Raw genomic sequence first — 144179 nt, 5'->3', positions numbered from 1 at the left:
GCGATTCCTTTAAATTTCTTCATTTTTCTTCATTCACATCAGTTGAGAACGGATCCGCTTGTCCGCCTTTTTGGCGGATTATAACTGATGCAAAAAACTGAAGTGTGAAAGAGGCCTTACACTGACAGGCAGTGATGATACACGGCACTACAGTAGTACAGGGCATCACCGGAGCCATCAGAGGCTTGTATGTTGTATGATCGCACTGATCAGAGGGGTTTAAAAAAGGTTTAAAGTGGAAAAAAATCACAGTTTCAGCAACAAGAAATATCTGTCACTATATGGAAAGCAGAGTCACTGCACAATGTTAGTTACGTCACATCCATAACTACTTTATTATACTCTATTATCCTATACACAGTGGAGTAGATAGAAATCACAGGTCCCACAGCAATAGCTGGAACTGGACCCTCCAATGTAAAGAAAAAAAAATATCTCTATCTACTGTATCTATATACACTGTTCAAAAAAATAAAGGGAACACTTAAACAACAGAATATAACTCCAAGTAAATCAAACTTCTGTGAAACCAAACTGCCCACTTAGGAAGCAACACTGATTGACAATAAGTTTCACATGCTGTTGTGCAAATAGAATAGACAACAGATGGAAATTATTGGCAATTATCAAGACACCCTCAATAAAGGAGTAGTTCTGCAGGTGGGGACCACAGACCACATCTCAGTATCAATGCTTTCTGGCTGATGTTTTGGTCACTTTTGAATGTTGGTTGTGCTTTCACACTCGTGGTAGCATGAGACGGACTCTACAACCAACACAAGTGGCTCAGGTAGTGCAGCTCATCCAGGATGGCACATCAATGCGAGCTGTGGCAAGAAGGTTTGCTGTGTCTGTCAGCATAGTGTCCAGAGGCTGGAGGCGCTACCAGGAGACAGGCCAGTACACCAGGAGACATGGAGGGGGCTGTATGCGGGCAACAACCCAGCAGCATGACCACTACCTCCACCTTTGTGCAAGGAGGAACAGGAGGAGCACTGCCAGAGCCCTGCAAAATGATCTTCAGCAGGCCACAAATGTTCATGTGTCTGCACAAATGGTTAGAAACTGACTCCATGAGGATGGTCTGAGAGCCTGACATCCACAGATGGGGGTTGTGCTCACAGCCCAACACCGTACAGGATGCTTGGCATTTGCCACAGAACACCAGGATTGGCAAATTCACCACTGGCGCCCTGTGCTCTTCACAGATGAAAGCAGGTTCACACTGAGCACATGTGACAGACGTGACAGAGTCTGGAGACGCTGTGGAGAGCGATCTTGTCATGCCTGCGCCACCAGTACCGGCGCCGCCTGTCAGGTAGGGGCCGGCGTCACCTATCTCACCGGGTCCCGCTCTTCCTGCTGCTGCTGCTCCCAGGGTTCCCCCTCGGATCCCCGCTTACCGCTCTGGCCGCCGCACGACACCCTCAGCCTCCCATCCTGCAGCCCGGGGGATTCAGCAAGAGGGTTCCTCTTCCTGTCCTGCTCCAGGTATGCACCTTAGGCCGCGGGCGTGCTCCCTTCTCCTCACTTAACCCCTTCTGCACCACCCCATGTGGAGCGATCACCAATCAAGCTCCTGCACAGGGTATATCAGGCGGCTCCTCCCTCATGGAGGCGCCTGATTATTGTGTGCCTTCCATACGGTATTCTGGCCCTGTCTGGTCACTGCTGTCTCCAGTCGCTCCTGACTCCTGTTGCTCCTGTCTCCAGTCGCTCCTGACTCCGGTTACTCCTGACTCCGGTTACTCCTGACTCCTGTCGCTCCTGACTCCTGTCGCTCCTTACTCCAGTCGCTCCTGACTCCTGTCACTCCTGACTCTGGTTACTCCTGATTCCTGTCGCTCCTGACCCCTGTTGCTCCTGGCTCCGGTCACTCCTGACTCCGGTCACTCCTGACTCCAGTCGCTCTGCCTTGTCTGTCTCACCCGCACCTGAGCCACCCCTCTTGGTATCAGCTGTCACGGTATTCGGCTCCTTCGGGCCTGCTCCTGTCGGCACCACCTGGCCAGCTCTCCCCAGGGATCCCGGTACCGTGACCCAGAGGGTCCACTCTTGCTACTCATAACAGTATAATCAGGCCATGGACCCCGCTGGTGCCTCGGCAGCCACCCAAAAGGAACTACTCTTTTTGCGGGAGAACCAAACCCGGATTATGGCTTTTATGAAGTCCATGGACACTTGGTTATCCGCCATTCAAACCTCCAATCCAGGGAGCGCCCCTCTGCTGGTGGGACTCCAGCAGGAGCTCGCACAGCAGCGTGATACTCAGTCCCATATTCTAAATTACATTTCGTCTGTTGATGACCGTTTGAAGTCCCTGCAGTCGTCCACAGCGGCCTCTGTCTCGCCCCGCGACCCTGCACCTCACCCACCGCCACGTTTGGGGAAGCTTCCTAGGTATAGCGGGGATCCCAAATTATGCCGGGGGTTTCTTAACCAGTGCCGCCTACATTTCGAGCTGCTGCCCCAGCAATACCCGTCTGATAGGGCTAAGGTGGCATTTATCGTGTCCCATCTCGAGGGGGAGGCCTTGGCATGGGTGAACCCCCTGTGGGAGCGGCATGATCCGGTGGTATCCAGCCTACATGACTTTCTGGATACTTTCCGCCGGGTCTTTGATGAGCCCGGGCGTCTGGCCTCCACCACGGAGTCCCTTTTCAATCTCCGACAGGGAACTCTTACCGTGGGATAGTCCGCTATCCGCTTCCGGACCCTGGCCTCAGAGCTCGGGTGGAATAATGAGGCATAGGTAGGGGCCTTTTGGAGGGGGCTTTCAGGGAAAATCATGGACGAGCTTGCTGGTCGGGACACCCTCACCTCTTTAGAGGACCTTATATCTCTGGCTACTCGCATTGACTTGCGGTTCCAGGAACGCTCCCGTGAGACAGTCAGGGAGAGAGGCCCGTCTAGGTTCAATCCTGCCCCCAGTCCTCATTCGTTCAAGCCTGCCAGTAGTTCTGCCCCGGAGCCCATGCAGGTGGATCGCGTTAAGCTATCAGAGCTGCGGCGCAGGGAAAGGTTACAGCAAGGTTTATGCCTCTATTATGGTGGAACCAACCACTCCCTGCGTTCCTGTCCTGAGAGGCCGGGAAACTCCTCCGCCTAGGCCAGGTAAGAGAGGCCTTCCTAGGTGACTCTGTTCCCTCTCTACTCATTACCATCTCAGCTTTAATTCTCCTAGGTCGGGAGCGTAGATCTGTGGAGGCATATGTGGACTCGGGTGTGGCGGGCAACTTCATTCGGATGGAAAAGGTGGACAAGTTCCGGATTCCTGTCGTCACCCTTGAAGAGCCGTGTGTGATCACCTCAGTGGATGGCAAGCCGTTACCTGTTCCCATCACCATGGTCACTCTCGTGCTGGAAATGCATATCGGAGCTCTTCACCGGGAGAGAATAGCTTTTTATGTTTTGCCTAATTTGTTTCACGCTCTGCTCCATGACCTGCCCTGGCTCAGGTCGCATGAGGCAGTCCTTGCTTGGCACTCCGGGGAAGTCCTCCGCTGGGTCACGCTTGCCAAGAACGTTGTCTGCTGCCTGTTACCCGTACCAGTCTGCACCAAGTGCCCGCAGACCTTCCGGGGCTTCCCGTGGCCAACCATTCATTTGCGGATGTCTTCAACAAGAAGGAAGCTGAGACCCTTCCTCCGCATCGGGTCTACGATTGCTCAATCGAGCTAGTTCCTGGAGCTACTCCTCCCAGGGGAAGAATATACCCTTTGTCGCCTGCAGAAACCTCAGCCATGTTGGAGTACATCCAGGAAAACTTGGCCAGGGGCTTTATCCGGAAGTCGTCTTCTCCAGCAGGGGCCGGGTTTTTCTTTGTTCGTAAGAAGGATGGATCCCTTCAACCTTGCATTGACTACCGAGGCTTAAATAACATCATGGTCAAGAATAGGTATCCTCTACCACTTATCCCCGAACTGTTGACCGCCTGCGTGGTGCCCGGATCTTTACCAAACTGGATCTACGGGGGGCCTACAATTTGGTCCGAATACGTGCTGGAGATGAGTGGAAGACCGCCTTCAACACGGCCATTATGAATATTTGGTCATGCCCCTTGGACTTTGTAACGCCCCAGCGGTCTTCCAAGAATTTGTTAACGACGTTTTCCGGGATCTTCTAAACTACTTGTGCCTCGTGGTGTATTTAGATGACATCCTCATCTTTTCATCAGACCTGTCCTCTCACAGGAGGAGTGTTCGCCTGGTCTGGCAACGCTTGCGGGAGAATCAACTTTATGCCAAGTTGGAGAAATGCCTGTTCGAGCAGACCTCCCTACCCTTCTTGGGGTATATCATCATGGACTTGGGGTTGAGAATGAACCCAGAGAAATTGTCCACGCTGCTCAAATGGCCACGACCTGCCGGAGTGAAGGCCATTCAACGCAAATTACTATAGGCAATTCATCCCGCACTTCTCTGCTTTAACCAAGCCTATTGTTGCCCTTACCCAGAAGGGAGCAAGACCGAACATCTGGCCCTAGGAAGCTGAAGATGCATTTTTCGCCCTGAAGCGGGCCTTTGCTACGGCTCCGGTTTTGCATCGGCCAGAGGTCGGCAAGCCCTTCGTCTTCGAGGTAGACGCATCTTCTACTGGGGCTGGGGCGATTCTTTCCCAAAAGGGCGCTTGGCTCCATGCAGGTTCTTCTCCAAGTCATTTTCACCTGCAGAGTGTAACTACATGATTGGGGATCGGGAGTTGCTGGCCATAAAGATGGCGCTGGAGGAGTGGCGTTATCTCCTGAAAGGGGCAGTCCATCCCTTCACCATATTCACTGACCACAAAAACTTGGCCTACCTCCAGTCGGCTCAAAGACTTAACTCCAGACAAGCCAGGTGGTCATTGTTTTTCTTTCACTTCGACTTTGAGCTCCACTTCCTACCCAGTGACAAAAATACCAAAGCAGATGCTCTCTCCCGGTCCCTGCAGTCACCTGAAGTGGAGGAGGCTCCGTCGAATGTTATCAATCCTGCCCGAGTTATCACAGTAGCTCCTGTGAATCTTGATTCCGTGCCGCCTGGCAAGACCCTCATCCCGCAAGACAAAAGGGCAGAAGTACTACGCTGGGGCCACTCCTCCAAGATCGCTGGACATGTCGGCATCAAGAGGACCCTTGTGCTGGTTTTCCGTTATTACTGGTGGCCTTCTCTACGCCAAGATGTCAGACTTCGTGGCCTCCTGCTCAATTTGTGCCAGGAACAAGGTACCTAGAAGCTTGTCCTCCGGCCTTCTTCTGCCGTTGCCTGTTCCCGAAGCTCCTTGGCAACACATCACCATGGATTTTGTTACCGACTTACCCCGCTCTTCTGGATGTACGACTGTTTTGGTGGTAGTCGATCGATTTTCCAAGATGGCCCATTTTGTCCCGTTACCCGGCATGCCCACAGCTTCTGAATTGGCTAAAATCTTCATTCATCAGATTTTCAGATAACACGGACTTTCTCAGCAAATCGTGTCTGACCGCGGGGTACAGTTTACCTCCCGCTTCTGCAGAGCACTCTGTAAACTCTTGGGCATATCCCTGGATTTCACTTCCGCTTATCATCCACAGACCAACGGGCAAGTCGAACGGATCAACCAAGTCTTGACCTCCTACCTGCGGAACTTCTCTAACGCTCATCATGACAATTGGGTCGATCTTCTTCCATGGGCAGAGTTTTGCGCATAACTATCACTCCAATGAATCTACCACCAGGTATCCGTTTTTGTGGGCTCCGGTCAGAATCCAGGTGTGCCTCTTCCATTATCTTCATCCTCCGGCGTACCCGCCGCCGATGTTCTCTCCCAAGAGTTTTCCCAGGTCTGGAGGAAGACCAAAGAGGCTCTTATACTGTTAAGGGAAGAATATATGGCACATGAATATATACAAGAATCAAAACTGTATCACTATATGGACGCTTTGCTGGATATTGGGATCATGTTGCTTTAAGATACTTCTGATTTTCTTATATTTTCTTAGAGTTGTTTCTGTATGGTATCACTCACCTAAGCTTCATCAAATATTGAATAAACTGGGTGGATCAGGGTAAGCCAAGCTAGAAAACAATACTTGTGTATATAAGTATTGTTTAGCAATATGGGAGCAGTAAACGGTAACCCAGAAATGTACATAATGATTGTGTAGCGACCTGGGAAAAGCAAATAGTAACTGGAAACATGTCCATGATGTAACTGATGATGTAGCTCAAATTCTGTTATAAAAGCTGTACACGTTTGATTAAAGACAGAGAAGAATCATACTGACACGATACCCTCTTGTCTTGCGTATTCTTTTCTCGAGTATACGTATACCTTGTGCCAAAGCTACAATTCGGCCACAGACAATTAAGACGGGTCGCACCTTAGTGTGACCGAATCATCAGTTGGCGCTCAAACAGTGGGGCTCAGGACGATACCAGATGATCACAGCCGCAACAAAATCTCCCCCCAGGACGGACGTCTTTCCAGCGGGACGAGACTGCAGCTCGAGACCTGGTGAGAAAATATATCATCTTACCTAACCTTCTGTATTCACGTCCGGCTGGGAGGAGATAGCTGGCTGTCTTCTCTGAACCCTTAAACTGACCACGTTTGAAAGTCCTGAGCCTACGGACCCGGTCAGGTATATAATTCCTTAATTGTCTGTGTGTATTGTCCGGTCTAACCAATTCAGAGGGTGTGTCTAGAATCTGTCAAGTATCTGATAAAAACTATTTCATACTGCACTAGCGCTACTAGAAACAAAACAGAGCAGAGTACAAAGGGGGTGTTCACACTGGGTTATCACCCTGGTTCCGACCTTAGAAGGTCGAAGAAGTTATAGGTATATATATACACGTATAGGTGCTCACGTCCGGCCATACGCCCACAGTATAAACTGGGCCCGGTGACGTGAATGACACGGTAGTTTTTAAGGAAAGAGGTGATTACTAATTTTTCCCCCCTCTGCTGAAATATCAACCACCTATCTAGAGGTGATTACCACTATTTACTATACCTAAAGTGACAAAAAGCCCAGCCCTAGTTGCCTTGGTAACAAAAGAACAGTGAAAGGGATAAGGAATACATTCATAATAGTTTTTATGTTTGAAGTATTGATGCATTGTTGTGACACGCCTGTCCGCAGCTCTCATATTGAATATACTGCCATACTGGTTAGACTGCTATTTCAGCTGCATTTCCTGAATGCAAAGTGTTTAACAATCCCGCTACATTATCTGTATTCAGTCCGGAGGATATAAAATATAGAGTGTAATAAGTTGTTTTATAGTATACACACAGTAACCCTTCAAGCATATTTATAATTACGGTAATCTAAAAGTTTAATTGTCTGCCTTATCTGCTTTGCCTCTCTGCTTTGCTGTTTTGGTTGTTTGCATACGTGATTGTTACCTCAGCCAGCCTGAAAAGGAAAAAAATATAGATAGGGAGACGTACTGAGCAAATTCACTGTCACTCTGGTTCCGGTCCTGCTCTCGGCTTGACCGATGATCGCAGAAGTCTGAACTGTGTCTCTCCCAGTGGGCAAGTGGGAGTAGGGGCTTGATTACTCTCAGTGATTTTCCAACCTCTAAGTGGTTGGTGACTTCTTGCGGGTTTCCCACCGGACATCATCTGGCTAAGATTATGGTGTTTTAGCTGCAGCATAGGTTCATAAGTTATATGGGTGGAAGGGTAATTTCAATTACCGTGTTGATGTGACTGAGTGATTGCTCTCTCCCTGAAAAGTATGGTTTGCCCAGGTGTAGATTTTTCACCTCTACAAATCAGGCTGGCATATGGATAGGTAAATTGCGAATTGTTTTGGTGTCAAGGATTCGCAGTATTTGATGTCAGTACCAGTTTTAAATTCATTGTCTTTTGTCTTTTGTAGTGTGTATAATTTGCAGGAGGCGTACTAGCATGTGGTTAAAATTTTTGAATGCATTCTATGTGTGTATACATATATATGTTGTGAAATTAGAGAATTGGATAAACTGGTTTTGTTCTGCATACTATAATTATAAGGTTAGTTGGTTCAGGTAGAAAGAGAATTACTTGAATGGTAATTGCTTGATTTGTACAGATATCTCTGTGAGATCCGAGGTCTATTGTTACTTTTTAGTTATTGTTTTCTAATGTTATTATATTTCTCTATGAGATGGTTTTCTTTGAAATATTTTTGAGCGAAAGTTTTGAGGAAACAGAAATTTTAACAATTTATAAGGTATTTTTATACTACGCAGTTTCTGGATACACAAGATTTGTGAAATACTCTGGTGTTAGTTGTTGGTTAATTCCCTATATTACTGTGTTCAAGATAGCTAGACATCACTATGTTCACTGAAGACCCCTTTACTCGGACATAAGGAGTACATACAGCTTTTACAGTCACATATCCAACTGTTCATAACCCCGTGAGAATTTGTTTCAAGACGCCCACATACATATGTTTTTCAGATATACTCAGAATTCAGATGATAGAATGGGTGGGAGCAGTCAGTCAATATCTATAAGACAGATATGACCCATAGTGGAGTGAGAAAGAAAATGTACGTTAAGAAACCCTCCGATCACGAGGGGAGGAGCATTAGATAAGAAGGGATAGAAGAATGTGTTAATGAGTGGAGAGCAGCGTCCCAGCCTCAGGTATTATGAGGTGTTACAGGACCCTGAAGCATTTTATAAGATGGCAGAGGAAGTTAGGAAAAAAGGCATGAGGAGAGGAATATAACAAGATTGCTGAATTTTGTGCAAAACAAATATTTACACAGGAAGATGTCAGTTGCAATATCTGCATTACATTCATTCATACTTCTATATACATTCCCGATGACTGGACGTGTGCCAGCTGTCAAACGCAGAATGCAGAATATCGTGAGACTTGTTCTGACTGTCAGATGACCAACCCAAAGAGCCGTACCTTCTTTCCAACTATTTATATAGACGGCACGTCTTGTGCTACATCCTGTCCAGCATCCATTATAGTTTTATTAATTAATGTAATTTATGAAAAGAATAATGAAGAAAAAGATGAATATGACATGGAGGTATATAATTAAACAGAATCATCAGTTGGCGCCAATACATATGGATGACCTCTGACCCTGACTGAAGACAGCCAAGACAATACTGCTCTTCTACACATGCAACCTTTTTTATAACTATTTTAAGGTTAACCAAAGAAGGTATCAGTGTGTTTTATATGCTAAATTGCAATCACATTTTCACAGCTCTAGGACTGCCACGCTATACTGAACTGTTTTGTCTGTTTGTCATGAAGAAGCCTGACCATGTAAATGGAGTCCTAACACAGCTTCCCGGAGGAAGACAATGCCCTCCTGGCTTCTACTCTCCAAAACCTGACCAAGTGACTCGTGAAGTCCAAACCTGCATGAGAACCGTGTTTGCAACCCACCTGTGCTGGATAAAGCTTCTGATATTTCTGTCTGCAATGCCCTACTCTGCTCCCGGACAACGTCACCATCTCCAGATGTGCTGTCCATAATCCAGCTACTCTTCTACCTCTGCCAAAGGGAGGAGGAAGATGGAGGATGAAAACCACATCTCTGACACATTAGTGGAAGAGGTAGTCGACTCTGAAATGGCGGAATGCGATTGTCTTGCTGTCATGAGGCAAGAGAACACCTGGAAGATCCTGACCTGATGCTCTTTGTGGATAGACCAAGGTATGCAGACCAAGAAGGCCGTTCGCACACTGGTATAGCAGTAGCCACAGAAGTAACTTGCTGCCAGCAAAACCACTGCCTACATCCAAAGGCAGGACTGCGGGCCTTGACAGAAGCATACGAGAGGTCCACTCAACATGAAGCTGTCAAGATCAATCTGGAGGGAAAGAGACTTCATCACGGCTAACGGAACGCCAGTCTGACACCACAAAGCCATACAAGAATTAATGGAGTCCTTGTTGATGCCAGGAAGAGTTGCGGTGGTAAAAGTAAAAGCACACACACTGGAGACACTTCAAGGGAAGCAGTGGGCAACAGACTAGCTGAAGTAACAGCAAAAGAAGCAGCAGTAATACCGGTTGACACGGAAACAGAGGAAAAGGAATAACACTCCAGAAACAAGTATCCAAGGAAGAAAAGAAGAAATGGACCTAAGATGAAGTTATACAGGATGAAATACGCCTAAGGATGAACAAGGAAAATTTAAGGCCTCGAACAAAACTCTACATACTTGATGCTATACAGGAAACAGGGGTCATAGCATAAGAGTTTAGTCTTTCCCTTGGGTCACATACACGCACAAGTATAATTGCCTATATGTAGACTAAGTTTAAAAACATGTGACTAAAATGCATTTTCGAGTCTTTTCATCCATCCCAGATCCTGAGGACATAGGAGCCCACCAGATCCTGCCCGGTGACTGAGTCCTCATCACCAAGAGGTTCAACAGACGTACCCTTGAACCTAGAGATGACAGCCTGTTCCAAGTCCTGTCAACTATCGCAGCAGTCCATGGGTCCTCGCTTCCCACTGCAAGGAGATGCCGGATCCAGAGTCCAGTAGCGGCTGCCACTCTTCATCCATCTGGCACTTATCCTTTTTCCTAGCTCAAGGGGTAGTCAGTCACCAAGGGGTAGTCACTCATGAGAAGGGCATACTGACTTTCTGGTATAATGTCTCCACCCCAAGAGTAACATATCAATTTGACTACTGTCTCACAATAAGAATGTCCAGGCCCCATGGCACAGTTTCATATCAGGTTTAATACACAATTCATCTGTGTCACTACTGCTGAAATAGGGGAAGGTTCAAACTGGGAGGATTAGTCTCTTGTTGGGTGGTACACTGGTGAAAGTGACTGTAGACATCAACCAGCCCAGGCCCTACAGCGAAGGGACAAATGGGGAATAAGCCTATTAAGGCGCATGACCCTGTCCAAAGCCCATTTTAAGGGTCAGAGTGGCCTTCCAGATTTAATACTCCCTGTCACTGCCACTCACTGCCCCAAGGAGGGATGCATAGTTCTGTACCTTACTATTGACAACCCTTCAGAGTATGAGCAAGGGTTATATGTACTAGGCTCAAGTACTAAACTTGGGAGGGAAAATGGTGACACAAAAGGTAAATTTTGGCTAAGAAGCATAGATACCAGTGGGGGCACACAGGGAGCACCTGACAAATTCAAAGTCGAGAACGAGACAATAGTTGTGTTTAAACCCACCATCCCCGCAAATAAGAATGCAAAGCGGATAAACTATTTATACAATAATCAACAACGGTTTATAAAATACACTGGGGATGTCATAAAGGCAATTATTGACCCATTAAGTTTGCAAAAGTTATTTTATGTCCTTTGATCATATTTTCTTTAATTCTATGCTGCATAGTGCCATGCCTTAAGAAAATGATGATGAAAACTATGGAAACCACAGTGATGACCATGCATGCCGATTTTGAAGATCCCCTGTATGAAAGATGTCCCAATGAAAATATGCAAGCACCACCTCCGGAATATGCCTGCTTGAAGCAAGCCAATGAGGGAAAGTCCAGGATCTGACTTCCTCCTGTGCAAAGTCCGTTAGGAGGGGGTCCATCTACTAGAGATGGGTCGTCTCGTATATACGGTGAAGATTAGTTAGTTAGGTTCCAGCATTGTTGAGATAGGTAGGCCGGGAGGACAGATCGATCGGTTCGACGAGATTAGGATTTTGATTTTGCATATCTCCAAAGAAGGGACTGTTAAGGGAAGAATATATGGCACATGAATATATACAAGAATCAAAACTGTACCACTATATGGACGCTTTGCTGGATATTGGGATCATGTTGCTTTAAGATACTTCTGATTTTCTTATATTTTCTTAGAGTTGTTTCTGTATGGTATCACTCACCTAAGCTTCATCAAATATTGAATAAACTGGGTGGACCAGGGTAAGCCAAGCTAGAAAACAATACTTGTGTATATAAGTATTGTTTAGCAATGTGGGAGCAGTAAACGGTAACCCAGAAATGTACATAATGATTGTGTAGCGACCTGAGAAAAGCAAATAGTAACTGGAAACATGTCCATGATGTAACTGATGATGTAGCTCAAATTCTGTTATAAAAGCTGTACGCGTTTGATTAAAGACAGAGAAGAATCATACTGACACGATACCCTCTTGTCTTGTGTATTCTTTTCTCGAGTATACGTATACCTTGTGCCAAAGCTACAATTCGGCCACAGACAATTAAGACGGGTCGCACCTTAGTGTGACAGAATCATCAATACAAGCCGTGGCCGGGATGAAAAAACATGCCGACAAGAGGTGGAGGGATCTCCCACCATACCATCCAGGAGACAAGGTCAGGCTGTCGTCCAACCACATCCGCTTGAAAATCCCTTCATATAAATTGGGCCTCCGGTACATGGGTCCCTTCGAGGTTCTTGGACGCATCAACAATACGGCCTACAGATTGAGGCTGCCTGCTTCACTCCGGGTCCATAACGTCTTCCATATCTCGCTCCTGAAACCGGTCATCCTCAATCAGTTCTGTCCTGCGCCTCCCGTTGTTCCTCAGCCAGTAGGGGACGATGATGTCTTCGAAGTGAGGGATATTTTGGCCATGAAAAAGGTTAGGGGAAAGACCTTTTTTCTCATCGATTGGAGAGGGTTCGGGCCTGAGGAGAGGTCTTGGGAATCGCGAGAGAATGTTGATGCTCCTCACATCATGGACAGATTCTTGGCCAATCTCAGAAGGAGGAGACGTAAAGGGGGGGTACTGTCATGACTGCGCCGCCGTTGCCTATGACTGCTCTGTGCACACAGGACCTGTGATGAGGTCACAGGAGGGGAGGAGTCAGGGGTCACATGATCAGGGGCCTCAGTGTGTGCAGGACTCAGTGTGCTGGAGCGCTCCCGATAAACAGCTGAGTGTGTAGCGCTGTGTGATAGTCACAGCACCTGCATGGAGGGCGACACATGCAGCTGATTATCGGGAGCTCTCCAGGGATCCGGGGTCCCGATGCAGCTATTCGCTAAGCGATATTAGCCAATAACAACTTCTCTGACGATATTCGCTCATCTCTAGTTATAACAGCTCAAAGAAATTCACCGAACTTTTCATTAAGTTTAACAGCAAGGCCCTATTAAATATTGAGCACCAGCGGGACGAACCTCTAAGATGACACATGTCCTTTGTATTTTAGGCAAAAATAATAATAAATATATATATATATATATATATATAGACTATATAGACTTTTTTACAATTTCATAATTGCAAAAAGGAAAGAGGGACACCTTAATTAGCTTGTTAGGGTTATGGTGAGATCACATGGTGACCAGGAGCTACAGTCTGAGGAAAGGGCTAAAAAGTCTTCACTAGACCCCTGTACAGCTGTATAATGAGGCCCAGGCTTTATAGTGAAGGGACAGGAGTGAGGGCCTGTACCCAGGAGCTACAGTCTGAGGAAAGGGCTAAAAAGCCTTCACTAGACCCCTGTACAGCTGTATAATGAGGCCCAGGCTTTATAGTGAGGGGACAGGAGTGAGGGCCTGATCCCAGGAGCTACAGTCTGAGGAAAGGGCTAAAAAGCCTTCACTAGACCCCTGTACAGCTGTATAATGAGGCCAGGCTTTATAGCGAAGGGACAGGAGTGAGGGCCTGTTCCCAGGAGCTACAGTCTGAGGAAAGGGCTAAAAAGCCTTCACTAAACCCCTGTACAGCTGTATAATGAGGCCCAGGCTTTATAGTGAAGGGAAAGGAGTGAGGGCCTGTTCCCAGGAGCTACAGTCTGAGGAAAGGGCTAAAAAGCCTTCACTAGACCCCTGTACAACTGTATAATGAGGCCCAGGCTTTATAGTGAAGGGACAGGAGTGGGGGCCTGATCCCAGGAGCTACAGTCTGAGGAAAGGGCTAAAAAGCATTCACTAGACCCCTGTACAGCTGTATAATGAGGCCAAGGCTTTATAGCGAAGGGACAGGAGTGAGAGCTTGTTCCCAGGAGCTACAATCTGAGGAAAGGGCTAAAAAGCCTTCACTAGACCCCTGTACAGCTGTATAGTGAGGCCCAGGCTTTATAGTGAAGGGACAGGAGTGAGGGGCTGTTCCCAGGAGCTACAGACTGAGGAAAGGGCTAAAAAGCCTTCACTAGACCCCTGTACAGCTGTATAATGAGGCCAGGCTTTATAGTGAAGGGACAGGAGTGAGGGCCTGTTCCCAGGAGCTACAGTCTGAGGAAAGGGCTAAAAAGCCTTTACTAGACCCCTGTACAGCTGTATAATGAGGCCCAGGGTTTATAGTGAAGGGACAGGAGTGAGGGCCTGTTCCCAGGAGCTACAGTCTGAGGAAAGGGCTAAAAAGCCTTCACTAGACCCCTGTACAGCTGTATAATGAGGCCCAGGCTTTATAGTGAAGGGACAGGAGTGAGGGCCTGTTCCCAGGAGCTACAGTCTGAGGAAAGGGCTAAAAAGCCTTCACTAGACCCCTGTACAGCTGTATAATGAGGCCCAGGCTTTATAGTGAAGGGACAGGAGTGAGGGCCTGATCCCAGGAGCTACAGTCTGAGGAAAGGGCTAAAAAGCCTTTACTAGACCCCTGTACAGCTGTATAATGAGGCCCAGGCTTTATAGTGAAGGGACAGGAGTGAGGGGCTGTTCCCAGGAGCTACAGACTGAGGAAAGGGCTAAAAAGCCTTCACTAGACCCCTGTACAGCTGTATAATGAGGCCAGGCTTTATAGTGAAGGGACAGGAGTGAGGGCCTGTTCCCAGGAGCTACAGTCTGAGGAAAGGGCTAAAAAGCCTTTACTAGACCCCTGTACAGCTGTATAATGAGGCCCAGGCTTTATAGTGAAGGGACAGGAGTGAGGGCCTGTTCCCAGGAGCTACAGTCTGAGGAAAGGGCTAAAAAGCCTTCACTAGACCCCTGTACAGCTGTATAATGAGGCCCAGGCTTTATAGTGAAGGGACAGGAGTGAGGGCCTGTTCCCAGGAGCTACAGTCTGAGGAAAGGGCTAAAAAGCCTTCACTAGACCCCTGTACAGCTGTATAATGAGGCCCAGGCTTTATAGTGAAGGGACAGGAGTGAGGGCCTGATCCCAGGAGCTACAGTCTGAGGAAAGGGCTAAAAAGCCTTCACTAGACCCCTGTACAGCTGTATAATGAGGCCCAGGCTTTATAGTGAAGGGACAGGAGTGAGGGCCTGTTCCCAGGAGCTACAGACTGAGGAAAGGGCTAAAAAGCCTTCACTAGACCCCTGTACAGCTGTATAATGAGGCCAGGCTTTATAGTGAAGGGACAGGAGTGAGGGCCTGTTCCCAGGAGCTACAGTCTGAGGAAAGGGCTAAAAAGCCTTCACTAGACCCCTGTACAGCTGTATAATGAGGCCCAGGCTTTATAGTGAAGGGACAGGAGGGAGAAAAGTGGGGAAAGGAGCCAGAAGAGCCGGACTGCCCATCACTAACCTGCAGAGCCGCACTCCACATATATGGCTGCTCTGTGCACAGGACCTGTGATGAGGTCACAGGAGGGGAGGAGTCAGGGGTCACATGATCTCCGGAGTGCAGACCTCCATGGAGCCTTCTCCTCAGTCAGTGACATTCCCGCCATTATTCGCCCCTCACTACTGGCACAATTACCCCGGGCCGCCTTCTCTACACAGTGTTATGTGTGGAATGTAACGTGTGATTTCTCTGGAGGGAAATAGACCCCATACATGAGGGAATTATCACCGGTTACCGGCCGTCTACTATATGGCGGCATATGATTGTGCTATCGACTCCACACCAGGAGCTAAAATGCCCAAATCTCTAATGTAACCGCTATAAGAGAAGATATAACAAATTTCCCCTAAACTCACACAGCGGAGGAGGCCTCACTTGGAGCAATGTGACTCGGGCACAGAAAATCTATTCCCGGTTCTGTGATAAGTTATCGGCCGACAGGAAGAAGAAAGGTCTGAATTACAGCCCAGACTGGAGGAGAAACTGCAGGAGTGAGAATTGGCCAATCAGCGCTCTTCACCCCTATACTTATCTACACAAATACAAGATATGAAATGACAATTAGACGCCATTCTCACCACCAGAACGGAGAGGCGCTAACTTGGAGTAAAGCCGCGTTTTATCACCATGCCAATAAGCCTAATAAGATGCCGCTCGTAAGCTCAGAATGAGAGAGTCACTGCATATAATCTCCTCTATAAAAGACCCTAAGGGTCAGACCTCAGCCCACCCCGATGTCATGTATAGCACTTATAATGAATACCCCCAGAGTTTGTATTCGCCCCCACAATCACCCCCCCTCACTACTGGAGTCATTCCTTCACACACTACATCTACCTACACTGACTGAGTCCGCGGCACAACAACTCCATTTACACATCTCTGAGGAGGAAATAGTTTCATCACTCAAAAAACTAAAAAGAGGAAAGGCCCCGGGACCGGATGGTCTTACAGCAATATATTATAAAATGCAGCGATGTGCTGACACCACATATAAAAACCTCTGTAATTCACTACTAAATGGCTCACAGCTGCCCCCTGAGTTCTACGTGGCGCATGTAACCGTAATCCCTAATCCTAAGAAAGATCATCTCTAGTGTTGTGCGATACCGTCCGATACTTAAAAGTATCGGATCGGATGGTATCGGCCGATCTAAAAAAAATATCGGGTATCTCCGATTCCGATACCAGAAGTCCCATTCAAGTCTATGGGACTTCCGGTATCGGAATAAGAAAAACCCTATTTTTGCCTTGTACAGCCTCTCTGGGGTCTGAACGGGCCTTTCGGGGGGCTGTGCCAGCCTGCCGGGGGGGTCTGTGCAGGCTCCGGGGGGCTGTGCCGGCCTGCCGGGGGGCTGTGCCAGCCTGCCGGGGGGTCTGTGCAGGCTCCGGTGGTCTGTGCAGGCTCCGGTGGTCTGTGCCGGCCTGCCGGGGGGCTGTGCCGGCCTGCCGGTGGTCTGTGCAGGCTCCGGGGGACTGTGCCGGCCTGCTGGTGGTCTGTGCAGGCTCCGGGGGGCTGTGCCGGCCTGCCGGGGGGCTGTGCCGGCCTGCCGGTGGTCTGTGCAGGCTCCGGTAGTCTGTGCAGGCATCGTCCGATGGGACTACAAGTCCCATCTGGCGATGCCTGCTACCATGACAGTGATTGACACATTAGCCAATGATGGGACAGTAGTAGTCCCATCATCCGGCTAATGTGTTGAATGTAAAAAAAAAAAAAATTTACATGCTACATACATGCTACATACATACAACATGCATACTACGTATATACTACATGTAACATACATACTACATACATGCTACATACTACATGCATGCTACATACTACATACATGCTACATACATACTACATACATACAACATATATACTACATGCATGTAACATGCATACTATATATATACTATATATACTACATGTAACATACATACTACATATATACTACATGCATACTACATACATGCTACATACATACTACATACATACACTACATGCATGCAACATACATAATACATATATACCACATGCATGCAACATGCATACTACATATATACTACATGCATGCAACATACATATATACTACGTACAATACATACATATAGACATACAGTACATATAACATAGAGTACATACTCACCGTCACTTGTCACTTTGATCCCCGAAGCCATTGTCGCCTGAGGAATAAATATCAAAATACCACTTTAAAAAAAAAAAAGTCCCTAGTCTCACTTTATGCCATTGCTGCGTGGGAAATTCCCACGCAGCAATGGCATAAAGTGAGACTAGAGACTTTTTTTTTACAGTGGTGGAGGAATACAGTGCGGAAGGATACCTACCTTCCGTCATTGTATTCCTGGAGCTGGTAGAGAACGGTAGCATCAGCTGATGCTGCTGTTCTCCACGCAAGATGGACGTGGGACCCTCGTGGACTTCTGCGGATCGGGGTAAGTATATTGGTGTTTTTTTATTTTGATATTTATTCCTCAGGCGACAATGGCTTCGGGGATCAAAGTGACAAGTGACGGTGAGTATGTACTCTATGTTATATGTACTGTATGTCTATATGTATGTATTGTATGTAGTATATATGTATGTTGCATGCATGTGGTATATATGTAGTATGTATGTTGCATGCATGTAGTGTATGTATGTAGTATGTATGTAGCATGTATGTAGTATGTATGTAGTATGCATGTAGTATATATGTAGTATGTATGTTACATGTAGTATATATAGTATATATGTTGTATGTATGTTGCATGTAGTATATATGTATTATGTATGTAGTATGTATGTAGCATGTATGTAGTATGTATGTTACATGTAGTATATATGTAGTATGCATGTTGTATGTATGTAGCATGTATGTAGCATGTATGTAGCATGTAAATTTTTTTTTTTTTTTTACATTCAACAAATTAGCCGGATGATGGGACTACTACTGTCCCATCATTGGCCAATGTGTCAATCACTGTCATGGTAGCAGGCATCGCCCGATGGAACTTGTAGTCCCATCGGACGATGCCTGCACAGACCCCCGGAGCCTGCACAGACCACCGGCAGGCCGGCACAGCCCCCCCGGCAGGCCTGCACAGACCACCGGCAGGCCGGCACAGCCCCCCCGGCAGGCCGGCACAGCCCCCCCGGCAGGCCGGCACAGACCACCGGAGCCTGCACAGACCACCGGCAGGCCGGCACAGCCCCCTGGCAGGCCGGCACAGCCCCCCGGCAGGCCGGCACAGACCACCGGAGCCTGCACAGACCACCGGCAGGCCGGTACAGACCCCCGGACAGTCGGCACAGCCCCCCCGAAGGCCCGAACTGACGGCGCATCATGATGCGCACAGACAGCGCATCATGATGACGTCATTTCGGCAGCCAATCAGAGCCACAAAAGTGGCTCATTGCATTTTGGACTTCCGATTCCGGTATCCAATACGAAAAAAGTATCGGTACTCGGTATCGGAATTCCGATACGGCAAATATCGGCCGATACCCGATACTTGCGGTATCGGAAAGCTCAACACTAATCATCTCACAACAAATTATAGACCTATATCCCTCTTATACATTGACTTCAAAATCTTTACCTCCATTGTGACTAACAGGATCAATAAAATCCTCCCTCACCTCATCCATCGGGGTCAGGTTGGTTTTATACCAGCGCGACAGGCCCCAGATAATATTAGGAGAGCGTTAAATATTACTCATACAACTAACCTACGGCGAAAGCGACTTCTCCTGCTTGCATTAGATATTGAGAGGGCTTTCGATTCGGTGTCCTGGACGTATCTCTTTACGGTTCTATCGGAAGTCGGATTCTCCCCTAAACTTATAAAGTGCCTCCAATTGTTATATGATAGCCCTATCGCTTATGTAAAACTCCCGTCACCACATCCCCCTCCAATTAATATTCAGAGGGTACCAGGCAGGGCTGTCCTCTATCTCCGGATCTTTTTGCACTTGTAATGGAACCCATTGTGGAAGCAATAAGGAGAGATCAGAATATCCTGGGCCCTGAGAATATGGGAGACCAATATAAAGTCAGCCTCTTTGCGGATGATCTCCTGCTAACATTAATAAGTCCCCACACTACAATCCCTCACGTGTTTTCCCTCCTTCACGAATTTGAGAAGATCTCAGGGTTAAAGATTAAAATTGATAAATCCGAAGCATTATTTGTACATTTTCCTAAGAGCAAACTAATATAGCCTCCCATTTTGGGTTTATAGACAAAGAACAATATCTAACATATCTGGGTATCAACTTAACAGCCAACAGGTCACCTCTGTTTAGGTGGAATTACACTCCACTGATCCAAAACTTCCAGAGGGACCTGGATAGATGGGCTTCCTCAAAGTTATCCTGGCTCGGCAGAATACAGGCATTAAAAATGGTGTCACTGCCTCGCTTCTTATATCTATTTAGGTCCCTCCCAATTATGGTACCAGCCAGAACGTTCACTCATTTACACTCTATGATGTCTACGTTTCTTTGGCTCGGAAAACAACCCAGAATTGTGCAAAAACTTATGTTCCGTCACAGAAAAGAAGGGGGTTTATCCCTCCCTAATTTTACACTTTATTACAAGTCGGCACAGATTGCTCCATTAATAAGTGCGTGTTCATATCCCAATAGTCCGAGATGGGTTATTCTGGAATCATTTCTCTCCAAACCATTCTCTTTATCAGGCCTAATGTGGACCACAGACCAACTTCCACGGGGGTTAATGAATGTGGCTCCTTTTACAGTCCACTCGTTGCTTCTTTGGAGGAAAGTTTAAATATAACTTACAATCAAGCCCTTCTCCCCTGACAGCTATATTACACAACCCCATGTTCCCGCCAGGCCTTGAGACACAAATGTTTTCTTGGTGGAAGCTGAAAGGTATTCATATACTTAAACATTTGTGTTCCCCATTTAATATCTTACTTGACAGACAGGAATTTGTTCAAACATTTGAACCTCCAGTTAGGGAGGTAATGCGACTGAACCAGATCTTCCACTTTGCAAAGCAGATCCTCCCGAGCGGTACTACTCTCAGGGCAACCAGTTTTGAAAATTAATGTCTAAATGACCCTTTGGGCATGGGAACGATCTCTCATTGACAGTAGTGTAGCTACCGGGGGGGCGGTGGCCCCGGGCCCTGTGCTCTGATGGGGCCCACCCGAGCTATGCTATGTAACTATATCGGCGTGCAGATCGCGCCGATACAATTCCATGCTGCAGCAGGGAGTGAGTCATGTGACCGTTCTTCTGCAGAGGAGAGGGGGAGGTCACTCACCCAATCCTGGCTGAGCGCGCTCTCCTTGAAAGCTCCCTGCTGCAGAGAAGTCATCAGCTCCAGCAGCAGCCTGGACGCGGGGGGCTCTGCCTCTGCCTGTGAGCTGAGTTCACTGTCTGCTCTGCACTTGATTGCTTCTGACTGAGAGGAGCCTGACAGCTGAGGAGCCGCTGCTCCAGGACCGGTGGACACTGCACACAGCATGGGGATTGATGAGTATCTATGTTAATTGCTATTTGAAGTGTCTAATCTGTTGCTTTGGATATATATACAACTTACTGCTATTTGGGTGTAATATTCATTACATGATGCTCTCCTTACGTGTTACACAGTTTTCAGGCACTTTGCAGCGGTCACTGATGCTCTATATGGCGATGCTTTGTCTTGGCCTGGGAATTTACTGCACTTTGGGACTGAGAGAAAACCAGGAAAAGTGCAAACTAGAGATCGCACTGCTGGCTGCAGTCACTGAGCTGTGCAGAGAGAGCGGCGCATCCTCCCTGGCAGGCAGAGGGAGGGTTAAACCAGTGTATCACCTTATCTCGCTGTTTGTGCTGGCGTGTAATTATTAACCTACCCGTTACCAGGCTGACAGCGAGTCCTAGAGGATTAGGGGATGTGCACACGTTGTGGATTACTCTGCGGATTTTTCCGCGCGGATTTGGCCAAATCCACAGGTAAATCCACAGGTTAAATGACCGGCGTTTTACCTGCGGATTTAGTGCAGATTTAGTGCGGATTTCCCCTGTGTTTTTACACCTGCGGATTCCTATAATGGAGCAGGTGACAAAACGCTGCGGATTCCGCACAAAGAATGGACATGCTGCAGATTTAAATCCGCAGAAAATCCTCAGCGTGTGCACTGTGTTCTTCATTTCTCATAGACTGTACTGTACAACGCAGCAGAAACTGCTGCAGATCCGCAGGACCAAATCCACTGCAGATCCGCAGCAGAATCCGCAACGTCTGCACACACCCTAACTAGTGTTTGCTGCTCCTACTGGGAAGTGAAGTCTGGCACTTGTAGTGCCACAGCAGTAGTTAGTGCTTGGTGACAAATAGCTGTGGAATAGTGTGTTTCTATACAGCGATTGTTAGCGGCATGGACATGTTACTAGTGTGATACAGTTGTGGCCAAAAGTATTGACACCCCTGCAATTCTGTCAGATAATACTCAGTTTCTTCCTGAAAATGATTGCAATCACAAATTCTTTGGTATCATCTTCCTTTAATTTGTCTTAAATGAAAAAAACACAAAAGAGAATGAAGCAAAAAGTAAAACATTGATCATTTCACACAAAACTCCAAAAATGGGCCACACAAAAGTATTGGCACCCTCAGCCTAATACTTGGTTGCACAACCTTTAGCCAAAATAACTGCTACCAACCATGAATGAGTTTCTTACAATGCTCTACTGGAATTTTAGACCATTCTTCTTTGGCAAACTGCTCCAGGTCCCTGATATTAGAAGGGTGCCTTCTCCAAACTGCCATTTTTAGATCTCTCCACAGGTGTTCTATGGGATTCAGGTCTGGACTCATTGCTGGCCACCTTAGAAGTCTCCAGTGCTTTCTCTCAAACCATTTTCTAGTGCTTTTTGAAGTGTGTTTTGGGTCATTGTCCTGCTGGAAGTCCCATGACCTCTGAGGGAGACCCAGCTTTCTCACACTGGGCCCTACATTATGCTGCAAAATTTGTTGGTAGTCTTCAGACTTCATAATGCCATGCACACGGTCAAGCAGTCCAGTGCCAGAGGCAGCAAAGCAACCCCAAAACATCAGGGAACCTCCGCCATGTTTGACTGTAGGGACCGTGTTTTTTTCTTTGAATGCCTCTTCTTTTTTTCCTGTAAACTCTATGTTGATGCCTTTGCCCTAAAAGCTCTACTTTTGTCTCATCTGACCAGAGAACATTCTTCCAAAATGTTTTAGGCTCTTTCAGATAAGTTTTGGCAAACTCCAGCCTGGCTTTTTTATGTCTCGGGGTAAGAAGTGGGGTCTTCCTGGGTATCCTACCATACAGTCCCTTTTCATTCAGACGCTGACGGATAGTACGGGTTGACACTGTTGTACCCCCGGACTGCAGGGCAGCTTGAACTTGTTTGGATGTTAGTCGAGGTTCTTTATCCAACATCCGCACAATCTTGCGTTGAAATCTCTTGTCAATTTTTCTTTTCCGTCCACATCTAGGGAGGTTAGCCACAGTGCCATGGGCTTTACACTTCTTGATGACACTGCGCACAGTAGACACAGGAACATTCAGGTCTTTGGAGATGGACTTGTAGCCTTGAGATTGCTCATGCTTCCTCACAATTTGGTTTCTCAAGTCCTCAGACAGTTCTTTGGTCTTCTTTCTTTTCTCCATGCTCAATGTGGCACACACAAGGTCACAGGACAGAGGTTGAGTCAACTTTAATCCATGTCAACTGGCTGCAAGTGTGATTTAGTTATTGCCAACACCTGTTAGGTGCCACAGGTAAGTTACAGGTGCTGTTAATTACACAAATTAGAGAAGCATCACATGATTTTTCCAACAGTGCCAATACTTTTGTCCACCCTCTTTTTTATGTTTGGTGTGGAATTATATCCAATTTGGCTTTAGGACAATTCTTTTTGTGTTTTTTCATTTAAAACAAATTAAATGAAGATAATAATAACAGTGAATTTGTGTTTGCAATCATTTTCAGGAAGAAACTGAGTATTATCTGACAGAATTGCAGGGGTGTCAATACTTTTGGCCACAACTGTATATTAGTATCAGTAATGCAGGTAACTTATTGTTGGAGTGAATCCTACAATGTGGTGAGCTACAGGGGGGAGGGAGGTCACCCCGGGACCAGCACTCTGAGGGGACCCACCCACAGCACGCCGATAGTGTTGCATTCTGCGGCAGATCAGGCAGAATCGATCTCCCTGCTCTGCCACCTGGCCACTATGAGGCCCCTGAGCAGGCGCTAGGGCCCTGAGCAGGCGCAGTGGGTCCCCACCTGTCATTGCAAAATCAACTGTGTTGGCTGGAGGCCATTTCAGCTGACTACATTGATGAGAGAAGGAGCATTACGCTCCCTCTCCCATCATCCCCCTCTCATCAGCTTCTGATGTCACTAACGCCAACACTGACAGGGGGTCACGATGACGTCACTGCTCGGAGCCTACAGTCCGGAGATGTGCGGGAGCTCGCAGCAGTGAAGAAACCAGGAGGAAAGGTGAGTTTTGGATTTATTTTTTATGAGGCTGGCTATGGGGTGCATTATATAAAGGGCTGCATTATTCTATAGGGTCTGCCTATGGGGAGTGCATTATACTATATTGAGGACTATAGTGAACTTGTCTGGCACATTATACTATATGGAGGCTATCTAGCGGGCCATCATACAGTGTGGAAATTACAGTGTTGGAGCTATCAAACAATTTGGGGAATACTAAGCGGTCAGTATATATACAGTGAGGGGGGATTAGACTGTGTATAAGAGAGCATCATACAGTGTATAGGGGAGCATCATACAGTGTATAGGGGAGCATCATACTGTGTATAGGGGAGCATCATGCAGTGTATAGGGGAGCATCATACAGTGTATAGGGGAGCATCATACAGTGTATAGGGGCCATCATACAGTGTATAGGGGAGCATCATACTGTGTATAGGGGAGCATCATACTGTGTATAGGGAAGCATCATACTGTGTATAGGGGAGCATCATACTGTGTATAGGGGAGCATCATGCAGTGTATAGGGGAGCATCATACAGTGTATAGGGGAGCATCATGCAGTGTATAGGGGAGCATCATACAGTGTATAGGGGAGTATCATACTGTGTATAGGGGAGCATCATACAGTGTATAGGGGAGCATCATACAGTGTATAGGGGAGCATCATACTGTGTATAGAGGAGCATCATGCAGTGTATAGGGGAGCATCATACAGTGTATAGGGGAGCAACATACAGTGTATAGGGGAGCATCATACTGTGTATAGGGGAGCATCATGCAGTGTATAGGGGAGCATCATACAGTGTATAGGGGAGCATCATACAGTGTATAGGGGAGCATCATACAGTGTATAGGGGAGCATCATACAGTGTATAGGGGAGCATCATACAGTGTATAGGGGAGCATCATACTGTGTATAGGGGAGCATCATGCAGTGTATAGGGGAGCATCATACAGTGTATAGGGGAGCATCATACAGTGTATAGGGGAGCAACATACAGTGTATAGGGGAGCATCATACAGTGTATAGGGGAGCATCATACAGTGTATAGGGGAGCATCATACTGTGTATAGGGGAGCATCATGCAGTGTATAGGGGAGCATCATACAGTGTATAGGGGATCATCATGCAGTGTATAGGGGAGCATCATACAGTGTATAGGGGAGCATCATACTGTGTATAGGGGAGCATCATACTGTGTATAGGGGAGCATCATGCAGTGTATAGGGGAGCATCATACAGTGTATAGGGGATCATCATGCAGTGTATAGGGGAGCATCATACAGTGTATAGGGGAGCATCATACTGTGTATAGGGGAGCATCATACAGTGTATAGGGGAGCATCATACAGTATATAGGGGAGCATCATGCGGTGTATAGGGGAGCATCATACTGTGTATAGGGGAACATCATACAGTGTGTAGGGGAGCATCATGCAGTGTATAGGGGAGCATCATACTGTGTATAGGGGAGCATCATACAGTGTATAGGGGAGCATCATACAGTGTGTAGGGGAGCATCATACAGTGTATAGGGGAGCATCATACTGTGTATAGGGGAGCATCATACAGTGTATAGGGGAGCATCATACAGTTTATTGGGGAGCATCATACAGTATATAGGGGGCCATCATACAGTGTATAGGAGAGCATCATACTGTGTATAGGGGAGCATCATACAGTGTATAGGGGAGCATCATACAGTGTATAGGGGAGCATCATACTGTGTAAAAGGAAAGCATCATACTGTGTATAGGGGAGCATCATACTGTGTATAGGGGAGCATCATACAGTGTATAGGGAGCATCATACTGTGTATAGGAGAGCATCATACAGTGTATAGGGGAGCATCATACAGTGTATAGGGGAGCATCATACTGTGTATAGGGGAGCATCATACTGTGTATAGGGGAGCATCATACAGTGTATAGGGGAGCATCATACAGTGTATAGGGGAGCATCATACTGTGTATAGGGGAGCATCATGCAATGTATAGGGGAGCATCATGCAGTGCATAGGGGAGCATCATACAGTGTATAGGGGAGCATCATACAGTGTATAGGGGAGCATCATGCTGTGTATAGGAGAGCATCATACAGTGTATAGGGGAGCATCATACAGTGTATAGGGGAGCATCATACAGTGTATAGGAGAGCATCATACAGTGTATAGGGGAGCATCATACAGTATATAGGGGAGCATCATGCGGTGTATAGGGGAGCATCATACTGTGTATAGGGGAACATCATACAGTGTGTAGGGGAGCATCATGCAGTGTATAGGGGAGCATCATACTGTGTATAGGGGAGCATCATACAGTGTATAGGGGAGCATCATACAGTGTGTAGGGGAGCATCATACAGTGTATAGGGGAGCATCATACTGTGTATAGGGGAGCATCATACAGTGTATAGGGGAGCATCATACAGTTTATTGGGGAGCATCATACAGTATATAGGGGGCCATCATACAGTGTATAGGAGAGCATCATACTGTGTATAGGGGAGCATCATACAGTGTATAGGGGAGCATCATACAGTGTATAGGGGAGCATCATACTGTGTATAGGGGAGCATCATACAGTGTATAGGGGAGCATCATACTGTGTATAGGGGAGCATCATACTGTGTATAGGGGAGCATCATACAGTGTATAGGGAGCATCATACTGTGTATAGGAGAGCATCATACAGTGTATAGGGGAGCATCATACAGTGTATAGGGGAGCATCATACTGTGTATAGGGGAGCATCATACTGTGTATAGGGGAGCATCATACAGTGTATAGGGGAGCATCATACAGTGTATAGGGGAGCATCATACTGTGTATAGGGGAGCATCATGCAATGTATAGGGGAGCATCATGCAGTGCATAGGGGAGCATCATACAGTGTATAGGGGAGCATCATACAGTGTATAGGGGAGCATCATGCTGTGTATAGGAGAGCATCATACAGTGTATAGGGGAGCATCATACAGTGTATAGGGGAGCATCATACAGTGTATAGGAGAGCATCATACAGTGTATAGGGGAGCATCATACTGTGTATAGGGGAGCATCATACAGTATATAGGGGAGCATCATACTGTGTATAGGGGAGCATCATACAGTGTATAGGGGAGCATCATACAGTGTATAGGGGAGCATCATACAGTGTATAGGGGAGCATCATACTGTGTATAGGAGAGCATCATACAGTATATAGGGGAGCATCATACAGTGTATAGGGGAGCATCATACAGTGTATAGGGGAGAATCATACTGTGTATAGGGGAGCATCATACAGTGTATAGGGGAGCATCATACTGTGTATAGGGGAGCATCATACAGTGTATAGGGGAGCATCATATTGTGTATATGGGAGCATCATACAGTGTATAGGGGAGCATCATACAGTGTATAGGGGAGCATCATATTGTGTATATGGGAGCATCATACAGTGTATAGGGGAGCATCATACTGTGTATAGGGGAGCATCATACAGTGTATAGGGGAGCATCATACAGTGTATAGGGGAGCATCATACTGTGTATAGGGGAGCATCATACAGTGTATAGGGGAGCATCATACAGTGTATAGGGGAGCATCATACTGTGTATAGGGGAGCATCATACTGTGTATAGGGGAGCATCATGCAGTGTATGGGGGAGCATCATGCAGTGTATAGGGGAGCATCATACTGTGTATAGGGAGCATCATACTGTGTATAGGAGAGCATCATACAGTGTATAGGGGAGCATCATACAGTGTATAGGGGAGCATCATACTGTGTATAGGGGAGCATCATACTGTGTATAGGGGAGCATCATACAGTGTATAGGGGAGCATCATACAGTGTATAGGGGAGCATCATACTGTGTATAGGGGAGCATCATGCAATGTATAGGGGAGCATCATGCAGTGTATAGGGGAGCATCATACAGTGTATAGGGGAGCATCATACAGTGTATAGGGGAGCATCATACTGTGTATAGGGGAGCATCATACAGTGTATAGGGGAGCATCATGCTGTGTATAGGAGAGCATCATACAGTGTATAGGGGAGCATCATACAGTGTATAGGGGAGCATCATATTGTGTATATGGGAGCATCATACAGTGTATAGGGGAGCATCATACTGTGTATAGGGGAGCATCATACAGTGTATAGGGGAGCATCATACAGTGTATAGGGGAGCATCATACTGTGTATAGGGGAGCATCATACAGTGTATAGGGGAGCATCATACAGTGTATAGGGGAGCATCATACTGTGTATAGGGGAGCATCATACTGTGTATAGGGGAGCATCATGCAGTGTATGGGGGAGCATCATACTGTGTATAGGGGAGCATCATACAGTGTATAGGGGAGCATCATGCTGTGTATAGGAGAGCATCATACAGTGTATAGGGGAGCATCATACAGTGTATAGGGGAGCATCATATTGTGTATATGGGAGCATCATACAGTGTATAGGGGAGCATCATACTGTGTATAGGGGAGCATCATACAGTGTATAGGGGAGCATCATACAGTGTATAGGGGAGCATCATACTGTGTATAGGGGAGCATCATACTGTGTATAGGGGAGCATCATACTGTGTATAGGGGAGCATCATGCAGTGTATGGGGGAGCATCATGCAGTGTATAGGGGAGCATCATACTGTGTATAGGGAGCATCATACAGTGTATAGGGGAGCATCATACAGTGTATAGGGGAGCATCATACAGTGTATAGGGGAGCATCATACAGTGTATAGGGGAGCATCATGCTGTGTATAGGAGAGCATCATACAGTGTATAGGGGAGCATCATACAGTGTATAGGGGAGCATCATACTGTGTATAGGGGAGCATCATACAGTGTATAGGGGAGCAACATACAGTGTATAGGGGAGCATCATACAGTGTATAGGGGAGCATCATACAGTGTATAGGGGAGCATCATACTGTGTATAGGGGAGCATCATACAGTGTATAGGGGAGCATCATGCTGTGTATAGGAGAGCATCATACAGTGTATAGGGGAGCATCATACAGTGTATAGGGGAGCATCATATTGTGTATATGGGAGCATCATACAGTGTATAGGGGAGCATCATACAGTGTATAGGGGAGCATCATACTGTGTATAGGAGAGCATCATACAGTGTATAGGGGAGCATCATGCTGTGTATAGGAGAGCATCATACAGTGTATAGGGGAGCATCATACAGTGTATAGGGGAGCATCATACTGTGTATAGGGGAGCATCATACAGTGTATAGGGGAGCATCATACTGTGTATAGGAGAGCATCATACAGTGTATAGGGGAGCATCATACAGTGTATAGGGGAGCATCATACTGTGTATAGGGGAGCATCATACAGTGTATAGGGGAGCATCATGCTGTGTATAGGAGAGCATCATACAGTGTATAGGGGAGCATCATACAGTGTATAGGGGAGCATCATATTGTGTATATGGGAGCATCATACAGTGTATAGGGGAGCATCATACTGTGTATAGGGGAGCATCATACAGTGTATAGGGGAGCATCATACAGTGTATAGGGGAGCATCATACTGTGTATAGGGGAGCATCATACTGTGTATAGGGGAGCATCATACTGTGTATAGGGGAGCATCATGCAGTGTATGGGGGAGCATCATGCAGTGTATAGGGGAGCATCATACTGTGTATAGGGAGCATCATACAGTGTATAGGGGAGCATCATACAGTGTATAGGGGAGCATCATACAGTGTATAGGGGAGCATCATACAGTGTATAGGGGAGCATCATGCTGTGTATAGGAGAGCATCATACAGTGTATAGGGGAGCATCATACAGTGTATAGGGGAGCATCATATTGTGTATATGGGAGCATCATACAGTGTATAGGGGAGCATCATACTGTGTATAGGGGAGCATCATACAGTGTATAGGGGAGCATCATACAGTGTATAGGGGAGCATCATACAGTGTATAGGGGAGCATCATACAGTGTATAGGGGAGCATCATACTGTGTATAGGGGAGCATCATACTGTGTATAGGGGAGCATCATGCAGTGTATGGGGGAGCATCATGCAGTGTATAGGGGAGCATCATACTGTGTATAGGGAGCATCATACTGTGTATAGGAGAGCATCATACAGTGTATAGGGGAGCATCATACAGTGTATAGGGGAGCATCATACTGTGTATAGGGGAGCATCATACTGTGTATAGGGGAGCATCATACAGTGTATAGGGGAGCATCATACAGTGTATAGGGGAGCATCATACTGTGTATAGGGGAGCATCATGCAATGTATAGGGGAGCATCATGCAGTGTATAGGGGAGCATCATACAGTGTATAGGGGAGCATCATACAGTGTATAGGGGAGCATCATGCTGTGTATAGGAGAGCATCATACAGTGTATAGGGGAGCATCATACAGTGTATAGGGGAGCATCATACAGTGTATAGGGGAGCATCATACTGTGTATAGGGGAGCATCATACAGTGTATAGGGGAGCATCATACAGTGTATAGGGGAGCATCATACAGTGTATAGGGGAGCATCATACTGTGTATAGGAGAGCATCATACAGTATATAGGGGAGCATCATACAGTGTATAGGGGAGCATCATACAGTGTATAGGGGAGAATCATACTGTGTATAGGGGAGCATCATACAGTGTATAAGGGAGCATCATACTGTGTATAGGGGAGCATCATACAGTGTATAGGGGAGCATCATATTGTGTATATGGGAGCATCATACAGTGTATAGGGGAGCATCATATTGTGTATATGGGAGCATCATACAGTGTATAGGGGAGCATCATACTGTGTATAGGGGAGCATCATACAGTGTATAGGGGAGCATCATACAGTGTATAGGGGAGCATCATACTGTGTATAGGGGAGCATCATACAGTGTATAGGGGAGCATCATACAGTGTATAGGGGAGCATCATACTGTGTATAGGGGAGCATCATACTGTGTATAGGGGAGCATCATGCAGTGTATGGGGGAGCATCATGCAGTGTATAGGGGAGCATCATACTGTGTATAGGGGAGCATCATACTGTGTATAGGGGAGCATCATACAGTGTATAGGGGAGCATCATACTGTGTATAGGGGAGCATCATACAGTGTATAGGGGAGCATCATACTGTGTATAGGGGAGCATCATACAGTGTATAGGGGAGCATCATACTGTGTATAGGGGAGCATCATACTGTGTATAGGGGAGCATCATACTGTGTATAGGGGAGCATCATACTGTGTATAGGGGAGCATCATACAGTGTATAGGGGAGCATCATACTGTGTATAGGGGAGCATCATACAGCGTATAGGGGAGCATCATACTGTGTATAGGAGAGCATCATACAGTGTATAGGGGAGCATCATACTGTGTATAGGGGAGCATCATACAGTGTGTAGGGGAGCATCATACTGTGTATAGGGGAGCATCATACAGTGTATAGGGGAGCATCATACTGTGTATAGGGGAGCATCATACAGTGTATAGGGGAGCATCATACTGTGTATAGGGGAGCATCATACAGTGTATAGGGGAGCATCATACTGTGTATAGGGGAGCATCATACAGTGTATAGGGGAGCATCATACTGTGTATAGGGGAGCATCATACTGTGTATAGGGGAGCATCATACTGTGTATAGGGGAGCATCATACAGTGTATAGGGGAGCATCATACAGTGTATAGGGGAGCATCATACTGTGTATAGGGGAGCATCATACAGCGTATAGGGGAGCATCATACTGTGTATAGGAGAGCATCATACAGTGTATAGGGGAGCATCATACTGTGTATAGGGGAGCATCATACAGTGTGTAGGGGAGCATCATACTGTGTATAGGGGAGCATCATACAGTGTATAGGGGAGCATCATACAGTGTATAGGGGAGCATCATACTGTGTATAGGGGAGCATCATACAGTGTATAGGGGAGCATCATACAGTGTATAGGGGAGCATCATACTGTGTATAGGGGAGCATCATACAGTGTATAGGGGAGCATCATACAGTGTATAGGGGAGCATCATACTGTGTATAAGGGAGCATCATACAGTGTATAGGGGAGCATCATACAGTGTATAGGGGAGCATCATACTGTGTATAAGGGAGCATCATACAGTGTATAGGGGAGCATCATACAGTGTATAGGGGAGCATCATACTGTGTATAGGGGAGCATCATACTGTGTATAGGGGAGCATCATACAGTGTATAGGGGAGCATCATACTGTGTATAGGGGAGCATCATACTGTGTATAGGGGAGCATCATACAGTGTATAGGGGAGCATCATACAGTGTATAGGGGAGCATCATACTGTGTATAGGGGAGCATCATACAGTGTATAGGGGAGCATCATACAGTGTATAGGGGAGCATCATACTGTGTATAGGGGAGCATCATACTGTGTATAGGGGAGCATCATACAGTGTATAGTGGAGCTGTACAGGGGGGAGACTCATGACATTATTAAATGTAAAGTGGGCACTTATTGTTATAGGGAACTCAGGTAACTCTGACTGTCAAAGGGGCACAAATGGCGCTATTACTTTCTAGGGGACAAAATATGGGCACTGTTTTCAAGAGTTGCTTTAGAATTTAGAGGGCACAGAGAACCACACAGCAGGTACAGTTAAAGGGACACATACAGCAGCAGCGGCTCAGCATTGGGGTATCAGCAGGGTAAGGAGTTTGTGCAGGTAGGGAGTAGTCCCATTGGTGACAGTGCTGAAAATATGAGACATGAAATGTATCTTTGTTGTAATCTCTGCAGACGAGTCCTGGCTGGAAGAAGTTGTCATGTTGGTCTGGGCCAGATGGAAAAGTGAACGATTCCATCAGAAAGAACGTCAGCTGTAAGTCACCATCTGTAACTGTGCTGTGATCTCTTATACGGTATGTTGTGTAGGACAGGTATCTACCACTCACTATATGGCGGTAATATCAATATTGGTCTTTATTTAGAAATTATATTCAGCAACAGCGCGGTCCTCTGCTGAGGTTCTCCTCCACTATTACTGGGCGTCACCGAGTTGTAATCAAGGTTACCTGGTTGGGGGCTCACTCAGAAGTTTTGCCCCCCCTGAACCAAAACCCTAGCTACGTCTCTGCTCACTCATCTACTATGCTATAAATTCTCCACAAAATGATAAAAAAATTGAAGTATATGTTACAGTGGGAGGAGGATCTGGGGTTTGAACAGTCAATTGATGAATGGTATCGTAGCTATGACACCCTATCATGAGGTAGTCACCAGACTTCCCTTGTGGAGACCTCCTTAAAACTATTGCACAGAGTCTATTATGTACCAGAAAAAATTCACAGCATTTTTCCTAAAATCTCAGGAGACTGTTTTAGGGGCTGTGGAATATCTGGTGACATGAGACATATTTGGTGGTCTTGTATGGTGGTTTCTGGGCTTTGGGAGAAGGTGAAGCGTCTGATAGCACAGATGTATGGTGGACCGGTTGTTCTGGAACCTTCTACCCTTTTACTGGGAACCAGGCCTTCTCGGCTTCCAGAAAGCTTTCAGAAGCTAGTAAACTACTTATGTATGGCCACTAAAATCCACATTGCGGCAAAGTGGAAGTCGCCCTCACTGCCAATATCTATGGTGAAAGAGAAGATGAACAACATTAGAATCATAGAATGGTAGAGTTGGAAGGGACCTCCTGGTCCAACCCCCTGCTCAAAGCAGGATTCGCTAAATCATCCCAGTCAGATGTCTGTCCAGCCTCTGTTTGAAGACTACCATTGAAGGAGAACTCACCACTTCTCGTGGCAGCCTGTTCCACTCATTGATCACTCTAACTGTCAAAAAGTTTTTTCTAATATCTAATCAGTGTCTCCTCCCATTCAGTTTCATCCCATTGCTTCTAGTCTTTCCTTGTGCAAATGAGAATAAAGTTGATCCTTCTACAATGTGACAGCCCTTTAGATATTTGTAGACAGCTATTAAGTCTCCTCTCAGTCTTCTCTTTTGCAAACTAAACATTCCCAAATCCTGCAACCTTTCCTCATAAGACAGGGTTTGCAGACCGGTCACCATTCTGGTCGCTCTTTTCTGAACTTGCTCCAGTTTGTTGATGTCTTTTTTAAAATGTGGTGCCCAAAACTGGACACAATATTCCAGATGAGGTCTGACCAAAGAGGAATAGAGGGAAATAATGACTTCACGTGATCTAGACTGTATGCTTCTGTTAATACATCCTAGAATTGCATTTGCCTTTTTTGCTGCTGCATCACACTGTTGACTCATATTCAGTCTGTGATCTATTAGTATACCCAAGTCTTTTTCACATGTGCTGTTGCTTAGCCCTATTCCTCCCATTCTGTATATGCTTTTTTCATTTTTATTGCCCAGATGTAGTACTTTGCATTTTTCCCTGTTAAAAATGTTATTCTCATTTGTGGCCCCAGCTTTTCTTGTAGAATAAATCCCTTTCTCACACAGTCCTGTAGCTAGGAGGGATAGCTAATACTAGAGAAGAGAGAGAGAGGATTCAAAAAGATATAAATAAACTGGAGAAGTGGGCAGCAACAAACAGAATGGTTTTTAACAGGGAAAAATGCAAAGTACTACATCTGGGCAATAAAAATGAAAAAAGCATATACAGAATGGGAGGAATAGGGCTAAGCAACAGTACATGTGAAAAAGACTTAGGCATACTAATAGATCACAGACTGAATATGAGTCAACAGTGTTATGCAGCAGCAAAAAAGGCAAATGCAATTCTAGGATGTATTAACAGAAGCATACAGTCTAGATCACGTGAAGTCATTATTTCCCTCTACTCCTCTTTGGTCAGACCTCATCTGGAATATTGTGTCCAGTTTTGGGCACCACATTTTAAAAAAGACATCAACAAACTGGAGCAAGTTCAGAAAAGAGCGACCAGAATGGTGACCGGTCTGCAAACCCTGTCTTATGAGGAAAGGTTGCAGGATTTGGGAATGTTTAGTTTGCAAAAGAGAAGACTGAGAGGAGACTTAATAGCTGTCTACAAATATCTAAAGGGCTGTCACATTGTAGAAGGATCAACTTTATTCTCATTTGCACAAGGAAAGACTAGAAGCAATGGGATGAAACTGAATGGGAGGAGACACTGATTAGATATTAGAAAAAACTTTTTGACAGTTAGAGTGATCAATGAGTGGAACAAGCTGCCACGAGAAGTGGTGAGTTCTCCTTCAATGTAAGTCTTCATACAGAGGCTGGACAGACATCTGACTGGGATGATTTAGCGAATCCTGCTTTGAGCAGGGGGTTGGACCAGATGGCCCAGGAGGTCCCTTCCAACTCTACGATTCTATGGTTCTATGATTCTATGACTTTGTTCTCACGTTTTGTAGGAGGGTTCGGCTGACTCCATCTTATGTTATCAGTATAAGTGCGAGAGATGAGAGACCGACGACTGCAGTTTTACCGTGTGTGTCCGGCGTCAGTTCTACAGTGTGAGAGATGCAGGGTCTGTGACCGAAGCTGGGGGTATACGGGTGTATACAGCATACACAGAGGGGTCTGTGACCGAAGCTGGGGGTATACGGGTGTATACAGCATACACAGAGGGGTCTGCGACCAAAGCTGGGGGTATACAGGTGTATACAGAGTACACAGGGATCTGTGACCGAAGCTGGGGGTATACGGGTGTATACAGCATACACAGAGGGGTCTATTATTATTATTTATTGTTATAGCACTATTTATTCCATGGAGCTTTACATGTAAGGAGGGGTGTACATAATAAAAACAAGTACAATAATGTTAAACAATACAAGTCATAACTGGTACAGGAGGAGAGAGGACCCTGCCCGCGAAGGCTCACAATCTACAAGGGATGGGTGATAATACAGTAGGCGAGGGTAGAGCTGATCATGGTCTATGACTGAAGCTGGGGGTATACTGGTGTATACAGCGTACACAGGGGGGTCTGTGACCAAAGCTGGGGGAATACAGGTGTATACAGCGTACACAGGGATCTGCGACCGAACCTGGGGGTATACGGGTGTATACAGTGAACACAGGGGGCTGTGACCGAATCTGGGGGTATACGGTGTATGCAGCGTACACAGAGGGGTCTGCGACCGAAGCTGGGGATATACGGGTGTATACAGCATACACAGAAGGGTCTATGACTGAAGCTGGGGGTATACGGGTGTATACAGCATACACAGGGGGGTCTGTGACCAAAGCTGGGGGTATACAGGTGTATATAACGTACACAGGGGTCTGTTACCGAAGCTGGGGATATACGGGTGTATACAGCATACACAGAGGGATCTATGACGGAAGCTGGGGGTATATGGGTGTATACAGCGTACACAGGGGTCTGCGACCGAACCTGGGGGTATACGGGTGTATACAGCATACACAGGGGTCTGCGACCAAAACTGGGGATATATACAGGTGCATACAGTGAACACAGGGGGCTGTGGCCGAATCTGGGGGTGTACGGTGTATACAGCGTACACAGAGGGGTTTGCAACCAAAGCTGGGGGTATACGGGTGTATACAGCATAAACACAGGGCTCTGAGACTGAAGCTGGGGGTATACGGGTGTATATAGTGTACACAGGGGTCTGCAACCGAAGCTGGGGGTATACGGGTGTATACAGCGTACACAGAGGTGTCTGCGACCAAACCTGGGGGTATACAGGTGTATACAGCGTACACAGAGGGGTTTGCAACCAAAGCTGGGGGTATACGGGTGTATACAGCATAAACACAGGGCTCTGAGACTGAAGCTGGGGGTATACGGGTGTATACAGTGTACACAGGGGTCTGCAACCAAAGCTGGGAGTATACGGGTGTATATAGTGTACACAGAGGTGTCTGCGACCAAACCTGGGGGTATACAGGTGTATACAGCGTACACAGAGGGGTTTGCAACCAAAGCTGGGGGTATACGGGTGTATACAGCATAAACACAGGGCTCTGAGACTGAAGCTGGGGGTATACAGGTGTATACACTGAACACAGGGGTCTGCGCCCAAAGATGGGGGAATATGGGTGCATACAGGGCACACTGAAGGGTCTGCGACCGAAGCTGGGGGTATACAGAGAACACAGAGGGGTCCACACAAACATGGCTCCGCTCCATACACCTTGTACACACACGGCTCCGCTCCGTACACCTCGTACACACACGGCTCCGCTCCGTACAGCTCGTACACACACGGCTCCACTCCGTACACCTCGTACACACACGGCTCCACTCCGTACACCTCGTACACACGCGGCTCCGCTCCGTACACCTCGTACACACACGGCTCCGCTCCGTACACCTCGTACACACACGGCTCCGCTCCGTACACCTCGTACACACGCGGCTCCGCTCCGTACACCTCGTACACACACGGCTCCGCTCCGTACACCTCGTACACACACGGCTCCGCTCCGTACACCTCGTACACACGCGGCTCCGCTCCGTACACCTCGTACACACACGGCTCCGCTCCGTACACCTCGTACACACAAGGCTCCGCTCCGTACACCTCGTACACACACGGCTCAGCTCCGTACACCTCGTACACACACGGCTCCGCTCCGTACACCTCGTACACACACGGCTCAGCTCCGTACACCTCGTACACACACGGCTCCGCTCCATACACCTCGTACACACGGCTCTGCTACATCCACCCTGTAAACCCCTCCTGACCCCACACAGAAACTTCCCCTCATCCAGCACCATGACAACCAGCACAGCAGAGTCCTCCACACACTGAGGCCCCTGATCATGTGACCCCCTGACTCCTCCCCTCCTGTGACCTCATCACAGGTCCTGTGCGCACAGAGCAGCTGTAGAAATCTCCGGCCTCGGGGGTCTCACCAGACTTCGCTCTTTTCTTGCAGGGGCCGCAGTGGATTTCATCCGGGATCCATAGAGCTGAATAGAGGAGCGATGTTCCTTCACTCTGATGGGAATTGATGGTGACGTTTGTCCAACGTCCACGTTACCGAGTAAATCCCCCCAGGACTGCAGCCGGTAAAGACCCCGATATCCACAGGTGTCCCCTCTAATTGGGGGAAAGGGATAGAAAAGCCTCTTATCCCGAGGGGAAACCCTGTACATGGAGACATCGGCCTCAGATCTCTCCTGTCCTGTTCTTCCAGAAAAGCCTCAAACTTCTGTGTGTGACTCAGAGCTGAGATCTAACGGGAGAGAAGATTCCAGTGTGGGGAAGACGGGAAACCTTCATATAGACGGCCGGTGGGGATGGAGGCAGTGACCGACTCTGGCCAAATCTGTCTCTAGAGCCGCAGTAGAAGATGAAGATGTCGTCCTCATCATGAAGGAGTTATTTCTCATGTCGCGTGTAATGAATCTCTCCTGCAGTATCGCTAATGCCGATTCCAGTGTCGGTAATGAGACGAGAATTAGCGTTATGGAAGATGAGTCTATGAGGAACGTGTTCAGCTGCCGACTCCGAGGAGGAAACTGCTTGTTGTCTGTGGCCTAAATATATAGGTTTTATTAGTAGATGTCAGGGGAGAAAACTAAACCCTGTAAGATAATAAATCTCCTCATATGTTTCCCCTATTATCTCCAGTAATTGTATTATTACACAGGATTCTTATGATGTTACATCGGATCATCTTCTTCTCATTCAGGTCTCTACAATATCGGATCCTCTCAGTGAAGATCTTCTACAGAAGAGAATTTTCCTGATTTACCCATCAAGGATGGATATGGACAGAGACAAGATGGCGGAGAGGATATTACACCTCACCCTAGAGATCCTCTTCCGTCTCACTGGAGAGGTGAGAGATTCTGATGATGTCACATTACATCATTCTTATCTATGGGAATAACAGATGGACAGAACTGGAGAGGTGAGGACTCTGGAAATGTCTGTAGTGAGATTTATTCATGTGTCTCTCCATAACCAGGATTACACAGTGGTGAAGAAGACCTCTAGTGATCGCTGTCAGGACCCTGTGTCTGAGGGATGGGGAAGACCCCTGAGCCCAATCACGGGGCCTCCACCTCACCCCCTGATCCATGAGGACATCAATGAGCAGAAGATCCTAGAACTCATCTACAAGATGATGGAGCTGCTGACTGGAGAGGTGACACTGCTGGGAATGCTGGGACATTATACAGTAACACTATGAAGGGATCGGGGGGATGACGGTATCATTGTATGTGTCAGGTTCCTATAAGGTGTCAGGATGTCGCTGTCTATTTCTCCATGGAGGAGTGGGAGTATTTAGAAGGACACAGAGATCTGTACAAGAACATCATAATGGAGGTTCCCCAGCCCCTCACATCACCAGGTAATAGACAGGACTAAATACACACGGCCTATAATTATCTGTATGTATAGAATGAATTCAGTCCCTGTATGTGTTTCCTCCAGATCTATCCAGTAAGAGGACAGCACCAGAGAGATGTCCCCGTCCTCTTCTTCTACAGGACTGTAACCAAGAAGATCCCAGTGCTCCTCAGGATCATCAGGTAGATGGAGAGAAGGTGTCAGGAGATCTCCCCTATGATGTGTAGACGGCTGTGAAGGTCTTGTGCTCAGTCTTGTTTTATCCACCAGTATTATGTGTTTTATACTTGTGTAATGAGAACGGTGGAGATGGCAGGATTAGAGCTGATCATAGATGGGACTTCTCCATCTGTCTGTGACTTTTACAATATTTGTTTCAGGGTGAAGATCTGACCCATATTAATACTACAGAGACATATGTGAGGGGTGATGAGCGGTGTAAAGAGGAGATTCCCACATATGACTACCCAGGTGAGTAGTAACCACTGAATGCAGAAAAGTCACAGATTCCTCTCAGTCACCGGCTGTGGCTGCTTTATCGGTGGTGTAGTCCGGCCATATTACCATGATCACCATTTTACCTCTAGACCACAACATTCTCCTCCACCCAAAACTGTTCAAATTTCTTTGGGCATTGAAAGCCCTTTTCTATAGAACTTAGAACCTGGAGGATCCATCCACCTCAAAATGCTGACCGTTACCTGCCCAGATCTGTAACTATAAAGCCAAATGACAGCGTACGTAGAATGTGCTGACAAGATAGAAAATCACTTGAAAAAAAAATTATGATGGGCCTGTAAGAGAAAGCGGAGGGTAATGATGCTGTTGGCTTCCTAGATCCCTGAGATCTTATCGGATGAATCTCCGTTCTCTCCCTTCTGTGCTGCTGAATGTCTCATGGTTCCTAGGGATGAGCGAGTATACTCGTTAGGATTTGGTACTCGCAGTACTCCAATCCTGGCGAGTATTTCACAACTCTCCGCTCTAAGCTGTGCGTGGCTGGTGGCTGTAATATACATTTATTCCCGCCTGCAGGAGATGTGTTGGCTCCAGTCCTGGTGTCATGGAGTCACTCCACGTCATAAATTACATTGTTTTTGATCCTAAGGAATTCAGATTACTGCAAAATCTCTCCTGAAATGGGGAGCAATATTATTTTCTCTAATCTTCTGCTCCGGATCCATAGTAGCTCCAATGGTCCACCATAAATGAGGGCAACTCTGGTTTACTGTTGTGTAATCTGTATTTGTAGTTTTCAATTAATGAGATTCTCGTGATCTGGGGTGGGGCTGTGGGCGGGGCTGTGGGCGGAGCTTTATGAGGTGTGCTGATTACATATTCCTCTGTATTGGCTTATGACAGGTCGCTGATCCCTCACTGACCTGCCCCCCATTATTACATAATGCATATAATAGCATTGATATTATTCGTGATAATGCCTATAATATTGTGGCTATTGTGAGGCTTAGAAAAAAAATTACATCCAGCAAAATGTCACCAGCGGTGCCTGTCCAGTAACCTCTATCTCTTACTTTGCTGGTTGTCACTATCTTCTCTGCTTTCCATATCCCAAGGATTGCCTTGCTCATCGCCCTTTAACACCCTCACATGGAATCTGACCTTACACTGGGACCATGGTGTTACCTGCTATTCTGTGGTGTTAGATGCCAAGAAGAATAGTCAGGTAGCTGGGTCAGAACCAGAAGGACAGAATACAGAATCAGAAGACACAAGAGTAGTCAGTAAGGGTGGTTTCACATTAGCGCTTTTTAAGCGCACGCACGGCCGGGGGTAGCTCCGCCCCCGAGCCGGCTCTCTGCCCGGCGTGCCCGCCCCTTGCTTGTAGCGCCGCCTCCTAGCGCACAGCGGCGCCTGCGATCGGCGCACCCTATCTTTAGCATAGGGTGCGCAGATCGTGCGCAGGCCGTGCGCTAGTTGCGCTTTGACCTGCGCTGCGCACTTTTGACGGTGCGCCGTGCGCGCCAAAATCCGAAAAGTTTGATTTTGGCGCGCATGGCGCACCGTCAAAAGTGCGCAGCGCATGTCAAAGCGCAACTAGCGCACGGCCTGCGCACGATCTGCGCACCCTATGCTAAAGATAGGGTGCGCCGATCGCAGGCGCCGCTGTGCGCTAGGAGGCGGCGCTACAAGCAAGGGGCGGGCACGCCGGGCAGAGAGCCGGCTCGGGGGCGGAGCTACCCCCGGCCGTGCGTGCGCTTAAAAAGCGCTAATGTGAAACCACCCTAAACGGGCCACGGTCACAGCAGGAAACAAATACACAAGCCGCAAGCTGAGCACAGAGGACTGAACCAGAGGGGAACAGCGCTGTATCTGGCAGATTCCGGCCATGTGCTTTGCGCTTTAGTAGGGTGTGGTACTTTCCAATTGGCTGAAGTAGGGAGCAGATTACTCCAGCTGGACAGCAGGAACAGATCCCAGATGAGATTGGACACACCATATGCAGAAGCCCTAATATAACTAAATGACAGAAAACCAGAATAGTAGAAATCCCCATAAAGTGATTCCATGTTATAAACTAATTCACTGATGGTTATAATCTATACACACGTGGTCAAAATTGTTGGTACCCCTCGTTTAATGACAGAAAAACCCACAATGGTCACAGAAATAACTTGAATCTGACAAAAGTAATAATGAATAAAAAATCTATGAAAATGAACAAATGAAAGTCAGACATTGCTTTTCCACCATGCTTCCACAGAATTTAAAAAAAAATGAAACTCATGAAATAGGCCAGGACAGAAACGATGGAACCCCTGAAAATAATGTGACAAAAGGGACATGATAAATCCCGGTATGTCCACTAATTATCATCACAGGTGTCTACAATCCTGGAATCAGTGAGTGGCCTGTATAGAGGCTACAGATACTCACTGTGCTGTGTGGTGACATGGTGTGTATCACACTCAACATGGACCAGAGGAAGCGAAGGAAAGAGTTGTCTCAGGAGATTAGAAAGAAAATTATAGACAAACATGTTACAGGTAAAAGTTATAAGACCATCTCCAAGCAGCTTCATGTTCCTGTGACTACAGCTGCACATATTATTCAGAAATTTAAGCTCCATGGGACTGTAGCCAACCTCCCTGGACGTGGCCGCAGGAGGAAAATTCATGGCACATCAAAGAGATGAATAATATGAATGGTAACAAAAGAGCCCAGAAAAACTTCTAAACAAAAGGTGAACTTCAAGCTCAAGGAACATCAGTGTCAGATCCCACCATCACAAAAATTTTCCTTTAGACCTAATTTTTTTTTACTTTCGTAAGGGTAATAGGAGAAAATGGACTATACATTTTGTTTTGCAATTTCTCCTGAGCATGCCTATACCCCATATTTCGGGGAAATCTACTGTTTGGGCACACGGCAGGGCTCGGAAGGGAAGGCACGCCATTTGATTTTTTGAATGTAAAATATGCTGTAATAATTAGCGGTTGCCATGTCGCGTTTGGAGAGCCCCTGATCTGCCTAAACAGTGGAAACCCCCAATAAGTGACACCATTTTGGAGACTAGACAGCTTTAGGGAACTTATCCAGATGTGTATTGAGCACCTTGAATCAACAGGTGCTTCACAGAAGTTTATAACTTAGAGTCGTCGAAATAAAAAAAATAAAATTTTTCACAAATAATTCATTTTTTGCCCCATATTTTGCATTTTGATAAGGGTAACAGGAGAAATTGCTCCATACAATTTGTTGTGTAATTTCTCCTGAGATCGCCTATACCCCACTTGTGGGAGAATACTACTGTTTGGGCGCATGGCAATGCTTGGAAGGGAAGAAGCGCCATATTGGAGAGCAGATTTTGCTGGAATTGTTTGTAGGTGACATGTCAAATTGTCAGAGCCCCAGACGTGTTTAAACAGTGAAAACCCCCAACACGTGACTCCATTTTTTAAACTAGACCCCCAAGGAGCTTATCTAGATGTGTGGTGGGCTCTTTGAACCCCCAAGTGCATCACAGAAGTTAATTACGTAGAAACGTGAAAATAAAAAATCATATTTTTTAAAAAAAAAAAAAAGATCTTTTCGCCCTCCATTTTTTATCCAAAGGGTAACAGGAGAAATTGGACCGCAAAAGTTGTTGTGCAATTTGCCCTGAGTATTCTGACACCCCATATGTGGGGGTAAACCACTGTTTGGGCGCATGGCAGAGCTCAGAAGGGAAGGAGTGCCATATTGGAGAGCAGATTTTGCTGGAATTGTTTGTGGGTGACATGTCACATTGTCAGAGCCCCTGAGATGCCAGATAAGCATAAGCCCCCAAAAGTGACTGCATTTTACCAAATACTTCCCTGAATGAATTCTTCTAGTGGTGCAGTGAGCATACTGACACCACAGCTGTTCCATAGGAAATTATACCATTGGGCGGTGAAGAAAAATAATTACATTTTTACCACTAAAATGTTGTTTTAACCCCATATTTTACATTGGAAAATATATAGATAGGTAAATGGTCACTACACCCAGAGATGAATTCACAGAGGGGGGTCGTTTCCAATTGCCAGAAGGGTGTCATTTCCAAAATGGGGTCACTTCAGGGGGGATTCTGCTGTTAATGCACTTTGGAGAGCCGCTAAGTGCCAGAACAACAGAATCCCCCCTGAAGTGACCCCATGTTGGAAATGACACCCCTCTGGGAATTCATCTATGGATATAGTGACCATTTTCACTACATGGATGATTTCCAGAAACTCATAGTAGAAGTTTCACAGCAAAAATGTCATTGTAGTGCCCAATATATTGTGCCCAGCTTGTGTCTCTGGAGACCTCCCCCACCTACCCCCGGAAATTGTTAAGTCAGCTCTACTCAAATGTGTCTGTCACTAAATAAACCAAATGCTTGAATGTCAAAACAGTTCAAAAACGTGGTTCTGTGTGGAAGATTGTAAAGCAGTCATGGAGGCATAAGGCTGGCAGAGATGGGCATTGTGGGTAATAATAGCGGGGATCATGCCTCATTCCTCTCTTGGAACATACACGACATCGTCTCTGGGGTTCTTTCTTGTTTCAGTTGCTGGGATGAGTGCAATAAAATGTCGCTCAGTGAGTCTTCTCACATCTTCACATTCTAAAGGATTGGCGGGGACAAAATTTTCAAAAACAAGATTTTCAGTGACCTTTTCCTGATAATCAAGGAAAGTATCTGCATTTCCGGCTTTTTTGTATAACGTAAAAGAATTATATGTGGCCACCTGAAACAAATACATGACTAACTTTTTATACCAGATCTATGATTTTCTTGATACCTGGTATGGTTGTAGAACCTGATCTGCAAGGTCCACACCCCATATATTTGTTGTAGTCAATGAATAAAAACAGGTTTTGGAGTAGTGGATCCCTGTTGGTCTGCAGTGGCCCTTGTGGCATCTGTGTGGATCGAGCTCAGGATAAAAATATTTTATTTATCCTTAATATTAAGGGCAAGCAGCTCTCCATTGTGTAAAGCCCCTGACTGCCCCTTTCGGAACTTTTTGCTGACCAATGATTGTGGAAACCCCTGATGGTTTTTGCGAATGGTCCCACAAGCCCCTATGTTATGTTCAACTAGAGGTATGCTGGTGTAGTAGTTGTCAACATACAGATTGCAGCCTTTTTGTAAAAATTGAGTTATCAGCTCCCAAACCTTTTTTCCAGATGTCCCCAGATAAGTAGGGCATCCTGGTGGGTTTAGTTCGCTGTCTTTCCCCTCTTAAATGTGAAATGCTGATGTGTATATGGTTGAACTCTCGCACATTTTATAGAGCTTTATTCCGAACCTTGCCCTCTTAGAAGGAATAAATTGCTTGAGGTGCAGACTTCCTTTGAATTTTACAAGGGACTCATCAATGGAAATGTTTTCTGTTGGGGTGTAGAGCTTTAAGAACTTTTCTGTCAAGTCTTCGATGATGGGTCTGATTTTGAATAGTCAGTCATGTTCTGGGGCATTTCTGGGCAGGCATTGACTATTGTCGTTAAAATGCCAAAATCTCATGAGCATTTCATAACGGGTCCTAGGAAGAACGGCAGAAAACATAGGCGTGGCTTGAACAGGGCGGTTGGACCAATAGGACCGAATGCTCGTTTTTTAAAAAGCCCCATAGCGAATGTCAGTCCTAAAAATGTTTTAATTTCTAGGACATTAGTTTGTCCATAAATTTGACCTAGCATAATAGGATCGTGGATTCTGGCTGATGAATTGGGACACATATAAATTTGTAGGACAATATGCTCTAGCTATCTGTCAGAAAGAAATTAAAAAAATAATTGTTCCAAAATTTTCCACCTCCACATTTATACCAGGAATGGCATTAAAATTAGGGATGAATGGAGTAGCCGAATCCGAAGCCTCCCATCTGGGAAATGCTACATCAAGAGGCAAAGCCCCTTGGACATTGGTGTGCGCCAATTCACGAGCACTAGGGACAGCACTAGTACTGGGCATTGTTCCCTGAGTTGGAGACATTTCTCCAGAAGCGCTATTTGTCCTTCTTGTTGTACTGGTCCTTGTGTGTGAGGATGGACCAGAATCACTGCTCATTTCTGAGCTATCACTGTCGCTGCTACTAAAGCCCTCGAAATCCACATCACCATCTGACACTGCACTTGCTTCGCTGTCAGAACATAAAAGTGTATAAGCCTCCTCTGCACTATAATACTGACCGGCCATTTCATTCATTTTTATTTTTTCCATAAATAGAAAACTATGACGTGACCAAATTATTGGGGAGACAATTGAGAAAAGCCTAATTCTTTAGCCTACCTCTAACTTTAGGATAAACCTTAAAATTAACCCTGACTTTAGCCCCAACACTAACCCTAACTATAGCACTAACCCTAACCTGTCTTATCTGTATTGTTACTTTATAGCACAATCGCTGACTGACACAGCTGTTGGCAGCAGCTCTTGTAACACTGTTTCTCCTCTAATCTCTCACTGACAGGAGATCTGAGGAGAAACAGTGTTTTTATGAGGCAGATCGCCCGGGAAAGTTCGCTGCTACAACAAACTCTCCTAGTGATTTGTCTCATTGGCTAGTGTGAGGCTGACGTCATCAGGACCTGAACCAATCAGGTCTCGATGCGCACGGGGTCACAGCAAGCGTTGTGTGGTGGAATCCCCTCGTTATATGGTATGTGGGGGTCCCGATGAGCATAAAACCGCTGACCGTAGACAAACATTGGCATTGCACAAAGCCCTGCTAGCGCCGATGTCTATCTACCGTTGGAGGTCATGAAGCGGGTACGTTAAGGGTACCATAGTTTCTGTCCAGGCCTATTTCATTAGTTTTATTTTTTTTTTGAAATTCTGTGGAATCATGGTTGGAAAGCAATGTCTGACTTTCATTTGTTCATTTTCATAGATTTTTGATTTATTATTACTTTTGTCAGATTCAAGTTATTCCTGTGACCATTGTGTGTTTTTCTGTCAGTAAATGAGGGGTACCAGCAATTTTGACCACATGTGTAGGAGGAGTGAATATTTTGACTCCACAGCAACTTTCCGTAAATTAACACGCAGTGGATGTTGGAGAGTGAAAATTACACATTTGCCATTTTCTTACCCAGCACATAGTGCCCAGATTGTGCTCCAGGAGACACCGCAAATTAAGTGGATTCTTCTCACTATAATATTGCTAAATACAGGGATCCTAAATGTTGTTTGCGCACACTGCAAGACTCCGAAGTGAGAGCGGATTTTGCTGGATTGGTTTATAGAAACCCTGTTGCTTTTCAACAGCCTTTGAGCCACTAATAGTGTGGGAACCTCTGTTTTTCCATTGGCAGATGATGGACCTGAGTGGGGACTTGTTTTTGTGAGATGAGAATTGGTATTATTTTCACCTACATAACATTGATTGGTTTCTTTTTATTCGATATTTGGGAGGCAGAATGAACCAACAGTTGAACACCGCACACTACTGGCTCATCCAACAAGGTTTTCTATTAGACGGTGAACTGTCATTGTCTTGGTAAATAATTAAAGTTTTTTACATAGCTTGCCATTTTTATGGACAGTTTAAGTAGAAATATTCAAAAATATAAAACTCAAGGATATTTTATAAAAAATTTTTTTTCTTATCTTAGCAGATGACTGTACCAGGAGATCAGAGGGACAGCTGACATCTTCAATTTTTAAATCTGATGATCTTGAAATCCTACAACGAACAACTGAAGTGATTGCTATTACTCCAGATATATCATCATCCATTCACAGAAAAGATCTGTCATCTGATCCTATGAAACAGGTCCCATCTTCTGATTCATTACTGACTACTAAGGAAAATCAAAGTCACAAAAGAGGCATTAAAAAACAAACTGCTCCTAAAGCAAAGAAGTCATTTTCATGTTCAGAATGTGGGAAATGTTTTAACAAGAAATCACATTTTGTTACACACCAAAGAACTCACACAGGGGCGAAGCCTTTTTCATGTTCTGAATGTGGAAAATGTTTTAACTGGAAATCACAATTGGTTAATCACCATAGAACTCACACAGGGGAGAAGCCTTTTTCATGTTCAGAATGTGGGAAATCTTTTAACACCAAATCACATTTTGTTACACACCAATTAACTCACACAGGAGAAAAGCCTTTTTGCTGTTCAGAATGTGGAAAATGTTTTAACCATAAAGGGAATCTTGTTACCCACCAGAGAATTCACACAGGAGAGAAGCTTTTTTCATGTTCAGAATGTGGGAAATCTTTTAACAACAAATCACATTTTGTTACACACCAATTAACTCACACAGGGGAGAAGCCTTTTTCCTGTTCAGAATGTGGAAAATGTTTTAACCATAACGGGAATCTTGTTAAACACCAAAAAACTCACACAGGGGAGAAGCCTTTTTTATGTTCAGAATGTGGAAAATGTTTTAACCATAACGGGAATCTTGTTAAACACCAAAAAACTCACAAAGGAGAGAAGCCTTTTTCATGCTCAGAATGTGGGAAATGTTTTAACCAGAAAGGGAATCTTGATTAACACCAAAGAACTCACACAGGAGAGAAGTCTTTTTGATGTTCAGAATGTGAGAAATGTTTTACTCAGAGTTCAAATCTTGTTACATGTGAGAGAATTCATACAGCAGAGAAGCCATATTCTTGCTCAGAATGTGGGAAATGTTTTAAATGGAAAAATAAATCTTGATTCAAAGAACCCACATAGGGGAGAAGACTTTTTCCTGTTCAGAATGTGGGAAATGTTTTAACCGGAGATCACTTCTTCTTTGACATCAAGTCACACAGGGGAGAAGCTTTTTTCATTTTCTTAATGTGGATAATATTTTACTTGGAAATCAACTGTTAATAAACATCAGAGGCATCACATAGGGGAGAAGGTTTTTTTATAATGTTGGAATAGTTTTAATCAAAATTGAATCTTCTTAAATAGGTTGTCTCTTGTCATTCCTCATGTTTGTTGACAAAAGGAAAAAAATAAACTTTATTACTTCCAAAAGTAAAACTATATTCCTAATTCACCCCCTGAAGGTTAGTCAATAGGTGACTAATAGAAAAAACATATATCCCACATCTCAGTATATAGGGTGAGGAGATGTATACACACTCACTCTCCAAGCCTCTCATTTCTACGACTCATCAGGAGACTATTTAATATTGACCTATATCCACGCCAGACTAGACAAAATAAAAACTAAAATCATGCATCATGTTATCTGAAACAGTCAGAAAACTAGCCACATATCGGCAGATCCCAGACCTCAAACTATATACTGTGTAAGTTTATAAGCCACTCCAGTGTCAGGAATAGATAGTATGTGAAAATACAGTATAATTCTTGTGTTTTTCTCCTATAGGGACTGCCCTAGTTTGGGATTGTAACAGCTGTTAATTAGTAGTGCAGACAAATTGTCCTAGACCAGTGATGGCGAACCTATGGCATGCAGAGCCCTCTCTGCTGGCACGTGGTATCACCTCATCTACAAGTGTCCTCGCTCCAGAGCTGCAGCTTCCTGCCTCACATGGCAGTCAGCGACGCGGCTGGATAACATCATCATTCAGCTCTGCAGCCGCTGTGCTAGTGAGGAAGCTTCCGGCGAGTGCGCGGAGAGGTGTGTGTGTGTAATGATGGGGGAGAGGGCAATGATGGGAGTGATGGAGAAGGCAATGATGGGGAGAAGGCAATGATGGGAGTGATGGAGAAGGCAATGATGGGGAGAGGGCAATGATGGCAGTGATGAAGAAGGCAATGATGGGTGTGATGGCAATGATGGGAGTGATGGAGAAGGCAATGATGGGGAGAGGGCAATGATGGGAGTGATGGAGAAGGCAATGATGGGAGTGATGGAGAAGGCAATGATGCGGGTGATGGGGAGAGTGCAATGATGGCAGTGATGAAGAAGGCAATGATGGGGGTGATGGCAATGATGGGAGTGATGGAGAAGGCAATGATGGGAGTGATGGAGAAGGTAATGATGGGGAGAAGGCAATGATGGGAGTGAAGGAAAAGGCAATGATGCGGGTGATGGGGAGAGGGCAAAAATGGGTGTGATGGAGAGGGCAATGATGGGGTGGTGAGGAGGAAATGATGGAGGTGGTTGAATGAGCAATTTCTACAATAAGGGGATCAGGATGGGGCACATTTCTACATGAAGGGGATCATACAAAAAGCAAAAAACACAAATATCCTGAACTAAAAAGTAAAAAATACTGCAAATAATGCATAAAGGTAATAATAATAATAATAATAAGGGTATTTAGTAAACATAATTTTGATCAAAATAATGTACAAGCCATCCTGCCACATCACGGCAACCCTTGTGGGACAGTCCCTACTCTAGTATTTAAAACCTTTTCACTTGCCAAGTGGCGTGAATGTGAATAAGGGTCGAGCTGCTGAACCACTAGTAACAGCTTAGGCCAGACTGGATGGCTTTCCCAGCTCAGAAAGAGGGCGGTCACACCCATATATGCACTGAATGCACAATGAAATGAATAAAAAACAAATCTGAACTGAGAAAAGTAAGTTAATGTGTATGCACAATGTAAGTGCATATTAGCACATGACCATTAACCAGAGAAAACCAGAGAGGTTTTAAATACTAGAGTAGGGACTGTCCCACAAGGGTTGCCGTGACGTGGCGGGATGGCTTGTACATTATTTTGATCAAAATTATGTTTACTAAATACCCTTATTATTATTACCTTTATGCATTATTTGCAGTATTATTAAAAGAATGGGGCATATTACTACAAGAAGTGGACAATGATGGGGCATATTACTACAAGAAGGGGACAATGATGGGGCATATTACTACAAGAAGGGGACAATGATGGGGCATATTACTACAAGAAGTGGACAATGATGGGGCATATTACTACAAGAAGGGGACAATGATGGGGCATATTACTACAAGAAGGGGACAATGATGGGGCATATTACTACAAGAAGTGGACAATGATGGGGCATATTACTACAAGAAGGGGACAATGATGGGGCATATTACTACAAGAAGTGGACAATGATGGGGCATATTACTACAAGAAGGGGACAATGATGGGGCATATTACTACAAGAAGGGGACAATGATGGGGCATATTACTACAAGAAGTGGACAATGATGGGGCATATTACTACAAGAAGTGGACAATGATGGGGCATATTACTACAAGAAGGGGACAATGATGGGGCATATTTCAGGGTAGAATCTGCTTGCATTCCATGCTAAAATCTATCTAATCTGCATTTTTTCCCTAAAGATCAACCCAACTGCTGTGTCTGGAAAGGGCAGTGTGAGTGGCTCAGTGTCAGTGTGTGATAAGCAATCATGAGCTTGAAGCCTCCCTGCTGAACAAAAGAGAAGACTGCAAAGGTAAATTTCAAATCAATGAATAGTTTACATAATAGAATTGATCATCAAGGTTTAGGGACGGCAAGCGCTGTACAGGCAAGAGAGTTGGCAACTGCGGACTCTCCTCCTGTGCAGCGCTTATGATGGTCACTGCTGAGTAGTTCTCATTCATTTTCAGTGCTGCAGGACCTTGAGACGCCACTACACATTTTTCATCACACAAAATTGCCCTGTGGCACTTTGTCATAAATAATTGGATCTTAGGTTGCAGTTTGGGCACTCGGTCTCAGAAAGGTTCGCCATCAATGTCCTAGACTAAACTCAGTCTTCGGTCGGCCCAATATGTACCACTCAGGGAGAACTTACCTGCTCCAAAGATCATTAGCAGCTTCTAACTAATGGCCATGCTGCGGTCTGTCAGGGAATGAGTGCAATATTGTTATAAAGACTAGGGATATGTGCAATCATAATGTCTGGGGGATCTGTGCCATTATTTAGTATGAATATGGAAATTATCTCTGAAAGGTAAGTGTTCCCTGAGCGGTATATACAGTATTGTCACATACTATCTATTCCTGACACTGGAGGGGCTTATAAACTGGGATCTGCCAATATGTGGCTAGTTCTCTGACTGTTTCGGATAACATGATACATGATTTTAGGTTTATTTGTCTAGTCTCGCTTGAATATAGGTCAATATTAAATAGTCTCCTGATGAGTCACCTTTGGTGAGGACGATGAAGCCCGTAGAAATGAGAGGCTTGGAGAGTGAGTGTGTATACGTCACCTCACACTATATACTGAACTGTGGGGCACATGTTTTTTCTATTAGTCACCTTCTGACTAACCCTCAGGGGGTGAATTATGGGTATAGCTTTACATTTGGAATTAATAAAGTTTATTTTTATCCTTTTATCAGCAAACATGAGGAATGACAAGAGACAACCAATTTAAAAAGATTCAGTTTTGGTTAAAACTACTCCAACACTATGAACATAAAAAAGGCTTCTCCCCTATGTGACATCGCTGATGTTTATTAACAGTTGATTTCCAAGTAAAATATTCCCACATTAAGAAAATGAAAAAGGCTTCTCTATGTGACTGCTCTGGTGTCTAACAAGAAGCGCTTTCCGGTTAAAACATTTCCCACATTCTGAACATGAAAAAGACTTCTCTGCTGTGTGAGTTCTATGGTGCCTAACCAAATCTGATTTCCGGTTAAAACATTTCCCACATTCTGAACATGAAACTGGCTTCTCCCCTGTGTGAGTTCTTTGGTGAGTAACAAAATTCCCTTTATGGTTAAAACATTTCCCACATTCTGAACAGGAAAAATGCTTCTTCCCTGTGTGAGTTCTCTGGTGTGTTACAAAATGTGATTTCTTGTTAAAACATTTCCCACATTCTGAACATGAAAATGATTTCTTTGCTTTAGGAGCAGTTTGTTTTTTATTGCCTCTTTTGTGACTTTGATTTTCCTTAGTAGTCAGTAATGAATCAGAAGATGGGACCTGTTTCATAGGATCAGATGACAGATCTTTGCTGTGAATGGATGATGATATATCTGGAGTAATGCCATTCACTTCAGTTGTATCTTGTAGGATCTCAAGATCATCAAATTTATAAATTGTCCCTCTGATCTCCTGGTACAGTCATCTGCTAAGATAACTAAGATAAAAAACAATTATTACTTATTAATAAAATATCCTTGAGTTTTATATTTTTGAACATTTCTACTTAGCTTGCCATTTTTATGGACAGTTTATGTAAAAAACTTTATTTACCAAAACAATGACAGTTCACAGTCTAATAGAAAACCTTGTTGGATGAACCAGTAGTGTGCGGTGTTCAACTGTTTGTTCATTCTGCCTCCCAAATATCGAATAAAAAGAAACCAATCAATGTTATGTAGGGGAAAATAATACCAATTCTCATCTCACAAAAAACAAGTCCGCACTCAGGTCCATCATCTGTCAACGGAAAAACAGATAAGGCAGGTTACAGTTAATGCTATAGTTAGAGTTAGTGTTTGGGCTAAAGTTAGGGTTACTGTTAGGCTAAAGAATTAGGCTTTTCTCAATTGTCTCCCCAATAATTGGGTCACGTCAGAGTTTTCTTTTTCCAAAAAAAAACAAAAACGAATAAAATGGCCGGTCAGTATTATAGTGCAGAGGAGGTGTGATGTACAATGTCTGTGAGGTATGGGGTTTTGTCCACAAAATATGATGTTTTCTGTTGTAACTTTCCAGAAAGATCCGGCAGATATGACAATCCAGGCTGCTAGCTCTGCAGCTTCATCCCTCCTCCCTTCACACACACACACAGAGCAGTGCCACCCCCCTCCTCTACAGCCTGTGTTCGCACTAGTAATAGGAGACCCCCCTGCTGTTACAACCATTTGTTTCCTTCTCTCCTCTTCAGAGCGGGAAAAACTTCTTTGTTTGAAACGAATAAAACTATGAGAGACTATACCATAAGAACCAAATACCCTAGAGATATGAAAATCACATTTTTGTAATCCGGGCGGTCACAGCGTCGCTGCCGTGGTTCTGGCGAAGCGTAATCCTTTCAGAACCTGAGATATGTGTTCCAGCTAAACGGTGTATCAGAACTACTGCATATTTGGTCTTGAATTATTGTACTCAACAAATCACAACCAATGATGCCCTATATGTGTCTGTGCGGGCTGCCCCCACGGAGTTATGATTAGTATAAGTTTTCTAGTGTAATTCTAAATCCAAAAGGGAGAGGTGGGATTAACCCAGCATGCATCTCTCCGTGATGTCACATAGCAAGTCTATAAAGCACTTCCTGGACAAAACCAGGGCAGAACAGCTCAAGTCGTCGTGCTAGAAAGACCCAGATGAGCGGAGAAGTGCAGCTCCGCCTCCACCCACCTTAGCCGCATGGTCTGCCTAAGGAACAATATGGAACTGTGAGTGTACTCTCTTTGTTTTCTCCACTTTTATTTTATACCTGTACTGTACATATTTTATGTCTCAATTTTATAGCAACTTTTATCTGTAATCACTGTCCTCTTTCGGAAAATAAATGAAATAATTATTTAGATCTGTCTCTATGCTCTAAGACTCGAACTATACGCCTTTGATAGATAATCGCTACTAATTCAAGGGGTTTGCCACGGACCCTCTTAATTTAACACTGTGAATAAAGTAACCGTGACTGGTGGCAGCGCGTTGTGCACGGCTATTGCGGCTTGCTGGCAGTCTAGAAGGGTCTTATATAGCTGAATAAGGGTCTGCGGCACCAGCATTCATAATTCCCTTACTGCAGAAGCCTAATTGCCGGTTCACAACAGGCAGCCCGTCCGGCGACCAATTATCCTAGGTGCAGTTCCCTGACTGACCTGAGGGTAAGGGGGGCGCCGGAGAGCTGCAAGTTCCAAAGTGGAACTGAGAAAGTGGGATATACATAAATCCCCGCAGTACTTGGAAGATTGATAGCAGTGGTGGGGCATCCAAATTAAACTCCCCCTGCGGCAAATTGTAGAGCGAGATTAGCTTGCTGGATATTTTTGTCACATGGTGCCAGTGGTGGGATAACTAGGATAAGCCCCACTGCGCCTGTGATAGCCGTGTGCCGGCATTGTGTCTCGTCCCTCCGTCTGCTGATACACCCGTGTCAGTGGTGGGACTGTGACATAGTGGTGACACAGGGTCCGCTGTCCATCGCGTTTTGGTGGCAGCGGGACCCCCGTTAGTCGCCTCCGTAAGTGGACGAACGGCCGTGGGCTGTTCGTCACAGGAGGCTTATGCACTTTTATGTTCTGACAGTGAAGAAAGTGCAGTGTCAGATGGCAATGTGGATTTCGAGTAGCAGTGATAGTGATAGCTCAGAAATGAGCAGTGATTCCGGTCCATCCTCACACACAAGGACCAGTACAACAAGAAGGACAAATAGCGCTTCTGGAGAAATGTCTCCAACTCAGGGAACAATGCCCAGTACTAGCGCTGTCCCTAGTGCTCGTGAATTGGCGCACACCAATGTCCAAGGGGCTTTGCCTCTTGATGTAGCATTTCCCAGATGGGAGGCTTCGGATTCGGCTACTCCATTCATCCCTAATTTTAATGCCATTCCTGTTATAAATATGGAGGTGGAAAATTTTGCACCAATTATTTTTTTTTAATTTGTTTATGACAGATAGCTTGCTAGAGCATATTATCCTACAAATGTATATGCGTCCCAATTCATCAGCCAGAATCCACGATCCTATTATGCTCGGTCAAATTTATGGAACCAACTAATGTCCTAGAAATGAAAACATTTTTAGGACTTACATTCACTATGAGGCTTGTTAAAAAAAAATGAGCATTCGGTCTTATTGGTCCAACCGCCCTGTTCAAGCCACCCCTATGTTTCCTGCCACTCTTCCTAGCACCTGTTATGAGATGCTCATGAGATTTTGGCATTTTAGCGACAATAGTCAATACCTGCCCGGAAATGCCCCAGAACATGACAGACTATTCAATATCAGACCCATCATCGAAGACTTGACAGAAAAGTTCTTAAAGCTCTACACCCCAACAGAAAACATTTCCATTGATGAGTCCCTTGTAAAATTCAAAGGAAGACTGCACCTCAAGCAATTTATTCCTTCTAAGAGGGCAAGGTTCGGAATAAAGCTCTATAAAATGTGTGAGAGTTCAACCGGATACACATCAGCTTTACACATTTATGAGGGGAAAGATAGCCAAGTAAACTCCCCAGGATGCCCTACTTATCTGGGGACATCTGGAAAAATCGTTTGGGAGCTGATAACTCCATTTTTACAAAAAGGCTACAATCTGTATGTTGACAACTACTACACCAGCATACCCCTATTTAAAAGTCTGTTTGAACATAACATAGGGGCTTCTGGGACCATTTGAAAAAACCATCAGGGGTTTCCACAATCATTGGTCAGCAAAAAGTTCTGAAAGGGGCAGTCAGGGGCTTTACACAATGGAGAGCTGCTTGTCCTTAAGTATAAGGATAAAGATATTTTTATCCTGAGCTCGATCCACACAGATGCCACAAGGGCCACTGCAGACCAACAGGGATCCACTACTCCAAAACCTGTGTCTGTCATTGACTACAGCAAATATATGGGGTGTGGACCTTGCAGATCAGGTTCTACAGCCATACCAGGTATCAAGAAAATCATAGATCTGGTATAAAAAGTTAGTCATGTATTTGTTTCAGGTGGCCACATATAATTCTTTTGTGTTATACAAAAAAGCCGGAAATGCAGATATTTTCCTTGATTATTATGAGGTCATGTAAATCTTGTTTTTGAGAATTTTGTCCCCGCCAAACCTTTAAAATCTGAAGATGTCAGAAGACTCACTGAGCGACATTTTATTGCACTCATCCCAGTAACTGAAACAAGAAAGAACCCCCAGAGAAGATGTCGTGTATGTTCCACGAGAGGAATGAGGCATGATACCCGCTATTATTACCCACAATGCCCATCACTGCCAGCCTTATGCCTCCATGACGGCTTTACAATCTTCCACACAGAACCACGTTTTTCAACTGTTTTGAGATTCAAGCATTTGGATTATTTAGTGACAGACACATTTGAGTAGAGCTGACTTAACAATTTCCGGGGGTAGGTGGGGGGAGGTCTCCAGAGACACAAGCTGGGCACAATATATTGGGCACTACAATGACATTTTTGCAATTTTTGCTCTAAAACTTCCACTACGTGTTTCTGGAAATCATCCTTGTAGTGAAAATGGTCACTATATCCATAGATGAACTCCCAGAGGGGTGTCATTTCCAACATGGGGTCACTTCAGGGGGATTCTGTTGTTCTGGCACTTAGCGGCTCTCCAAAGTGTCATAACAGCAGAATCCCCCCTGAAGTGACCCCATTTTGGAAATGACACCCCTCTGGGAATAGAAAATGACCCCCCTCTGTGAATTCATCTATGGGTGTAGTGACCGTTTACCTATCTACCTATTTTCCACTGTAAAATCTGGGGTTAAAACAACATTTAAGTGGTAAAAATGTAATTATTTTGTCTTCACTGCCCAATGGTATAATTTTCTATGGAACAGCTGTGGGGTCAGTATGCTCACTGCGCCACTAGAAGAATTCATTCAGGGAAGTATTTGGTAAAATGCAGTCACTTTTGGGGGCTTATGCAGTTCTGGCACCTCAGGGGCTCTGACAATGTGACATGTCACCCACAAACAATTCCAGCTAAATCTGCTCTCCAATACGGCCCTCACTCCCTTCCAAGCTCTGCCATGCTCACAAAGAGTGGATTACCCCCACATATGGGGTGTCAGAATACTCAGGACAAATTGCAAAACAACTTTTGGGGTCCAATTTCTCCTGTTACCCGTTGGAAAAAAACAATTGAGGGCGAAAAGTTCATTTTTTTGTGGAAAAAATGTTTTTTTATTTTCACGGCTCTATGTAATTAACTTCTGTGAAGCACTTGGGAGTTCAAAGTGCCCACCTCATGTCTAGATAAGTTCCTTGGGGAGGCGTTTAGTTTCCAAAATGGGGTCACTTGTTGGGGATTTCCACTGTTTAGACACGTTAGTGTCTCTGACAATGTGACATGTGAGCCACAAACAATTCCAGCAAAATCTGCTCTCCAATATGGCGCTCCTTCCCTTCCAAGCTCTGCCATGTGCCCAAACAGTAGTATTCTCCCACATATAGGGTATCTACGTGTTCAGTAGGAGTCTGCAAGGAGTTTGTATGTTCTCCCCGTGTTTGCGTGGGTTTCCTCCGGGCACTCCGGTTTCCTCCCACACTCCAAAGACATACTGATAGGGAATTTAGATTGTGAGCCCCATCGGGGACAGTGATGAAAATGTGTGCAAACTGTAAAGCGCTGCGGAATATGTTAGCGCTATATAAAAATAAAGATTATTATTATTATTATTATTCAGGAGAAATTGTATGGAGCAATTTCTCCTGTTACCCTTATGAAAATGCAAAATATGGAGCTAAAAAGATTTGTGAAAAATTGTATTTTTTTTATTTCCACGGCTCTACATTATAAACTTCTGCGAAGCACCTGTGGGTTCAAGGTGCTCAATACACATCTGGATAAGTTCCCTAAGTGGTCTAGTTTCCAAAATGGTGACACTTGTTGGTGGTTTACACTGTTTAGGCACATCAGGGGCTCTCGAAACATGACATGGCAACCGGCTAATTATTCCAGCATATTTTACATTCAAAAAGTCAAATGGCGCTCCTTCCCTTCCGAGCCCTGCTGTGTGCCCAAACAGTAGATTTCCCCCACATATGGGGTATCAGCATGCTCAGGAGAAATTGCAAAACAAAATGTATAGTCCATTTTCACCTATTACCCTTGAGAAAGTAAAAAAAAAATTAGGTCTAAAGGAAAATTTTTGTGATGGTGGGATCTGACACTGATGTTCCTTTAGCTTGAAGTTCACCTTTAATCTGTTTAGAAGTTTTTCTGGGCTCTCTTGTTACCATTCATATTATCCATCTCTTTGATTTGCCATGAATTTTCCTCCTGTGGCCACGTCCAGGGAGGTTGGCTACAGTCACATGGAGCTTACATTTCTGAATAATATGTGCAGCTGTAGTCACAGGAACATCAAGCTGCTTGGAGATGTCTTATAACTTTTACCTGTAACATGTTTGTCTATAACTTTCTTTCTAATCTCCTGAGACAACTCTTTCCTTCGCTTCCTCTGGTCCATGTTGAGTGTGATACACACCATGTCACCACACAGCATAGTGAGGATCTGTAGCCTCTATACAGGCCACTCACTGATTCCAAGATTGTAGACTCCTGTGATGCTAATTAGTGGACACATCGCGATTTAACATGTCCCTTCTGTTACATTATTTTCAGGGAACCATCATATCTGTCCAGGCCTATTTCATGAGTTTAATTTTTTTTTTTAATTCTGTGGAAGCATGGTTGAAAAGCAATGTCTGACTTTCATTTGTTCATTTTCATAGATTTTTATTTATTATTACTTTTGTCAGATTCAAGTTATTTCTGTGACCATTGTGGGTTTTTCTGTCATTAAACGAGGGGTACCAACAATTTTGACCCCGTGTGTATAGATTATAACCATCAGTGAATTAATTAATAACATGGAATCACTTTATGGGGATTTCTACTGTTTTGGTTTTCTGTCATTTAGTTATATTAGGGCTTCTGCATATGGTGTGTCAAATCTCATCTGGGATCTGTTCCTGCTGTCCAGCTGGAGTAATCTGCTCCCTACTTCAGCCAATTGGAAAGTACCACACCCTACTAAAGCTCAAAGCACATGGCCGGAATCTGCCAGATACAGCGCTGTTCTCCTCTGGTTCAGTCCTCTGTGCTCAGCTTGTGGCTTGTGTATTTGTTTCCTGCTGTGACCGTGGCCCGTTTACTGACTACTCTTGTGTCTTCTGATTCTGTATTCTGTCCTTCTGGTTCTGACCCAGCTACCTGACTATTCTTCTTGCCATCTAACACCACAGAATAGCAGGTAACACCATGGTCCAAGCCTAGTGGTCCCAGTGTAGGTCCAGATCCATCTGAGGGTGTTAAAGGGCGATGAGCAAGGCAATCCTTGGGATATGGAAAGCAGAGAAGATAGTGACAACCAGCAAAATGTCACCGGTGATAGCGGTGCCTGCACAGTAGCATCTATAAGTAAGAGACAGAGGCTACTGCGCAGGCGCCGCTGGTGTCATTTTGCTGGATGTAATTTTTTTTTCTAAGCCTCACAATAGCCACAATATTATAGGCATTATCACCAATAATATCAATGCTATTATATGCATTATGTAATAATGGGGGCAGGTCAGTGAGGGATCAGCGACCTGTCATAAGCCAATACAGATGAATATGTAATTAGAGCTCCACATAAAGCCCCGCCCACAGCCCCGCCCCAGAGCACGAGAATCTCATTAACTGAAAACTACAAATACAGATTAAACAACAGTAAACCAGAGTTGCCCTCATTTATGGTAGAACATTGGAGCTACTATGGATCCTGAGCAGAAGATTAGAGAAATAATATTGCTCCCCATTTCAGGAGAGATTGTGCAGTAATCTGAATTCCTTAGGATCAAAAACAATGTAATTTATGACGTGGAGTGACTCCATGACACCAGGGCTGGAGCCAACACATCTCCTGCAGGCGGGAATAAATGTATATTACAGCCCTCAGCCACGCACAGCTTAGAGAGGTGAGTTGTGAAATACTCGCCAGGATTTGAGTACTGTGAGTACCGCATTACTCGCCGAGTACCAAATCCTAACGAGTATACTTGCTCATCCCTAGTGACCATGAGACATTCAGCAGCACAGAAGGGAGAGAAGATTCATCCGATAAGATCTCAGGGATCTAGGAAGCCAACAGCACCATTACCCTCCGCTTTCTCTTACAGGCCCAGCATAAGATTTTTATTCAAGTGATTTCCTATCTTGTCAGCACATTCTACGTACGCTGTCATTTGGCTTTATAGTTTACAGATCTGGGCAGGTAACGGTCAGCGTCTCCTAATGTGAAGGAGAGAATGTCTGATTCCTGTCTCTTTGTCTTGAGAATAAACTTCAGGATCTCTAAGCAGCCGAAGCTCCAGTCCCGAGTAGCGGCGGAAGCGATGGGTGTTGATGCGAGAGACTCGTGCAAGTTTCTTGCATCACACACAGTATTGTGATCCCGGCCTAACTATGTGTTCAGTGTGACTCTTTAAGCGCGCACTCGGCCTATATTGGGTCAGGTGTAAGCAATCATACTGAAAGATCTTGCTTTAAGGGATCACCCTCACACTAATCCCAGGGGGTAGGTGGATCCTCCAGGTTGTAAGTTCTATAGAAAAGGGCTTTCAATGCCCAAAGTCATTTGAACAGTTTTGGGTGGAGGAGAATGTTGTGGTCTAGAGGCAAAATGGTGACCATGGTAATACGGCCGGACTACACCACCGATAAAGCAGCCACAGCCGGTGACTGAGAGGAATCTGTGACTTATAATAATAATAGATTTTATTTTTATAGCGCCAACATATTCCGCAGCACTTTACATTTCAGAGGGGATTTGTACAGACAATAGACATTACAGCATAACAATAATCACATACAGTAGATTATAAGAAATACCAAGAGGAGTGAGGGCCCTGCTCGCAAGCTTCTCTGCATTCAGTGGTTACTACTCACCTGGGTAGTCATATGTGGGAATCTTCTCTTTACACCACTCATCATCTCTCACATATGTCTCTGTAGTATTAATATGGGTCAGATCTTCACCCTGAAACAAATATTGTAAGAGTCACAGACAGATGGAGAAGTCCCATCTATGATCAGCTCTAATCCTGAAATCTCCACCGTTCTCATTACACAAGTATAAAACATATAATACTGGTGGCTAAAACAAGACTGAGCACAAGACCTTCACAGCCGTCTACACATCATAGGGGAGATCTCCTGACACCTTCTCTCCATCTACCTGATGATCCTGAGGAGCACTGGGATCTTCTTGGTTACAGTCCTGTGGAAGAAGAGGACGGGGACATCTCTCTGGTGTTGTCCTCTTACTGGATAGATCTGGAGGAAACACATACAGGGACTGAATTCATTCTCTACGTACAGATACATAGTAACATAGTAACATAGTTTTGAAGGCTGAAGGAAGACCTTATGTCCATCTAGTTCAGCCTATTTTTAGTGCAGCTGTTCTGCATTGTTGATCCTGGGGAAGGCAAAAAACCCACAGAGTAGAAGCCGATTTTTTCCATAGGGAAAAAAATTCCTTCCCCTAAGCTGGGTCAACCATCTACCTATAATATTCTGTTATTCGTAACCTATACTGTTATTCACAAGAAAAGCATCCATACCTTTCTTACATTCATTCAGTGAGTTGGCCATCACCACTTCCTCAGGAAGAGAATTCCAGAGCCTCACTGCTCTTACCGTGAAGAACCCTCTTCTACGCTGGTGCAGAAATTGTCTTTCCTCCAAACGAAGAGAATGCCCCCTTGTTCTTGTCACAGTGCTTGGTAGAAACAGTTCATTGGAGAGATCTCTGTATTGCCCTCTGATATACTTGTACATATATATTATGTCTCCCCTAAGTCTTCTCTTTTATAGAGTAAATAGACATAATTTTGATAACCTTTCTGGGTATTGTAGTGAACCAACTCCCATTTATCATTTTAGATAATTATAGGCCGTGTGTATTTAGTCCTGTCTATTACCTGGTGATGTGAGGGGCTGGGGAACCTCCATTATGACGTTCTTGTACAGATCTCTGTGTCCTTCTAAATACTCCCACTCCTCCATGGAGAAATAGACAGCGACATCCTGACACCTTAAAGAAACCTGACACATACAATGATACCGTCATCCCCCGATCCCTTCATAGTGTTACTGTATAATGTCCCAGCATTCCCAGCAGTGTCACCTCTCCAGTCAGCAGCTCAATCATCTTGTAGATGAGTTCTAGGATCTTCTGGTCATTGATGTCCTCATGGATCAGGGGGTGAGGTGGAGGCCCCGTGATTGGGCTCAGGAGTCCTCCCCATCCCTCAGACACAGGGTCCTGACAGCGATCACTAGAGGTCTTCTTCACCACTGTGTAATCCTGGTTATGGAGAGACACATGAATAAATCTCACTCCAGACATTTCCAGAGTCCTCACCTCTCCAGTTCTGTCCATCTGTTATTCCCATAGATAAGAATGATGTAATGTGACGTCATCAGAATCTCTCACCTCTCCAGTGAGACGGAAGAGGATCTCTAGGGTGAGGTGTAACATCCTCTCCGCCATCTTGTCTCTGTCCATATCCATCCTTGATGGGTAAATCAGGAAAATTCTCTTCAGTAGAGGATCTTCACTGAGAGGATCCGATATTGTAGAGACCTGAATGAGAAGATGATCATGTAACATCATAAGAATCCTGTGTAATAATACAATTACTGGAGATAATAAGGGAAACATAGGAGGAGATTTATTATCTTACAGGGTTTAGTTTTCTTCCCTGACATCTACTAATAAAACCTATATATTTAGGCCACAGACAACAAGCAGTTTCCTCCTCGGAGTCGGCAGCTGAACACGTTCCTCATAGACTCATCTTCCATAACGCTAATTCTCGTCTCATTACCGACACTGGAATCGGCATTAGCAATACTGCAGGAGATATTCATTACACGCGACATGAGAAATAACTCCTTCATGATGAGGACGACATCTTCATCTTCTACTGCGGCTCTAGAGACAGATTTGGCCAGAGTCGGTCACTGCCTCCATCCCCACCGGCCGTCTATATGAAGGTTTCCCGTCTTCCCCGCACTGGAATCTTCTCTCACGTTAGATCTCAGCTCTGAGTCACACACAGAAGTTTGAGGCTTTTCTGGAAGAACAGGACAGGAGAGATCTGAGGCCGATGTCTCCATGTACAGGGTTTCCCCTCGGGATAAGAGGCTTTTCTATCCCTTTCCCCCAATTAGAGGGGACACCTGTGGATATCGGGGTCTTTACCGGCTGCAGTCCTGGGGGGATTTACTCGGTAACGTGGACGTTGGACAAACGTCACCATCAATTACCATCACAGTGAAGGAACATCGCTCCTCTATTCAGCTCTATGGATCCAGGATGAAATCCACTGCGGCCCCTGCAAGAAAAGAGCAAAGTCTGGTGAGACCCCCGAGGCCGGAGATTTCTACAGCTGCTCTGTTGGCACAGGACCTGTGATGAGGTCACAGGAGGGGAGGAGTCAGGGGTCACATGATCAGGGGCCTCAGTGTGTGCAGGACTCTGCTGTGCTGGTTGTCATGGTGCTGGATGAGGGGAAGTTTCTGTGTGGGGTCAGGAGGGGTTTACAGGGTGGATGTAGCAGAGCCGCGTGTGTGCGAGGTGTACGGAGCGGAGCCGTGTGTGTGCGAGGTGTACGGAGCGGAGCCGCGTGTGTGCGAGGTGTACGGAGCGGAGCCGTGTGTGTTCGAGGTGTACGGAGCGGAGCCGCGTGTGTGCGAGGTGTACGGAGCGGAGCCGTGTGTGTATGAGGTGTACGGAGCGGAGCCGTGTGTGTACGAGGTGTACGGAGCGGAGCCGCGTGTGTATGAGGTGTACGGAGCGGAGCCGTGTGTGTACGAGGTGTACGGAGCGGAGCCGTGTGTGTACGAGGTGTACGGAGCGGAGCCGCGTGTGTGCGAGGTGTACGGAGCGGAGCCGCGTGTGTGCGAGGTGTACGGAGCGGAGCCGCGTGTGTGCGAGGTGTACGGAGCGGAGCCGCTTGTGTGCGAGGTGTACGGAGCAGAGCCGCGTGTGTACGAGGTGTACGGAGCGGAGCCGAATGTGGGAAATGTTTTGCAGATGAATCAAATTTTGTTACCCACCAGAGAACTCACACAGGGGAGAAGCCTTTTTCCTGTTCAGAATGTGGGAAATGTTTTAACCAGAAAGTGCTTCTTGTTAGACATCAGAGCAGTCACACAGAGGAGAAGCCTTTTTCATTTTCTTAATGTGGCAAATATTTTACTTGGAAATCAACTGTTAATAAACATCAGAGACGTCACATAGAGGAGAAGACTTTTTTATGTTCATGTTTGAATAATTTTAACCAAAATTGAATCTTCTTAAATGGGTTGTCTCTTGTCATTCCTTATGTTTGCTGACAAAAGGATAAAACTAAACCTTATTAATTCCAGATATAAAGCTATACCCATAATACACCCCCTGAAGGTTAGTCAGAAGATGACTAATAGAAAAAACATGTACCCCACGTCTCAGTATATAGGGTGAGGTGACGTATACACACTCACTCTCCAAGCCTCTTATTTCTACGGGTTTCATCGTCCTCACCAAAGACGACTCATCAAGAGACTATTTAATATTGACCTATATTCAAGCGAGACTAAATTAAAAAGAAAACTAAAATCATGTGTCATGTTATCCGAAACAGTCAGAAAACTAGCCACATACTGACAGATCCCAGACCTCAAACTATATACTTTGGAAGTTTATAAGCCACTCCAGTGTCAGGAATAGATGGTATGAATTTGAATTTACCAAATGGCTGCAATGAAACAAAGAGTGAAAAATTTAAAGGGGTCTGAATACTTTCCATACCCACTGTATCAGTAAAAATAACTCCTCTTTATTAGGTAAAGTATAAAAGAATTGCTCCATTTTCCGATACCCGTCGCGTCTCCATTTTTCATGATCTCGGGTTGGGTGAAGGCTTATTTTTTGTGTGCCGAGCTGACGTTATTAATGGATACCATTTTGGTGCAGATACGATCTTTTGGTCATCCTTTATTGCATTTTAATGCAATGTTGAGGCGACCAAAAAAAGTAATTCTGGCGTTTTGACATTTTTTCTCGTTACGCCATTTAGCGATTAGTTATTTTTTATAGTGATAGATCGGGCGATTCTGAACGCGGCTATAACAAATATGTGTATGTGTGATTTTTTTATTGTTTTATTTTGAAAGGGGGGTGATTTGAACTTTTATATTTTTTTAATATTTTTTAAAACTTTTTTTATTTTTGGCATTGTGAAGACATTCAGCATTGTATCTTAATTAACCAGATGACTATTTTTTAGCAAACGAAGAATAATAGAATGTTATCTGTATGTTGGCTTTAAATGTAAGTGTTGATTTCTGGTTGGTCAAGAAAACAGACTTTTGTTTGTGTAAGCCGGTAATATTGACATCTATACATCCAAAGGACAAGAGACAGGACAGCAGCCACAACATCATCACAAGGGACACGGATCTATTGTTCTACAGGAAACAACCTAGGGGTTTTCAGCCTCGGTTGGAAGAATACAGATCTGCTCCATTCACCATCGCTGAACCATGGATACGTTTGCAGATGCCAGATTGTGATCTTTGTACCAACTGGCCTTGTACCTTGTATGGACTGTCATCTTCTCACACTTGTCGTTACCTCCTCTCTGTGTGTGACACAGCTGGGGTAGTGACCCTGGAAGATCTGAAGTCACAGCTGCTATTATCCCGGCGGGTCAGTGGAGGGTGAGACTCTGTCATGTGCCCCATCTTGTGTACTGTGCTGGGACTGTTCTATGTGTTCTCTGCCTGTTCTGTGGTACAATAAAGCATTGCCCACACTGTTTTACCCTCACCCTGTGTTGTCTAAGTAGTGTTTTGCCCATGCTAATAGGAGAGCGGGAGTTCGGCGGGACGATCACTGGTTCATGTGGTTTTGTCTAGCAGGTGGCGCGCAGCATTCCGGCAGTGACAAGCATAGAGGTCTGCTGGAGACCTCTGGTTGTCATGCCAACCCATCGGTGACCCATGATCATGTGATGGGGTAACAAATGGGCGGGATTTCCAGCGCACTTGCTGGAAGTGTGCTTTAAATGCAGCGGTCAGAGGCTGTTAGGGTCAAATGGCAGCTGTTCAGTACAGCTGACGTACCGGAAAAGATGTAAGCTCACCGCCGGAGCCCACATCAAAGGGAGGAAGTACATTTACACCCGAGGTCAGAAAGGGGTTAAAGGGGATTGTTTTTACTGAGACAGAAGTGGTAATCAATCATGTATACATACAAATAATTACAGAAATACTCAGCTTCTAATGGTAAATAGTATAGAGTTACCACAAGAAAATATAATTTGTGTAAACCATGTGTAGAGATAAAAATTCAGGCAAATGTCAGATGTTAGAAATATCAGAGAAAAGAAGCGATCAAAGAGTCCAAAACCACATATATAGGAAAATATAAAATACAATTTTATTGTGATATATCAGGAAACAGGAAAACAATGGGACACACCAAGGGTAAGAAAGACCAAAGGGATAGCGGTAGTGTAACATTGCCATAATGGCATAGTTCAAAGGTGTATTGCACTTATCCCTAATCCAAGTAGCCAGAAAGGATATACAAACATATAATAGTCAATAAGCTTAGCAATAGAATAAAAATTATTACCCGTCCAGGTATAAGGGAGAGGTCCACCCTGGCTTTATAATCAATTTGTTACAATTGTTTTAATGGGTTTTCTCTCCATGAAATTGTTATGGTAAATGTCAGATGTTGTAGCGCCATCTAGTGGCCATGTGCAGAAGTGCCATCATAGTATCCTAAGAGAGAGTCACTATCAAGGCGGAGATGAGATAAGTGCACCGTATTTATTGAGTGTAAGATAAATCCATCCATAGATATATGTAACCGGATTGTAGATCTATCACTGGATATCAGTGTATAAGGGGAATAGATCCTGTGCACTTATAGATGAATAGCTTATATAATGAGAGGACACAGAGCAAAGGGTATAAATAGTGAGAGAATAAAGAGCTGACAGCGCATTACATCCCTGGAGTACAGATAGGAGATATAAAGTGCAGCCAGTGCTATATGGGATATCCCAGGAATACAGCACAGCCCATATAGTGTAAAGGAGGAACCATCCTAACAAGAGATGGAGATTACAGATCCTACAGGCGACATGCCGGGAGTGTACAGAGAAAGATGGCAGAGTCACCACTATTCCCTCTTACGGGTGTTTCGCCCCGTCAGCTTCCTCAGAGGGTACAGATAAGTGTTTCCAACACACCAAGGTCCTGCACTAATCCAGGCAAGGGGAGTAACTCAGGGGTAAAGTGGGAGTGTTCCTAAAGGAATTGGGGCTGTTCCCCGGTCACATCTTCCCCAGTGAAGCAGGAGGTTCAGGATGAAAACCTGTTGGTAAGACCAAGATGAATAATGCTGCATCTGGTAGCGATCAGTCAGGTAAAGTATTAGTGAGGGGGGTCCGGAAACAAAACAATGCAGGTGAAAAGAGCCAAATGTGACCCCACCAAGTGACCAGTGAGAGTGCAACGGGTAAGAAAAGAGAATAAAAGTGATATGGTAAAGATATAAAGAGAAAAGCAGCTTAATAACAGTGATGATAATAAAATCTATGGGAAGTGTTTGTGGTGAAGTGTATACACTCCTAGAAATGTTTCCTCTACAATATAGAGATATAAATGATCAGTATTAGGATGTGTAACAAAGAGGAATCTGTTATTATATAGAGAGAATGTAACGAGCAATAAATGACGGGAATAATCGGGAAGGAAATTGTTATTAATAATATAATGAGATCCCAGCACCTGACACTTCCCGGGATATATGGGATTATATTAGAATCCCAATTACCAACTGGAAAGATAAAACAAAGGGAAAAGGCGGAACAAAAAACAAGCCCCAAACACCTCATAACCCACAATGTAAGGGCAGAAAAATACCGGAAATATAAGTGTCTATTCACACTGCAATATTAGTCACATGTGATCTGTGTCTCTCCCAGAAGAGAAGTCATCACAGCGTCATTCCCCGTAATAACCGTATAGAGGAGGAAATGATCGCGGAGAGAGCGTCCATTGTTAGAATAGTGGGGAGACACAGATGGGATCCAATGCTCCTGACTGTCCGGATGTCTAGAGGATCGTCACCATCGGAGAGTAAAGTGCAGATCGGCGATCTTGTGACCGTTGTATTATGGGGAAATAAGAAACAAATAAGACACATTGAGATCAGAGAAAACTGTTCTATGTAATAAAGAGTGTAGAGAACGAATTCCACCAAACCCCCTATAGGAAAGGGGAGAAGCTGAGAACTTCATCTACACCATTGGGATGTCAGGGATTTAATGGCCGGATCCATTTAGTCTCTAATTGTGACCAGATCTTTTTCCAGTCGCCCCCTATTGGTAACCAGGACCCTATCGGTGCCAGAGACACAGAGGAAACCAACTACAGCAAAAGAAACCCTAAAAAATAACTTTTCATAATTATTTAAAAACTATCAAATTTTACAAGAAAAAAACAAGAAAAATATTTCCAATGTAAAGGAGTAATGGGGGGGTCTTGTAGTAGTGATGGGGGTCTGGTGGTGGTAATGGGGGTCTGGTGGTGGTAATGGGGGTCTGGTGGTAGTAATGGGGGGTCTGGCGGTGGTAATGGGGGTCTGGTGGTAATAATGGGGGTCTGGTGGTGGTAATGGGTGGTCTGGTAGTAGTAATGGGGGTCTGGTGGTAGTAATGGGGGTATGGTGGTGGTAATGGGGGGTCTGGTGGTAGTAATGGGGGTCTGGTGGTGGTAATGGGGGGTCTGATGGTAGTAATAGGGGGTCTGGTGGTGGTAATGGGGGTCTGGTAGTAGTAATGGGGGTCTGGTGGTAGTAATGGGGGTCTGGTGGTGGTAATGGGTGGTCTGGTGGTGGTAATGGGGGGTCTGGTGGTAGTAATAGGGGGTCTGGTGGTAGTAATGGGGGGTCTGGTGGTGGTAATGAGGGTCGTGGTGGTAGTTATGGGGTGTCTGGTGGCAGTAATGGGGGTCTGGTGGTAGTAATGGGGGGTCTGGTGGTGGTAATGGGGGTCTGGTAGTAGTAATGGGGTCTGGTGGTAGTAATGGGGGTCTGGTGATGGTAATGGGTGGTCTGGTGGTGGTAATGGGGGGTCTGGTGGTAGTAATGGGGGGTCTGGTGGTAGTAATGGGGGGTCTGGTGGAGGTAATGGGGGGTCTGGTGGTAGTAATGGGGGGTCTGGTGGTGGTAATGGGGGTCTGGTAGTAGTAATGGGGGTCTGGTGGTAGTAATGGGGGTCTGGTGGTGGTAATGGGTGGTCTGGTGGTGGTAATGGGGGGTCTGGTGGTAGTAATGGGGGGTCTGGTGGTGGTAATGGGGGGTCTGGTGGTAGTAATGGGGGGTCTGGTGGTAGTAATGGGGGTCTGGTGGTGGTAATGGGCGGTCTGGTGATTGTAATGGGGGTCTGGTGGTAGTTATGGGGTGTCTGGTGGTGGTAATGGGGGGTCTGGTGGTAGTAATGGGGTCTGGTGGTGGTAATGGGGGTCTGGTGGTAGTAATGCCGGTAAAGTGGAATTACCAAGATACAATAATAACGTATTGGTTTAGCACTAATTAAATAACACAGAGGAAATATCTCGGGAAGATAGATTGTGCATGACCCTACGTAGATATCCCTTCCTTACAGCGGAGGGTGGCACCCTGAGTAGTGATTTGGCGCCTCCGATCCACGTCCAATGACCCTTATTCACCCTCAACAGGACTCCTTACCAAAAGTTTGCGACCTTGTGACCGAATACTATGTGTTCGGTACGGGTCCAGATCTTTACAGATCAGGTTCGCCCATCCATAGTGACTAGGTCTTTTTCCAGTCGCCACCCCTATTGGTAACCAGGACCCTATCTGTGCCAGAGACACGTAGTAAGCTGGAATCACAGTTATGTTTTGTCTTGAAATGTCTTGGCAAGGGTTTTAACCCCTTTCTGACCACTGATGGCATAGTATGTCAGCAGTCAGTATCCCCTGCTCTGGCGGTGAGCCCACCTCAAAGCTGCGACATGTCAGCTGTTATAAACAGCTGACATGGGGGCGTGGCCTGCATGCAGACCAGAGAGGCCACATAACTCACAGGCTCCTGCGTCTCCGGACTTAAACCGGATAATAACAGCACTCTATATTACCTCTCCTCCCTGTGCACAGTAACGGCTCCTGGAAGGTCCTGGGCACATGATGACCCGAGGGAGAGCGCAGAAATACAGTTCCCCGCCGAAGCTCCCAGACTTCTTCCCCCGAGGACAAACTGCACATGCTGCAGGTAAAATGGCTGCGGCTTCCCCCTCAGCTTCCTCCCACTCATTGGGTGGCTCTGGGGGGAGGGGGACATCTGAGACACACAGCAACCTGTCTCCTATTACTAAAGGAGACATGAGAGACTTTCTGGCCTCCATTCATGCTTCCCTAAAGGAAGACATGCAGTCCATGCTGCAGGAGATTAGAGGGGAAGTCTCATCCCTGGGGGAGAGAACTGCTCATGTCAAGAGCAAGATGGCTGAATATGCCAAGACTATAAATGCCCTAGTGTATGAGAACGAAGCTGTGACAGAGGATATGGCTGTGGTCCAGTATAAGATGTATGATCTAGAAGATAGATCACTGAGGAATAATGTGCGTGTCGGGCATACCGGAGGACATTCCAGATAAGGAGCTGGCTGACTTTTTGCTTAAATTCATGCAAACTGTACTCCCAACCTTGCTCCCCAGGGATTTCCTGATTGACAGGATAGACTCCCCAAACCCCGGCATGTGGACCCAGCCTTGCCCAGAGACACTTTGGCGCGTGTCCACTTCTATACTACCAAAGACGCCTTCATGCAGAGGATGAGGAAACCCCCTGAGCTCCCTGCTGAATACCAAGGCTTACAGGTGTTCCCAGATTTATCAGCGTCCACGCTGGCAAGGAGGCGAGAATTCGCTCATGTTTGTAAAGCACTACATGATGTTCATATCCGATACAAATGGGGATTCAATCCTGTCACGCTGATAATATCTTATGAAGGTCGTGGTGTGGTCTGCCAATCTCCCAAACAGGCTGAGAACAAGCTAACCGATTGGAAGATTTCCTCTGCTCCCCGCCAGAACCCGATGGGAAAGAAAATTGTTCAGGACTGGATTCAAACTTGAAGAGGAGGATGAGATGCTGTCCGGATGCAGGACTCTGCTGTGAGGGTGCTACGGATTTTGTCACCGTTTTTTTCTTTTTGCTCCAGCACCTCGTCCAAGATAACTCCCGGTTATTTTCCATCTTTTTGGGAGTGAACCTTGGAACTGCCCTGAGCTGGCATTTACCTGCGGTCTAGGACTGACCACTCAGGCATTTCACTGCCTGACTAGCCTGGCCTTTGGCCTAGTGGCTGCATGACTTTGTGTTTAGAATTTTTTTTAGTTTTCTCTGTGTTTTGTTTCCCTTGTCTCCTGTTTTTTAGGTACACTCCGAGATGGGTCTTTTTAATGTGGTTACTGTGGTTCTCTATGTTGCCAACACACAAGCCCAGATGCAGGTGATAAGGGTTCATGAAGATGTATGTGTGATAGCAAGTTTTATAATGTAGAATTATGAGTGTTACCATTATGTTTTTAAGTGTTAGGGGGTTGAACTCCCCCAATAAGAGGTCCATCCTATGGAAAGAGGTGAAAAAATCAGGTGCGGAGATTATCTGCCTGCAGGAGACGCATCTGATAGAAGCTGATAATTTTTGGCTGCGTCGCCCACAATTCTCTAATATTTACTTAGCTAATAATAACACTAAAAAGGCTGAGGTGTGCATCATCTTTAAAAATACATTAGCCATCAAATGTATTCGGAAGGAAGCGGATCCTGCGGGCAGATTTCTGTCCCTCATATGCACATTGAATGGCGAGTTGCACACTATCACAGTCATCTACGCCCCAAATCATTCGCAACAGACATTTATCCACAAAGTACTACATAGAGTGGGTGGTCTGGCGCAGGGTGAAAAGATATACTGTGGAGACTTTAATCTTCCATGGACTGGGATCTAGACTGCTCACGAGGTGGCATTCGGCCTAGGGGGGCATTGAAAGGCATAGCCAAAGAATATCATCTACACGATTTCTGGAGGTACTCCCACGCGAGTGAAAAAGATTATACCTTTTATTTCTTCTGACACCCTACATATACTAGGATAGACCATATTCTGGTGGATACTTCGGTTCTTCCTAGATGCATCTCCTCCAGCATAGGATTAATTACCTGGTCTGACCATGCTCACATTGTGTTACAGTTAGCGTTAAAACATCATGCGAACCCTGCTTTTTGGTGGCATCTGAACCCATCTCTTTTACTAAATGAGGTGACGTGTGGTATCTCTACTGAGTTGACTCACTACTTCCATATTAACGATAATGGGGAAGTTTCAGATGAAACGCTATGGGCTGCGCATAAAGTAGTTATACAGGGATATCTCATACAACAAGCCTCCATACTGAAGCGTAATAGAGGGATAGGGGATGACCTCTTAGCTAGACTTTACCAGTTGGAATCACTGAATAAAACCTCACCCTCACAGGCGGTGTCGGATGAGATATACGGGGTTGGCTTTCAGTTGCGGGAGGTTTTGCTTTCTGCCTATGCCCGTAATTTACGTAAGCTGAAAACTCACTTTTACGCCACTGGAGATAGGACGGGAGCAATACTGGCACGTAGGGTACGTAAACGAGAGGCTAAATCCAGAAAAGATGGTTTACAAGATCAGAATGGGTGTCTGGTTAGGAATCCAATTGACATCGCGGAGACATTTGTAAAGTACTACTCCCATTTATATAACTTACATTCTGACCCGCAGACCCTTCAACCCACTCAGGTAGCAATCGATTCATATCTGCAATCAGTTAATTTACCGTGTGTATCCCAAGAACAATTATTATTGTTAAACGCCCCATTTACAGAAGAGGAGATCAAAAAAACTATTAAAAGCAGTAAGCTATACACCGCGCCTGGTCCGGATGGACTATCAAATGAATATTATCGCACTTTTCAGGAACTTCTGGCCCCATATCTATTGAGGTTGTTTTCAAGTTGGCGGGATTCAGGCAAAGTTGCTGCCCCTAATTTGGAAGCTACTATTACTACTCTCCCTAAGCCAGGTAACACCCCTGATAGTCCTGGGAATTTTAGACCCATTGCTTTATTGAATTATGATTTAAAGATATATACCAAATTGCTAGCCTCCCACCTTCATTTGATAATCCCCTCTCTTGTCTCTCCTGACCAGGTCGATTTGGTGGCTGGCCGGTAAACCAAGGATGGTACCCGCCGAATTTGAATCTCATTAGGGTGGCGGAACTGTTGGGCCTTCCCAGTGCATTCCTGTCCTTGGACGCTGAGAAGGCCTTTGACAGGGTGCACTGGGGATATTTGGGAAGTGTTCTTAGGAAGCTTGGTTTGGAGGGCCCATCCTTTTGGAGATTTTAGCTATATATTCCACCCATCTGCCAGAGTCCTAGCCTCTGGGTTTGTATCTACCCCCTTTTTGATCACTATCGGGACGTGGCAGGGATGCCCACTATCCCCCATTATATTTGCATTATGCATGGAGCCACTGGCGGAGAATATCCGTCTTAACTCTGATATCTCAGGTCTGATGGTGGGCCCAGCTGCTCACAAAATCGGTCTTTACGCTGACGACGTTATCATAGCCTGTGTGGACCTGGAGCGGTTGTTTTTGGCTATCATGGTTGAACTAGAAGAGTTTGCGTCAGTATCCTATTACAAATTGAATGCATCCAAATCACTGGTATTCCCTGTCGCGGTCCCTTTGGTCACCAAAGCTGAATTGGAGAATAAGTTTCCCTTTCGTTGGACTGATCAGGGTATCCCTTACCTTGGTATAAAGCTTACACACTCTCAACATATTATAGAGGCAACCTATACTGCTTTATTCAGACAGATAAGCACTGAGCTGGAGACCTTACATCTGTTTATGACCTCCTGGGTGGCCAGAATTAATATTTTCAAGTTGAAAATTCTCCCCAAGATATTATATTATTTCAGATGTCTCCCTTTGAGGGTCCCAAGCAAAATTATAACAAACCTTCAGTGCGTAACAAACAAATACATATGGGCCCACAAAACTCACAGTGGCCAAGTGTAGAGTTGAGCGAAATGGGTCGAAAAATTTCAAAAGTCACCGACTTTTGGCAAAGTCGGGTTTCATGAAACGAAACCCGACCCTAGGATGAGGTCGGCCACGAGGTCGGCAACTTAAGCGCCAAAGTCGCGTTTCAAAAGTTTGTTTTGCTCTCTTTTTCAGCCAATTAGGATCCACGGACACTGTGGGCAACGTGATGACATAGGCAGGGGTCACCACCATCTTTCAGAAGGGCATGCAAGTGATTGGCTTGCTTTGGTGGGCGTCACAGGGGGTTAAAAGGGCGTGCACGCCGACCGCCATGTTACTCATGCTGATCACAGAATAGGGAGAGCTGCTGCTGCTGATGATTTTGTATGGAGAGCGTTAGGCAGGGAAGAAGACACCAAAAACTGCTTCTGCTGCTAGCGATTTTGCCTGTACAACACACCAGTCACTGTGTGTGCAGTGCAAGTGGAGGCTATATTTTGCTGGATCAGCGGTGTTGGTTGTTAGGCTGCCTTCTAAGGCTTCCTGATGGCTGCATTGCTGTTTACCCACTGCTCTGCAAACTTTTTTTTAAAAGCAATCCCAATTTTTTTTTTGTCCTGGTGAGGTACTGAGCGTGCATTTTTTCACACCATACAGCGGTGCACACTCCTCACACAGTACCGTGTAACGGCTGTTATCACAGCCACAGTGAAGCTATCTGTGTGTCACTCTGTAAGGATAAGTCGAGGACATGTTCCGTTCTTACAGACCTGCACCTTCTAGTTTTGTCTAGTTTTCAAACAGTTAAATATATTTGCTGTTTGATCACATTCAAAACTATAGAGAGACAGCGTGTGTCAGTCCGTATACTTAAAAAACACGGAGCTTGACAATTTTACGCACACCGGACAGCCGTGTATGTGCACGTTCCTCTCTCAGTACCGTGTAACGGCTGTTATCACGGCCACAGTGAAGCTATCTGTGTGTCGCTCTGTAAGGATAGGTCGAGGACTTGTTCCGTTCTTACAGACCTACACTCTAGGGAGATTCCTATTCTGCCCAATTCTATATACACCTTGTAGTTTGTCATACACTAGCCAATTTCTGCCTGTGACATAGCGCTGTGATATTCAGTGGGCCTCACACAATCCAAAAGTGTCCAGTGTCCACAAGTGTGTGCAGAAATTCAAAATCTCCGTTATCCTCTAGTGACATTTTTCACACCTGCGACATCGAGCCTGTGACATAGCGCTGTGATATTCAGTGGGCCTCACACAATCCAAAAGTGTCCAGTGTCCACAAGTGTGTGCAGAAATTCAAAATCTCCATTATCCTCTAGTGACATTTTTCACACCTGCGACATCGAGCCTGTGACATAGCGCTGTGATATTCAGTGGGCCTCACACAATCCAAAAGTGTCCAGTGTCCACAAGTATGTGCAGAAATTCAAAATCTCCATTATCCTCTAGTCACTTTGGTCACAGCTGTGCCATCGAGCCTGTGACATAGTGCTCAGATATCAGTGGGCCTCACACAATCCAAAAGTGTCCAGTGTCCACAAGTGTGTGCAGAAATTCAAAATCTCCATTATCCTCTAGTGACATTTTTCACACCTGCGACATCGAGCCTGTGACATAGCGCTGTGATATTCAGTGGGCCTCACACAATCCAAAAGTGTCCAGTGTCCACAAGTGTGTGCAGAAATTCAAAATCTCCGTTATCCTCTAGTGACATTTTTCACACCTGCGACATTGAGCCTGTGACATAGCGCTGTGATATTCAGTGGGCCTCACACAATCCAAAAGTGTCCAGTCTCCACAAGTGTGTGCAGAAATTCAAAATCTCCATTATCCTCTAGTGACATTTTTCACACCTGCGACATCGAGCCTGTGACATAGCGCTGTGATATTCAGTGGGCCTCACACAATCCAAAAGTGTCCAGTGTCCACAAGTGTGTGCAGAAATTCAAAATCTCCGTTATCCTCTAGTGACATATTTCACACCTGCGACATCGAGCCTGTGACATAGCGCTGTGATATTCAGTGGGCCTCACACAATCCAAAAGTGTCCAGTGTCCACAAGTGTGTGCAGAAATTCAAAATCTCCGTTATCCTCTAGTGACATTTTTCACACCTGCGACATTGAGCCTGTGACATAGCGCTGTGATATTCAGTGGGCCTCACACAATCCAAAAGTGTCCAGTCTCCACAAGTGTGTGCAGAAATTCAAAATCTCCATTATCCTCTAGTGACATTTTTCACACCTGCGACATCGAGCCTGTGACATAGCGCTGTGATATTCAGTGGGCCTCACACAATCCAAAAGTGTCCAGTGTCCACAAGTGTGTGCAGAAATTCAAAATCTCCGTTATCCTCTAGTGACATTTTTCACACCTGCGACATCGAGCCTGTGACATAGCGCTGTGATATTCAGTGGGCCTCACACAATCCAAAAGTGTCCAGTGTCCACAAGTGTGTGCAGAAATTCAAAATCTCCGTTATCCTCTAGTGACATTTTTCACACCTGCGACATAGAGCCTGTGACATAGCGCTGTGATATTCAGTGGGCCTCACACAATCCAAAAGTGTCCAGTGTACTCAAGTGTGCGCAGAAATTCAAAATCTCCCCTGTCCTATAGACACCTTGTACCTTGTTTTACATTACTATGTAGTTTGTTGGATTTTGTCTACATTTCTACCAAAAATGAGGAAGGCTGGTGGAAGAGGCCGTGGAATTGGGCGGGGGTTGGCAGCTGGTAATGATGGTGTTGGTGGTGGATCTGATGGTAGTGGCAAAAGCAAAATAGGACCGAATGCAGGAGGTGTTGAGCCTGCGTCATCGTCTGGCTCCACAAGGCCTCGAAGGCTTAGTTTTCTAGGAGATGGCAAACCGCTTTTAAAGCCAGAGCTTCAGGAAAAAGTTTTGTCTTACATTGCTGACTCAGCCTCCAGCTCTATCGCCTCCTCTTCTGAAGTTGTAAAAAATAAAAGCACTGAGTCGTCATTGGAGGCTCATGTTCATGAACCACACCTTTCCTTGTGTCCTTCACCCCAACCAAGATTGAAGGATGACGCAGGCCATACTACTGATTACTCCATGGAGCTCTTTTCACATACCATGCCTGGATTATCAAGTGAAATGGTGAATTACCCAGGCCAAGATTAATCTGACATGGAGTGCACTGATGCACAGCCACTGATAGATGATTCTGCTGGTACATTCACTCAGAGCACTACATTGTCCTCGCAGTGTACAGAGCCAGATTCTGACCCTGATGAGACTCAGGTGCCCCTTCCCGCACACTATACCACCATACACGGTGACACAGAGGAAGGTGCACATGACATTGAAGAGGAGGTGATGGATGACCCAGTTGTTGACCCAGATTGGCATCCATTGGGGGAAGAGGGTGCTGCTTCCAATAGCTCAGATGAGGAGGAGCATCCACAGCAGACATCGACATCGCAACAGCTGTTATCTGGCAGGCCCGGAGCACTCCAAAGACAGGTTCCAAAAATCAAAAGAGTTGCTGGACAGCTTGTCCAGAGGGTCAAAATATCACAGTGTGCTAGGCCGCAAAATGTCTGCCAAAGTAGGAAGAGTGCAGTGTGGCACTTTTTTGAACAAAATCCTCATGATCAGGCAAAGGTTATCTGTAAGAAGTGCGCAAAGACCTTTAGCCGAGGGAAAAATCTGAAAAATTTGAATACCAGTTGCATGCTTAGACATTTAACCAGCATGCACTTGCAAGCGTGGACACAACACCAAATCTCAAGTACCACATGTGCAACTGATCACAAAGAAGGTAGTCAGCAATGCTACATTGTTTCCCTGACTGTAAGCCCACCGGTTAGCACAGCAGCAAATGTTGAGGTGTCATTGCAAGGCCACAGCAGTCAGGGAATCCCACTGTTATATCAACAAAAGACTGAATCTAGGCCATCAGAAAGAACACAAACTCCATTACCAACATCAACCCTCTCTCAGTCCGCCTTGTCCACCGCTACTTCCACCATATGCAGCTCTCAAGTCCAGCTCACCCTCCCAGACACTATGAGTAGGTCAAGAAAGTACTCAGTCTCTCATCCGCGTACACTGGGTTTGAACGCCCACATTGCCAAACAAATCTCGTTAGAGATGATGCCCTATCGGTTGGTGGAAAGTGCAGCTTTCCGCGAACTCATGGCCTATGCAGTACCACGATATGACCTACCCAGTCGCCACCTCTTCTCTCGCAAAGCCATCCCAGCCCTCCACCATCATGTGAAAGACCGCATTGTCCATGCACTCAAGCAGTCAGTGAGTGGAAAGGTGCACCTCACAACTGATGCATGGTCCAGTCGGCATGGCCAGGGCCGTTACGTGTCCATCACTGCGCACTGGGTTAATGTGGTGGATGCAGGGTCCACAGGGGACAGCGGTGGTGGGACAGTGCTGCCTAGCCCACGGTATAGGAAACAGTTGGCTGTAGGCGTTCGACCCTCCTCCTCCTCCAGAAGCGAAAGCTCATCCACAGAGCGCAGTCGTACAAGCACTCCATTTGCAGCTGCCACTGTTGCACACGCGGTGTCCCCCTATCGAGCAGCTAGTGGAAAGCGTCAGCAGGCTGTGTTGCAGATGATGTGTTTGGGCGACAGACACACCGCCGAGGTGCTGGCCTAGTACTTTCAGCGACAAACTGAGTCATGGCTGGGCAGTGTACATCTTGAGGCAGGCAAGGTAGTTAGTGATAACGGCTGTAATTTTGTGGCAGCCATAGCCCTTTCAAAACTCAGCCACATACCTTGCTTGGCTCACACCTTGAACCTGTTGGTGCAGTGCTTCCTCATTAATTATCCAGAGATAACAGCCCTGCTCCAGACGGTGCGAAGATTGTGCGTGCACATCCGCCGGTCGCCTGTACACTCCATTTGTATGCAGAAGCTGCAGCGATTGCTCCACCTTCCCAACCACCGCCTCATTATCGACATTGCAACAAGGTGGAACTCCACCCTGCACATGGTTGAGCGGCTGTGTGAGCAGAGGCAGGCCATAATGCATTTGTGGGAGGATACATGGCCAGGCACTTTGAGAGCAGACATGGAGTTGACAGGTGTGCAGTGGTCGAAGCTGAAAGACCTCTGTAAAGCCCTTCAGTGTTTTGAGGAATGCACATGGCTGGTAAGCGCAGACGACGCCATCCTAAGCATGAGCATCCCACTTATGCGTCTGCTCATGCAAACTTTGACGCACCTTAAGGAGCAGGCGTCTGCAGCCAATGTTGACGAGGAGGAAGAGGTGGAGGGAATCCTTGATGACATTCAGCCATTGTCTGCTCAGGGACCTCTCCTGGACAAGGTGGAGGAAGAAGAGGAGGAGGATGATGATGGGGATGATTACTTAGGGGAGGAGGATGCATCTCGTGGGGCAAGTGAAAATGTTGGCGTGGCAAGGTCTGGTACAGGGTTTGTGCGTGACTGGAGGGATGTGGATTTGCCAGAAAGTGCTCCTCCACCCAGCACTCGCAGTGCATCATTGACATCGGGAACATTGGCCCACATGTCAGATTATGCCTTGCAGATCCTAAAAAGGGACCCACGCATTGCCAAAATGATGAACGATGACGACTACTGGTTGGCCAGCATCCTGGATCCACGCTATAAAGGCAAATTCGAAAACATAATGCCACAGGAGAACCTTGACCTAATATTGGCTACTAAACAAGCAACTCTGGTTAACCGGTTGGTTGAGGCATTCCCAGCACACAGCAGCGGTGATGGTTCTCACACGAGCCGTACGGGCCGGGGGCAGCTTGGCAGAGGTGTTCGTGGTGCACACAGCAGAAGTGGCATTGGAGACAGGGGTTTCATGACAATGTTGTGGACTGATTTTTCACGGACCGGTCACACTGGTAATACTGCATCGATGGAAAGTGACAGGAGACAGCAGTTGTCAACTATGGTTAACAACTACTTTTCCTCCCATATCGATGTTCTCCCGCACAGGTCATTCCCCTTTGACTATTGGGCCGCTAAACTGGACACCTGGCCTGAATTGGCCCAATATGCCTTACAGGAGCTCGCTTGCCCAGCTGCAAGTGTGCTATCGGAAAGAGTCTTCAGTGCAGCTGGATCAATCCTGACAGAAAAAAGGACCCGTCTGTCAACCCAAAATGTGGATGATCTAACCTTCATTAAAATGAACCATGCATGGGTTTCCAAGGATTTTGTCCCACCTTCCCTTGATGACACATAGGATGCCAGAAAAATGGCTTGCTTTGGTCCTCCTCCTATTCCGCGAACTTGACCTATTTCGCCTTTTGCAGCAGCTGAATGACCCACATCTACATATGCCACTTTGTAAACCTCCCTAAGTGGGCGGCCCCCCCATGGCCGGGGTCACCACCTAGCGCACAAAACCGTGCGAGTGCCGTTGCCCTGGACAGGTGGGTAGGCTGACTCTTGGGCACGGGCACTGGCATAGGGTCCCTCATAGTGCAATCAAGTGTCACTGACAGTGGTGGTGCACACCCGCCGTCAGACACACCGCCGTACTATGAGGGGCCCAGTGCCAGTACCGACGCCCACGAGTGTGCCCCCCTTGGTTGGGCAGGGCCCCAGCATTTGCAATGTTTACCTCTCCCTGCCCCTCTGCTGTGTAGTCTGGGCTTTCAAATCCTTCACTGGGACTGCTACTACAAATTGATTGAACTGAAAGATGATGGTTAAGATGTAGCTATGCCCTGTCCTGCTGGCCGGGCTCTAGCTCCAGATGATCAGTGGCTTCCATTTTTTATGGACGTCGACTCATAATTACATGCAGTGGTGGTTTATCATCAGCTTTCACAGTTTTCCTACTCACAAACGTGTGACATTCCGGCGCACATTTCAAAATGTGCCCTCTCATGCCAATCAAATAGAATCGCCTACGGCCTGTGGCTTCTGTCTTTTGCACTCCAAAGTTACGTGACAGATCATGATAGCCAGTGAGCACCATGTTTACATCGCTCCCTGTGATAAAAATTGGATTGAGATGAGTAACAGTGATGGAATCAACGGAAGTGCGATACAGCAAGACTTTATTCACAAAAAAATGTTTTCACTGTCTCAACACACAAATTAATTGAGGGTCAGCATCGCCTATGAGAATTGTGATGGAAGTTTTTCCTGTGAATAATAATTCCTAGATTTCTGCAATCAATAGCCTTTATGTCACTAATTGTATGCATCTCATTTCCTATTGCGGAGAGGCTGGACTGTATTACTGAGACAGAAATATACATGAAGATTTAAAAATAACACCAAAAGTATATAGTTGTGTACGCCTCAAATGCATTTCCTTTTTTCCACTTTTTAGATTGCTGTGTAATCCATACTGAGAACACAGAGATTTTACATGTTTAAACTATGCTATATATACCTGCTATCCAGTGATAAAGTACCCTTTCTCAACTTTGTACAATCTGGTCAAATCCATACTGGGCCTGAGAACATCTGAGTCTGCCTCCTGATCTATAGACATATATTTTTAATGTGTAAACTAGGCTACATATATACGTGTTATCCGGTCAAACTGTACCCTTTATCAACTTTCTACAATGTTGTTGAATCCATACTGCGCCTGAGAACGGCTGCCGAGCTGTTAAGCAAGCTACAGCACCTGTGGTTTGGACACGTAATTTTTTCAGGAATGACGGTTAGGCCTAACTCCGGAATTGCGGTTGACCTGAACTTACTGGGAAATCATCGTTCGCGGGGAATAATCTGAATCCCAGATCCCCATCACTAACGGAGTTCAGCAGGTTATCTGCACCTGTAAGCGACAAAAGCTGGTCCTTTCAGTGTAGCGTGCATGCAGCTCCGGACATGTACTGGAATGCTAGACCTGTTATTGCTCGATCTCACGTGCCACAGCCTCGCGTATCCCTCTAGTAAGCTTGACGCGTACCGCGGGGCCATGCCGGAGTCTCGGTCATTAACGGAATAAAGCTGACAAATCGCTAGCATAACTACAAACGGATATACCACACCACACACAGAATCGACAAAGCTTGCAATCTGTCCATCTTTTCTGTAGCTTGTATGGTAGTGGTTTCCCGGGTGCAGTCCAATTAAGCCACAGGCTCCACTCCTGGTGGTGCCCTTTTGGACATTCCTTTAAGGTTCAGCTTTGCAATCATACTGTCCCCGGAAACCAAAAACTTTGCCTTCAGGGACGCTGTTTGGAGGTTCGTGGGAATCACGCCGCCCGATCAGCAGTCGGCATATGGGGTACTCGGTACCGGGCCGGTGTCAGTGGGATGTGTCACAGCAGCGGTGACCCGGACGGTGGCCCTGGGCGCCCATGTAAATGGCATGGTATAATGGTAAAGAGTTTATATAGATAGTTTAACGCCACCTGTGGTGTTCGGCAACATAGATGTTAGGCCGACGCTGAAGGAAAATCCTCTGGGACTGATGGTGTTGTGCAGCAAAGATGGTGAAGCTCCCCACAGGTGGAGCTGGAGTCCCAGGGAAGTGTAGATGTAGTGATGGGGAAAGGCACAGGCGATGTAGGTGCTGGTACCCAGATGTAGCGGTGCTGGAATAACTGTAGGACACCAGAGCGTGCAGTTCCAAAGCTTTACTCACAGTCTGCAGGTTACACAGATGCCTGCCTCCGTGCTGTGTCCTCCGGGTCAGGACCTCTGCCAACCTCCGGGACCAGAATGGAAAGCTCCCTTCCAACACTCCGCCAACATGTACCTTTCTGAACGTCTCCTTTCTAGCGCTTGTGGGGGAAGCACTCACAGGACCGTGGTTCACTGAAACGCCTCCTGTCTAACAGATGTTCCTCAGACTTTACTTGTATGGCAGACAGCTGTAGCCTTTTCCTTCTGCCTCACACACGTCGATGCTGGGGCCTCCGAGCCTTAGTTGGGTACAGAGCATTTATAGCTGCTACTTCCCCCGGTTTCTGCTGCAGGAACGTCAGTGTCCCTTCAAACTCGGAGACCGGAATCCGGACCATGCGCTCCATCTAGGAGTGAGCCTTAACTCTGCTCATCCTCCAGCTCCCCTTCTCACGTCCACACACTTCCCCTTCCCTGCACAGAGTGCCCTAACTTACCTCCTCCTGACCACAGAGAGCAGCTCCTCTGCAGTCAGGTTCAGAGGTCTCCCTGCTGGCCTGGAGTGGGAAATGTGTTGTGTGTTGGTTTCACTGCTAGAGAGATCCTTCGTTGCTCCCAAGCTGACAACACAGTTAACCTGCTAGAGAGATCCTTTGTTGCTCCCAAGCATGACATCACACTCCCTAGGAGGAAGGCAATGCCACAGTGGTGACCGTACTCTTGGGGACGCCACAAGTGCACTGAGGCCCAGCCACTGCTGGATGATGCTGCTGGTACATTGACCCAGACCACTACATTCCCCTCGCACTCTACACAACCAGAATCTGACCCAGAGGAAACTCAGGTTCCCCTTCCCGCATACTATACCACCTTACACGGTGACAAAGAGGAAGGTGCAGATGAAAGTGCAGGTTCCTTGAGCAGGTGGGGGGCATACTCATGGGCGATGGCACTGGCACAGGGCACCGCATAGTACGCAAAAGTGTCTCTGCCGGTGGGAGGGCCTAAACAGCCAAGTGCAGTGAGATGGAAGATGGGGACGACAAGGAGTTCAGAGTAGTGCAGGGATTCCCTAGCAAGGAGACTTATGTAATTGTTTTCAATGTTGGGACAGCAATTTTTGGGGAGCACTATACTCTGTTGAATGATATATGGGGCCCACCATACACTGGAGCATTTCAAAGATGGACATCAGACACTGGAGCAGAATTTACAGGGCCCATTATACACTAGAGCAGTAGAAATGGGGCCCATTATATATGGAGCATTATTTGGGCCCATAAGACAGTGGAGCTTCATCCATTGGGACCAACATATACTGTAGCATTATGTGGAGCTCATCATATATGGTTTGAAACATTATATGGGAATAATGATTCCGCATGGAGAAATATATGGGCCTCATTACTCTGTATAGCGCACTAAGCGCTGGCCATAATACTGTATGGAGTTATATACTGTTCGTTTTTGGAGGTTTTGGAGAATTTAAAATGGATATCAGTCATGAGATGTAAGAAGTGAAGTATTCTTCATTGTACTATACTGCTATTTCTCTGCCGTATCGGAGCATCATGAGTTGAGGTATGTGTTAAAGGGGCGCTCTTTGGCCCTGGGCCAACGAAAACCTGTAGCCAGCCCTCCCCCCCACAACTGTAGCCAAATAACCCCCATTTTTCAGTGCGTAACTAGTATTATGAAGTTAATTAAGGTTGACAAGCTTCAGTAACAAGAATTTATGCTTTTGGCATTCAAATGGGCACTGTTGGTATGTTTCCTGTCCTCCTCTCACTGCCGACTTTAATTCTCCATTGACTTACATTGGGTTTCGTGTTTCGGGACGACCCCGACTTTTCCCTATAGTCGGTCGATTTTGCTCGACCTGACTTTTGGAAAAGTCGGGTTTCATGAAACCAAACTCGACCCTAAAATACCAAAAGTCGCTCAACACTAGCCAAGTCCCTTTTGTATTACCCTTATGATCTGGGGGGAATGGGATTGCCAACTTTGATGGCGTATTATAAGGCCTCAGTGGTAGCGGGGCTGCGGGATTGGTGGCAGCTAGATAAGGATCATAGATGGTTGCAAATCAAAAATTTCTATGCGACTAGAGGCTCCACCCGATTTATGTTAGAGGTTGAAGCTTTTGGGCCATGGCCTTGCAACCTCCCTCTACAGACCATGTCTACTGCACTGCATTTTTGGAGACAGACGGTCCCGACTCTTATTAAAATCCCGTTAACTGAAGTGTCACTGAAGGCGCTAGAATTACATATCCCGTATATAAATTTTACAGCCATGGGTACTGGCTGGGGTAAAATCATTTCATTAGTTGTGTGACGGCACAGCGATTAAGCCGTTTGACCACCTAGTTGCAAAACACCCAGATATTTGACATAGATTTTATCAGTTTTTGCAACTAAGGCTAATTTCACACTTGCTTTTTTTTCCAGCGCGTTTTTAGCGCAAAAAAACGCATAGAAAAAACGCATACAAATGCATACAAATGCTGCGTTTTTTTCAAGCATTTTTATGAGCATGCATGAAAAAACGCAGCGTTTTTATGCGTTTGTATGCGTTTTTAGTGCGTTTTTACCGCGTTTGCGTTTTTTTCCAACATTAGGTGGCCCCTCACACTAACCCAAACCATGACTTTACTAACCCTAACCCTAACCCTAACCCTGACCCTAACCCTAACCCTAACCCTGACCCTAACCCTAACCCTGACCCTAACCCTAACCCTGACCCTGACCCTAACCCTAACCCTGACCCTAACCCTAAACCCTAACCCTGACCCTAACCCTAAACCCTAGCTAACCCTAACCCTAGCCCTAAACCCCCTTAACTAACCCTAACTCTAACCCAAACCTCTAAATTCCATTGTCCAACTAATGGTAAAAAAAAAAACGCATGCGCAAAAAAACGCATACATAAGCATGCCAATGCGCACATATGCGCACCCATAGACTTATAATGGGTGTCTTGCTGTAAAAAAACGCATTGCGTGCGCATGCGTTTTTTTAAGGCAAGTCGGACGCTCAAAAAATGCAACAGGATGCATTTTGTGCGCCCGAGCACATACCGCAAAAAAACGCATGCGCGGAAAAACGCATACAAAAGCATGTGTATGCGCACATAAGCGCATCCCATGCAAAGTATAGGAAAAAAAATCACATGCGTTTTTTAGCGCTAAAATCCCGCAAAAAAAACGCAAGTGTGAAACCAGCCTAAGACATCTTATACACACTACACAACCGTCGTACTTCTTTAATTCTAACCTAGACCGTATAGTAAATGGCCTCTTCCTGATGCCCGGACCTAGTACTCACAATGTATCTATCTTGTATAGAGCCCTGAATGATCCTGACCCAGAGGTTAAACTGCAATTCATGAGACAATGGGAGGATGACTTGCAGGTCACCCTAGCGCCTGATGGGTGGCGGGAGGCGGTGTTAGAGGCTTGGAGAGTTTCCTCATGTTTAAACCATCTGGAACAATTGAAAAAAGTCCTCTTACGCCGGTACTATTACCCAGTTAAAGTTGCTCACTTTGGCCCTCAGTGCTCCCCATTATGTTGGACAGGCTGCGGTATGTTGGGGACACTTAGCCACATGTGGTGGTCGTGCCTGAAATTACTAAATTTTTGGGCTAGCCTAGAGGAAGTGATAGCTGAGGTAACTGGGATCCGGATGGCCTTACAACCCAGTATGGTTTTATTGCATATCGGTTTGGATGAGATCCCGCATGTGTTGAGAGGAGTGTTCTCACATTTGTTTATAGCCACTAGACTGGCAGTGGCATCCAAATGGAGAGTGGCCAGCGCTCCGACCATACAATTTGTGATTGACAGGATGAACCTTCATTGCCAATACGAAAGGGCTCTGGTATTATCTGCGTCATCTAAAAAGAAAAAGTCCCAGATTTGGGAACCATGGCTTGGTAGCCGGCTCTCCTTCAATCCACCGTGATGATGCTTGTGCTACTTCGATTCAGGGTCTGATATTCCCTGCCCGCGAGGAACCCTGCTATGTGTCTAGCTTATATGCCACTTTGATATTCAGGAACCTGCACTTTAGCAGGTCAGTTTCTGTTAAGACCTTTGTTCTAAGTAATTTACAGTCGTATACTTAGGTGTACCTACCCCCTTTCCCCCCCTTATTCCTTGCCTCCTACGTTTGTATGTCTGTTTTCTTGATGTATTATTAATCTACTCTGCACTGTTTGCGGAATTGATGTGTTTTCCTGTTTAACGATGTAAAATTTCAATAAATATGATTCTAGAAAAAAAAAGTAAAAGACTGTACTGTCCTATGGAACTGAGTGTTTAACGGACATTGCCCTGGCCTGTGTGTGAACAGGGTCTGAGAGAGCAAAGCCCTGTTTATGGACATTATTATTTTATGTTGCCGGACCTAAAGGCTGACTACTCTGTGTTTGTGCTGCTGGGGATATGGAGCAATAAACCCAGGAGAACTTTTAAGGAAATTGAGTCTTCCTGTATGTTATAGCGCTGTCAAGCGGGCGTTCCCCAATGCACTCAGTGAGCGCTGCCTTACACTATGTATGTATATATATATATATATATATATACTGCTCAAAAAATTAAAGGGAACACTTAAACCGCAAAATGTAACTCCAAGTCAGCCACACTTCTGTGAGATCAACACTGATTGTATTTCAATTTCTCCTGCTGTTGTGTCAATGGAATAAACAACAGTTAGAAATGATAGGAAAGTCACTAACATCCATGTGTCTGCTCAGAAAGAGTGTCCAGGGTTCCCTTGATTTTTTTTGAGCAGTATATATATATAATATATATATCATTGACACATATATATGTATACATATATTTATATTTCATAGAGATATAGATAGAAGAATAGGTGAAAAATCAGTTATCGGCATCTGTAAAAATATTACAGAACCCGACAGGACATGAGACTTGGTTTACATACAGTAAATCATTGCAGAAGAATTAGATTTATATATATCCCTCACTAATAATGTTAGTAGTGTGTGTGTAAAATTTTGGAGCTGTAGGTGTTAAATTAGAGGATTAATTCAAGGAAAAAACTGGTGTGGGCTCCCGCACAATTTTCTTTGCCAGAGAGGGCAAGCCAGTGACTGAGGGCAGAAATAAATAGCCTAGAGAGGGACCATTGTTTTTGGGCCCCCTTGGCTTAAAAAAATCTGCCCCCAGCCACCCCAGAAAAGGCGCATCTGTAAGATGCGCCAATTCCGGCACTTACCCTCTCCCTTCCCATTGCCCTGTAGCGGATGGCATATGGGGTAAGAAGAGATTAATGTCACCTTGCTATTGTAAGGGGACATTAAACCTGGTTAATAATGGAGATACATCAATAAGACATGTATCCATTATTAATCCACTAGTCTAGTTTTACATTGTGGGTCTGGAGGAGAGAGAGAGATTTTTTGTGCGTGCAAGAAAGAAAACTGCTACTTTTGGCTAAAAAATTATCCTTGGAGCATGCTCAGTTTAAAAAAAACAAAATCCAGTGACGGATTCGCTGTCCGACTTTTCAACTGACACAAAAAACTTTCCTATGCCTGTTTTCTCCGACCGACGGACAAAGAATTTCTGACGGATCCGTTGAACGACGGATGAAACGGACAGTCATCCATCGCTAATACAAGTCTATGAGAAAAAACTGGATCCAGTGGCATCAATTGCTGGATCCGTTTTTTTTAAAAAACGACGGATTGTGACTGAGGGCAAAAAAACTGATGTGTGAAAGAGGCCTTATTAACCATTGGGTTACGTATTTGTCTTCTAGTTCAATGCTTTCTGTTCCAATAATCCTATCTTTTCAGTCTGATGCTGATCCATCAAGCTCACTATTGGTGCACAGCTTTACACCACTATACCTGTGACTTCAGAAACTTACAGAACACCAGCTCACATCTCATATAGGAAACTACTGACAACTAAATAACGCCATTTATAAATGATTTATTTACTGGCCAGAACTTTTTCATTCATTTCACATTCAGGTTTATTCATTCTTTTAGGTGACCTCACTTAATTCATAAGTACTTTTTAATATAATTAATGTGTGTAAATTTTTTTTTTGTTTTTTCATGAACCATAATTTATCTTTGCTTGATGGACTTTCTCATGAACTTTGACATATTGTGCTTTGCTCGACTTTTTTTCCAAAAGACTGCATATAAAACGTTCCAGGCTTGACATGTTTATCCGCTATCAGGCTTCGACCTGAGGAAGACGTCCTGCATGACTGTGAAACGCGTTGACTTTGAAAACCTATTTGAATAAACGTTTTTAAGGAAAATCTCCATCTCCGATCGTCTCCATCAGCAGCGCAGGTACAGACACATTATACCCGGATCAGCTCTTCTGCTCGGTCTTTGGCCCCGGGTCCTGCAGCAGCTGATTTATGCATTGAGCATGGTGTAAAGGTGCCGCTCCATCAGGTGAGTGTAATACTCCCCTACTTCCATTATATCTGGTTATCAGGTAAGACCCTATTTTTCGCTTGTTTGTCCCCAGTATCTCGACTACAAGAAATCTCTGTAACACTTTCCTTTCAGGTTACTTGGTTAAAACCAATGAAGGGACTGCTGGGACCGCAACGGGGTCCATCTGAGACCCTAATGCAGAAGCCAAATGTCCTGAGATCTGGACCTGCTGGACCACAAATTGTAATTTCTCCAGGTTACCAAATAAATAGTTGTCACATAGACCCTGGAGAACCTGTCTGACATGCTCAGCATGCTCCTCCAGAGCACGGGAGTAACTAACTATATCATCCAGGAAAATTACCACAAATCTACAAATCAGTGAGGAAAAATATAATTACTGACATTGTCACAGACTGCCGGAGCATTGGTTACCCCGAATGGCGGCATCAGATTTTATATCTGCCCCTCAGGTGTATTGAATGCGGCCTTCCAATCATCACCCTGACGTACACTGATAAGGTTATATTCCCCTCTCACGGTAAGTTTGTAAAACCATTTAGTTTCAGATAATTGGATAAACAGGTCAGGTATAAGGGGTAAAGGATAGGGAAGGTGAACCGTGACTCACAGGCCCAACTCTCCATCCTTCTACCAAACCCCCCACGGTGACTGGAGAGGAGCATGGCCGTGTATGAGCCTCAGCCGGACTCTGGAAGGGAGGAAATAAATGAGATTTGGGCATTTTAGCTCCTGGTGTGGAGTCGATAGCACAATCATATGCCGCCATATAGTAGACGGCCGGTAACCGGTGAGAATTCACTCATGTGTGGGGTCTATTTGTCTCCAGAGAAACCACACGTTACATTCCACACATAACACTGTGTAGAAAAGGCGGCACGGGGTAATTGTGCCAGTAGTGAGGGGCGAATAATGGCGGGAATGTCACTGACTGAGGAGAAGTCTCCATGGAGCGTCTTCACCCCGGAGATCATGTGACCCCTGACTCCTCCCCTCCTGTGACCTCATCACAGGTCCTGTGCACTGCACAGAGCAGCCATATATGTGGAGTGCGGCTCTGCAGGTGGAGGTATGTGGAGATTCCCCATTACTGAGCACATTAATACTAGTAATATATTGCACAGGGGATATCGCAGCCGATTCCCACAAGAAGAATCCTGGAAATGTCGGCTCATCTTCTTCTCATTCAGGTCTCTACAAAATCAGATCCTCTCAGTGAAGATCTTCTACATAACAACATTTTCCTGATTTACCGATCAAGGATGGATATGGACAGAGACAAGATGGCGGAGAGGATGTTACACCTCACCCTAGAGATCCTCTTCCGTCTCACTGGAGAGGTGAGAGATTCTGATGACGTCACATTACATCATTCTTATCTATGGGAATAACAGATGGACAGAACTGGAGAGGTGAGGACTCTGGAAATGTCTGTAGTGAGATTTATTAATGTGTCTCTCCATAACCAGGATTACACAGTGGTGAAGAAGACCTCTAGTGATCGCTGTCAGGACCCTGTGTCTGAGGGATGGGGAAGACCCCGGAGCCCAATCATGGGGCCTCCACCTCACCCCCTGATCCATGAGGACATCAATGACCAGAAGATCCTAGAACTCATCTACAAGATGATTGAGCTGCTGGCTGGAGAGGTGACAGTGCTGGGAATGCTGGGACATTATACAGTAACACTATGAAGGGATCGGGGGATGACGGTATCATTGTATGTGTCAGGTTCCTATAAGGTGTCAGGATGTCGCTGTCTATTTCTCCATGGAGGAGTGGGAGTATTTAGAAGGACACAGAGATCTGTACAAGAACGTCATAATGGAGGTTTCCCAGCCCTTCACATCACCAGGTAATAGACAGGACTAAATACACACGGCCTATAATTATCTGTATGTAGAGAATGAATTCAGTCCCTGTATGCGTTTCCTCCAGATCTATCCAGTAAGAGGACAACACCAGAGAGATGTCCCCATCCTCTTCTTCCACAGGACTGTAAACAAGAAGACCCCAGTGCTCCTCAGGATCATCAGGTAGATGGAGAGAAGGTGTCAGGAGATCTCCCCTATGATGTGTAGATGACTGTGAAGGTCTTGTGCTCAGTCTTGTTTTATCCACCAGTAGAGTTGAGCGACTTTTGGTTTTTTAGGGTCGCGTTTCGTTTCGTGAAACCCGACTTTTCCAAAAGTCGGGTCGAGCAAGATCGTCCGATTATAGGGAAAAGTCGGGGTCGTCCCGAAACATGAAACCCAATGTAAGTCAATGGGGAATAAAAGTCGGCAGTGAGAGGAGGACAGGAAACACACCTACAGTGCCCATTTGAATGCCAAAAGCATCAATTCTTCTTACTTAAGCTTGTCAACCTTAATTAACTTCATAATACAAGTTACGCACTGAAAAATGGGGGTTATTTGGCTAAAGTTGTGGGGGGGGAGGGCTGGCTGCAGGTTTTCATGTGCCCTGGGCGAAAGAGCGCCCCTTTAACACATACCACAACTCATCATGCTCCGATACGGCAGAGAAATAGCGGTATAGTACAATGAAAAATACCTCACTTTTTACATCTCATGACGAGGCCCATCTATTTCTCCATACAGAATCATTGGTCCCATATAATGTTTGAAACAGTATATGATGAGCTCCACATAATGCTACAGTATATGTTGGTCCTCATGGATGAAGCTCCACTGTCTTATGGGCCCAAATAATGCTCCAAACATAATGGGCCCCATTTCTAATGCTCTAGTGTATAATGGGCCCTGTAAATGCTGCTCCAGTGTCTGATGTCCACCCTTGGAATGTTCCAGTGTATGGTGGGCCCCATCTATCATTCTCCAGAGTATAGTGCTCCCCAAAAATTGCTGTCCCAACATTGAAAACAATCAAATAAGTCTCCTCGCTAGGGAATCCCTGTACTAGTCTAGACTCCTCGTCGTCCCCATCTTCCATCTCACTGCACAGTATTTCATCTTTGCAAGTGCTGTGATCCTGGGCAAGCAGGGGGGGCCCACTCATTGGCGACGGCACTGGCACAGGGCCCCTGATAGTACGGTGGTGTGTCTGATGGCGGGTGGGCCGAACCTGCGCTTTCATCTGCAGCTTCCTCTTTGTCACCGTGTAAGATGGAACTGTATATGGGAAGGGTAACCTGAGTTTCATCAGGGTCAGATTCAGGCCGGGTAGCGAGCGAGGGGAATGTAGTGGTCTGGGTCAATGTACCAGCAGATTCATCGAGCAGTGGCTGGGCATCAGTGCACTTGTGTCGCCCCCAGGAGTACGGTCGCCACAGTGGCATTACCTTCTTCCTAGGGAGTGTGATATCATGCTTGGGAGCAACGAAGGATCTCTCTAGCAGGTTAACTGATTGGGCGGCGTTATTCCCACGAGTCATGACCCTCCAAACAGCGTTCATGAAGGCAAAGTGTTTGTTTTACGTGGGCAGTATGGTTGCAAAGCTGAACCTTAAAGGAATGTCCAGAAGGGCACCACCAGGAGTGGAGCCTACGGTTAAATTCGACTCCACCTGGGAAACCTCAACCATGCCAGCTACAGAACAGATGCACACATTGCAAGCTTAATTCCGTTAACGAACGAGACTCCGTCATGCCCCGCGGTCCGAGTCCGGCTTACTAGAGGGACACGTGAGGCTCTGGCACATGAGATTGGCCAATAACTGGTGTGTCATGCCCTTACATGTCCGTGGCTGCATGTGCGCTACACTGAAAAGGCCAGCGTTTGTCGCTTACAGGTGCAGATAACCCGCTGAACAACGTTAGTGATGGGGATCACTGATTACAATTATTACCCGCGAACAATGATTTCCCAGTAAGTGCAGGTCAACCGCAGTTCCGGAATTAGGCCTAACCGTCATTCCTGAAAAAATGAAAAACTTACGTGTGCAAACCACAGGTGCTGTAGCTTGCTTAACAGCTCGCCAGCCGTTCTCACGCCCAGTATGGATTACATGTGATTGCACAAAGGTGAGAAAGGGTACCGTATCCCCGGATAACATGTATGGATAGCGTACACATTCAAAATATATGTCTCAGGAGGCAGGCTCAGACGGTGTTAGGCCCAGTATGGATTGCACGTGATTGCACAAAGGTTAGAAAGGGTACCGTATCCCCGGATAACATGTATGGATAGCGTACACATTCAAAATATATGTCTATACATCAGGAGGCAGGCTCAGACGGTGTTAGGCCCAGTATGGATTGCACGTGATTGCACAAAGGTTAGAAAGGGTACCGTATCCCCGGATAACATGTATGGATAGCGTACACATTCAAAATATATGTCTCAGGAGGCAGGCTCAGACGGTGTTAGGCCCAGTATGGATTGCACGTGATTGCACAAAGGTTAGAAAGGGTACCGTATCCCCAGATAACATGTATGGATAGCGTACACATTCAAAATATATGTCTATATATCAGGAGGCAGGCTCAGACGGTGTCAGGCACAGTATGGATTTGACGGCCCAGATTACACAGCGGAGGAGCAGGGAGAGGTAAAGATTGCAAATGCTGGGGCCCTGCCCAAGCAAGGGGGGCCCACTCGTGGGCTTCGGTACTGGCACTGGGCCCCTCATAGTACAGCGGTGTGTCTGACGGCGGGTGTGCACCACCACCATCAGAGACACTTGATTGCACTATGAGGGACCCTGTGCCAGTGCCCGCGCCCAAGAGTCGGCCTACCCACCTGTCCAGGGCAACGGCACTCGCACGGTGTCATGCGCTAGGTGGTGACCCCGGCCATGGGGGGGGAGGCAGCACAGTTAGGGAGTTTTAGAAAGTGGCATATGTTGATGTTGGACATTCAGCTGATGCAAAAGGCGAAATAGGTGAAGTCCCAGGAAGAGGTGGACCAAAGCTAGCCATTTTTCTGTCACCCTATGTGTCATCAGGGGAAGGTGGGACAAAATCCTTGGAAACCCATGCATGGTTCATTTTAATGAAGGTTAGATCATCCACATTTTGGGTTGACAGACGGGTCCTTTTTTCTGTCAGGATTGATCCAGCTGCACTGAAGACTCTTTCCGATAGCACACTTGCAGCTGGGCAAGCGAGCTCCTGTAAGGCATATTGGGCCAATTCAGGCCAGGTGTCCAGTTTAGCGGCCCAATAGTCAAAGGGGAATGACCTGTGTGGGAGAACATCGATATGGGAGGAAAAGTAGTTTGTAACCATAGTTGACAACTGCTGTCTCCTGTCACTTTCCATCGATGCAGTATTACCAGTTGTGTGAGCGGTATTTGAAAAATCAGTCCACAACATTGTCATGAAACCCCTGTCTCCAACGCCACTTCTGCTGTGTGCACCACGAACACCTCTGCCAAGCTGCCCCCGGCCCGTACGGCTCGTGTGAGAACCATCACCGCTGCTGTGTGCTGGGAATGCCTCAAGCAACCGATTTACCAGAGTTGCTTGTTTATTTGCCAATATTAGGTCAAGGTTCTCCTGTGGCATGATGTTTTGTAATTTGCCTTTATAGCGTGGATCCAGGATGCTGGCCAACCAGTAGTCGTCATCGTTCATCATTTTGGCAATGCGGGGGTCCCTTTTTAGGATCTGCAAGGCATAATCTGACATGTGGGCCAATGTTCCCGGTGTCAATGATGCACTGCGAGTGCTGGGTGGAGGAGCACTTTCTGGCAAATCCACATCCCTCCAGTCACGCACAAGGGTTGCCGTGATGTGGCAGGATGGCTTGTTCATTATTTTGATCAAAATTATGTTTACTAAATACCCTTATTATTATTATTACCTTTATGCATTATTTGCAGTATATTTTTTACTTTTAGTTCAGGATATTTGTGTTTTTTGCTTTTTGTTTTCTCTGGGTGGAGGAGCACTTTCTGGCAAATCCACATCCCTCCAGTCACGCACAAACCCTGTACCAGACCTTGCCACGCCAACATTTTCACTTGCCCCACGAGATGCATCCTCCTCCCCTAAGTAATCATCCCCATCATCATCCTCCTCCTCCTCTTCTTCCTCCACCTCGTCCAGGAGAGGTCCCTGAGCAGACAATGGCTGAATGTCATCAAGGATTCCCTCCTCCTCTTCCTCCTCATCAACATTGGCTGCAGACGCCTGCTCCTTAAGGTGCGTCAAAGTTTGCATGAGCAGACGCATAAGTGGGATGCTCATGCTTAGGATGGCGTTGTCTGCGCTTACCAGCCGTGTGCATTCCTCAAAACACTGAAGGACTTTACAGAGGTCTTTCAGCTTCGACCACTGCACACCTGTCAACTCCATGTCTGCTCTCAAAGTGCCTGGCCGTGTATCCTCCCACAAATGCATTATGGCCTGCCTCTGCTCGCACAGCCGCTCCACCATGTGCAGGGTGGAGTTCCACCTTGTTGCAATGTCGATAATGAGGCGGTGGTTGGGAAGGTGGAGCAATCGCTGCGGCTTCTGCATACGAACGGAGTGTACAGGCGACCGGCGGATGTGCGCGCACAGTCTTCGCACCTTCTGGAGCAGGGCTGTTAACTCCGGATAATTTTTGAGGAAGCACTGCACCACCAGGTTCAAGGTGTGAGCCAAGCAAGGTATGTGGCTGAGTTTTGAAAGGGCTATGGCTGCCACAAAATTACGGCCGTTATCACTAACTACCTTGCCTGCCTCAAGATGTACACTGCCCAGCCATGACTCAGTTTGTCGCTTCAAGTACTCGGCCAGCACCTCGGCGGTGTGTCTGTTGCCCAAACACATCATCTGCAACACAGCCTGCTGACGCTTTCCACTAGCTGCTCGATAGGGGGACACATCGTGTGCAACAGTGGCAGCTGCAGATGGAGTGCTCGTACGACTGCGCTCTGTGGACGAGCTTTCGCTTCTGGAGGAGGAGGAGGAGGAGGGTCGAACGCCTACAGCCAACTGTTTCCTATACCGTGGGCTAGGCAGCACTGTCCCACCACCGCTGTCCCCTGTGGACCCTGCATCCACCACATTAACCCAGTGCGCAGTGATGGACACGTAACGGCCCTGGCCATGCCGACTGGACCATGCATCAGTTGTGAGGTGCACCTTTCCGCTCACTGACTGCTTGAGTGCATGGACAATGCGGTCTTTCACATGATGGTGGAGGGCTGGGATGGCTTTGCGAGAGAAGAAGTGGCGACTGGGTAGGTCATAGCGTGGTACTGCATAGGCCATGAGTTCGCGGAAAGCTGTGCTCTCCACCAACCGAAAGGGCATCATCTCAAACGAGATTAGTTTGGCAATGTGGGCGTTCAAACCCAGTGTACTCGGATGAGAGACTGAGTACTTTCTTGACCTACTCATAGTGTCTGGGAGGGTGAGCTGGACTTGAGAGCTGCATATGGTGGAAGTAGCAGTGGACAGGGCGGACTGAGAGAGGGTTGATGATGGTGATGGAGTTGGTGTTCTTTCTGATGGCCTAGAATCAGTCTTTCGTTGATATAACAGTGGGATTCCCTGACTGCTGTGGCCTTGCAACGACACCTCAACATTTGCTGCTGTGCTAACCGGTGGGCTTACAGTGGGGGAAACAATGTAGCGTTGCTGACTACCTTCGTTGTGATCAGTTGCACATGTGGCACTTGAGGTTTGGTGTTGTGTCCACGCTTGCAAGTGCATGCTGGTTAAATGTCTAAGCATGCAACTGGTATTCAAATTTTTCAGATTTTTCCCTCGGCTAAAGGTCTTTGCGCACTTCTTACAGATAACCTTGGCCTGATCATGAGGATTTTGTTCAAAAAAGTGCCACACTGCACTCTTCCTACTTTGGCAGACATTTTGTGGCCTAGCACGCTGTGATCTTTTGACCCTCTGGACAAGCTGTCCAGCAACTCTTTTGATGTTTGGAACCTGTCTTTGGAGTGCTACGGGCCTGCCAGATAACAGCTGTTGCGATGTCGATGTCTGCTGTGGATGCTCCTCATCTGAGCTATTGGAAGCAGCACCCTCTTCCCCCAATGGATGCCAATCTGGGTCAACAACTGGGTCATCCATCACCTCCTCTTCTATGTCATGTGCACCTTCCTCTGTGTCACCGTGTATGGTGGTATAGTGTGCGGGAAGGGGCACCTGAGTCTCATCAGGGTCAGAATCTGGCTCTGTACACTGCGAGGACAATGTAGTGCTCTGAGTGAATGTACCAGCAGAATCATCCATCAGCGGCTGTGCATCAGTGCACTCCATGTCAGATTCATCTTGGCCTGGGTAATTCACCATTTGACTTGATAATCCAGGCATGGTATGTGAAAACAGCTCCATGGAGTAATCAGTAGTATGGCCTGCGTCATCCTTCAATCTTGGTTGGGGTGAAGGACACAAGGAAAGGTGTCGTTCATGAACATGAGCCTCCAATGACGACTCAGTGCTTTTACTTTTTACAACTGAAGAAGAGGAGACGATAGAGCTGGAGGCTGGGTCAGCAATGTAAGACAAAACTTTTTCCTGATGCTCTGGCTTTAAAAGCGGTTTGCCAACTCCTAGAAAACTAAGCGTTCGAGGCCTTATGTAGCCAGACGATGACGCAGGCTCAACACCTCCTGCATTCGGTCCTATTTTGCTCTTGCCACTACCATCAGATCCACCACCAACACCATCATTACCAGCTGCCAACCCCCGCCCAATTCCACGGCCTCTTCCACCAGCCTTCCTCATTTTTGGTAGAAATGTAGACAAAATCCAACAAACTATATAGTAATGTAAAACAAGGTACAAGGTGTCTATAGGACAGGGGAGATTTTGAATTTCTGCAGACACTTGTGGACACTGGACACTTTTGGATTGTGTGAGGCCCACTGATATCTGAGCGCTATGTGACAGGCTTAATGGCACAGCTATGACCAAAGTGACTAGAGGATAAGGGAGATTTTGAATCTCTGCACACACTTTTGGACACTGGACACTTTTGGATTGTGTGAGGCCCACTGATATCTGAGCGCTATGTCACAGGCTCGATGGCACAGCTGTGACCAAAGTGACTAGAGGATAAGGGAGATTTTGAATTTCTGCACACACTTTTGGACACTGGACACTTTTGGATTGTGTGAGGCCCACTGATATCTGAGCGCTATGTCACCGGCTCGATGGCACAGCTGTGACCAAAGTGACTAGAGGATAAGGGAGATTTTGAATCTCTGCACACACTTTTGGACACTGGACACTTTTGGATTGTGTGAGGCCCAATGAATATCTGAGCGCTATGTGACAGGCTCGATGGCACAGCTGTGACCAAAGTGACTAGAGGATAAGGGAGATTTTGAATCTCTGCACACACTTTTGGACACTGGACACTTTTGGATTGTGTGAGGCCCAATGAATATCTGAGCACTATGTGACAGGCTCGATGGCACAGCTGTTACCAAAGTGACTAGAGGATAAGGGAGATTTTGAATCTCTGCACACACTTTTGGACACTGGACACTTTTGGATTGTGTGAGGCCCACTGATATCTGAGCGCTATATCACAGGCTTGATGGCACAGCTGTGACCAAAGTGACTAGAGGATAAGGGAGATTTTGAATCTCTGCACACACTTTTGGACACTGGACACTTTTGGATTGTGTGAGGCCCACTGATATCTGAGCGCTATGTCACAGGCTCGATGGCACAGCTGTGACCAAAGTGACTAGAGGATAAGGGAGATTTTGAATCTCTGCACACACTTTTAGACACTGGACACTTTTGGATTGTGTGAGGCCCAATGAATATCTGAGCGCTATGTGACAGGCTCGATGGCACAGCTGTGACCAAAGTGACTAGAGGATAAGGGAGATTTTGAATCTCTGCACACACTTTTGGACACTGGACACTTTTGGATTGTGTGAGGCCCAATGAATATCTGAGCGCTATGTGACAGGCTCGATGGCACAGCTGTGACCAAAGTGACTAGAGGATAAGGGAGATTTTGAATCTCTGCACACACTTTTGGACACTGGACACTTTGGGATTGTGTGAGGCCCACTGATATCTGAGCGCTATGTGACAGGCTCGATGACACAGCTGTGACCAAAGTGACTAGAGGATAAGGGAGATTTTGAATCTCTGCACACACTTTTGGACACTGGACACTTTTGGATTGTGTGAGGCCCAATGAATATCTGAGCACTATGTGACAGGCTCGATGGCACAGCTGTGACCAAAGTGACTAGAGGATAAGGGAGATTTTGAATCTCTGCACACACTTTTGGACACTGGACATTTTTGGATTGTGTGAGGCCCACTGATATCTGAGCGCTATGTCACAGGCTCGATGGCACAGCTGTGACCAAAGTGACTAGAGGATAAGGGAGATTTTGAATCTCTGCACACACTTTTGGACACTGGACACTTTTGGATTGTGTGAGGCCCAATGAATATCTGAGCGCTATGTGACAGGCTCGATGGCACAGCTGTGACCAAAGTGACTAGAGGATAAGGGAGATTTTGAATCTCTGCACACACTTTTGGACACTGGACACTTTTGGATTGTGTGAGGCCCAATGAATATCTGAGCGCTATGTGACAGGCTCGATGGCACAGCTGTGACCAAAGTGACTAGAGGATAAGGGAGATTTTGAATCTCTGCACACACTTTTGGACACTGGACACTTTTGGATTGTGTGAGGCCCAATGAATATCTGAGCGCTATGTGACAGGCTCGATGGCACAGCTGTGACCAAAGTGACTAGAGGATAAGGGAGATTTTGAATCTCTGCACACACTTTTGGACACTGGACACTTTTGGATTGTGTGAGGCCCACTGATATCTGAGCGCTATGTCACAGGCTCGATGGCACAGCTGTGACAAAAGTGACTAGAGGATAAGGGAGATTGGATTGCTTTTAAAAAAGCAGTTTGCGGAGCAGTGGGTAAACAGCAATGCCAGCCTGTCAGGAAGCCTTAAAAGGCAGCCCAACAACCAACACCACTGATACACCACAATATAGCCTCCCCTTGCACTGCACACACAGTGACTGGTGTGTTGTGCAGGCCAAATTGCTAGCAGCAGAAGCAGTTTTTTTGTCTTCTTCCCTGCCTAACGCTCTCCCTACAGAATCAGCAGCAACCTCTCCCTATACTGAGATCGGCAGAAGTAAGATGGCAGTCGGCGTGCACGCCCTTTTATACCCCCTGTGACGCCCACCAAAGCAAGCCAATCACTTGCATGCCCTTCTGAAAGATGGTGGTGACCCCTGCCTATGTCATCACGTTGCCCACAGTATCCGTGGATCCTGATTGGCTGAAAAAGAGCGCAAAACAAACTTTTGAAACGCGACTTTGGCGCGTAAGTCGCCGACCTCGTGGCCGACCTCATCCTAGGGTCGGGTTTCGTTTCATGAAACCCGACTTTGACAAAAGTCGGCGACTTTTGAAATTTTTCGACCCGTTTCGCTCAACTCTATCCACCAGTATTATATGTTTTATACTTGTGTGATGAGAACGGTGGAGATGGCAGGATTAGAGCTGATCATAGATGGGACTTCTCCATCTGTCGGTGACTTTTACAATATTTGTTTCAGGGTGAAGATCTGACCCATATTAATACTACAGAGACATTTGTGAGGGGTGATGAGTGGTGTAAAGAGGAGATTCCCACATGTGACTACCCAGGTGAGTAGTAACCACTGAATGCAGAGAAGTCACAGATTCTTCTCAGTCACCTTTTGGAAGTGCATTGAGCAGCAAGGTGGTGTGCTGGTAAAAGGGGAAAAAAAAAAACCTCTTTTAAATCTTCTTCCTGTGCGAGTGTGAACGAGCTGAGTGTGACCTGAGCGTAAGTGCGAACTGTGGTAAGTGTGTGACTTGAAATTCAGTGACTTTAGATTCAGGGAGTTTCCAAGGGAGGTCTTACTGAATTGCTGTTATATTAATACTTTTTTTTTTTTTTTTTAATTTATTTTTGCTTATCTTATTGTCTGGTGCAATCCCCATTAGGATGTGCTCCACTATTGCCAATGCCATCCAGTGCACGTCTTGCCGCATGTATGAAATCCTTGAACAGCCGGTCGAGGGTGCATACTGCTGTGCGAGATGTGAGCACGTTGTGCATTTGGAAGCCCAGATACTGGATCTAAATGTGCAGCTGGCAACACTGAGATCCATAGACAATATGGAAAGGAGTCTTCTGCTCACTGACAGATTGACAGATTACTGGGAGGGGCTGGTGAGGATCCAGCGGTCATGGTGCACATTGGCACAAATGACAAAGTTAGAGGTAGGTGGAAGGTCCTTAAAGATGATTTCAGGGAATTAGGCTGTAAGCTTAAAGCAAGGACCTCAAAGGTGGTATTTTCGGAAATACTTCCTGTACCACGTGCCACGCCAGAGAGGCAACGGGAGATTAGGGAGGTTAATAAGTGGCTCAGGAATTGGTGTAGGAAGGAGGGGTTTGGGTTCCTGCAGAACTGGGCCGACTTCTCAGTTGGCTACAGGTTCTACACTAGGGATGGGCTGCACCTCAATGGGGAGGGTGCAGCTGTGCTGGGGGAGAAAATGGCTAGAAGGTTGGACGAGTGTTTAAACTAGGGACGGGGGGGAGGGTATTCCTTTTATAGGAGGGGAAGACAGTGCAGATAGAGACCTGGGCACAAATAATGACATTGGGGGTGGGGGTGGCATGGGGGGTGGGGTTAGAACAGTTAATAATTTAAGAAAGAATAGAGGTACAGAGAGATACATAAAGTGCATGTATACTAATGCCAGAAGCCTCGCCAACAAAATGGAGGAATTGGAGTTAATGTTGTTGGAACATAATTATGACATGGTGGGGATATCTGAGACATGGCTGGACGAGAGCCGTGACCGGCGGATAATTTACAGGGCTATAGTCTGTTCAGAAATGACCGTACAAATAAGCGAGGGGGAGGCGTGTGTTTATATGTAAAATCATCCTTAAAACCCATCCTTCGTGATAATATATATGAATCTAATGAAAATGTAGAGTCCCTGCGGGTAGAGATAAGGGGAGGGGGGAAAAATAATAAATTACTGATAGGGGTTTGTTATAAATCTCCAAAAATAATGGGAGCTACAGAGAATATCCTCATAAAGCAAATAGATGAAGCAGCGACTCAAGGAGAAGTCATTATTATGGGGGACTTCAACTACCCTGAAATACATTGGGGAACCGAAACCTGCAGTTCGAGCAAAGGTGATAGGTTTTTGACTACTATGAGAGACAAATACCTTTCACAACTGGTTCAGGACCCAACAAGAGGGGGGGCACTGCTAGACCTAATATTACCCCACAGGCCAGACCGCATATCAAATGTAAGGGTTGGGGGTCACTTGGGTAATAGTGATCACAAATTAATAAGTTTTCATGTATCCTTTAATAAGATGTGTAGTAGAGGGGTTACAAGGACACTAAACTTCAGGAAGGCAAATTTCCAACGGATGAGAGATGATCTTGGTGTAATTAACTGGGACAATATCCTGAGACATAAAAATACACAAAGAAAATGGGAGACGTTTATTAGCATCCTGAATAGGACCTGTGCACAATATATACCGTATGGGAATAAACATGCGAGAAATAGGAGGAAACCACTATGGCTAAATAGAGCTGTAAGGGGAGCAATAAGAGATAAAAATAAAGCATTTAGAGAATTAAAGCAAGTAGGTAGTGATGAGGCATTAACTAAATACAGAAGATTAAATAAATTCTGTAAAAAGCAAATCAAGACAGCAAAGATTGAGACAGAGAGACTCATTGCCAGAGAAAGTAAAAATAATCCCAAAATATTCTTTTACTACATAAATAGTAAGAAGCTAAAAAATGATAGTGTTGGTCCCCTTAAAAATAGTCTGGGTGAAATGGTGGATGAGGATGAGGAAAAAGCCAATATGCTAAATGACTTTTTTTCAACAGTATTTACACAAGAAAATCCCATGACGGATAACATGATCAGGGATAAAAATTCTCCATTAAATGTCACCTGCTTAACCCAGCAGGAAGTACGGCGGCGTCTAAAAATCTCTAAAATTGACAAATCCCTGGGCCCGGATGGGATACACCCCCGAGTACTGCAGGAATTAAGCACAGTCATAGATAGACCACTATTTTTAATCTTTAAAGATTCCATAATAACAGGGTCTGTACCACAGGACTGGCGTATAGCAAATGTGGTGCCAATATTCAAAAAGGGGACAAAAACTGAACTTGGAAATTATAGGCCAGTAAGTTTAACCTCAACTGTGGGTAAAATCCTGGAGGGTTTTCTAAGAGATACTATACTGGAGTATCTGGAGAAGAATAACCTTATGACCCAATATCAACATGGGTTTACAAGAGACCGTTCCTGTCAGACTAATCTGATAAGCTTTTATGAAGAGGTAAGTTCCGGACTGGACCAAGGGAATGCAGTGGACGTGGTGTACATGGACTTTTCAAAAGCTTTTGATACGGTGCCACACAAAAGGTTGATACATAAAATGAGAACAATGGGGATAGGGGAAAATATGTGTAGGTGGGTTAAGAGCTGGCTCAGGGATAGGAAACAAAGGGTGGTTATTAATGGAGCACACTCGGACTGGGTCACGGTTAGCAGTGGGGTACCACAGGGGTCAGTTTTGGGCCCGCTTCTTTTTAACATATTTATTAATGACCTTGTAGGGGGCATAGAGAGTAGAATTTCAATATTTGCAGATGACACTAAACTCTGCAGGGTAATTAATACAGAGGAGGACAATTTTATATTACAGGAGGATTTATGTAAACTAGAAGCTTGGGCTGATAAATGGCAAATGAGCTTTAATGGGGATAAATGTAAGGTCATGCACTTGGGTAGAACGAACAAGTTGTATAATTATGTGCTTAATTGTAAAACACTGGGCAAAACAGTCACTGAAAAAGACCTGGGTGTATGGGTGGATGACAAACTCACATTTAGTGGCCAGAGTCAAGCAGCTGCTGCAAAGGCAAATAAAATAATGGGATGCATTAAAAGAGGCATAGATGCTCATGAGGAGAACATAATTTTACCTCTATATAAGTCACTAGTGCGACCACACTTAGAATACTGTGTACAGTTCTGGTCTCCGGTGTATAAGAAAGACATAGCTGAACTGGAGCGGGTGCAGAGAAGAGCGACCAAGGTTATTAGGGAACTAGGGGGTCTGCAATACCAAGACAGGTTATTACACTTGGGGTTATTTAGTTTGGAGAATCGAAGGCTTAGGGGTGATCTTATTACAATGTATAAATATATGTGGGGACAATACAAAGACCTTTCTAATGATCTTTTTACTCTTAGACCTGTGACGGGGACAAGGGGGCATCCTCTACGTCTGGAGGAAAGAAGGTTTAAGCATACTCACAGACGCGGATTCTTTACTGTAAGAGCAGTGAGACTATGGAACTCTCTGCCATATGATGTTGTAATGAGTGATTCACTACTAAAATTTAAGAAGGGACTGGATGCCTTTCTTGAAAAGTGTAATATTACAGGGTATATACACTAGTTTCCTTAATATTGCGTTGATCCAGGGAACTAGTCTGATTGCCGTATGTGGAGTCGGGAAGGAATTTTTTTCCCCAATGTGAAGCTTACTGTTGCCACATGGGTTTTTTTTGCCTTCCTCTGGATCAACATGTTAGGGCGAGTTAGGATAGGATATGGGTTGAACTAGATGGACTTAAAGTCTCCCTTCAACCTTAATAACTATGTTACTATGTTACCGGCTATGGCTGCTTTATCGGTGGTGTAGTCCAGCTGTATTACCATGATCACCATTTTGCCTCTAGACCACAACATTCTCCTCCACCCAAAACTGTTCAAATGACTTTGGGCATTGAAAGCCCTTTTCTATAGAACTTACAACCTGGAGGATCCACCTACCCCCTGGGACTAATAACAAGATTCCTATGTAAAATGCTAAAATGCCTATGGATGATACCAAAACAGTTTGTTCACCCTAGGCACAAGCCACATCAGCTCCTATGAACATGGAAACACCGGAGAAAAAAGGGAGCAAAACGACGACTGCAAAAATATTAATAATTTTTATTAAAAATCGTACAAAGAAGTGCACAAAATCTTGATGAGGTGCCAATATAAAGCAGAAGAACACATACACGACCATCCCCTTGTCCATCCAAGATGGAAATAATGTCCTCATATATGCATTTTAGACATCATGCCTATAAAGTGGAAGTCCAAAATATAATACCGCCCTACAAAAATCAATGGCCATATGGCCCAGATTACTCCAAGTAAATCCCCTGAGCAAAGCTCAAAAAGTAAGGAGGAGAGACATATAATGTCCTTAGGGTGCAATGAATCTGGGCATAAACAAGGGCGACCACCAATGAAAGACAGAAATAAATGTCAGATCAAAATCTTACCAGAGGATGCAGGAGGAAGAGGGGAAGCGTCTGGCAGTGACCCCTGACGCGCGTTTCGCGGCGCAGAAAGGCCGCTTTATCAAGGAGATAGTAACCATATCTCCACAGGACCTTCATATACCCTGTGACCGCAGTCACGTGACCGAGATCAACCAATCAGCGCGGCCTCATTGGCGCATGCGCTCTGAGGTCGGCAAGCACCGCTGCACAGAACAGGTGTCAAGCTGAACACAGGACACAAGTCAAAAGACCAAGGCGCCCATGTACAACACATAAAGACGCCCATCTGTCAGCAGCACAATTACCACCGCAGAGAGATGCTCACAGCCACCCATAATTGTATCCCATATATAGGGTAAATGGAAATCCCAAAAATCCATACCGGGAAGATGAATGATTTTTAAAGGGGTCATGGCCATACATAAGAATCATCACATACATACATGGATATACATCACATATAGCCCAGGCGATAAAGAGTCTCATATATTAAATACATCAAATGCATAAAACGAATTTATGGTCATGACACATACAACTATAAAGGCCACTAGATCCGATTCACATGTTTGATATAATATGCTCATAATTATATCCCATAAATGGGAAGAACCCTAAGGTCCATGCAGACAGTAATCCTAAGCGGGTCATGACCGTAAAAAAAGTCATCACATATATATAAATGTACATCGTATATGACATAAACAGTGAAAAAATCTCACATACTAAGTACATAAAATACATAGAATACAATATATGGTCATGATTCCCACAACTGTAGAGACTGCTGGATGCGGTTCACATAGATATGGTACAGGGTGAGGGTCCAAGGAGACATATGGTGTCCTCAAGGTCACTAAATATAAATTATTGACATACAAGAAAAGATTAGTGAAAATAAAGAGTAAAAATTAAAAATTAAAAACAATATAAAAACAACACACTGCCAGAAAAAAGGAGGGAGTGTGATATAGACTTGTGGAGGAGAAAGGACAGGAGGAATTCTCATTACCTATATATTATATGCCTATAAATATACCCAGATATCCATATGCAATATACTATAAAGAGAATAATGCAAATCATCCCATTGGGAATCCATTAACAAAAAAGAAAATAATATCCGGGACCAATTGATGCATAATTGTTAAATCCCCAAAGACTATAGGAATGGGGCCAAACTCAAAACTTCATTGAGTCCATTAGGGGTCATGGTGTCCAGTTGAACGAACCACCTGAGTTCCATCTGTGATAAAAAAATGTTTTGTTATGAATGAGTCACCGTAGGAGGCAAAAACAGAAATACTAGCTAAGTCCAGAAAACCAGAGAAGTTGGCAGCTATCGGATTGCAGACCCCTGAACCTATCAACAACAACTAGCAGTAGCCATGGGGGGTTCCTACGGTGCCCTAGACCCCTCGATCACAGCTGCTGTCTGCAATCTGCCAAAACCCTATCAAAACATGAGCCAACAGACTGATAGGGAAAAAAGCCCTGAAGACGCTAGGCTTCAAAAAGACTATATCAGTACTCAGGTATTTTCTGAAGGCAGAGCAAAAAGACAAAAAGGAATTCAGCTCACCCCCAGCAGGGAATGGCCAAAAACCAGAAAAACAAGGCAAAATAAAACCAAAACACAAATGCAAAAAGCAGAGCAGAAAACTTAGCTTTTGATTAGCAGGAATCAGACTGGTCTCCTAGAATACCACAGAGAAATCACCAGCAAGGCAGAAGGGCGTCGGCTGCCTTATATCCAGTCAGCAATTCCCGTCACCCAGTCATCATCTATCTGCTCAGGTGCTTGGTAATCAGCCTCACTACCTTCCTTCACCAGAAGAGGGAGTTCCTCAGACCTCAATGGTGAAGGGGAAAATGAACTCACAACAATTTTTGTTGTCACCACCCCTAATCCCCATATGAAGTGCATCCATCCCTCTACTTCTCTTCTCATCAGATGGGACAAGGGAATTCCATATTAGACAGAGAATTTCCTGTGGAACTTCAAACGTGATTTACTATGCCATGTGCCCTTGTCCCAAAATATATGTGGGTCTGACAACAAGAGAACTCAGTATTCGAGTGCGCGAGCATGTGTGGGACATTGGCGCGGCCAAGATAATGTCGGATATTGGGGATCTGAAAACCATTCCCCAACATTATAGATCATGTCATAATAGCGATGCGACCTTATTGAAGATTAGAGGGATTGATGATATTCATATGGTTTATATGGCTTCATACTCTAATTACACCAGAGAGGTTTCACCACTAGTTACTCATTTATTACTGATGGAGAATGTGGAGTTTGATCATTTCAGTAGTTCCTAATCAGGCCCCATTTATAATATCTGACGTGTGTCACTTTATGTGGTGGTAAGTTTGGAATTCTTCACAAAGGATAATAGAAAACAAATGGATCTTTGAAATTGTTTTCCAGCTTCGCACTATACCCTACATACGGTTGTACACTACTGTCTGGGCACATGGCAGTGTTCAGAAGGGAAGGAGCGCCATTTAGCTATTTGAATGCAGATCTTGCTGGAATAGTTTGCAGACACAATGTATTGGGAGCACTGTTCATGGTCACCTGGCAGCTCAAAAGATGTCCACCATTAACATGCTTGGCACTATATTCTCTGCTTTCCGTATCCCAAGGATTGCCTTGCTCATCACCCTATAACACCCTCACATGGAATCTGGACTTACACTGGGACCCCTAGGCTTGGACCATGGTGTTACCTGCTACTCTGTGGTGTTAGATGGCAAGGAGAATAGTCAGGTAGCTGGGTCAGAACCAGATGTCCAGAATCAGAAGACACAAGAGTAGTCAGTAAACAGGCCACAGTCACAGCAGGAAACAAATACACAAGCCGCAAGCTGAGCACAGAGGACTGAACCAGAGGAGAACAGCGCTGTATCTGGCAGATTCCAGCCATGTGCTTTGCGCTTTAGTAGGGTGTGGTACTTTCCAATTGGCTGAAGTAGGGAGCAGATTACTCCAGCTGGACAGCAGGAACAGATCCCAGATGAGATTGGACACACCATATGCAGAAGTCCTAATATAACTAAATGACAGAAACCAGAATAGTCGAAATCCCCATAAAGTGATTCCATTTTATAAATTAATTCACTGACGGTTATAATCCTTAGGAGGAGTGAATATTGTGACTCCACAGCCACTTTCTGGAAATTAACACGCAGTGGATGTTGGAGAGTGAAAATTACACATTTGCCATGTTATTACCCAGCACATAGTGCCCAGATTGTGCTCCAGGAGACACCGCAAATTAATTGGGTTCTTCTCACTATAATATTGCTAAATACAGGGATCCTAAATGTTGTTTGCGCACACTGCAAGACTCCGAAGTGAGAGCGGATTTTGCTGGATTGGTTTATGGAAACCTTGTTGCTTTTCAACAGCCTTTGAGCCACTAATAGTGTGGGAACCTCTGTTTTTCCATTGACAGATGATGGACCTGAATGGGGACTTGTTTTTTGAGAGATGAGAATTGGTATTATTTTCGCCTACATAACATTGATTGGTTTCTTTATATTTGATATTTGGGAGGCAGTTGAACACCACACACTACTGGCTCATCCAACAAGGTGTCATGATCCAGTGTTGGATCTGGCGGTATTAAATTGCACTGGGTGAACTTTTTTTACTTTGGAAAGTTCCAAGGTGTCTTGACTGTCCCCGGTGGTGGTTAGCAGTATTGCACTTTAGGTTTTTGTGCACTTAATTAGGGATCAGGTGTTACACCCTATAAAGGTGTGCTAGAGGTGTGCAATCACTGCCTGTGATATTGTGAGTTTGTGTTCACTCTGTTTTTGGAGATCCTGGATGAAGGATGGAGCTGGTGAGGAGTCCTGCGCAGCTTAGCCAGGGGGGATGTGTTTCAGCTATGGTTTCTGGACGAAGGGCTGGCATGGCGTGGTGGAGTCGCAGTGATGGTGTCAGCGGGAAGTGTCTGCATGGGCTGGTGGAGTGGCGACTATGGAGAGTGGCACTCACCATGTGGGACTTGGCCGCTGAGCTGGACTCAAGCATGCTCGACTTCGTGTCAGCAGCTGAACTCATCCTTGGGACTCTGGTTCTAAGCAGCTGCAACTGGTGTTGGACTCTGCTCCAAGGTTGCACTAAGGTGAAGGATCCTGTTATGGTGATGGATCCGGGTGGAGGAGAAGATGCACTCAGGTGGAGGACTCTGTTGCTAGGAGCGCACGCAACAGAGCAAAGCTAAGTGGTGTTTCACCTGTATTGTCTCTTTCCTCATGTGTGTTATTAGTGCAGTGTTGGGATTAGTCTCCGCACCGACCCATTCCCTAGTGAGGGTTTAGGGTCAGGGTGAGCAAGGGCGTTAAGGTACGCGTGCGGCGCCCGGTGCGAAACCGGCATAGGGAATGTTAGGAGTGCAGGGACACTGGCTCAGGGGAGCTCAGGAGGTCTCCAATTCCCTTTTCCCTATAGCAGGGCCCACCATTGTTGATGTTTCCCAGGTCCCCCTTATTATTTAAATTCGCCATACTGGAGGCGGGGTTTCCAGAATGTTTATTAACGTGTAATACCTAAATTCGCCAGGTGGAGGCAGCGTATCCACCTGCACGTATTATTATTTAAATGCGCCCCACTGGAGGCGGTGTATCCAGGGTCACGTGTGTCACATGGGTTCGCCTTGCGGAAACATCTGCGTCCTGACACACGTGACCATGACATTATCACAGGCCCTACAGTTTTTTTTTTCTGGTGAGCTTTGGCCATGTGGAGACCGCTGAGTATTGCTGCCGGGCCTCACTGATGTGAGTGGGGAGCGGCAAGGTGTGTTAGAGCCGCTGCAGCAGCAGTTATCACGGTCTGGGGCCTCTGCTCAGATAACCAGAGAGAAAAAAAAAAAAAATGGCGGCTGTGATCTGGCTAAAAGCCCCTAGAGTCGCTGCTGGGGAGCGGGACTTGCTCATGCACGCGGGCGTACCAAGGCAGGTGGGAGGAATGGTGCCCCACGGAGCTGCTTGGTGTTCCCCGAGGTGAAGGGGTGCGTTCCAGTGATGAGCAGACTGATGTAGAGTCCGCGGGGTTTACGCCAAATCTTCAAATACCACCGTAGAAGCCGCCCCTCCTGGCCGTGTGGAGGCGGCCAGTGAGTGTATATTTCCTCCATATGCGTTCCCTCTTATCCTGGTGTGAGCAGCAGGTGTGCTGCGGGGGAGTAGGGACAAATCTCAACCCTCGCCATTAACCAACCCTAGGAGGCGCAGTCCTCATGGTGAAAGGGTTGGAGGGTGGTGTCCCTTGGTGAATAGTGGGGGTGTGAGTGTGGTGACACAGGGGGACGCCTCTGTTGTCAAGTCCAGAGTGAGTTCACCAAAAAATGACAAATGTATGTGTGCAATAAACGTTCAGGTCCAGACCTGTGTGTGAACGAGCATGTATGGGTCCCACCAAAAAACATCTTGGAAATGTGTTGTGGAGTCTGATCAGCTCTTAGCATACATACACATACATAATCTCGTTCCCCAGGTCGGCGCTGTGGAGATGAGTGGTGCCTCCAAAATGAACTTTATTGCCAATACCAGCGGTGCGTTTGTCATAAACCTGAAGTGTCAGGTAATGGTGGGGTGAACTCAGGGTCTGGGCGTCCCCACTGTAGGTGTTTCCCTAATGAGGGGTGGTCTTCAGGGTCCAGAGGCCCCTCATTAAGGAGGGGGTACTGTCATGATCCAGTGTTGGATCTGGCGGTATTAAATTGCACTGGGTGAACTTTTTTTTACTTTGGAAAGTTCCAAGGTGTCTTGACTGTCCCCGGTGGTGGTTAGCAGTATTGCACTTTAGGTTTTTGTGCACTTAATTAGGGATCAGGTGTTACACCCTATAAAGGTGTGCTAGAGGTGTGCAATCACTGCCTGTGATATTGTGAGTTTGTGTTCACTCTGTTTTTGGAGAGCCTGGATGAAGGATGGAGCTGGTGAGGAGTCCTGCGCAGCTTAGCCAGGGGGGATGTGTTTCAGCTATGGTGTCTGGACGAAGGGCTGGCATGGCGTGGTGGAGTCGCAGTGATGGTGTCAGCGGGAAGTGTCTGCATGGGCTGGTGGAGTGGCGACTATGGAGAGTGGCACTCACCATGTGGGACTTGGCCGCTGAGCTGGACTCAAGCATGCTCGACTTCGTGTCAGCAGCTGAACTCATCCTTGGGACTCTGGTTCTAAGCAGCTGCAACTGGTGTTGGACTCTGCTCCAAGGTTGCACTAAGGTGAAGGATCCTGTTATGGTGATGGATCCGGGTGGAGGAGAAGATGCACTCAGGTGGAGGGCTCTGTTGCTAGGAGCGCACGCAACAGAGCAAAGCTAAGTGGTGTTTCCCCTGTATTGTCTCTTTCCTCATGTGTGTTATTAGTGCAGTGGTGGGATTAGTCTCCGCACCGACCCATTCCCTAGTGAGGGTTTAGGGTCAGGGTGAGCAAGGGCGTTAAGGTACGCGTGCGGCGCCCGGTGCGAAACCGGCATAGGGAATGTTAGGAGTGCAGGGACACTGGCTCAGGGGAGCTCAGGAGGTCTCCAATTCCCTTTTCCCTATAGCAGGGCCCACCATTGTTGATGTTTCCCAGGTCCCCCTTATTATTTAAATTCGCCATACTGGAGGCGGGGTTTCCAGAATGTTTATTAACGTGTAATACCTAAATTCGCCAGGTGGAGGCGGCGTATCCACCTGCACGTATTATTATTTAAATGCGCCCCACTGGAGGCGGTGTATCCAGGGTCACGTGTGTCACATGGGTTCGCCTTGCGGAAACATCTGCGTCCTGACACACGTGACCATGACACAAGGTTTCCTATTAGACTATGAACTGTCATTGTCTTGGTAAATAATTAAAGTTTTTTACATAGCTTGCCATTTTTATGGACAGTATAAGTAGAAACGTTCAAAAATATAAAAAACTCAATGATATTTTATTTAAGAAAGCTTTTTTATCTTAGCAGATGACTGTACCAGGAGATCAGAGGGACAGCTGACATCTTCAATTTTTAAATCTGATGATCTTGAGATCTTACAAGATACAACTGAAGTGATTGCTGTTACTCCAGATATATCATTTATTCAAAGCAAAGATCTGTCACCTGATCCTATGAAACAGGTCCCATCTTCTGATTCATTACTGACTACTACGGAAAATCAAAGTCACAAAAGAGGCATTAAAAAACAAACTGCTCCTAAAGCAAAGAAGTCATTTTCATGTTCAGAATGTGGGAAATATTTTGCATGGAAATCACATTTTGTTATCCACCAGAGAACTCACACAGGGGAGAAGCCTTTTTCCTGTTCAGAATGTGGGAAATGTTTTGCACAGAAATCACATTTTGTTATCCACCAGAGAACTCACACAGGGGAGAAGCCTTTTTCCTGTTCAGAATGTGGGAAATGTTTTAATAATAAATCTGATTGTGTTACGCACCAGAGAATCCACACAGGAGAGAAGCCTTTTTCCTGTTCAGAATGTGGGAAATGTTTTAATCTGAAATCGGTTCTTGATAGACACCAGAGAGCACACACAGGGGAGATGCCCTTTTCCTTTTCCTGTTCAGAATGTGGGAAATGTTTTGAACATAAATCAAATTTTGTTACCCACCAGAGAACTCACACAGGGGAGAAGCCTTTTTCCTGTTTAGAATGTGGGAAATGTTTTAACACTAAATCCGATTGTGTTAGTCACCAGAGAATCCACACAGGGGAGAAGCCTTTTTCCTGTTCAGAATGTGGGAAATGTTTTAACACTAAATCAGATTTTGTTAAGCACCAGAGAATCCACACAGGAGAGAAGCCTTTTTCATGTTTAGAATGTGGGAAATGTTTTGTACAGAAATCACATTTTCTTACCCACAAGAGAACTCACACAGGGGAGAAGCCTTTTTCATGTTCAGAATGTGGGAAATGTTTTATGAATAAGTCAGATTGTGTTAAGCACCAGAGAACTCACACAGGGGAGAAGCCTTTTTCCTGTTCAGAATGTGGGAAATGTTTTAACAATAAATCCAATTGTGTTAAGCACCAGAGAATCCACACAGCAGAAAAGCCTTTTTCATGTTCAGAATGTGGGAAATGTTTTGCACATAAATCACATTTTGTTACCCACCAAAGAACTCACACAGGGGAGAAGCCTTTTTCCTGTTCAGAATGTGGGAAATATTTTAACAATAAATCCAATTGTGTTAAGCACCAGAGAATCCACACAGGGGAGAAGACTTTTTTATGTTCATAATGTTATAATGTTGGAATAGTTTTAACCAAAATTGAATCTTCTTAAATGGGTTGTCTCTTGTCATTCCTCATGTTTGCTGACGAAAGGATAAAATTAAACCTTATTGCAAATGTAAAACTATACCCATAATTCACCCCCTGAAGGTTAGTTGGAAAGTGACTAATAGAAAAAACATATACCCCACATCTCAGTATATAGGGTGAGGTGACATATACACACTCACTCTCATTTCTACGGGTTTCATCGTCCTCACCAAAGGCGACTCATTAAGAGACTATTTAATATTGACCTATATTCAAGAGAGACTAGACAAAAAAAAACTAAAATCATATATCATGTTATCCAAAACAGAAAACTAGCCACATATTAGCAGATCCCAAACATCAAATTATATACTTCGGAAGTTTATAAGCCACTCCCGTGTCAAGAATAGATAGTATGAATTTGAATTTACCAAACGGTTGCAATGAAATAAAGAGTGAAAAATTTAAAGGGGTCTGAATACTTTCCATACCCACTGTATCAGTAAAAATAACTCCTCTTTATTAGGTTAAGTATAAAAGAATTGCACCATTTTCCGATACCCGTCGCATCTCCATTTTTCATGATCTCGGGTTGGGTGAAGGCTTATTTTTTGTGTACCGAGCTGACGTTATTAATGGAGACCATTTTGGTGCAGATACGATCTTTTGGTCGTCCTTTATTGCATTTCAATGCAATGTTGTGGTGACCAAAAAAAGTAATTCTGGCGTTTTGACCTTTTTTCTTGTTACACCATTTAGCGATCGGGTTAATTTTTTTTTTATATTGATAGATTGGGCAATTATGAACGCGGCTATAACAAATATGTGTATGTTTGATTTTTTTATTGTTTTATTTTGAAAAGGGGGGTGATTTGAACTTTTATATTGTTTTTTATATTTTTAAAAAATTTTATTTTTACTTTTGGCATTGTGAAGACATGCAGCATTGTATCTTAATTAACCAGATGACTATTTTTTAGCAAATGAAGAATAATAGAATGTTATCTGTATGTTGGCTTTAAATGTAAGTGTTGATTTCTGGTTGGCCACGAAAGCAGACTTTTGTTTGTGTAAGTCGGTAATATTGACTTTTATTGTGCGCTTATCCTTGATCACTAGTGATGTTTGCTGATATGCTAATTATGCATTGTGTTATGGAGCCAGTTTGTTGACTTCTTAAGCAGAGAGGGAAAAACTTTGCAAATAGTTTAAATAGTCAAGTAATGCTACTTGATCTCATCTCCATTCTTACCCTTTATGTAAATACTGAATGAGGGACACTTGTTAAGTGTAAAAATGGGTTACATGCATCTGTATAAAGAGACAGAGAGAGACAGCCAGAGAGATTCTGCCAAGACATCTATTCATCCAAAGGACAAGAGACAGGACAGCAGCCACAACATCATCACAAGGGACACGGATCTATCATTCTATAGGAAACATCCTAGGGGTTTTCAGCCTCGGTTGGATGAATACAGATCTGTTCCATTGACCATCACTGAACCATGGAACGTTTGGAGAAGCCAGATTGTGATCTTTGGATCAACTGGCCTTGTACCTTGTATGGACTCAATGGACTGTCATCTTCCTACACTTGTCGTTACCTCCTCTCTGTGTGCGTGCCACAGGTGGGGTAACCGACCCTGGAAGATGAAGCCAGGTTGTGATCCGCAGATCAACTGGCCTTGTATGGACTGTCATCTTCCTACGCTTGTCGTTACCTCCTCTCTGTGTGTGTGACAGTGTGACACAGCTGGGTAGTGACCCTGGAAGATCTGTAGTCACAGCAGCTATTATCCTGGTGAGTCAGTGGAGGGTGAGACTCTGTAATGTGCCCCATCTTGGGTACTGTGCTGGGACTGTTCTATGTGTTATCTGCCTGTTCTGTGGTAGAATAAAGCATTGCCACACTGTGTTACCCTCACCCTGTGTTGTCTGAGTAGCGTTTTGCCCATGTTAAAAGGAGAGCGGGAGTTCGGCAGGATGATCCCTGGTCCATGTGGTTTGACTAGCTGGTGGCACTCATAGCATTCCAGCAGTGAGAAGCATAGAGGTCTGCTGGAGACCTCTGGTTGTCATGCCAACCCATCGGTGACCTATGATCATGTGATGGGGTCACCGATGGGCAGGATTTTCGATGTGCTTGCTGAAAGTGCGCATTAAATGTCGCTGTCAGAGGCTGTTAGGGGAAAATGGCAGATGTTCAAAACAGCTGACGTGCCGGAAAAGAAGTGAGCTCACCGCCGGATCCCACATCAAAGAGAGGAAGTACATTTACACCCGGTGTCGGAAAGGGTTAAATGGGATTGTTTTTACAGAGATAGAAGTAATTAATCATGTATACATACAAATAATTACAGAAATCCACAGCTTCTAATGATAAATAGTATAGAGTTACCACAAGAAAATATAATTTGTGTAAACCAGGTGTAGATATAAAAATTCAGGCAAATGTCAGATGTTGTAGCGCCATCTAGTGGCCATGTGCAAAAGTGCCATCATAGAGTAATATGTATCCTAAGAGAGCGTCACTATCAAGGTGGGGATGAGATAAGTGCACCGTATTTACTGAGTGTAAGATAAATCCATACATAGATATATGTAACCGGATTGTAGATCTATCACTGGATATCGGTGTATGAGGGGAATAGATCCTGTGCACTTATAGATGAATAGCTTATATAATGAGAGGACACAGAGCAAAGGGTATAAATAGTGAGAGAATAAAGAGCTGACAGCGCATTACATCCCTGGAGTACAGAGAGGAGATATAAAGTGCAGCCAGTGCTATATGGGATATCCCAGGAATACAGCACAGCCCATATAGTGTAAAGGAGGAACCATCCTAACAAGAGATGGAGATTACAGATCCTACAGATGACATGCTGGGAGTGTACAGAGAAAGATGGCAGATTCACCACTATTCCCTCTTACCAGCGTTTCGCCCCGTCAGCTTCCTCAGAGGGTATGGATAAGTGTTTCCAACACACCAAGGTCCTGCACTAATCCAGGCAAGGGGAGTAACTCTGGGGTAAAGTGGGGGTGCTCCTAAAGGAATTGGGGCTGTTCCCCGGTCACATCTTCCCCAGTGAAGCAGGAGGTTCAGGATGAAAACCTGTTGGTAAGACCAAGATGGATAATGCTGCATAGAGCCATCTGGTAGCGATCAGTCAGGTAAAGTGATAGTGAGGGGGTCCGGAAACAGAACAATGCAGGTGAAAAGAGCCACATGTGACCCCACCAAGTGACCAGTGAGAGTGCAACTGTGCAACGGGTAAGAAAAGAGAATAAAAAGTGATATGGTAAAGATATAAAGAGAAAAGCAGCTTAATAACAGTGATGATAATAAAATCTATGGGAAGTGTTTGTGGTGAAGTGTATACACTCCTAGAAATGTTTCCTCTACAATATAGAGATATAAATGATCAGTATTAGGACGTGTAACAAAGAGGAATCTGTTATTATATAGAGAGAATGTAATGAGCAATAAATGACGGGAATAATCGGGAATGAAATTGTTATTAATAATATAATGAGATCCCAGCACCTGACACTTCCCGGGATATATGGGCTTATATTAGAATCCCAATTACCAACTGGAAAGATAACAACAAAGGGAAAAGGGCGGAACAAAAAACAAGCCCCAAACACCTCATAACCCACAATGTAAGGGCAGAAAAATACCGGAAATATAAGTTTCTATTCACACTGCAATATTAGTCACCTGTGATCTGTGTCTCTCCCAGAAGAGAAGTCATCACAGCGTCATTCCCCGTAATAACCGTATAGAGGAGGAAATGATGGCGGAGAGAGCGTCCATTGTTAGAATAGTGGGGAGACACAGATGGGATCCAATGCTCCTGACTGTCCGGATGTCTAGAGGATCGTCACCATCGGAGAGTAAAGTGCAGATCGGCGATCTTGTGACCGTTGTATTATGGGGAAATAAGAAACAAATAAGACACATTGAGATCAGAGAAAACTGTTCTATGTAATAAAGAGTGTAGAGAACGAATTCCACCAAACCCCCTATAGGAAAGGGGAGAAGCTGAGAACTTCATTTACACCATTGGGATGTCAGGGATTTAATGGCCGGATCCATTTAGTCTCTAATTGTGACCAGTAGTGATGGGCGAACCCCCCGATGATCAGTGGGTTCACCTGAGTTTTTTTGTAAAGTTTGATCTCGGGGCCGGAGATGACGCGAACTTGCATCCGAACCCCGAACTTGGACTTTACAGATATGGGATGGGGCGGGGGGCTGTAAAACAAAGCATAAAATTAATAATCAACATTATAATTATACTTACTGGTCCAGTGACGCGTCCTCCCGTCTCGCTGTCTCCCGGCCGCATCTACTTCCGGGGCCGCTCATTAACTTCCGGCTTATTCACTCCACTGCTTGGCAATTTTCGGCCGGCGTTGGTAGTGTTCGCGCGGTGATGTCAGGGTTCACCCCGGGCTGAGCCATGAACTGTGGTGAACTCTGACATCATCGCATGAACACTGCCTGAAAAAGCCGAAGACCGCCGAGTGCATTGGTACCCAACTTAAGTGATCAAACAATAATTTAACGTCCACAATCGTAGTAAACAAAACGTTTTGTTCTTACATCAGTTACAGATTAAAGAACACTTATTAGGTCAGGTGGACTAATACATTTGGTTGAAGATCACTAGATCTAATGATCTTCAACCAAATATATTGGTTTATTTACTCAAGCTAAATGTCAATCTCCTCTCCATATTGGGGCAAGCTATACAGTTACAACAAGGAAAAAATCCCTTTTATTACCCTCCGTGCCAAAGTAGTTAGGTGTGTTGTCTAAGTTACTTGTGACACATAAGAAACGTCTGTGTGCCGAATGTATTACAAAGATCCTAAAGAAGGAGCAGACCTCATTCATGGCTGACATGAGGTCTATAATTAGGGAAGACGCGCTAAGCACAGTTTCCAGTCCAGTTCTCCCTCAGACAGTACAGGTCATGTCCCGTCATAAGTGAGCCAGGTGGGAAACGGAAGTATCATCAGAGAAAGATGAAGGTTCTTATGATTGGTACCAATATCTGGAGGGTGGAGAGGAAATGCCTCAGGTTCTCCCAGAGGAAAGGAATAAAGATTATTTTTCATCCGACGATACAGAACGAGTACAATGAAAACTGAGGAAGCACAAATGGCTCACTCAATACAGGATGAAATGTTTAGGGGCTGTGAACCCAGAGAAACAGAGTCTTTCCAGCTAACAAACACATAAGAGCCATGATAATGGAAGAGTGGGAAGATGAAAAAATAGCTAAAAAGAGACCCTCCTACTACTTACAGTGATTCTAATAAATACTTTCCATTGAGTTCTCCTTCAATGGAAGTCTTCAAACAGAGGCTGGACAGACATCTGACTGGGATGATTTAGCGAATCCTGCTTTGAGCAGGGGGTTGGACCAGATGGCCCAGGAGGTCCCTTCCAACTCTATGATTCTAAGGGGGGCTTATCATATCAGAGGTACAGTGAGGAGAAGTTATCTAGCCATATTACGGCCTATCACTCAGCCCGCCTTGCCGCCGAGGTTGGCACCCTAACATTGCGATATGGCGGCCACGCTCACTGCCGGTTTACACTCAATGACCTAAATACACCCTACATATATAGTGGTACGGAAAGTATTCAGACCCCTTTACATTTTTCACTCTTTGTTTCATTGCAGCCGTTTGGTAAATTCAGACAATTTCATTTTTTTCTCATTAATGTACACTCTGCACCTCATCTTGACTGAAATGTAGACATTTTTGCTAATTTATTAAAAAAGAAAAACTGAACTATCACATGGTCATAAGTATTCAGACCCTTTGCTCAGACACTCGTATGTAAGTCTCATGCTGTCCATTTCCCTGTGATCCTCCTTGAGATGGTTCTACTCCTTCATTGGGATCCAGCTGTGTCTTTTTTTAATCGTTGTTTTTATTGAATGCAAAAAAAATGTTCCTACATATATCCATGCAGATAATGTTTGAGGCATATGTAACAAAACCTCCTCATTAGAGATCGCATCGGTACACAGAACAATAGATAAAGACAAACATGAAAAACCGGGGAAGGGAAAAAAGGAGAAGGAAGCGGGGGGCATGTCAAACACAAGCATAATGTTTACCCATCAGACATCCAGCACATGTATCCAACCTTAAGTTCAGGACCCACTGACACCAAAGTACACCCCAAACACCCCGAAGTGTCTCTCCGCAGCGGTTCTCCCAGAGACATCAATGGACAGGTGTCTCCCCCAGTAGTAGCTGCTCCTGGTACCAGACTGTCGGCTGAGAACAGATCTTAATATTGCTGTGGATGCGTTTTGGGAGCAGAGAGATGAAGCTTTCCCAAGTTTCGAAAAAGGCCTGCACCCTTCCCTCTTTATGTAAAGAGACCTCAACCCAGTCCATTTGAAGCAAGAGCGACAGCTTCTCTAGAAAGATTTTGAATGGAGGGGCATGGTCGTGGATCCATGTCTGTAAAACGGCCTTAATACTGGCAGCCGCCACCCAATGCAGTAGTTTACGGGCCCCTGGAGAACAGGTGTAATTATCTGGTTTTAGGTATCCAAATATGGCCCATAAGGGTTCACCAGGAACAAAGTTTGTCAGATGTGTGGCGGTGTATTGCCGTATTCTTTCCCAAAACAGTCTAATGACCGGGCATGCCCACAAGCAATGAAACAGGTTGGCTTCTGGGGAATGGCATGTAAAACATTTAGAAGTTGTGCACAACCCCATTCTATGACCTTTTGTGGAGTCAGGTAAGAGCCGTGACAGATTTTCTATCTCATTTCTAGGAAACGGGCAGGAGGGAGGAATGTGTAGGCTGGGTCTAGAGCTTTCAGAATAGTGTCACAGGACATGCTGGGGTCTTCAGTCTGCCATTTTGTTACTGGAAATTGGAATTGTGCATAATCCAGAGCTATATGGATGAATTTGTAATTAGTGGCTATTTGGACAGATGGAGAATTAGATTTCGTGAGCCATCTAAGCACGGATGGTCTCCATTCATATTCAGAAAGATGTGCTAATACTTTTGTTCCATAGCTTTTACCTTGCAAGTATTGGAAGGGAGGGAATATGGCAGTGGGATATTTACATTTCAACTCCTCTATTGAGTAAATCCGTCGTTCCTCGGGGTGGACTAAGTGCTTAATAGTTGTTATACCTTGGGAGTGCCACTGGTAGAAGACAGGGTGAGAATGCCCGTCCTGAAAGTGGGGGTTAGCAATAAGTGAAAGAAGAGACATCCAGGGAGAGAGCTGGAAATGTTAATGTAGTTTCCGCCATACCCTCCATGTAGACATTAAAAGTGGGTTAGTTCTCACGAGTGTAAGATATGATGTCTTTCATGCTCCACTTCCCTCTGATTGTCTTCCAGTTCTAAATGTTTACAGACGTGTTTTATGATAATTGCCTGCGATACTGCTACATGTATAACTATGTATTACTGCTCATTGCTTATGGTATTGCCACTTGAATGTGTTACCATTGTATAGAAAACTGTATATATTGACTTGCATTCCTGTATTATAATGCTTACATATTATGTGTTCTTTGTATATGTACAGTCAGGGATAGGTAGTGTATCCTTCTTGGGATATTAGAGAAGGACACTCTTACTATATAGTTTCCCCTATACACCAGGTAGTTGTAATTATGTTGTGGACCACTAGAGGGGGGTATACTAGTGGGGCCTGATAGGAGGTTCTTAGAGGGTTAATTGTAGGACGGGCTGCAGAGCGTTAAGGTTAGTGATGAAGAGTGGTTTAGTCACATGGGGCCAGGGTGCCCAAGTGTCCACATGGGCTATAGGGCCAGACAGCTCGGCAGTCACATAAAATTAAGTCGTTATTGTCCACGTTACCCACGGCCACTGCATGCCTAAGCAGTGGGTCAGAATCGGAAAAGGAAGATGTGGCATTTTACCGCCTGTGCCAATGCTTTTAGGGCAGAAGTTGGCTGGACTAAGGAGATGAAAGGAGTTGGAGCTTCGACAAGATCAGTACAGACAGGCCGGATGCTTCACTATGGGTCACCAAACGTAGTGATTGATGAATTCATGTCTGGGGTGAAACAGGCTGAAGGAAATGTCATTATAGTGAGGTCAGGCCTGGAAGGAACTGGGAAGCAGTCTAGTATGGTCCGGTCCGGGCGTTTACTGCACAGAAGTGACAACAAGCAAAGGAAAGATCAGGAAGCAAGAAAATGTTATGATGTACCAACTGTGAATGTAACGTGCAAAATTCTAAGTAGAGAAAGTGTTAAAGTTGTCTCGGACTGTGTCTGTCAGAGACACCGCACTGCACTTGCTCATAGAGCCAGTGCGTGTGTCCTGAGTACAGAAGCAGTGCTGAAAGTTACCTGTAGAGAAGGGCAGCAGAGGTGACCATGCGTGCTTCAGGCTAATATTGTCAGGGTCCAGTCAGCACTGGAAAGTAAAGAGGCATAGGACCTGCGGACACTGAAACTGAATAGTCTGCACGGGACCTATGGTCATGTGACTGCAAGGGGGCGGGGTTTAGCGTCCTGTATTCAGATAGGACAGGGCACCATACAACAACTCAGAGTCAGGCAAAACAGAGGTCACAGCAGTACGGGCAAACGAGGTACAGGAGGGACAAACAGACGGGTAGTCAGACAAAGCCAAAGGTCATACACAAGAGGACGACGTGGTACCAAGTGGACGAGCAGAGAGGAGTCGGGTCACAAGCAGAGAGTCATACACGAGAGGTAGCGCAGTACAAGAGGGTCAGGCAGAACTCGTAACAGGGACAGAACCAGATCACAACCGAACAAGCAAGCAAGATATCAGGCACAAGGCACATGTATACAAGAGGTCACTTAACTCAGCCGAGGGCAGGAGTATAACTGACACCGGACCCAGGTCCAGTGAGCACTAAATAGCCTCCTGCTGCCAGAGAGAGGCAGCACAATTAACCCATAGTCTAACCAGGATGGGTCAAAGCGAAATCCCGTCCTGGATCATGACAGTGTCTCCATTGATGGGGGTCGCATTAGAAGAGAGACCGTTACGGCCTGGGAAGTGCCCGGGTGAAACTGAATCTGGAGATACAGGTATGCCGAGAATAGTATTGTTTCATGTAGGGAAAGGACTGGACACAGCTGTCACCGGAATACAGGTCACGACTACAGTCCTGTCCCTCCCTTATACTTCAGTCAGCAATTCCGTATAAGGGAGATGTAGAAGGGTAGGGAGAGCCAGTGCCGGGGTAAGACCGCTCCTGGTCATATTGGGCATAATAAGACATTCCTCTCAGCCAGTCCACCACCACCCGGTACAGGGATGCTAAGGTATAGTGTCAAATGTCAGGGAAATTTATCCCCCCGTTTCCCCGCAATCATTGGAGTATTTTGAAGGCTATACGGGGCATTTTTCCCTCCCAGATGAATGAGCGATACAGATAGTTAATTGGGATTGTATGGAAGAGGTAGAGGAGACGTGGGAATTCCATCATCTAAATTAAGTTGGCTCTGCCTAGATATGACAAGTTAAAATCTTTCCATTTCACTAAGGTAGATTCTAAGTTTTTAAGATATGTATTAATATTAGTTTTCTATAATTTAGCTGGGTGTTTTGTCATCTGTATTCCCAAGTATTTCAGTGAGCCATTAGTAAATTGACACGGGAACCTTAATGCCCGCAAAGGTTTGAAAGGTTTGAAATGTGAATATTTGCCACGCTGCTGCATCCCTGAGTAAATCCTGTCTTAGCCTCACATAAGAGGCCATGTAGCAGCATCTGCAGTCAGTTCGCCAGGATCCTCACCAAGAGTTTATAGTCGTGGTTGAGGAGAGCTGCTCCATAAAGGCTGATGGCCCCAATAAGATGCTCCATAGAATAATATGCCCCATATGCTGCTCCATAAAGGTTGATGGCCCCAATAGATGCTCCATAGAATAATATGCTGCCCCATAAAGGTTGATGGCCCATAAGATGCTCCATAGAATAATATGCCCCATATGCTGCTCCATAAAGGTTGATGGCCCCATAAGATGCTCTATAGATATATATGCCCCATATAATGCTGCATAAATGTTGATGGCCCCATAAGATGCCCCATAAGATGCTCCATAGATATATATGCACCATATGCTGCTGTGATTAAAAAAAAATGACATACTCACCTCTCACCGCTGGGGGCCAGGTGACGGTGTCATGAGCAGGTGCGGATACTGGCACGCTATGGGGGCCAGGTGCCAGTGTTGCCACTTGCTCAGGGCCCCGACACCTGTGATATTCACCTGTCCCCGTTCCACCTCCACGCGCCACTCTGTCTTGCGGTACCACGTGACGGCTGAACACAGGAATATCTGCGGCACCGGAAACCATCTGAGAAGCAGGGAAGTGCAGAGACCACGCCAGGAGGGGGTGAGTATGATCTGACAGCCGCCGGCTCCTGTGCTCCCCCTCCCCCGCCTACCCCCTGAGACAATGACTCGAGAATAAGCCGAGAGGGGCACTTTCAGCCTAAAAAATGGGTTGAAAATCTCGGCTTATACGCGAGTATATATGGTAAATACATTTAACTCACTACCTGATTTGACATTTCCATGAAAAAAATCACTGATAATATAAACTCATTGGAAGACAATATAATCAAGACTAAAATGTCATGGTGTGTTTTGGGTAGGTGGTGAAGGAGTTAACTCTGAGAGCCTCCCTGTGGATCTGGGGAGGGTTTTTATAGCTTCAGGGGAGAGCCGTCCCCTGTCACTTATACTCCTATCTGAGTGTGCCCGACCCTGCTCTGTCCGTGCGTCTCGCCAATCATTGTCCGTCTGCCTGGTATTCTGACCCTGCTCTGTTACGGTTTATGTCTCTGGTTTGCTGACTCTGTACCTGCTTTGCCTATGCTGTTTATGACCCTTGGCTTTGTCTGGCCTCCCTCCTGAATATCCCTCCTGTACCGCGCTTGCCCGTACTGTGTATGACCTTTGGCTTTGTCTGACCTCCCATCTGTATATCCCTCCTGTACCTCACTTGCCCGTACTGTGTATGACTTCCATTTTGCCTGACTGAGTTTTTGTATAGTGTCCTGCCATCTCTGAAATCAGGACGCTAAGCCCCGCCCCCTTGCAGTCACGTGACCGTAGGTCCTGTGACTGCTTGCTAACTTCAGCATTCACAGGTCCTGTGCATCTGTACTTTCCGGCTGTACCAGACCCCAGGCCCCCTACAGTGTGGGTGAGTCCCTGCTCAGCGGAGGCTGCACGCCGGCGCTGTCAGGATCCTGACATAAAAAATCTAAGTTTTCCAGAGACACTATGAACTATAAAAACAACAAAGTATATAATTGGAATAAATCTTCTTTTCATGGTTCCTCTAAAAAATCCATCTTGAGAAATGATGTGAACGCTTCCAAACCTGGTTATAAACGCAATAAAACCGTCTATTTTTCTTCATCTGAATATCATAGCTCGGATTATGACACTGGTCATTCCTCACGTAGGAGGGCTGTGGATACACGTGACCCTCGTAATTTTTCCACTGTTGCAACAAAAAACGCAATGTGTGTAGGAGAGGAGGACGGAGACAGAGAAAACCATCCATGGAGACGCTATCCTACAAGGCACAGGAAAACAACTTAGTAAGGCCGGTTTCACATTAGCGCTTTTTAAGCGCACGCACGGCCGGGGGTAGCTCCGCCCCCGAGCCGGCTCTCTGCCCGGCGTGCCCGCCCCTTGCTTGTAGCGCCGCCTCCTAGCGCACAGCGGCGCCTGCGATCGGCGCACCCTATCTTTAGCATAGGGTGCGCAGATCGTGCGCAGGCCGTGCGCTAGTTGCGCTTTGACCTGCGCTGCGCACTTTTGACGGTGCGCCGTGCGCGCCAAAATCCGAAAAGTTTGATTTTGGCGCGCACGGCGCACCGTCAAAAGTGCGCAGCGCAGGTCAAAGCGCAACTAGCGCACGGCCTGCGCACGATCTGCGCACCCTATGCTAAAGATAGGGTGCGCCGATCGCAGGCGCCGCTGTGCGCTAGGAGGCGGCGCTACAAGCAAGGGGCGGGCACGCCGGGCAGAGAGCCGGCTCGGGGGCGGAGCTACCCCCGGCCGTGCGTGCGCTTAAAAAGCGCTAATGTGAAACCACCCTGAAAGCCATTGATAGTTTTTCTTATGTCCTGATTCTGACTCCTGTGGTTTTATCTCAAGCACAAATGGAAGTTTTATCAAAAGGACTGAATTCTGTACTGAGCAAAAAGTAACTTATTCCAGACCATCAAAGATGTTAATAAACTTACGAGGTTGTTAACCGTCAAAAGACACTTTTTCTCTGTGGATCAGCAATGTAATTGGCCAACATTTGAACCCGCTTCGACACCTATGACTACCGCATTATTTTCACTTGAGGAACAGAAAGCCATTTGTACATTATCATCTCTTCAGGATCCAAAATGCAATCCTTGTTCTGTTCAAGACAATGACATTTTTGTTTCTTAGAATTCGACTTATTACCCTTTACAATCAAGGGTTCCTTCTCTTGATGTTTTCCGATCATTGGTTGAAAAAGAACTGAAAGCACTGGATGCCGAAATTGACATAAATCATGTTAATAATTTGTCTATTAATCTAATGCTGTCGAGGAATTACAGTGCAACTCCAACATTGTGATACGTCAATCTAACAAAGGGGGTTGCACTGTGGAAAAGCCATACGTGGCGGCATCATAAATTCTAAAGCCAGCAAATGGCTATTACCAGATCATGCCATTATTCCTGGTTTTCATGGTCTACCCAAGACTCATAAAAATGTCTTCCCACCACCTTTACGTCCTATCATTTCTAGAATTGGATCTTTACATGAGAATTTGAGTTCTTGGGTGGACGATCATTTAAGCCTTCTTGTGTCCAGAATCCCGGGGATTTCCAGGATACCTTGTTGATCTTGTGGGTTTTTGAGCGTTTTTATTGGCAACAGGATTTTCAATTTTTTACATGTGACGTTGTTATCCTATATTCTCCTATTCCCCACAATTTGGCTGTACGTGCGATTATTCACCATTTAGATTGTTACAGCAATGATTCTGATAGTCTTAAGTCATTTATCATTGATTCTCTTACATATTTGTTAAAACATAATTTTTTCCTGTTTAACAATGATTTTTTTTGTTGCAGGTCCTTGGTGCCCCAATGGGCTCAAAGTTCTCCCCAACATTAGCCTTTCTATATATGGCTTGGTGGGAGGAATTATATTTATTTTCTGATTCCAATCCTTTTTGTATAAATCTTGCTTTTTCTGGTAGGTATGTGGATGATTTACTGCTCATTTGGCGCGGTTCCCATCTGATTTGTCTTCCCTTCATAAGTGTCTGAATTCTAATATTTTGAATCTTTCTTTTACTGTCAGTAATATAAATACCCAAATCCCCTTCTTGGACATTTTTCTTATGGGCGATCCCACCCTCCATTGTATTCACACCACTATCCATAGGAAGGAGAATTCTGGTAATTCTCTGTCACTTTCTTCATCTCCTCATCCCCATCATACAACTAAGGCGATCCCTTACGGTGAATGTAACGGAGTGGAGCGTATATGCTGTGATCAGTGTTTGTTCTATAAGGAGAGTGAAATTATCAGTAAACGTCTACTTCACAGGGGTTATAGTAACCTGACCATCAAGCGTGCATTTAATAACGCTTCCAATAAACCCAGAGCGTTAGAACCGACTAAAACATCATCCGTTATTCATTTTCATTCCGACTCTATTATCACCTTTTCCGCGCCTTACAGCCGCAATATAATCGAATAATATCTATAATTACGAAATATTTACCAGTATCAGGAGGACAAATTGCGGCATATTATCAGTACAGGCTGCGGTCCATGGCCAGACGGGGTTGCAGTTTAGCTAACGCTCTTTCCCCTAGACTATTAAAGCCAATGTCTACTCCTAAATCTTGGTCGTCCATTTCTGGTTTCTATAAGTGTGCCAGTAGTAGGTGTAATGTTTGCACGCATGCGATAGACAGAAAAAAGGTTTTTCAATCATCAGACGGTAAATCGTACGACATCACCTCATTTATCAATTGTGACCCCCAATCCGTAATTTATTGTATTTGTTGCACACTGTGTGGGATAAATTACATCGGATGTAACACACGGAAAATAAAAACAAACGTATTGCCGAGCACTTGACCAATCTTCCCAATAAGAATGTGGCTTATTCGGGGGCTGCCAAGCACTTTGTTAATGTTCACAGAGGAGATGGTTCTAATTTTACCTTTTATGCGTTTGCGAAGGTTTATAATCCGACCAGAGGAGGCAATAAACACAAACTTCTGACTATACGTGAAGCATATTGGATCTTAAAGCTTGACACTAAACACCCCAGAGGCATGAATTTGAGAAACTATTTGTTTATATTAGTTTTCCTGCCATATTATTTTATGTTTTCTTTTCATGGCTGTACAATTATCATGTTAATAATTTTTATATCATCAGTTTTTGTTATTTAAGACAGGATCAGTGTTGGGTCCATTGACTATTGTATTGTGTCTTTCCAATCCCAGGTTCATTCGCTCACAACTAGGGATGAGCGAGTATACTCCTTAGGATTCGGTACTCGGCAAGTAATGAGATACTCGTGGTACTCGAATCCTAGCAAGTAAGTTTCACTGCTCACCTCGCAATATTCGGATCTCCCACCTGGCATGCGCTAACCAATCACAGTAAAGCCGCCGCCTTCTTTATTGTGGCATTACTGTGATTGGCGGGCCGCGCAGCATCACTGTATCGCTGGAGCCCCTGGAGAGTGGTCATTATTAATGGGATTACAGCAGAAAGGTCAGTATACAGTAGGTTACTTTATTATTTTAATTTTTTTTACAGGTGATAATAATATAATAATAAATTTTATTTCTATAGCGCCAACATATTCCGCAGCACTTTACATTTCAGAGGGGACTTGTATAGACAATAGACATTACAGCATAACAATAATCACATAGATCATAACATACCAAGAGGAGTGAGGGCCCTGCTCGCAAGCTTACAGTCTATGAGGAAAGAGGTAGACACGAAAGGTGGGTGGTAACAGTTGCCCTGATTGTATGGACCAGCCATAATGTTAAGTGTGTAACAGTACAGACACAGAGGGCTAATGGATGCATAAAGCATGTGGGAACATGATGCGAGGAACCTGGCCATGGTAAAAACTTTTGACTGGGCCACACAGGGATAGATTAGGTTAATGCATTGAGGCGGTAGTCCAGTCTGAATAAATGCTTTTTCACAGCACACTTAAAATTGTAGGGATTGGGGACTAATCGTATTGACCTGGGAAGTGCATTCCAAAGAATTGGCGCAGCACGTGTATAGACTTGGAGACGGGAGTGGGAGGTTCTGATTATTGAGGATGCTAACCTCAGGTCATCAGCAGAACGGAGGGCGCGGGATGGGTGGTATACTGAAGCAAGGGAGGAGATGTAGGGTGGTGCTGAGCCATGGAGGGCTTTGTGGGTGAGGGTAATAAGTTTATACTGAATTCTGGACTGGATGGGTAGCCAGTGTAATGACTGGCACAAGGTAGAGGCATCGGTGTAATGATTGGCGAGGAATATGATCCTGGCTGCAGCATTCAGGACAGATTGGAGGGGGGAGAGTTTGGTAAGAGGGAGACCGATTAGAAGAGAGTTACAATAGTCGATACGAGAATGAATAATAGAAACAGTAAGAGTTTTTGCGGAATCAAAAGTAAGAAAAGGTCGAATTCTAGAAATATTTTTGAGGTACAGATAACAAGAGCGAGCCAGTGATCGGATGTGGGGGGCAAAGGAAAGCTCGGAGTCAAGTATGACCCCATGACAGCGGGCATGCTGCTGGGGAGTAATAGTGGAATCACACGGAAATGGCAATGTCAGGTATAGGTACATTAGTAGCGGGAGGAAACACAAGGAGTTCAGTCTTTGACAGGTTCAGGTGATCAATGGCTTTGGGGAATTAGGTGTGTGCACTGAGTATGTACTCTATGTTATGTGCTGTATGTTATGTGTATGTACTGTATGTTATGTGTTGTATGTTCTGTATGTCTTTTTCTTTTTACACATTCACCCCATTAGCCGGATGATGGGAATACTACTTTCCCATCATCCACTAATGCTGTTACAGTAGCGGGCATAGCCAGATGGGACAAGTAGTCCCATCGGACGATGCCTGCACAGCCCGCACAAGCCCCGCACACACACACACAGCCCCAAAAACCCGCGTACACATTCTCCACGCACACATAGTCTCCGCCCACACACATTCTCTGCCCATTACTCGCATTTCCAATAGACTTACATTGGAGTCCCTACTCGTTACGAGTACCCAAGTGCTAGGAGCTACTCGTAATGAGTACAGCGAGTCCGAGTATTTCACTACTCGCTCATCCCTATTCACAACTGGTGCATAATTAATGTCATTATTATTCACATGATTTTGATTGGTTTTCTGTTGTATATGATGCTTATGTCAGTTTGTTTTTCTATATCCTATGAGTAAGGGCTCTTGTAACGTGCCAGAAACGCCTTAGGTGTTTGAGGTTTTTAAACCGGTTTCACATGCTGCTATAAAGTTTTTCGTTTTTTTGTTACGAGGTATATAGTTTGAAGTCTGGGGTCTGCCAATATGTGGATAGTTTTCTCTTTCGGATAACATGATACATGATTTTAGTTTTTTTTTGTCTAGTTTCGCTTGAATATAGGACAATATTAAATAGTCTCCTGCTGAGTCGTCTTCGGTGAGGACGATGAAACCCATAGAAATGAGAGGTTTGGAGAGTGAGTGTGTAAACGTCACCTCACTCTATATACTGAGATGTGGTGTACATTTTTTTTCTATTAGTCACCTACTGACTAACCTTCAGGGGGTGAATTATGGGTATAGTTTTATATCTGGAATTAATAAAGTTTAGTTTTATCATTTTGTCAGCAAACATGAGGAATGACAACAGACAACCCATTTAAGAAAATTCAGTTTTGGCTAAAATTATTCCAACATTATGAACATAAAAAAGACTTCTCCCCTATGTGACGTCTGATATTTATTAACAGTTGATTTCCAAGTAAAATATTTCCCACATTAAGAAAATGAAAAAGGCTTCTCCTCTGTGTGACTGCTCTGATGTCTAACAAGAAGTGCTTTCAGGTTAAAACATTCCCCACATTGTGAACAGGAAAATGGCTTCTCCCCTGTGTGTGTTCTCTGGTGACTAACAAAATTCCCTTTATGGTTAAAATATTTCCCACATTCTGAACAGTTAAAAAGCTCCCCTGTGTGGGTTCTTTGATGGCTACAAAGATCTATTTTCCATTTAAAACATTTCCCACATTCTGAACATGAAAAAGGCTTCTCCCCTGTGTGAGTTCTATGGTGATTAACCAAATGTGATTTATGGCTAAAACATTTCCCACATTCTGAACATGAAAAAGGCTTCTCCCCCGTGTGAGTTCTCTGGTGTTTACAAAATGTGATTTCTGGATAAAACATTTCCCACATTCTGAACATGAAAAAGGCTTCTCCCCTGTGTGAGTTCTCTGGTGATTAACCAAATGTGAATTATGGCTAAAACATTTCCCACATTCTGAACCTGAAAAAGGCTTCTCCCCTGTGTGAGTTCTCTGGTGTCTAACAAAATGTGATTTATTTGCAAAATATTTTCCACATTCTGAACAGGAAAAAGGCTTCACCCCTGTGTGAGTTCTCTGGTGTGTAACAAGATTCCCTTTATGGGTAAAACATGTCCCACATTCTGAACAGGCAAAAGGCTTCTCCCCTGTGTGAGTTCTATGGTGATTAACAAGATGTGATTTCTTGTTAAAATATTTCCCACATTCCGAACATGAAAATGGCTTCTTTGCTTTAGGAGCAGTTTGTTTTTTAATGCCTCTTTTGTGACTTTGATTTTCCTTTGTAGTCAGTAATGAATTAGAAGATGGGACCTGTTTCATAGGATCAGAAGACAGATCTTTGCTGTGAATAGATGATGGTATATCTGGAGTAATAGCAATCACTTCAGTTGTAACTTGTAGGATCTCAAGATCATCAGATTTAAAAACTGAAGATGTCAGCTGTCCCTCTGATCTCCTGGTACAGTCATCTGCTAAGATAAAAAACAATTATTTTTATAAAATATCATTGAGTTTTATATTTTTGAACGTTTCTACTTAAACTGTCCATAAAAATGGCAAGCTATGTAAAAAAAAAATTAATTATTTGCCAAGACAATGACAGTTCACAGTCTAATAGAAAACCTTGTTGGATGAGCCAGTAGTGTGCGGTGTTCAACTGTTTGCTCATTCTGCCTCCCAAATATTGCATATAAAGAAACCAATCAATGTTATGTAGGCAAAAATAATACCAATTCTCATCTCTCAAAAAACAAGTCCCCACTCAGGTCCATCATCTGTCAATGGAAAACAGAGGTTCCCACACTATTAGTGACTCAATTGAAAACCAACAAGGTTTCTATAAACCAATCCAGCAAAATCGGCTCTCACTTCGGAGTCTTGCAGTGTGCGTAAACAACATTTAGGATCCCTGTATTTAGCAATATTACAGTGAGAAGAACCCACTTAATTTGCGGTGTCTCCTGGAGCACAATCTGGGCACTATGTGCTGGGTAAGAAAATAGCAAATGTGTAATTTTCAGTCTCCAACATCCACTAAGTGTTAATTTCCAGAAAGTTGCTGTGGAGTCAAAATATTCACTCCTCCTACACACGTGGTCAAAATTGTTGGTACCCCTCGTTTAATGACAGATAAACCCACAATGGTCACAGAAATAACTTGAATCTGACAAAAGTAATAATAAATCAAAACTCTATGAAAATGAACAAATGAAAGTCAGACATTGCTTTTCAACCATGATTCCATAGTATTTTTTGAAAATTAAACCTCATGAAATAGGCCTGGACAGAAATGATGGTACCCTTAACTTATGCGCTTCCAGACTGTCAAAGGTAGATAAACGCTGGCGCTAGCAGGGCTTTGTGCAGTACCGACATTTGTCTATGGCGGGCGGTTTTATGCTCATCGGGCCCCCATGTATCCTATAACAAGGAGATTCCACCGCACAATGCATCCTGTGACCCTTGACCTCACTGAGACCTGATTGGTTCAGGTCCTCATGACGTCAGCATCACACCAGCCAATGAGACAAATCACTAGGAAAGTTTGTTGTAGCAGCGAACTTTCCCGGGTGATTTGCCTCATAAAAACACTGTTTCTCCTCAGATCTCCTGTCAGTGAAAGATTAGAGGAGAAACAGTGTTACAAGTGCTGCTGGGAACAGCTGTGTCAGTCAGCGATTGTGCTAGAAAGTAAAAAAAACAGATAAGGCAGGTTAGGGTTAGTATTAGGGTTAGGGTTACTGTTAGGCTAAAGTTAGGGTTAGGGTTTATTCTAAAGTAAGGGGTAGGGTAAAGAATTAGGCTTTTCTCAATTGTCTCCCCAATAATTTGGTCATGTCAGAGATTTCTATTTACAGAAAAAAAAAATAAAACAAATAAAATGGCCCATCAGTATTATAGTGCAGAGGAGGCTTATGCACTTTTATGTTCTGACAGTGAAGAAAGTGCAGTGTCAGATGGCGATGTGGATTTCGAGGGCTTTAGTAGCAGCGAAGTGATAGCTCAGAAATGAGCAGTGATTCCGGTCCATCCTCACACACTGTCATGATCCTAGTGCAAGTTTTGACCTGCACAGTTAGGGGTTAATGTCTTGAGCCCAGTGCAAGCTTTGACCTGCACGCCTGGGGTTAATTATTGTGGACTCTCTTTGGTTCAGGGAGAGCTTCTTATAGCCCTGAGAAACTCCAATCAGTTATACTTTTGCCTTTGGCCGAGTGTGTTGACCCCTGTGTGCCTGTTCGTTGTCTTCTAGCTTGCTTATATGGTTCTGACTCGGTTCTGTCCCCCGTTGTGCATTTGCCTGTTGATTCTGTACTGCGCTACCCTCTCTGTGTATGACTCCTTGCCTGTGACCTGACTATTCTTTGCTCGCCTCTCTTGTACTTTGCAGCTATCTCTGTGTATGACTCATTGGATACATCCTGACTCACCGTTCTGCCTATCCTCTGGTTTTGTAGTGCTATCTCGTGCTTTGACCCCAGCCTGTCTATGCCCCTTGGTAACTTTGTCCCGTAGTTACCCTGCTAGGAGTTTTCCTGCAGCTCCTAGCTCTCTGAGGTTTAGGCCATGCCCCCAGCAGTCACATGCTTTAGGTCCTGCTGGTCTGAAGCACGCACCTTCTCTGCTGCTGCCCGCTCCACAGGTATCGCTGAGCACAGTTTGTCTTACTCAGGACACGTGCACTGGTTCAGTGAGCAAGTGCAGTGCGGTGTTCCTGACACACACAAGGACCAGTACAACAAGAAGGACAAATAGCGCTTCTGGAGAAATGTCTCCAACTCAGAGAACAATGCCCAGTACTAGCGCTGTCCCTAGTGCTCGTGAATTGGCGCACACCAATGTCCAAGGGGCTTTGCCTCTTGATGTAGCATTTCTCAGATGGGAGGCTTCGGATTTGGCTACTCCATTCATCCCTAATTTTAATGCCATTCCTGGTATGTGGAGGTGGAAAATTTTGGACTAATTATATTTATTAATTTGTTTCTGACAGATAGCTTGCTAGAGCATATTATCCGACAAATTTATGTGTGTCCCAATTCATCAGCCAGAATCCACCATCCTATTATGCTAGGTCACATTTATGGGACCAACCAATATCCTAGAAATGAAAACATTTTTAGGACTTACATTCGCTACGGGGCTTGTTAGAAAAAAATGAGCATTCAGTCCCATTGGTCCAACTGCCCTGTTCAAGCCACCCCTATGTTATTTCCATTGATGAGTCCCTTGTAAAATTCAAAGGAAGACTGCACCTCAAGCAATTTATTCCTTCTAAGAGGGCAAGGTTCGGAATAAAGCTCTATAAAATGTGCGAGAGTTCAACCGGATACACATCAGCTTTTCGCATTTATGAGGGGAAAGATAGCCAACTAAACCCACCAGGATGCCCTACTTATCTGGGGACATCTGGAAAAATGGTTTTGAGCCTTTTTTTTTACATAAAGGCTACAATCTGTATGTTGACAACAACTACACCAGCATACCTCTATTTAAAAATCTAGTTGAACATAACATAGGAGCTTGTGGGACCATTCACTAAAACCGTCAGGGGTTTCCACAGTCATTGGTCAAAGAAAATTTCCAAAAGGGGCAGTCAGGGGCTTTACACAATGGAGAGCTGCTTGCCCTTAAGTATAAGGATAAAAAAGATATTTTTATCCTAAGCTCGATCCACACAGATGCCACAAGGGCCACTGCAGACCAACAGGGATCCACTACTCCAAAACCTGTGTCTGTCACTGACTACAACAAATATATGGGGGTGTGGACCTTGCAGATCAGGTTCTACAGCCATACCAGGTATCAAGAAAATCATAGATCTGGTATAAAAGTTAGTCATGTATTTGTTTCAGGTGGCCACATATAATTCTTTTGTGTTATACAAAAAAGCCGGAAATGCAGATACTTTCCTTGATTATCAGGAAAAGGTCACTGAAAATCTTGTTTTTGAAAATTTTGTCCCCACCAATCCTTTAGAATCTGAAGATGTCAGAAGACTCACTGAGCGACATTTTATTGTACTCATCCCAGTAACTGAAACAAGAAAGAACCCCCAGAGAAGATGTCGTGTATGTTCCTAGAGAGGAATGAGGCATGATCCCCGCTATTATTACCCACAATGCCCATCACTGCCAGCCTTATGCCTCCATGACGGCTTTACAATCTTCCACACAGAACCACGTTTTTGAACTGTTTTGACATTCAAGCATTTGGATTATTTAGTGACAGACACATTTCAGTAGAGCGGACTTAACAATTTCCGGGGGTAGGTGGGGGGAGGTCTCCAGAGACACAAGCTGGGCACAATATATTGGGCACTACAATGACATTTCTGCAATTTTTGCTATAAAACTTCTACTACGAGTTTCTGGAAATCATCCATGTAGTGAAAATGGTCACAATATACACAGATGAATTCCCAGAGGGGAGTCATTTCCAAAATGGGGTCACTTCAGGGGGGATTCTGTTGTTCTGTTACTTAGCGGCTCTCCAAAGTGCCATAACAGCAGAATCCCCCCTGAAGTGATCCCATTTTGGAAATGACACCCCTCTGGGAATTCATCTATGGGTGTAGGGACCATTTACCTATCTACCTATTTTCCAATGTAATATCTGGGGTTAAAAAACATTTTAGTCGTATAAATGTACCATATTATTCGGAATATCAGACGCACTTTTTCCCAAATATTTTTTTGGGGAAATGGGGGTGTGTCTTATAGTAGGAATATACTTACAAATGATGCAGTGGCGCTCTGTGCTGCGTGGAGGGCTCCGCCAGCATTTTGTCAAAGCCCAGAGGCCCCTGCAGCTCCATTGCTGCGATGTGGTGGTCTCCAGAAAAATGGCCGCTGTGGGCGGCTCATGCTCAGATTCAGATCTCGCCCCAAGATCTCGTTGCCGAGATCTGAATCTGAGCATGCACCGCCCCCAGTTGCCATTTTTCCAGAAGCCACCACATCACAGCAATGGAGCTGCAGAGGCCTCCGGCTTTGACAAAATGGCGCCGCCGCCCCAGCACAGAGCGCTGCCACCATCCCAGGTAGAGCGCTGCTGCACCAGCATAGAGCGCTGCCGCCACCCCAGCACAGAGCACCGCTGCCGCACCAGCCTGGGATGGGATTTTCCGGAGGCCACTGCACCAGCATGGACCACCGAACAACCTCTGTGATCACTCTTGCACCTGTGCTGATCCCCCCGGTAAGCTGAATTCAGACTGTAAGACGGACCCCCATTTTGCACATTTTTTCCCCTATTTTCGTTTTGAAAATTTGGGGTGCATCTTATGGTCCGAAAACTACAGTAATTTTTTCTTCACTGCCCAATGGTATAATTTTCTATGGAACAGCTGTGGTGTCAGTATGCTCACTGCACCACTAGAAGAATTCATTCAGGGAAGTATTTGGTAAAATGCAGTCACTTTTGGGGGCTTATGCAGTTCTGGCACCTCAGGGGCTCTGACAATGTGACATGTCACCCACAAACAATTCCAGCAAAATCTGCTCTCCAATATGGTGCTCCTTCCCTTCCGAGCTCTGCCATGCGCCAAAACAGTGGATTACCCCCACATATGAGGTGTCAGAATACTCAGGACAAATTGCAAAATAACTTTTTGGGTGCAATTTCTCCTGTTACCCTTTGGAAAAAACATTTGAGGTCGAAAAGTTCATTTTTTGTCGAAAAAATATGATTTTTTATTTTCACAACTGTATGTAACTAACTTCTGTGAAGCACTTGGGGGTTCAAAGTGCCCATCACACATCTAGATAAGTTCCTTGGGGGGTTTAGTTTCCAAAATGGGGTCGCTTCACTGTTTAGACACGTCATTGTCTCTGACAATGTGACGTGTCACCCACAAATAATTCCAGCAAAATCTGCTCTCCAATATGGCGCTCCTTCCCTTTCAAGCTCTGCCATGCGCCCAAACAGTGGTTTAGCCTTTTTATTTCCACGGCTCTACATTATGAACTTCTGTAAAGCACCTGTGGGTTCAAGGTGCTCAATACACATCTGGATAAGTTCCCTAAGGGGTCTAGTTTCCAAAATAGGGTCACTTGTTGGGAGTTTCCACTGTCTAGACACATCAGGGGCTCTGCAAATGCGACATGGCAACCGCTAATTATTCCAGCATATTTTACACTAAAAAAAAATGAGAATTTGCAAAACAAAATGTATCGTCCATTTTCTCCTGTTACTCTTGTGAAAGTAAAAAAAAAATTAGGTGTAAAGGAAAATTTTTGTGAAAGAAAAGTAAATGTTTATTTTTTCCTTCCACATTCCATTCATTCCTGTGAAGCACCTGAAGGGTTAATAAACTTCTTGAATGTGGTTTTGAGCACCTTGAGGGGTGCAGTTTTTAGAATGGTGTCACTTTTGGGTATTTTCTGTGATATTGACCCCCCAAACTCACTTCAAATGTGAGGTCGTCCCTAAAAAAAATGGTTTTGTAAATTTTGCTGTAAAAGTGAGAAATCGCTGGTTAACTTTTAACCCTTATAACTTCCTAACAAAAAAAATTTGATATAGTTGATATAGAGGCTACTGCGCAGGCGCCGCCATCACCGGTGACATTTTACTGGATGTAATTTTTTTCTAAGCCTCACAATAGCCACAATATTATAGGCATTATCAGCAATAATATCAATGCTATTATATGCATTATGTAATAATGGGGGTAGGTCAGTGAGGGGTCAGCGACCTGTCATAAGCCAATACAGATGAATATGTAATCAGATCACCACATAAAGCCCCGCCCACAGCCCCACCCACAGCCCCGCCCCAGAGCACGAGAATCTCATTAACTGAAAACTACAAATACAGATTACACAACAGTAAACCAGAGTCGCCCTCATTTATGGTGGACCATTGGAGCTACTATGGATCCTGAGCAAAAGATTAGAGAAAATAATATTGCTCCCCATTTCAGGAGAGATTGTGCAGGAATCTGAATTCTTTAGGATCAAAAACAATGTAATTTATGATGTGGAGTGACTCCATGACACCAGGGCTGGAGCCAACACATCTCCTGCAGGCGGGAATAAATGTATATTACAGCCCTCAGCCACGCACAGCTTAGAGATCTATCATGGTACAGGCGGAATGTTTGTCCTGGAGATTATCACAATCCTCCTTGAAGTTAGTTGGTTTTAATACAAATTGAAAAGTCAGGATAAAGGGAAACTCTGCTGTTATTGTACAGAAATTCACACTTGGCCTCACTGCACATTTATTGGTGTCGCTCATAAAAGGGAAGTTTGGCCAGAAAGACTGGACCTGGTCTTGTAGGGACCATGAGACATTCAGCAGCGCAGAACGGTGAGAAGATTCATCCGATAAGATCTCAGGGAACTAGGAAGCCAACAGCATCATTACCCTCCGCTTTCTCTTAATTTAATTAAAATTTTGCACCAATTAATTTTTTTAATTTGTTTATGACAGATAGCTTGCTAGAGCATATTGTCCTACAAATTTATATGCATCCCATTCATCAGCCAGAATCCACGATCCTATGCTAGGTCAAATTTATGGACACCAACTAATGTCCTAGAAAGTAAAACATTTTTAGGACTTACATTCAATATGGGGCTTGTTAAAAAACGAGCATTCAGTCCTATTGGTCCAACCGCCCTGTTCAAGCCACCCCTATGTTATTTCCATTGATGAGTCCATTATAAAATTCAAAGGAAGACTGCATCTTAAGCAATTTATTCCTTCTAAGAGGGCAAGATTCGGCATAAAGTTCTATAAAATGTGTGAGAGTTCAACCGGATACACATCAGCTTTTCACAATTATGAGGGGAAAGACAGCAAACTGAACCCACCAGGATGCCCTACTTATCTGGGGACTGTCAGGGTCCTGACAGCGCCGGCGTACAGCCTCCGCTAAGCAGGGACTCACCCGCACCGTAGGGACCCCTGGGGACAAGAACAGCCAGAAAATAAAGATGCACAGGACCTGAATGTAGAAGTTTAGCAAGCCGGCATAGGACCTATGGTCATGTGAACGGTCATGTGACTGCAAGGGGGCGGGGCTTAGCGTCCTGCTTTCAGAGGAGGTAGAAAACTCAGAGTCAGGCAAAGCGGGGGTCAAGCACAATACAGGCAAGCGAGGTACAGGAGGGATAAACAGACGGAAGGTCAGATAAAGCCAAAGGTCATACACAGGATATCAGTACAGTACCAGGGATGAGACAGAACGGACAGTCAGGGCCAAGCATAGATCAAAACCAAACAGACGTAGAAGGTACCAGGCAGAATCCAAAGCGATATCCAGAGAACAGACCGAGTCGTACACAGAGAATCAAGTAACCAGAACACAGCACTAACACACTCAGGGGTCACCACACAATGCCAAGGGCGAAAGTATAACTGACGGGGGATGGGAGCTTCCTGAGGCTATAAGAAGCCTCCCCAGAACCAATGAGAGGCCACCATAATAGGTCCCAGGTGTGCAGGTGAGAGTCTGCACTGCGATCAGAACATTAACCCCAGAAGTGCCGGTCACCCAGCACTGGTATCATGACAGTAACCCCCTCTCAACGGGGGGCCTCTGGACCCCCAGGCTTGCCTAGGTACCTAGCATGGAAAGCCCGAACCAGACGATCCGCATGCATCAACCGGGCCGGCACCCAGGACCTGTCCTCCGGCCCATACCCCTTCCAATGAACTAGGTACTGTACTGACCGCCGTACCAACCTAGAATCTATGATGTGACCAATCTCATATTCCACATGTCCCTCAACCGAAACCGGAGGAGCAGCGGACTCGGATTCTCCCCGGACTGTTTCAAACGGCTTCAGTAGAGATCTATGGAAGACGTTAGGGATCTTGAAAGAGGGTGGAATGCACAGCCTGTACGCTACTGGGTTGATTTTTTCCACAATCTTGTACAGGCCAATGAATTTGGGGCCCAACTTGGCTGACGAAATCTTTAACTTGATGTTTCGCGTGGAGAACCAAACTTTCTCTCCCACCTGAACCATGGGACCAGGTGTTCGTTTCCTGTCCGCGAAAAACTTATACCTGCCTTGAGACCTAGATATACGCTGCTGGACTTCTGCCCATGTATCTTTTAATCGCTGAACTGAGTCCTCAGCCCCGGGGCACCCCGAATCCAGATGAGAAAACTCACCAAAATGAGGACTGAACCCATAGTTGATCAAGAAACGGGACATACCAGTGGATTGACTCACCCGACTTTTGAAGGCAAATTCAGCCAACGGCAGTATATCACACCAGTCATTCTGTCTAGCAGAAGTCAGACATCTGAGGATCTGTTCCAGAGACTGATTAGTGCGTTCCGTCTGACCATTACTCTCAGGATGGTATGCAGACGATAAGGACAGAGATATCCCTATTTTTTTGCAGAAAACATGCCAAAACTTAGCCACAAACTGCACACCACGATCAGGCACCACATTCAGGGGGACCCCATGCAAGCGGACCACATGCTGCACAAACAATCTGGATAAGATCTCAGCAGAAGGTAATGTGGACAGGGGTACAAAATGAGCATGCTTTGAAAATCTGTCCACCACTACCCATACCACCGTATTACCCCTGGAAGAGGGAAGATTGGTAATAAAATCCATGGACAGATGGGTCCACGGTCTTTCGGGAGCTTCCAAGGGCATCAGCTCCCCCGCCGGCCGGCTATGGGAGCTTTTAGAACTAGCGCAGACCCCACAACCTTTATATCAGAACCCAGAGTAGGCCACCAGAAGACCCTAGCCACCACCAGTCGTGTGGCTGATATACCAGGGTGAGCACACAACTTGGATTCGTGGAACTCTTGTAAGAGTTTAAGGCGAAGTTGCTCTAGGACAAACAACTTGCCCCCTGGCTTGGCCGCAGGAGCCAGCGACTGGGCCCCCTCAATTCCCCATTCCAATTCAGACGAGATCCCTGCTAACACCACCCCAGGGTGCAGAATGGAGGACGATGGCTCAGGGACAGACACAGGGTGAAAACTATGAGATAAGGCGTCAGCCTTGACATTCTTTAACCCTGGACGGAATGTAATAGTAAACTGGAAACGAGAAAAAAAAAAGTGACCAACGGGCCTGTCTGGGCGTTAATCTTTTAGCAGACTCGATGTAAGACAAATTTTTGTTATCAATGATCACAGTAACCGGGTGACTGGCCCCCTCCAAAAAGTGCCTCCATTCCTCAAACGCCAACTTAACCGCAAGAAGCTCTCTATTGCCTACATCATAATTTCTTTCAGCAGCAGAGAACTTCCTGGAAAAGAAGGCACATGGCCTGAGTTTGGTTAGAGTGGCAGGCCCTTGGGACAACACCGCTCCCACCCCCACCTCGGAGGCGTCTACCTCCACCACAAATGGCTTGGAAGGATCTGGCTGTACAAAGACAGGAGCAGACATAAAACATTTTTTCAGCGTCGCAAAGGCCTCTTTTGCGAGTGAGGACCAATTTCTCACATCCGCACCTTTGCATGTTAGATCCGTGAGAGGTTTGACCACTTGCGAAAACCCCCGGATAAATTTGTGGTAATAACTGGCAAACCCCAAGAAGCGCTGAAGACCCTTAAGATCTTGGGGTAGCACCCAATCCGCAATGGCCTGCACCTTCTTGGGGTCCATGCGAAAACCCTCACCGGATACAATTAATCCCAAAAAAGACAATTCTTGCACACAGAATACACATTTCTCCAATTTGGCATACAGATGATTTTCTCTCAGTCTTTGGAGAACAGATCGTACATGTTCCAAATGAGAATGCTTGTCGGAGGAGTATATCTAAATATCATCTAAGTAGATAACGGCAAAACGACCAATGAGATCTGAAAGTACTACGTTGATGAAATTCTGAAATATGGCGGGGGCGTTGGTAAGACCAAACGGCATGACTAAATTTTCAAATAGTCCCTCGGTCATGAGGAACGCGGTTTTCCATTCATCCCCCTCTCGAACCCTTATCAAATTATATGGCTCCCGAAGATCCAGTTTAGAAAACCACTTTTCCACCGATAGTTGGTTACATAAATCGGGAATCAACGGAAGGGGGTGCGTATTCCATACAGTAATCTGATTAAGCTCCCGGAAGTCGAGACAGGGACGTAACCCGCCATCTTTTTTCTTTACAAAAAAGAAACCTGCCGCCACAGGTGAGACTGAAGGACGTATGTGTCCTTTGCGCAGACTTTCAGCAATGTACTCCTTCATAGCCAAGCGCTCAGGACCGAACAAATTAAACAGACGGGCTTTAGGTAATTTAGCCCCCGGGACCAGCTCTGTTATGATTGAGTCACCGTAGGAGGCAAAAACAGAACTGCTAGCTAAGTCCAGAAAACCAGAGAGGTTGGCAGCTATCGGATTGCAGACCCCTGATCCTATCACAACAACTAACAGTAGCCGTGGGGGGCTCCTACGATGCCCTAGACCCCTCGATCACAGCCGGAGAAATAAATAGGCCTAAAGCCTTATATCCAGTCAGTGACTCCACTCAGCCAGTCATCCTCATTAGACTCAGGTGCCTGATAATCAGGCTCATTACCTTCCTTTACCAGAATAGGGAGTTCACCAGACCTCAGTGACGAAGGGGAAAATGAACTCACAATCACAACACAGCTCAATAGCGCAGTCAAAGGGTCTATGTGGCGGTAACGTCTCGGCCTCGCTTTCGGAGAATACATCTTCGAAGTCCTTCAGGCATTCCGGAATACCTTTCAGCTCGACAGATAATACAGACACAGATTTAACAGGTTCAACCGGCAGTGCGGATTTATCACATAACTTAAAATCATTAAACCCCCATTGAACAATCTCCCCCGTTTTCCAGTTAATAACTGGGTTATGGTGTTGTAACCAGGGCATGCCCAACACCAACCCTGCAGGTAGATTGTCCAGCACAAAACAACTTAGGTTTTCCACATGAGTAGCGCCCACTCTGAGCGAAAACAAGTCAGACATAAAGAGAATGCCCTCCTTAGTGAGGGGAGAGGAGTCAATGGCCATCACCTTGATCGGAACCTTGAGCCTAACTGTCCCTATCTTGCAGTGTGTGACCAATTGGGAGTCAATGAGATTAATCGATGACCCGCAGTCCACGAAGGCTGTAGAGGAAAAAGAACTACCGTCCACAAACAGTTCCAGAGGCAGTAACACTTTAGAAAACGAGGAAAAGGGTACCTGAGGGTCTGAGTAGTCTCCCCGTTGACTACCCAGACCTAGTCGTTTCCCGCTGACCGGGTTGAAGACGGGCAATCAGGACACTCCCTTTTCCAATGTCCCGTTTTACCGCAGTAAAAGCATAACTGCTTGTCCTTCCGGCGTTTCCTCTCCGTATCCTTCAGGGAGAGGGCGCCTACATCCATGAGCTTAGGGGCAGTCTCTTTTTCACTGGGGAACAATGGAGTCTCCACCTGCATCACCCCTCTGGCCCGCAGCCTGCGGTCCATCCGGACGGCCTGGGTCATGGCGTCCTCGAGAGAGTTAGGTGGGGGATGTAATGCCAAGGCATCCTGCAGCCGCTCGGA

General features: G+C 45.4%; 1 protein-coding gene across 1 annotated transcript; it reads left to right on the top strand.

Annotated features, from left to right (window-relative positions):
• The first annotated feature begins 46270 nt into the window (after window positions 1-46270).
• LOC141060259 (uncharacterized) lies at window positions 46271-115942 on the top strand. Its single transcript, XM_073556484.1, has 3 exons — window positions 46271-46322; window positions 47278-48162; window positions 113021-115942. Exons 1-3 carry the CDS (start codon window positions 46271-46273, stop codon window positions 114004-114006), a joined length of 1923 nt encoding a protein of 640 aa, XP_073412585.1. The 3' UTR covers window positions 114007-115942.
• The last annotated feature ends 28237 nt before the right edge of the window (window positions 115943-144179 follow it).

The sequence above is a fragment of the Dendrobates tinctorius genome, unplaced genomic scaffold (genome assembly GCF_039654945.1).
Source record: "Dendrobates tinctorius isolate UK_male_01 unplaced genomic scaffold, ASM3965494v1 ptg000233l, whole genome shotgun sequence".
Taxonomy (NCBI): Eukaryota; Metazoa; Chordata; class Amphibia; order Anura; family Dendrobatidae; genus Dendrobates; species Dendrobates tinctorius.
The sequence above is the reverse complement of the archived record's forward strand: the minus strand, read 5'-3'. Positions and strand labels throughout refer to the sequence as shown.

What these genes read in the sequence shown, in the direction of transcription:
- LOC141060259 (XM_073556484.1), top strand. Translation starts at nt 46,271, where the DNA reads ATGCGCACGGGGTCACAGCAAGCGTTGTGTGGTGGAATCCCCTCGTTA. An exon ending in TGGAATCCCCTCGTTATATG is followed by an intron (nt 46,323 to 47,277) that starts GTATGTGGGGGT and finishes TTCTTATCTTAG; the next exon opens with CAGATGACTGTACCAGGAGA. An exon ending in ATGTTTTAACCAGAAAGGGA is followed by an intron (nt 48,163 to 113,020) that starts ATCTTGATTAAC and finishes CATGGAAATCAC; the next exon opens with ATTTTGTTATCCACCAGAGA.